The 142,454-nt window shown below is 45.5% G+C and overlaps 5 protein-coding genes across 6 annotated transcripts; 3 read left to right on the top strand and 2 right to left on the bottom strand.

Moving 5' to 3' along the window:
• Positions 1-30,613: 30,613 nt before the first annotated feature.
• LOC134396060 (zinc finger protein RFP-like) lies at positions 30,614-40,197 on the bottom strand. Of its 2 annotated transcripts, none has more exons than XM_063122409.1 (7): positions 39,738-40,197; positions 38,987-39,082; positions 34,919-35,149; positions 33,714-33,736; positions 33,073-33,188; positions 32,752-32,784; positions 30,614-31,324 (listed from the first exon to the last, which is right to left on the bottom strand). In XM_063122409.1, exons 1-7 carry the CDS (start codon positions 40,170-40,172, stop codon positions 30,807-30,809), a joined length of 1,452 nt encoding a protein of 483 aa, XP_062978479.1. In that variant the 5' UTR covers positions 40,173-40,197; the 3' UTR covers positions 30,614-30,806. The 2 variants fall into 2 exon arrangements, with proteins under 2 accessions (XP_062978479.1, XP_062978480.1); XM_063122410.1 differs by having other exon boundaries at positions 33,073-33,185.
• A 6,731-nt stretch (positions 40,198-46,928) lies between these two features.
• On the bottom strand, positions 46,929-58,245 carry LOC134396062 (zinc finger protein RFP-like). Its single transcript, XM_063122412.1, has 7 exons — positions 57,777-58,245; positions 57,010-57,105; positions 55,388-55,618; positions 53,022-53,044; positions 52,386-52,501; positions 50,013-50,045; positions 46,929-48,575 (listed from the first exon to the last, which is right to left on the bottom strand). Exons 1-7 carry the CDS (start codon positions 58,200-58,202, stop codon positions 48,055-48,057), a joined length of 1,446 nt encoding a protein of 481 aa, XP_062978482.1. The 5' UTR covers positions 58,203-58,245; the 3' UTR covers positions 46,929-48,054.
• A 9,310-nt stretch (positions 58,246-67,555) lies between these two features.
• On the top strand, positions 67,556-94,090 carry LOC134395569 (uncharacterized). The gene is made up of 11 exons (XM_063121730.1): positions 67,556-67,969; positions 69,524-69,619; positions 69,951-70,181; positions 74,073-74,076; positions 86,972-87,151; positions 87,369-87,525; positions 87,654-87,769; positions 88,593-88,850; positions 90,349-90,458; positions 91,722-91,752; positions 93,573-94,090. Exons 1-11 carry the CDS (start codon positions 67,556-67,558, stop codon positions 94,088-94,090), a joined length of 2,115 nt encoding a protein of 704 aa, XP_062977800.1.
• Positions 94,091-103,123: 9,033 nt separating this feature from the next.
• On the top strand, positions 103,124-117,946 carry LOC134396087 (tripartite motif-containing protein 10-like). The gene is made up of 7 exons (XM_063122440.1): positions 103,124-103,548; positions 105,975-106,070; positions 107,006-107,236; positions 109,474-109,496; positions 110,036-110,148; positions 112,789-112,821; positions 117,429-117,946. Exons 1-7 carry the CDS (start codon positions 103,135-103,137, stop codon positions 117,944-117,946), a joined length of 1,428 nt encoding a protein of 475 aa, XP_062978510.1. The 5' UTR covers positions 103,124-103,134.
• A 5,999-nt stretch (positions 117,947-123,945) lies between these two features.
• On the top strand, positions 123,946-140,521 carry LOC134396085 (zinc finger protein RFP-like). The gene is made up of 7 exons (XM_063122438.1): positions 123,946-124,391; positions 125,750-125,845; positions 126,241-126,471; positions 132,966-132,988; positions 133,421-133,536; positions 138,249-138,281; positions 139,755-140,521. The coding sequence occupies exons 1-7, from the start codon at positions 123,966-123,968 to the stop codon at positions 140,270-140,272; spliced, it is 1,443 nt and encodes a 480-aa protein (XP_062978508.1). The 5' UTR covers positions 123,946-123,965; the 3' UTR covers positions 140,273-140,521.
• Positions 140,522-142,454: the final 1,933 nt, after the last annotated feature.

The raw sequence follows: 142,454 nt of genomic DNA, 5'->3' as shown, positions 1-142,454 counted from the left end.
GTGTTTCTTCATTTAAAAATAAATAAACCAATGAAGTAGAGTAATTGAGTTATCTTTGAAAGACATTACTAAAGAAAGGCATATCAGCTCTGACTTGGTTGGGCTATTGGGTGGTATAGAAATGGAATGAATGAATGAATGAATTTTAGTGGGCCCCTTAATCACTTCATTGTGTTCATTAGCATGTATGTGCACACTTGCATCACATGTATATTTGCATTCTGCACTCCTTACACATGTGTAAACTCAACGCTTCTTGCTATTTATGTACATGCTTGAGGATCCCAGGGACCAACTTTACCTTCCACATTTTGACTATATGCATTGTGAACATTCCGAAGACACTTATGGCCAGTACTATCCCAGTCACCCTATGTTTTATGGGTGCTTACATATTGTATTTTATGGATTTAAGTCTTGTTCTGTGAACTGCCTAGAGACCTTTGGCTATTGGGTGGTATAGAAAGGTAATAAATAAATACTCAAGTTAACACCACAGATGTTCCTGCTATGCCCAGAGAACCACCCAGAGAGCTTCGGCTATTGGGCGGTATAAAAATGTAATAAATAAATAAATAAATAAATGCTATCTTCCATGCCATTCCTACTGTACCATAGAGCTAGAATTCTTTATGCTGCAGTAAATGACAGAAGGGTCAAAAAGTCAAACCTATGATCAGGAGGCAGCAGAAATCTTGACCCATAGATTGTTCATTGCTGGAATTAAAAAAAAAATCATTTAAAAAAAAATCCCTGTTTTTAATTTTTTCATCCCTTTTTTTTTTCTTTTATATAAATTTTTATTTTTCTACAATACTTAAAACATACACATTTACATTAACACAAAAAACAACAACATACTACATAATGTTGAAATGTTGAATACATAATATCTAAATAACAATCAAAGTTAACATACAAGTGCTCCCCCCACCTCGGGATCTCATTCCTGATTCCAAAATCTCATACTTTCTTCTGCTGGTGGTTTCCCACTTCCCTTAGAAAATACAAATATTAGGAACTGTTTCCAAATTCCTTCAAAATCATTTGATTTAGCTATACCTCTTCTCCATTTAATATTACATGTCAATTTATCATTAATAGCTATATCCCATACTGCTTTATACCATTCTTCAATAGAGTATTCCCCTTGAATCTTCCAGTTCCTAGCTACAATCTTGCTGCAGTCAGCAAATTCGTTATCAATTCCTTAATTTCCTTTTTACATTTCAAATCTTCAAATAGTGACAGTAATGCAACTTTTGGTGTTCGTTCTATCTTCATTTCCACAATTTCTTCAATCTCCAAAAACACCATCTTCCACAATTTTTGTACATATTTGCATTCCCACCACATATGTAAATACGTTCCTTTACCCCCACATCCTCTCCAACAGTTTGCTGATTGCTGATTATTTATCTTGTTCAATCTAACCGGAGTTAGGTACCACCTCCATATAATTTTAAAATAATTCTCTTTTATTCTTACTGACATATTTCTCAACGCCCTTTGTTTCCATAATCCCTCTCAACCCTGTTGTCCTATTTGTACTTTCAAATCTGTCTCCCAAACCATTTTACCCAAATTATCCATCATCCCTTTCTCCACCAGTATTCTATATATTTCACTCATCAACCCTTTTAACACTGTTCTTTTCTCCCTATCATTTTCTTTCTTAACTATTAATTCCTCAAACTTCGTCAATTCTCTACAATCTCCGTTATCTCTTACCCACTTTTTAGTCCACTGTTCTAATTGCCAATAATTTAACCAAGTTAATTTTTTATCTTTAAGGACCTCTTCCATATCCTCTCTTGTATTCATTCCTCTTAACCATTCCCTTAATTTCATTTTATTTTTTTCTATTAAAACTGTTTTTATTTTTTCTATTAAAACTGAGTACAACTGTTCTATTATAGCATTAAATTTATTTTCGAATCCCATTTTATTTAAAACCATCTTTAAAGCTTGCCAGCTCAAACAGTCAAAAGCCTTGAAAATATCCAATGCCAGAATTCCCACTTTAACCTTAGACTTATTTATCACCTGTATTACATTTAAAACTCTTCCCTCACTTAAAAGTCATAGTCATTTCCATTCATTTTCATTGACGACCCATGCCTTTTTGAATGAGATAATTAAGTTCTCAGATCCCCCCCCCCCCGGTACGGGAGTCTCTCAAAGAGAAATCTTACCCATCATGGCGTCCAGCTCCGCCCCCCAATTTTTTCATCCCTACAGTATTGGGCAAAAGGCAGGATACAAATAATAATAATAATAATAATAATAATAATAAGAAGAAGAAGAAGAAGAAGAAGAAGAAGAAGAAGAAGAAGACTCAATTGCAATTAGAACAACAAATTTATGTGCCCTTTCTCTCTGCACATTAACACTTGGGGCAGCAGTAGTTGCTTTTCAATAAATATGTTAAGTAGAGGAAGGGCTTGTATTAGCATAGTAGAAGGGAAAGTGGAATGGTCTCTGGAGTGGGGTTTGCAGTAGAATGGCACTGTACTCCTGGAGGTCTTTAACTCACAGTCTGCTTGGCTGGCTTGGAAGCCATCTCTGTGCTTTTGACAATATCCTAGCAAAACTGCTTACATTCCCCACTTAATACCATTTTTCTTTTCTTTTTTTCTGCAGTCTTGGGCAGCAGGAGATATCGTCAGCTGTTTGATAGACCTGGATAAGGGAAACATTTCTTTCTGCTTGTAAGCATCCTTGTAGAGTTCTCATAGGTGTACATACATTGGGAGGGGAACAAAACCATAAATGTTTAAAATACACAACAAAATTATAAGACATTAACATAGATGGAGGACCAGATTATTCTCCAAAGGCCTTCTGGAACAAAAAAGTTTTAGCCTGCTTCCGAAAGCCCATCAAGGAGGGAGCCACTCTAGCTTCCCCGGGAAGAGAGTTCCAGAGCACCGGAGCAGCCACCGAGAAGGCCCTCTCCCATGTTCCCACCAAGCGTGCCTGTGAAGAAGGTGGGACTGAAAGAAGGGCTTCTCCAGAAGATCTCAAAGCACGGGCAAGCTCATAAGGAAGAATACATTCTTTCAAATAACCTGGACCCGAGCCATATAGGGCTTTATAGGTCATAACCAGCACTTTGAATTGTGCTCGGAAACAGACTGGAAGCCAGTGGAGCTGTTTTAACAGGGGAGTTGTGTGCTCCCTGTAACCAGCCCCGGTCAACAATCTGGCTGCAGCTCTTTGAACCAGCTGGAGTTTCCAAACACTCTTCAAAGGCTGCCCCATGTAGAGCGCATTACAGTAATCCAATCGGGATGTAACTAAGGCATGTGTCACCGTGGCCAGGTCCATCATCTCTAGGAACGGGCGCAGCTGGTGCACTAGCTTTAACTGTGCAAATGAACTCCTGGCCACCGCCGAAACCTGGGCATCCAGGCTCAGGGCTGAATCCAGAAGTACACCCAAGCTGCGGACCTGCATCTTCAGGGGGAGTGTAACCCCATCCAACACAAGCTGAATCCCTATTCCCTGATCTGCCTTTTGACTGACCAGGAGCACCTCTGTCTTATCTGGATTAAGCTTCAATTTGTTCGTCCTCATCCAATCCATTACTGCCAACAAACACCGGTTTAGCACAGAAACCGCTTCCTTGGAATTGGGTGGAAAGGAGTAGTAGAGTAGGGTGTCATCAGCGTACTGGTGGCACCGCACCCCACAACTCCAGATAACCTCTCCCAACGGTTTCATGTATATGTTAAATAGCATGGGGGACAAAACAGAGCCATGAGGGACTCCACAGGCCAACGGCCAAGGAGTTAAACAGGAGTCCCCCAGTACCACTTTCTGGGTCTGTCCATCCAGGAAGGAATGGAGCCACTATAAAACAACACCCATCCAAGCAAGGTGGCCCAGAAGGATACCATGGTCGATGGTATCGAATGCCTCTGAAAGATCCAGCAGAACCAGCAGGGACACACTCCCCCTGTCCAGTTCCCAGCGAAGATCATCCACCAAGGTGACCAAAGCTGTTTCTGTCCCATAACCAGGCCTGAAGCCAGATTGAAATGGATCTAGATAATCCATCTCATCCAGGAATCCCTGGAGTTGGGAGGCCACCACATGCTCCAATACCTTGCCCAAAAATGGGATGTTGGAGACTGGCCGGTAGTTATCCAATACAGTGGGGGCCAAGGAGGGCTTTTTCAGTGTGGGTCTTACCACTGCCTCCTTCAAGCAGGCTGGGACCCTACCTTGACGAAGGGAGGCATTGACCACTCCGCTTACCAATTCAGCCAGTCCCCCTCTGGCAGCTTTTATAAGCCAGGAAGGGCAAGGATCTAGTATACACGTGGTGGCTCTCACCAATCCAAGGACCTTGTCCACATCATCGGACTATGCAAATTGAAAGGTATCCAATAATACTGGACAAGCAGGTGCCAAAGTTACATCCACTGGGTCTGTATCAACAATAGCATCCAAGTTAGAGCGGATCCAAGCGATTTTGTCTGCAAAGTGCTGGGCAAATTGGTCACAACAGGCTGTTGAAAGGTCTGAAATCACTTTTTGGGGGCCAGAGTGTAGAAGGCCCCTGACCACCTGAAACAGCTCTGCTGGATGGCTCTTTGCAGATTCAATAGTGGCAGAGAGAAAAAGTTTTTTCGCTGCCCGAATTGCCACAGAGTAGGCCTTCAAATAGGCTCTTGCCTGTGTTTGATCAGATTCACTTGAGTTTTCCGTCAACATCGCTCTAGCCTCTGTCTCACTCGTTTCATTGCTACCAGTTCACTGGAAAACCAAGGGGCTGCTGTGGCTCCACATCGTGAGAGAGGACACTCAGGAGCAACCGTGTCCACCGCCCTGGCCATCTCTGCATTCCAGAGATCAACCAGGGCTTCGACAGAATCACCTGTTGAGGCAACAGGAAAATCCCCAAGAGCCATCAGAAAACCATTCGGATCCATCAGCCTCCTGGGGCGGACCATCTTAATCAGTCCTCCACCCCTGCAGAGGTTTTGAGTGCCAGCAAGTCTAAACCCCACCAGGTATTCTCTAGGTACAGCACAGGAAAGATAGATTATGGATTGACAATTAAGCCAGAGCCACACAAGCAGAAACCTACATAGGTGGTGGTTCGTAAAACGACAACATGGAGCTGTACTGCCACATAGGAGGCTGTATATATGAAGCAGGCTGCATTTGGTGCAGTTATCTGGACTCCTGTGGCATCTAGAGCTCCATGGATCTCCTATAGCTTCCTTTCAGCTATGCATATTAACTCTTCATATTTAGCGATTCTTTCAAATGAATTGGTTCTTAAAAATGTATTTTGCTCAAAATAAAATTAATCAGCTATTTTCATTTATTTATTTTGCAAAAAATAGCTATTTTACTATGTTCATGCCCTCATAAGGCCTGCTCCCTGCAAGGCAATGTGTTTTCCTGTACATTAATTTTCATTGATCAAACTGAGAATGAGAGTTCTATGCTAAGATATCTGTCACCAGAAAAATGTTTCTGCAGCATTTCAACTTGCACAACAATTAAAAAGAATGATAGCCCCTTCTAATGTGAATTCGCCAGCTATTAAGGTGGGGAGAAAACAGTGAAAATGAAGCAGTGATCCCAAATAATTGCTTGCTCTGATAGTTGTTGAGCAAAACAATAAATTTCATCAGTAAACATGATAGAAGTGTTCATTCTTTGGTCACACTCAGAGAATGAGGAAGCTTCAAGTTCCTGGGTATTATTCTTAGGCTGAACAAAACTTTGAGCAAAGTTCAAGTGATACCAATTAATATTTTCCTAGGCGTCTTGCAGGAGATGTTTTTGAAATGAAGATTAAGATACTGGGACATAGTGGTTGGTGAATTCTGTTCCTGGGATTCAGAATCTGGTTTTATTTTCATTGACATCATAATGGAGAGGAGAAGCCACCAGGATATGACTTCTTCTGGATTTATGCTTTGTCATCTTTTTTTCTTTTTAGAATTCGCTGATAACATATATAAGCTTTTTAGGGATTTGTTTCTCTTTTTCTTCTTCAGGAATGGTGTGTCTCTAGGGACAGCTTTTGATAACATCTCGCGAGGCTCTGGCATGGTCTACTTCCCTGCCATCAGCTTGAAATTCAAGGCATCCGTCACTTTTAACTTCGGCAGTCGCCCACTCCGATATCCTTTGACCATCATTTCAGCCAGACGGAGGAAAGATTGAAATTTTGTCATCTAAAATGTACCATTCTTTTTCCAGGGCCAGACCCATCCTGTACCTTTCCAGTGATGAACTGACTCTTGTTGACATAGTAATACCTAGGGAAAGTGTTTTATAAATATTATATGCTTCACATACTTTATCTCTAGGATCTTAGCTACAACCCTATAAGGTGGGCTGATGGTGTTATCATAGGCTGAGTGACAGTGGCTCACCTAAGGCCATCTATTAAGAGTGGAGCTGAGGTTTGGATAGGGATCTTGAGCTCATAGCTCATGCTCTTAGCCACTATATGACACCAGACCTCAGATTTAGTGTCTTTGGTGTGATGTGGTGGTTTGAGAAAGGAATAATGGCCTCATAACCATGTTTAAGGGTCATGTTGCCCAGCTACTCTTTTGTTTGTTTATTTATTTATTTATTTATTTATTACATTTTTATACCGCCTAATAGACAAAGCTCTCTGGGCGGTTCACAAAAATTAAAACCATCATAAAACAACCAACAAGTTAAAAACACAAATACAAAATACAATATAAAAAGCACAACCAGGATAAAACCATGCAGCAAAATTGATATAAGGTTAAAATACAGAGTTAAAACAGTATAATTTAAATTTAAGTTAAAATTAAGTGTTAAAATACTGAGTGAATAAAAAGGTCTTCAGCTGGCGACGAAAGGAGTACAGTGGAGGCGCCAGGCGGACCTCTCTGGGGAGCTCGTTCCACAACCGGGGTGCCACAGCGGAGAAAGCCCTCCTCCTAGTAGCCACCTGCCTCACTTCCTTTGGCAGGGCCCCTGTAGATGATCTTAAGGTCCGGGCAGGCACATATGGGAGGAGGCATTCCTTCAGATAACCTGGCCCCAAACCGTTTAGGGCTTTAAATGTCAATACCAGCACTTTGAATCGGGCAGTTTTACTGCTATTATGGATTTTGCATAATAACAGTAATAGTTTAAGTCCCTGTAGCTGAAGCTCTTCTTGCCAGCCTGAAGTAATATGCATTCTTTTTGAAAGATCAAGCATGTTGTACTCCTAGGACAAGATACGAACACTGAAGCACAGCAGCAGATCCAACCTTCTTGAAAGATTGTTACAGCACATTTTTTACTCTCTCAGTATTTTAACACTTAGTTTTAACTTACATTTAAATTTTACTGTTTTAATTCTGTATTTTAATCTTGACAATTTCTGCTGCATGGTTTTATCCTGGTTGTGCTTTTTATACTGTATTTTGTATTTGTGGTTTTAGATTGTTGGTTATTTTATTATGGTTTTAATTTTTGTGAACCGCCCGGAGAGCTTTGGCTATTGGGCGGTATAAAAAATGTAATAAATAAATAAAATAAATAATTGGGGAAAAGGCAGAGGTTCTGCTGGTGTGAGCAGTAAGCACACTCCCTGAACTCTTTTTCTCTGGCCGTTTCTTTAGAGTGCAGGCTCTGCTTGGTTCATCCTGCTGCGTAACTGTGGTGCAGGAGCTAGAGACGTATGAAGGTTGGTGTGTTGGATGAAAGCAAAGCTTGGCAGAAGAGGAAGGCCTGTGGGGGTTTCTTGAAGCAGTTCCTTGAAGGATGAAATTGCATTCTGATATATATTGTTTCTTAATAATTCCATACATATCCGGTTAAGGGATATCGGCCCTTACAGGACAAACCTGATACAGATCTGGTGAAAGCTCACAAGCTGTTGGGATACCTGAAAAACGTTATTACTATTGGAGTAGATGTTTCGGTAAGATCACATTTTTTTATATTAAGTTTATTTAGTCTTCCCCTGTCCAGAACTGACTGCACATGCAATGTCTCAGGTTTCTATAACCAGGATGAGGAGAGACAGATTACAATCACTCCAGACACCAACGAAATATGTAGTTAACAGAATTTACTTTAAGAAGATTTAAGAAATAAATAATAACATGAACAAAACAATTAACATCACTATGAATCAACTCTATTCAACGCTTTTCTTCAATCCACAGTCCTCTTTCAGGTGCTAGTGTCAGGTTTACTGGACCAGCAACAGAGGTGTATCCCTATTCGCTTGTCTGTCTTGCATAGGTGCACTCTTCAGTAAACTGCAGCTTATCACCTTCTTCTTCTCCCAATGTTGTTAATTTCTCCTTCTTTACTTCTAGCTCTCCCTCTTCCTCCTCCTCCTCCTCTCTCCCAACTCCACTGTCCTTTTTCAACAGACATTTTTGCTCTTCCCTCACTCCATTCTTTGCCCCTCCCACTTAATTCAGCCAACATTCCAAGACCCTGGGACTCAGGCATGACACACATTGGATTTGTTAAATTAGGAGGGTTTTTTTATTTTATGTAGTGCATTTATTGGTTGCTGTTCCGCCAAAGCTCTTAGATGTGTTTGCAAAGAATAAAATAATAAAGAACACATGAATAAAGCACATAAAAAACACAGTAACAAAAAAATTCCTGCGCAATATAAAAAAAATATCCATCTAAACGTTCGGGACAAATAAAATAGTTGGTGCTGAAAAGTAGAGCCGGTGGGGGCGGGGGATTAGTGCCATGTGAAAATTGCTGGGGAAGAGGGTTCTGATATGTACAGCTCTAGAAATGAATATTTAACAGAGCATTAGATTTGATTTTTCTCTGCAAACTGTATTCACAGGTAATCAACTAGTCTTGTAAAAAGCAAAGTATAAACCAGCCTTCTCCAACCTGGTGCCCTCCAGGTGTGTTGGATTGTAAATCCTATAATCCCCAGCCACCCTAGCTAGGGAATTATGGGAGTTGTAGTCCAACAAATCTGGAGTGCACCAGGTTAGAGAAGGCTGGTATGAACAGTGAGATCTGTGTTTAAGAAAAAGATTACGAAAAAGTACTCTTGTAAAATTAGCATCTGTTTAAAAATGTGTGTAATCCTGAATTTTGTATTTCAGGAAGGGAAGCTGGTAGAGAGAGACTCCTCCACCTGGCAGCTCCAGGGGGAACCAACTGTTCTCATCACTTTGGCACACATTTTTAACCACTTTTGCCCCTTCATGGTGAGTTTCTTCAGTTTTTACCTTGTTTGCTTCAATTTCAGGATCTTTCATTTTCAGTAATGGAACATTATTTTCCTGCTGCAGAAGGGCATAAACGGGTCTTTTGCCAGGGAATTCACAGCTTCCAGCAGTTAGTCCTCTAAGGCACTTGGAACTCAGCAAACTGCCTTCTGCTAAGGCAGACTTTTGCCTCATCTAGCTCAGTAATGTCTACTCTACACTGACTGGCAGTCGCTCTCTAGAATTTCAAAGAAGGCTCTTTCCCAACCCTACCTGGAGGTACTGCAGATTTAACCCAAGACCTTTTGTATGCTTGAATTACAGTGCTTGAATTACAGGTTGAAAAAATGGGGACGGGCCTCATCTTTTGTGCCATCCTTCATAGTTCCTGTTCTTTAGAAGGCTGCCTGGGGGTGCCGAAGCATGGGGCATGTTTCCGCTAAAATTGGGGGTGGGGGAGGTGTCAGGAGAATGGGCTTTTGGATTCAATTATCCCCTCTTCCCCCCCCCCCCAATAATTTGAGCACTGATGCCAACCAATAATTTGACCAATAATTTGACCAATAATTTGACCAATAATGATGCCAACCAATAATTTGAGCACTGATGCCAACCAATTTCTCTCTGGGTCAAGAAGCAGCAAGCTTTTTGAGATTTGCCCCTCCTTCTTCTAGTTTGTTTTCAGCTGCCCTTTGTGAGTGTGCAGTTCATGGCATACAAACAAAGAAGAGTACAGGATTGACTTGTGGGTAATTGCCTTCTGGTGGGGAAGGTCTCCAGCCTGCTGCTTTATTTGGCAAGCTGCAGCCTGTGCCTGCCCACCCACTAACGCAGTGGTTCTCAACCTGGGGCGCTCCAGATGTGTTGGACTGCATCTCCCAGAATGCCCCAGCCAGCTGGCTGGGGCATTCTGGGAGTTGTAGTCCAACACATCTGGAGCGCCCCAGGTTGAGAACCACTGCACTAACGTATGAGGAATCCACCCCTCATGTATCAGTCTCCCCTGCCCCGCATCTGCAAATTCATTCAGGTGGAAGGGCTGCAGTCTGGCATGTGCAGCAGCCATTTCCATCTCTTTTTGTGAGTAGATCTACCAATAAAGATGGGAGCAGCGTCCTTCACAACCTAGACATCCTAGGAAGCATTGCAGGGGGAGCAATTGCTGTTACGTAGCAGAGCTAACCCGAAATGTTGCTTTGGTGGCCCAGAGGGGTTCTACCCCTTGTTTCCAGGAGGGGAGAAATGGCCAGATAGTTTTCCTTCTCTCCCCACTATCAATTTTCAAACAGTTTGTGATTAGGATGCAGCCTTGTTGTGGTCTAAGCCAGGTTCCTATGCCCACGAAGGCCTGTGGCCTCTGTCCCCCAATGCACTGTAAAGCTGTTTGGGTAGGGCACGTCAAATTTTCTGAATTAGGGGTGCTAAAAATTAGGGGTGCCAAAAAGTTGCAGCTTGACTGGAGAATTTAAAAAATGTTTTTGTTAAATTGATATAATTTGGTTTTGCTTGGTAAATGAGCATGTAAAAATGGCGTTTTTTCTACATTTTTATGCAATTTCCAATTAATCTGTATGCTTTATTATTTTGTAAAATGATATTTTTACAAAATATTTTTATGAAAATATCTATGTAAATTTATCTGAAAAATTATTTTTCTTCCTTGCAGGTGAAATTTTTATTAGTGTGACTGTATTGAAATCTTTGCTTGGAGTGATAAAATGGCTTCAAAAAGAAAAACTAGACAAGGAACATTCATACGAGCAATTTTATTGGAACTGGTTAAGACCTCTTGCCTTCTGAACTACCAGCTCTGCGAGATGTCCTGAGATATGGATTATTGCTACGAGAACAAAGTGCTGATGGTGCTAGAAACTATCCAGCAATCAGTCTTGCGAAGGACATTTATCCAAAAGTGATTTAGAAGTGGGAACTTGCTAACAGTGCTTTTGTAGTCCCTGTTATAAATTCAAAAATTAGAATCTTACATAAGATTCAAGACAGCTGGGAGCAGGCTAAGAATATATCGCTTGGTAGGTGAAAGCTAGAAACCAAAGAGGCTTTCACATTAAAACTTGACAAGCTTTACCAGACTCACACAGAAGGAAAAAGCTAGGAACGGGATAGGAAAATTGAAAGATAAGCAGGGGAATTATTGTCATATAACGAAGGGTAAAATAAAAAAAATTCAAGAATTTTATCAGGAGTTATATAAGGGGAAGGATACGCAAAAAAAGAAGTTGGAAGTTTATATAGATAAGTATATAAAGAAGGGAATAAAAATATAACATAAAGAGTTAATGGAGAAGGTAATTACTCAAAAAGAAGTTGAAGAGGTAATTGAGAATTTGAAAGGAGGTAAATCACCTGGGGTAGATGGTTTAGGAGCGGAATATTATAAAGTTTTTTTAAAAAAAATTGGTACCGAAACTATTGAAGCTTACAATGCCATATTGGAAGGGGAAAGGACACCTGAATCTTGGGAACATTCATTGATAATTTTAATTCCAAAACCAGATAAAGATTTGACTGTCCCTGATTCATACAGACCTATTTCATTAATAAATCAAGATGCTAAAAAAATTTCAACTATTTTAGCGAAACGGTTAAACAAATTTATAGCTGAATATATAGGGGAAGACCAGTGTGGATTTGTAGCAGGTAGACAGATTCACAATTTAGTGGGAAGAGTTTTAAATGCAATACAGGTGATAAAAAAGTCTAAGATTAAGGCTGAAATTTTGGCATTGGATAGTTTTAAGGCTTTCGACTGTGTGAGCTGGCAGGCATTAAAGATGGTTATAAATAAAATGGGATTTGGAAATAAATGTAAAGCTATAATAGAACAGTTATACTCTCAAAATACAGCCGTAGTGGTAGTGAATGACGGAGTTACTGATAAGATACGACTAGCCAGAGGGACAAGACAAGGATGTCCCCTCTCGCCAGTCCTGTTTGTAATGGGTATGGAAGTATTGGCGAACGCAATAAGAGATGATGGGGAGATAGAAGGAATTGGCAATATAAAAAAAATAATAAAAGTGAATATGTTTGCGGATGATACTTTGCTAACTATAAAGAACCCAATAAAGAAGATGGATAGAATTAAACAGCAATTGAGAGAGTTTGAGGAAATTACTGGGTTAAGAATAAATTGGTCCAAATCAGAGATTATGTTATTTAATTACACTAAAAAGGAAGAAAAGGAATGGGAAGGAAAGGGAATAGAATTGAGAGTTAAGGAGCAGATTAGATATTTGGGAATTAAAATTACAAAAAATTTAGAGAGTTTAGAGAAGGAGAATTTAAATAGTTAAAAAAAAGAGATTTTAGTACAATTGGAAAAATATAAAAGATTAAACTTATCCTGGTTTGAAAGAATAGCATTAATAAAAATGAAGATTTTAGCAAAGATTAACTTTGTGTTTAGGATGTTACCAATAACAATTTCAGAATTAGAGATAAAAAGTTGGCAAAATATCATAAACAATTATTGTAATGGGGATAAGAAAGCGAGGGTAAATAAGAATAAATGGTATGTAAGCCAAAAGAAGGGAGGGTTGGGTCTCCCAAATATTAACCTATACTATGTAGCTAATAGGTTAAGACACATTGTGGAAGCAATTATAGGAGTAGGAGATTTAGAACGGATGGAGGACAATACTACAAGTAATATAGAGGTGAAGTTGGAAAATGTATTTTTTTTAGGGAAGGAGGGAAAAAATGGGCTGAAAGTAAAGGTAATCCGCTCTTGAGGTTTCACTGGAGAATTTGGAGTAAATATAAAGGGGAGTTGCTCCCAAGCTGCTCCCCTTTGTCACCGGTAATAATGTTAAAGAATTTCCCGGAGGAACTGAAGGGTAGATTAAGTAAATTTTTAATAGAAAAAAATAAAATGAAATTAAGGGAATGGTTGAGAGAAATGAATACAAGAGAGGATATGGAAGAGGTTTTAAAAGATAAAAAATTAACTTGGCTAAATTATTGGCAATTAGAACAGTGGACTAAAAAGTGGGTAAGAAAACAGACTGTAGAGAAAGGACGAAGTTTGAGGAATTAATAGTTAAAAGAGAAAATGATAAGGGAAAAAGAACTGTCAAAAGGGTTAATGAGTGAGATATATAAAATATTGTTGGAGAAAGGGTCGATGAATAGTTCAGAGGAAATAGTGTGGGAGACAGATTTGAATGTACAAATAGGACAACAGAGCTGGGAGGGACTTTGGAAACAAAGAGTGTTAAGAAATATGTCAGTGAGAATAAGGAGAATTATTATAAAATTATAAGGAGGTGGTACCTAACCCCGGTTAGATTAAACAAGATAAATAATCAGCATTCAGCAAATTGTTGGAGAGGATGTGGGGGAAAAGGAACGTATTTACATATGTGGTGGGAATGCAAATATGTACAAAAATTGTGGAAGATGGTGTTTTTGGAGATTGAAGAAATTGTGGGAATGAAGATAGAACAAACACCAAAAGTTGCATTACTGTCATTATTGGAAGATGTAAAATGTAAAAAAGAAATTAAGAAATTAATAACAAATTTGCTGACGGCGGCAAGATTGATTGTAGCAAGGAACTGGAAGATTCAAGGGGAATATTGTATCGAAGAATGGTGTAAAGAAGTTTGGGATTTAGCTATTAATGACAAACTGACTTGTAATATTAAACTGAGAAGAGGTATAGCTAAAACAAATGATTTTGAAGGAATTTGGAAACAGTTCCTAATATTTGTGTTTTTTAAGGGAAGTGGGAAGCCACCAGCAGAAGAAAGTATGAGATTTTGGAATCAGGAATGAGATCCCGAGGTGGGGGGAGCACTTATATGTTATGTTTGATTATGTTATATAGATATTATATTATTGTTATTCAACATTTATTCAACATTTATGTAGTATGTTGTTTCTTTAATTGTATTGGTGTATGTGTAAGTATTGTAGAAAAATAAAATTAAAAATTAAAAAAAAAACTTGACAAGCTTTTTGACATCCTTAACTGCAAGTGTAAAATTGTGCTTTGTTGTGAAGCAGGCTGTGCTGCAGACTGCAAAAAGGTAGCTCATACCTCTAGGCAGGGTATCGCTGTTTTATTTGTATATTTTGTACAGCACCAAGTACATTGTTGGTGCTAAATAAATAAATAATCATATTCAATGTATATGTTGTACAGATTTTAAGATCCCTGTGAATGAACTTGCTTTCATTAAGGGTCAGGGAGACAAGACTGGTTCTATTGGACCACATCAAATTGGTCTGCCAGATTTGCCTGAACATAACAGACAAGTCAAAAGGCAGAAACGCCAAGAAGATGAGAAGATTTTCTGAATATAAGTAGAGGAGTAAGCTGGATGTTTCAATATCATCAAACGAAGTAATTTTCTCCACTGATGATGAAGGAGAAATGACTGATCCTGAAGATGGAAAGGATGAAAGTTATGGAATTTCATTAGAATTGCCAAGTACATCTTCTACTTCAAATAAAAATAAACAGCACAACACATTGGAAATACGCAATGTTGCTATGCAGAGCATCAGGTGGGGGACACTTGGCTCAGCAATACTACAAACGAGAAAGATCTTGGAATTGTTGTAGATCACAAGCTGAATATGAGCCAACAGTGCGATATGGCTGCAAGAAAGGCAAATGCTATTTTGGGCTGCATTAATAGAAGTATAGCTTCCAAATCACGTGAGGTACTGGTTCCTCTCTATTCGGCCCTGGTTAGGCCTCATCTAGAGTATTGCGTCCAGTTCTGGGCTCCACAATTCAAGAAGGACGCAGACAAGCTGGAGTGTGTTCAGAGGAGGGCAACCAGGATGATCAGGGGTCTGGAAACAAAGCCCTGTGAAGAGAGACTGAAAGAACTGGGCATGTTTAGCCTGGAGAAGAGAAGATTGAGGGGAGACATGAGAGCACTCTTCAAATACTTAAAAGGTTGTCACACAGAGGAGGGCCAGGATCTCTTCTCGATCCTCCCAGAGTGCAGGACATGGAATAATGGGCTCAAGTTAAAGGAAGCCAGATTCCGTCTGGACATCAGGAAAAACTTCCTGACTGTTAGAGCAGTGCGACGGTGGAATCAGCTACCTAGGGAGGTTGTGGGCTCTCCCACACTAGAGGCCTTCAAGAGGCAGCTGGACAACCATCTGTCAGGGATGCTTTAGGGTGGATTCCTGCATTGAGCAGGGGGTTGGACTCGATGGCCTTGTAGGCCCCTTCCAACTCTGCTATTCTATGATTCTATGAGGTATGGTGTTGGCCTGCGTGCCACAGCTGCCATTACCACTGCAGCTTTTATTGATGCTGGCTTAGTTACTGAACAAGACAAGACATTTGTAGTGGATCACAATAAAGTCAAGACGGCCCAACAAAAACTCATGAAATCACTAGATCAAGAATTTGATGAACTATGTAAGAAGAGTACAATTGACTGCATCTTCTTTGATGGCCGTCAAGACACAACTAAAGTTATACTGAAGGCTGATAATTCCGATCGGTGTTTCCCCAGCATCATGGAAGAAGAGCATTATTCTGTATGTAGCGAGCCAGGTGGAAGGTATCTGTACCATTTCACTCCAGAGAAAGATTCAAACAGGAAAAAAAACTGCTGAAGTTATTGCTGATAATTTAGTGGACTTCATGGAGAAGAAGAGCATTGATAAAACTCTGCAGGCCATTGGGGGTGATTCCACAAGTGTAAACTGCTTGGACTGGTGGTATCATGCACTTGGTTGAGGTTAAACTTTGCCGCAAGCTCATCTGGTTAGTCTGTGCTCTTCTTACGAATGAGCTGCCCCTGCGACACTTGATCACAACACTAGATGGGAGGACCTTATCAAACAACAAATGGACTGGTGTAATTGGGAAGATGCTAGACAATGCCACATAACTGGAAATTGGTCCTCCATTCACTAAAGTCTCAATTGGAGAGCCTCTCATTTCTCTTAGTCACAGTGTGAACTGTGTGGACTGCAGGAGCTATACTAGAGTGACCAGATTTAAAAGAGGGCAGGGCGCCTGCAGCTTTAACTGTTGTGATGAAGAGGAAATTTCACCAGGTTCCCCATATATACAAATAACACCTGCTGAAATTTCCTTTTCAATACAACTGTTAAAGATACAGGAGCCCTGTCCTCCTTTTCATATGGTCACCCTAGACTTGTGTGAAGGTTGAGGACATCACGTGCTCTCTAGATATCATAGTAGACAGTGCTGGGGTGGAGTCAGTTGTCATGGTCCATGTTAATACCAATAATGTGGGAAAATGTAGTTGTGAGGTTCTGGAAGCCAAATTTAAGTTGCTAGGCAGGAGGTTGAAATCCAGGACCACAAAGGTGGCTTTCTTTGAAATGCTACCAGTTCCACACTCAGGGCCAGCTAGACAGGTGCTGCTGAGAAGTCTCAATGTGTGGATGAGACAACGGTGCAGAGAGGAGAGGTTCAGATTTGTTAGGCACTGGGGAACATTTTGGGACAAGCCAGGCCTGTACTAGAGCTGCACTTAAACCAAAATGGAACCAGATTGGTGGCGCAAAACATAGAAAGGTGACAGAGCAGCTTTTAAACTAAATGCTTGGGGAAAGCCAACAGGAGCTGAGACTCATTTATTTATTTATTTATTTAATTACATTTATATACCGCCCCACAGCCGAAGCTCTCTGGGCGGTTTACAACATTTAAAAATAGTAAACATTAAAAGTATACAATTTAAAAAACACACATAAAAAACAGTATAAAAACAACAGTATCCATTTAAAAACAATTGTGGGGTCCATTAAAAACAAACTTAACGTTGTTAAATGCTGTTAAAATGCTGTTAAAATGCTGTTAAAAATGCCTGGGAGAAAAGTCTTGACCTGGCACCGAAAAGATAACAATGTTGGCGCCAGGTGAGCCTCATCGGGGAGATCATTCCACAGTCGGGGGGCAACCACTGAAAAGGCCCTCTCCCTTGTTGCCAACCTCCGAGCTTCCCTTGGAGTAGGCACTCGGAGGAGGACCTTAGATGTTGAGCGCAGTGTACAGGTAGGTTCATGTCGGGAGAGGCGTTCCATCAGGTATTGTGGTCCCAAGCCATGTAGGGCTTTATAGGTTAAGACCAGCACCTTGAATTGGGCTCGGAAACATATAGGCAGCCAATGCAAGCGGGCCAGAATCGGTGTTACATGCTCAAATCTCCCTGTTCCAGCTATCAATCTGGCTGCCGCATTTTGCACAAGCTGCAGCTTCCGGACCGTCTTCAAAGGCTGCCCCATGTAGAGGGCATTGCAGTAATCTAATTTGGAAGTTACCAGAGTATGGACAACTGAAGCTAGGTTATCCCTGTCCAGATAGGGGCGTAGCTGGGCCACCAACCGAAGTTGGTAGAAAGCACTCCGTGCCACCGAGGCCACCTGAGCCTCAAGTGACAAAGATGGTTCTAGGAGAACCCCCAAGCTACGAACCTGCTCCTTCAGGGGGAGTGCAACCCCATCCAGAACCGGTTGAACACCCCCCATCCGATCAGAGGAACCACCCACCAGCAGCATCTCAGTCTTGTCTGGATTGAGTTTCAGTTTATTAGCCCTCATCCAGTCCATTGTCGCAGCCAAGCACCGGTTCAGCACATCCACAGCCACACCTGATGAGGATGAAAAGGAGCAGTAGAGCTGCGTGTCGTCAGCGTACTGATGACAGCGAACTCCAAAACTCCGGATGACCGCACCTAACGGTTTCATGTACATGTTAAACAGCATGGGGGACAAGACCGATCCCTGCGGAACTCCATACTGAAGAGTCCACGGGGCCGAGCAATGTTCCCCAAGCACCGCCTTCTGGAGCCGTCCTGCTAAGTAGGAGCGGAACCACTGCAATGCAGTGCCCCCCACTCCCAACTCAGCCAGACGTTCCAGAAGGATACCATGGTCGATGGTATCAAAAGCCGCTGAGAGATCAAGGAGAATCAACAGAGTCACACTCCCCCTGTCCTTCTCCCGACATAGGTCATCATACAGGGCGACCAAGGCTGTTTCCGTGCCAAAGCCGGGCCTGAAACCCGACTGAAATGGATCCAGATAATCAGTCTCATCCAAGAGTGTCTGGAGCTGGCCCGCCACCACCCGTTCAAGGACCTTGCCCAGGAATGGAACATTTGCTACCGGCCTGTAGTTACTAAGATTTTCCAGGTCCAAGGAAGTTTTCTTCAGGAGTGGTCTCACTACCGCCTCTTTCAGACGGTCTGGGACCACTCCCTCTCGTAGAGAGGCATTAATCACCTCCTTGGCCCAGCCGGCTGTTCCATCCCTACTAGCTTTTATTAGCCAAGAGGGGCAAGGATCCAGTACAGAGGTGGTTGCGCGGACCTGTCCAAGCACCTTGTCCACATCCTCGAGCTGTACCAACTGAAACTCATCCAAGATTACAGGACAAGACTGTACTCTGGACACCTCACTAGATTCACCTGCTATAACACTGGAGTCTAAGTCCTGGCGGATGCAAAAGATTTTATTCTGGAAGTGCCTAGCAAATTCATTACAGCGGGCCTCAGATGATTCTACCGTGTCCTTGGGACCAGCATGTAATAGCCCCCGGACAACTCTAAAAAGCTCTGCTGGGCGGCAAATTGAAGATTTAATAGTGGCAGCAAAGTATTGTTTTTTTGCTGCCCTCAGTGCCCCTGAATATGCCTTACTATAGGCACTTACCAATATTTGATTGCATCCACCAGGAGTTCGTCTCCACCTGCCCTCAAGCCTTCTCCTATTTTGTTTCATCGCTCTCAGCTCTGGGGTATACCACGGGGCCGTACGAGCTCTACTCAGGAGAGGGCGCTCGGGAGCAATCCTGTCAACTGCCCGGGTCATTTCTGCATTCCACAGATCAACCAGGGTTTCGACAGGAGAGCCAGCCCTATCAGCTGGAAAACTCCCCAGAGCCCTTTGGAAACCATCCGGATCCATTAGTCTCCGGGGGAGGACCATCTTAATAGGTCCCCCACCCTTGCAGAGGGGAAAAGCTGCTGTAAGTCTAAACCTCAGCAAGCAGTGATCCGACCATGACAAAGGGCCTGATGTAAGGTCCCCCACTTCCAGATCACCATCTCCGTGTCCAGTTGTGAAAACCAGGTCAAGAGTGTGCCCCACTACATGTGTTGGGCCGATGACATGTTGGGACAGTCCCATGGTTGTCATGGAGACCATGAAATCCTGAGCCGCCCCAGATAAGGCACCCTCGGCATGAATGTTGACATCCCCCAGAACCAACAGTCTGGGGGATCTCAGCATTGCAGCCGAGACCACCTCCGTCAGCTCACCTAGGGAGTCTGTTGAGCAGCAGGGTGGGCGGTACACCAACAGAATCCCTAATCTGTCCCGCTGACCCAACACAAGGTGCAAACACTCCAGACCAGTAGTCACATGGACAGGGAGCCTGCAGAGGGAGACAGAATTCCTATAGACCACAGCAACCCCCCCTCCCCGGCCCTCAGGTCTACCCTGATGCTGAACCAAGTACCCCGGTGGGCATAGCTGGGAGAGACTGACTCCTCCCTGCTCACCCACCCAGGTCTCGGTTATACATGCCAGATCGGCTGCCTCATCCACAATTAAGTCGTGGATGAGGGAGATCTTATTATGCACCGATCTGGCATTTAGAAGCAGCATCTGGAGGCCCGAGGGCTGGCTGATAGAGCAACCAACAGACCTGCGGGTGCAAGGAGGACCGGAACATGGCACAGCCATTAATTGTCTGGGCCGCGTTCCCCTTACCTGGCACATCCTCCTCACAACACCATATCTCCCCCTACCCGTCGCTACACTAATTGGGGCCCCCTCAGATCCCCCCTCCCAGCTCTGTATCCTCCCTCCCAGGCACATATTTTCAGAAACCCCAGAAAAACAACAACAACAACAAAAAAAAAACAGGCAGGCAGGCAGGCAGCTCTCCTCTCCCCAGAAGGTACAGATGTTCCTCTCTTCACATTGTGCCCAGTTGGGTTGCAGGCTGCCTTGGGTCTTTCAATGGAGAGGGTGGGCATAACACTCTCCAATACTTCTCCCAAAGCAAGATGACTAGCTTCCCGCCCACGGCGCAGGCTCGCGCCTCCAGAGCTCTCCAGGCTAAAATACCTGCACAGATGGGTGGGGCAAACAAACACAGTCAACTGAAGCAGCAGGCCACACCTCCCATCACTCTTCCAGCCCTCCACTTTCTTCCAGAGCTCTCCAGGCTAAAATACCTGCACAGATGGGTGGGCCAAACAAACACAGTCAGCTGAAGCAGCAGGCCACACCTCCCATCACTCTTCCAGCCCTCCCGAGACCACCGGATGACCGCACCCAACTTTCAAACAAAACAAAAGGCTGCTATCAACCTTTAAATCTTAATAATTTAAATGTAATACATGTAGGGCACAATCCGATGCATAGGAAAAAGATAGGGAGAAGTCTTACAATTCATAGCATTCCACAGCCCATAGGATATAATAATGAGATCTGTGTTACTTACTATTTATAATATTAGTATTATTTTCTATCTCCCTCTTCAGCACATAAGCAATGAAACAGCTAAGTAGAATATTCATACCAGCAGCCTAACACTTTGGTTCGGAGGGACTTTCCACAAGAGAAAGGACAGAAGGTCCTTCTGACCTATTTTTGGAGGTCTCCTCTTCCTCCCCACACTATAGTTCACACCCTGAAGTAGGGTGTCCTGACTTTCCCTCTAGCATTTTCAGCTGGATGAGTTGCCCTGGGAAGATGGGGCAGGGAGGTCTACTTCTGAGAGTGCAATTGATCCAGCTTAAGTCTGGATCCAATCCTTCATATTCTTCATTCTGACAAGGTTGGACATAAGTGGCTGGTTTCACACCAGGGGGTTGGTGTGTTTTCTGGATGCGGCGTGTTTTCTGCAGAATGGCTTGTTAACCATGCAGTGTGGTTTATTTTTCTTGGACAAGCCACCTTGAGAACCCATGGCTTGTTCAAGGTGGTTTACACGCCACACTGCAGAGAACGTGCTGCGTTCGGACAATGTGATAACCCACCCTGCTGAAAATGCACTTCGTTCAGACAACACGATATCCCACACTTCACATGGGTGGGTTGGTGGGTTGTGTGAACCCAGTGGATCACTTTCTGAAGCCACATGAAAGTTGTAATCACAAAACTGGAGGGGCTCAGAGTAGGCAGATCATGCTAATGTGTGAATGCTGCATCTTGCTTACTGGATTATATCCTTACTTAGTTTATTTCTACTACTATGAAAAATCTTCTGATTCCCTATCAAGTAACTATAGAAGAAAACTACTCAGTGAACCTTCCTAATACTATCTGTATTTCAGTACCATAATTGGCTAAGTTCTCTTTCATTTAAATTCATGTAGATTTGGGGAAGGGCCTAACTATCAAAAGCTGCATGTTAGCAACAGCAGAAAGAGGCCGGACAATTTTCATTTGTATGTAAGAGCAAGCTTTTAATTTAAACTAATGAAATAAATTGCATAATGGCCTTCAGGCTCCTTTTGCTGGGGAAATTCAGTTCCTCTGATGACAGACTGGAACTCACACTGGGGGAAAAATTAGTACTCTACAGCTTGCACTGAGTCACCAGTATAGACGTCATTTGTAGATAGTGAAACAGGAAACTCTGTTTTGAAATTCTACAGCCTTGATTAGCTGAGAGTCCAAAACAGCTTAGTGTCTCTCGGGAATACTCTCCAACGAGTGTCTATCTTGACACTTTGATTATCAAGATTGAATTTGTCAACTATTTTTTCCCCATAGAGGTTTAGCTATATATGACATTTTAAGCACAGGGTAATATGATGTTTCCTTGCTTAGGAAGGAGGGAGGAAGAGCGGGAGGGAAGGAGACCAGGGCACACATCACACAGCTTTCCCAGTCTCTTCCCCTCCCCTCCCCTCCCCTGGGACTGCAGGGTCCTCCCCATCTCCAGACAACATTTCTGAGTGCTGAGAACTGAGCTGTCTCTGAGCTGGAGGGAGAGCGCATTGGGAGCATGGTTTCTACATCCCAAGGTCACGAACAATGTTTCTGACCTCAAAGCCTAGAAACCTAACAGTCCTATCACACTCACGCACACGCGTACGCGCACACTCATGCACACACGTACGCTGTCTAGGGGACAGAGGATCGCTCTCAAACAGAGAGCATTAGGTGTATTACACTGTAAGCAATTAGTTGAGTTAGACAATCCAGTACTAAAGAAATTTTGCAGTGTCCAATAGAAATGAAGTGGGGAAAAATACTGAATAAGACTTAGAGCTCCATCACACCTACTTTTTATTCCTGGTATGCACCTGCGATTTTAACCTCTGTTTCTTTAGTGCGTCAAGTGCTGGTCCCTTTCACGATCATCGCCATACCGATGAACTCTCTTTTCACTTGTTTGCTCTCCCACTATTGTGGCCGCGCCCCGCCCCTCCTCCTCCCTTCTGGGTGGTGTCATTGGTCCTTGTCGCAAGGGAGCCAGGTGAGAATTTGGCTCATTTTCCTTGCATGCCTTGCCGGGTGCTGAGTTTTCAGAGGCCCTTTCTCCTGCAGCAGGTCACAGGACAGGCAGCACCTCGTGAAAGGGGCGCTGCGCCTTATGGAACTTCGCTTTAATGCTTCTAGTGTCAAACTCTGAATTACATATACACACACACACACACACACACACACACACACACCCCTCCGGTTTAACTCTGCTCCACGTGAGCTAATGCCTAACTGGGCCACTCCCAAATAGAAACCTTTTCTTTATGTATTTTGCCACGGTCAGCCCAGGAGGAAACAGAGAGTGGCCTTTGATCGGGTGTTTAGGAAACAACAGAGGAAAGGGAATTGGCGTAGCTGGCGGGGCGGCTCGATTGGTTCCAGCCATGGCCTACAGTCAGCCAAAACAAATGTGAACACCACATAACTAACCCTGATTTTAAAAAGAAAATCCTGATCATGCGAATTCTAAATCTGAGCTTCCGTCATGACCAGAGGAATGGAACGGAGTGGGCTTCTGCTGCCCGGAGGCCAAACACTTTGACTTGGCAATACAGGATCATATCATTTGGGTTCTAGGAAGGGACATTCTTAAAAGTAAACAGAAGAAAATGGGCTTCTGTAACCATGTAAACGCCCTCCTTGCTGCCCCCGGACTCTAAAGTGCTTTTAACAACTGCTGCAGGGAGCAGCGTCAACCCTGGTGGGCCTGGCTTGCCTCTGCCAGCCCCGGTTCTGAGGCTGAGTTCGTCTGCCTGTGCCCCCATCACCTGCGTCTCCCTGGGTGGTCTCTTGGTGCCCCCCCCACTAGGCTGCAGGGCCTTGGACTTCAGCCCCCATGTCCAGCCTTAGGTGCCCCACCATTGTGCTGGGGGTGAAGTTTCGGTGGGGGATTCTCACTATTAGGGGAAGAGGCCAGGAGGTCTGTCTTTTTAATTTTATTGTTGAAAAAAAAAAATTAAATCCACATGTAATAATGCCTTTCCAGATATTTCAAACTGTATCCTGGGAACAAGAGAACTAGGATGACCCTATGAAGAGGAGGACAGAATGTGGAAATAAGAAAGGTGATGGGGAAAGAGTATTAAATGTTAGGAAAGGTTAGACTGTGGTCACCCAGTGAAGGATTTGCAGTCAGAAAAGATATTTGAGGGAAGGGGAGACTGCATCACACAGAATATAGCAAAAGATTCAAAGTGCAGCAAAAGCTACAAAAGTAGGAATGACTGAAGTTCATTTCAGATACCTTGAATGTCTCACTTGTTCTTTATTCCAGTGATTTTAACATTAAGATGTTATGTAGAACAGGTTTGTCTTAATTGTGTCCTGTGATCAGACATGTGACCAAGGGCACGTTTGGGTGGAACTCCCCCTTGGGGGCTGGGCACGTTTGTGGGCACGCCCCATAGAGCGGCCATGTTGCCTTCCTTTTCGGTTTCCGAAATATGGTCACCCTAAGCATGATGAGAGAACCCTTGTTCCCAAGGCTGTAACTTATTTTATTTAATGAAAATAACGAAGGTGGACATATTAGACTCTCTATAATAGCAATTTCCCTGGACTTGCTGAATCCAAGCCCACCCACAGGCCATTCTCAATGGAAATCACATGGAAGATGCATTTGTCTTCGTGAAACAGCAGAACGAGAGGCCTTTTGGGATATGGAGACTTTGGCAAGAATGTCACATCAGGATCTCTGACAAGGTACAACGCACCCGTGTGTGTGTATGTGTGTGTGTTTGTGCAAAAAGAGAGAGAGAGAGTTTTTGTGGTGGGTTTTCCATCTAAGGATATAATGAAAATCTTGTGGAGAGGGAAACAAGGAAAATGGAAAATGAAACATAGACTGAAGGTCATGGAAGCAGTGCAGTTAAAAAAAATGTTGGTCTGGATTATTCATTTTTTTTTTTTTTTATTAAATTTTTATTCATTTTCAACACTATATAAACATAGATAAACATTACCAAAATATAACTGAAACAAAACACAATAAGAAAAAGAAAAACATCAAATATCTGCTGCATACATATTGAATGATTGTTGAGTACAAATATCAAAAACTATTACATATACCTTATCATAAACATCTTCGTTCTTAACATAAAAGTGCACCCCCCACCTCGGGATCATTCTTGAGTCCAAAATCTAATCGTTTCTTCTGCTGGTGGTTTCCCACTTCCCTTAGTAAACACAAACACTAGGAACTGTTTCCAAATTCCTTCGAACTCATTTATTTTAGTTACGCCTTTTCTCCACTTAATATTACATGTCAGTTTATCATTAATGGCTATGTCCCAAACTTCTTTGTACCATTCCTCAATAGAATATTCCCCTTGGACCTTCCAGTTCCTAGCTACCATCAGTCGTGCTGCAACCAACAAATTCGATATCAGCTCTATAGTTCCTTTTCCACACTTTATATCTTCAAATAGTGACAGCAATGCTATTTTTGGTGTTTGTTCTATTTTCATTCCCACTATTTCTTCAATTTCTGAGAACACCATCTTCCATAATCTTTGTACATATTTGCATTGCCACCACATATGTAAATACGTTCCTTTTTCCCCACAACCTCTCCAACAATTTGCTGAATGTTGATCACTTATCTTATTCAATCTAACCGGGGTTAGGTACCACCTCCATAGGATTTTAAAATAATTCTCCTTTATTCTTACTGATAAACTTCTCAACACTCTTTGTTTCCATAGTCCCTCCCAGCTCTGTCGCCCTATTTGTATCTTCAAATCTGATTCCCAAACCATTTTCTCTGTATTCTCTCTAAACTCCTTCTCTAACAATATTTTATATATTTCACTCATTAATCCTTTTGAAACTATACTCCCTCCTTTCCCTTCCTCCTTACTTACTACTAATTCTTCAAACCTCGTCATCTTTCTGCACATTCTATTATCTTTAATCCACTTTTTATTCCATTGCTCTAATTGACCATATTCTAGCCAAGATAGCTTCTTCTCCTTTAACAAATTTTCCATATCCTCTCTTGTTTTAATATCTCTTACCCAATCCTTTAATCTTATTTTATTTTTCACTTTTAATATTTTACATAATCTACCCTTTAGATCCTCTGGGAAATTCTTTAACATTATTATCGGTGCTAAGGGAGAGTTGCTCGGAAGCAGCTTCCCTTTAAATTTACTCCAAATTTCCCATTGAGTCCTCAGGAGTGGATTATCTATACTTCCAACCCACTTTCTTCCTCCGTCTTTAAAAAAAACATTCTCCAAATTCATCTCTACCTTATTTATGGTTTTTTCTTCCATCCAATATAAATCTCCTACTCCCATAATTGCTTCTACAACATGTCTTAATCTATTTGCTACGTAGTATAATTTTATGTTTGGGAGACCCATTCCCCCCTTTTTTTGGCTTAGGTACCAATTATTTTTATTCACTCTTGCTCTCTTTTCTCCATTACAATATTTATTAATAATATTTTGCCAACTTTTTATCTCGGTTTCTGATATTTTTATAGGTAACATTCTAAATACAAAATTAATTTTAGCTAATATCTTCATTTTTATTAAGGCTATTCTTCCGAACCAAGATAAATTTAATCTTTTATATTTCTCCAATTTCTCTAATACCTCTTTCTTTAACCTCGTTAAATTTTCCTTTTCAAGATTCTCTAAATTTTTTGTAATTTTAATTCCCAAATATTTAATCTCATTCTTAACTTTCAATTCCATTCCCTTAAATTCCCAATCCTTTTCTTCCTTCTTGGTATAGTTAAACAACATCATCTCTGATTTAGACCAATTTATTTTTAACCCTGTAATTTCCTCAAATTCCCTCAACTGATATTTAATTCTTTCTAATTTTCTTAATGGATTCTTAATGGTCAATAAAGTGTCATCCGCAAACATGTTTAACTTTATTTCCCTTACCTCTCCAATTCCTTCTAACTCTTCATCCTCCCTTAGTGCCTTCGCCAAAACTTCCATAACCATTACAAACAGGACCGGCGAGAGCGGACATCCTTGTCTTGTTCCTCTGGCTAGTCGTATCTTTTCAGTAAGTCCGTCATTTACCACCACTACCGCCGTATTTTGGGAATATAGCTGTTCTATTACATTTTTAAATTTATTTCCAAATCCCAATTTATCTATAATACTCTTTAGTGCCTGCCAGCTCACACAATCAAAAGCTTTAAAAATATCTAATGCCATAATACCTGCCTTAATATTTGCTTTTTTTATTACATTTATTACATTTAAAACTCTACCCACTAAATTATGCATATGCCTTCCTACCACAAACCCACATTGATCTGCTCCTATATATTCTGCCAAAAATTTATTTAGCCGTTTGGCCATAATAGATGTAAAAATTTTAGCATCCTGATTTATTAAAGAAATAGGTCTATAAGAATCGGGATTAGTCAAATCTTTATCTGGTTTTGGGATCAGAATTATCACTGAATGTTCCCATGATTCAGGTATCTTCTCTCCTGATAATATCCTATTATAAAGTTCCATTAATTTTGGAACTAAACAGTCTTTGAAGACCTTATAATATTCTGGACCCAAACCATCTGCTCCCGGTGATTTACCAACTTTTAACTTATCAATAACCTCTTCAACTTCTCTTTGAGTTATTACTGACTCCATTAACTCCTTATATTCTAATTTTATTCCCTTCTTTATAAACCTTCCAATATACTCCTCCACCTTTTCTTGTTGACTTTCTTTACCCTTATACAATTCCTGATAGAATTCCTGAAAAATTTTTATTTTAGCTTTCATTGCATGACAATAATTCCCTCGGCTATCTTTCAACGTTTCTATCCCATTCCTCCCTTTTTCTTTTTGTGTGAGCTTGGCAAGCAACCTCGAGTTCTTATCACTGTTTTCAAAATATTCCCTTTTCATATACATTAAATTCTTTTGAATCTCTTCTATATTTAAATTTTCTAATTGTTTCTTCTTAGCTTGTATTTCCACTAATTTATATTTATCTTTAACTCGCCAATATCTTTCCTCCAAGTTTTTAATTTCTATCTCTAACTTTTCCTGTTCTGCACGTTGTTGTCTTTTTAAACTACATGTTTCTCTAATACAGATTCCTCTTGCTACAGCCTTCATGGTGTCCCAAATGACTGACCCAGCTGTTCCTCCTTTTTCATTAATTTCCCATGACTCCGACAGTTCCTTCCGAATTTTATCTACTATTTTATTATATTTCAATATCTTTGTATTCAGCTTCCATCTATATGCCTCTTTATAATCTTTCTTAACTGTAAATTCTAGACTTAACAAGGCATGATCAGTTACTTTTATTACCCCCATTTCCATTTTACAAATCCTCGTTGCAAAATCTTTTGAAACAAATATATAATCTATCCTGGAGTATGTATGATGAACTGGGGAAAAGTATGAAAATCCAGGCCTATTCCCGTTAAGTAAACGCCACGAATCTAAATAATCATTTTCTTTTACTAATTTATTCAATATAGTCATATTGTTCCTCTTTTCAGCATTAGTGGGATTTGACCTGTCCCGTTTATTATCCATAACCATATTAAAATCCCCAGCTAATATAGCATACCCCTCCTTAAATTCTTCTATTTCTTTAAACAACTTTATAAAAAACTCTCTATGCCTCTCATTTGGGGCATAAACATTAATCAAAGTATAGACCTTTCCCTCAATTTTACCTTTTAACATAAGATATCTGCCCTTATCATCCTTTTTTACTTCTTCTAATATAAACCCACTTTTTTTTGAAATCAAAGTGGCCACTCCATTTTTTTTCGATGTCCCTAATGACTTTTCATAATAGGCTAACCACTTTAATTTTATCATATTCGAATTCTCGGAGCCTTGGTGTGTCTCTTGGACCATTATAATATCTGATCCCTCTTTATTAAGCATTTGTTCTATTCTCTTCCTTTTCACGACTGCCCCCAAACCTTTAACATTGAGTGTTGATACCTTTATCTTTTTATCCATAATCACCCTTTTGAAATCTCTTCCGATCCCTTGTGCTCAGCAGTTCAAACTTGCTTACATAAAAAAACAAACTCCATACATAAAACCCCCACCCTCCTACCCCAATCCCTCCTCTCCTACCTTCCCCCCCTCCCCACCCCCCCACTCTAATCCCCCCCCATATCCCCGTGAGTCTAGTACTCCAGCCATCTACTTTAAAGGGGGGGGAGGCAGTGCTGCGCCTGGCCGGCAGGTTTCTATATTAGCATTTCTATTTGCAATTATCTCCAAACATAATTAACAATTCTCTTACTCTCCAGATGTCCCAGCCTCATTCCCTCCCCCACCCACTCCAGCCCCATTTGCTTCCCCATCCAGACCCAGCCTCTTCAGCAATTCTTTACCTTGATCCAATGAGGTTACTCTGTGTTCCCTCCTCCCATATGTAAATCTTAAGAAAACCGGGTAACCCCATGCGTATGGAATTTTGTTCTGCATTAACATTCCAGTTATTGGTTTAATACTCCGTCTCCAATTTAATGTATGTTGAGAAAGATCATTATAAATTTGCACTGCTTTGCCTTTATATTGTAACTGGGTCAAAGATCTCAATTCTTTCATGATTTGCTCTTTTTTATAATAGTTACCAAATTTCACCAAAATATCTCTAGTCCCTTTGTAGTTTTGCCCCCCCACGCGGTGGACTCGGTCCAGATCCGATCCATCTATTGGTATGTCAGGCATCAGCTCTTTGAACCAGTTCAGAATGATTTCTCTAAGATCTTCTCCTTGTATCTGCTTCAGCTGCTTTATTCGAATCGAAGATCTACGAGATTGGTCTTCCAAGGCAATCAGACGTAATTCCCATTCCTTAAATTGAATATTTGTTGATTTTTCAAAAGCCTCTTGCTTCTTCTGGTCCAATTCCGCTTTTGCCTCTATCTCTTTGATCTTATCCGAGTTTTCTGCGGTCTTATCCGAAAGAACACGCATTTGTTGTTTAAATTCATTCATTTGCAGATCCATTTTTTTAAAGATGATGATATTATTCTCTACAATAACTGCCTTAATTTCTGCTAGGGAGGGAAAGTTGCTGTCCATTGCTTTTCCCCCTTCAGCCATATTCTTTTCTTTATTTGGTACTGTATCCAAAGAAACTGGGTCTATAACTTCGTCTTCCTGGTCTGTTCCAGGGGCTGTATCTTCCAGGTGGGAGAGGTGGGTTAAATTATGATTTGAAGGTTTCTTTTTTTGTATATTCAACTTTTCCCACTTCTTAATCTTTTTTTTAATGTTGGACATAGGACCCTTCTGAGTAGGGCATAAATCTTAGAGCCCCCACTTCCTTAGCAACTTTTACTGGCTTCTCTTCTATGTGCCAAACACACCACCTTCTTCCCGAGGGGGAGGAAATATATTCAGTTCACAACAGCATTCACTAGAGGGGATCAGATCCAATCATTCACAGTTTCTCAAAATCCCACATCTCCCTCACAGAATGCTGTTTCTTCCCCTTCACCCCCCCCTTCTCAGCACACCGCAAACAGCTTCCACTTTCCACTTTACAAAGATTACAGCAAACAACTTCAAAGCCAGTATTTCAATCTTTCCAACTTAAGATAAAGGATGAGAAGTGAGGATCGCTGTAAATCAGATCAACGTCTAACAAGCATAAGTTCTTTCTTTTCAAACTGCGACATCAATCATGTTACTTTACTTTCGGTTTTGCCTCTGCAGTTTATAAAGACATTCCGTCAAGCTCACCTCATCCCATCGGCTCTTCTCAACACTTTCCAGCTCCGATAGCTTTTATAATCATTTCCTGTCGTTTGCTCAAAGATTTATGCCCATTAAAAAATAGATAATTGCTTTTTCCGGCAACGCCGCTCAGAGCCTCAGAAGAAACCTGCCACCGCCATGGCTGCCAAGCTCCGCCCCCCGGTCTGGATTATTCATGAGCTTCTGTCTCTTATGAAGTAAGAGATGAGAGAAGTCTGGGAAAAGGGAGGGAGGAAATCAGGCACCATTTTAGCCCATGGAGTTCTGGTGTCTGCGACTGGAGGCCTCTCAGGGGGCCTTTGCAGAAGGGGAAAAGGAGCCCTTGACAAAGGGAGGTTTGATGCTTAGAGTAGAATAACCAGTCTGGTCTGGAGAGGAGGGAGAGTGAGGAAGGCTCTGAGCTGCCTTAAGGAGAGATGCTGAGGTGGGCTTTTCCCCATACATGAAAGAAGGGCAGAAGAGTCTCTCCTGCAAAGGAGGCTCCAGAGAAGGTGTAGAGGAGGATCCCCCTGTCAGCATCATAAAAGGACACCTGTACCTCATTGCAGTTCAGAGACACTCGGATCTTCTTCAGATCCCCACTCAGGGACAGAGGAGGGGAAAGAGGGGGGTCGAAAGCCCTATATACACCTCCATAACACCCCACAACCCAGATTCCTTCCTCAGGACTAAAATCAATCCAGCCTTTTCTCCCCACAGACTCTCTGGCGACCCCCACAGCCCAGTTTCCCTCACTTCCCACACTGACTTCCCAGAAATGTCTGCCTGCCGTGAATCCTTCACGTCCCAGTACAAAAGGATCTCGGTCAAATCTCTCAGGATTGTTGGGCAGATCTTGCCGTTTGTCTCTCCATCTCACGCTTTTATGGTCCTCAGACAGGATGAGCCAGGGATGAGCTGTGTCTGGATCCAGAGTGACGTTTGCTGTTGGGGATGGAGAGAGAGGAGGAAAAGAGAAGGTCAGCAGAATCCTCTGGGACAAAGGCGGAGGTCTTAAGTGTTATAACACCCCACAGGGATCATCGATTTCCTATAAAATCAGGGAATGTGAAAACAACTCAGTATGATAACAGGACCATGAATACCTCCAATGCTCAGAGCAGAACCAACATGAAAGCTCCCCCAAACCACTTTCCCCAGACCTCTCCTCCCTTTCCCTCCCTCCGTCCTTCCGGCCCACCCTGAGTGGCCAAACTCCCCCTCCCCTGTATTCCCCTCCATTTCCCTGGGAAGCCCCCACAGCCCCTCCCATTCCATGCCCAATTTGCCCCTCCCAGCTAAGGGCTCCTCCCACATTTTACAAGTAAGAAAAAAACCCCACTCTCAAAACACTCAACTCTTTGCTGCTTCCAGATCAGGCTTTTAGTGCAGCCTGGCCCTGCCTCATTCCAGGAATGTCATGTTGTCTTCCCCTCCTGTCCCTCCTGAGCTTCTTCTCTTAAGAAGGAACAGATGGAAAAGCTCCAGGATGCCTTCTCATTGGCAGTGCTCTGTGTGTGTGTGTGTGTGTGTGAGTGTGTGTGTGTGTGTGTGTGCTGGGTGAGGGGGGATGGAGGGAGGCAGGAGAGCAGAGAATTCACCACCACCCCTTGATGCTGCCTCTGAATGGGCCAACTGAGACTTCCAGGGGGAAGGAGGAGTCTCCTTTCTTCTGAGCAGAGAGCACCCAGCTGGTTCTGCCCTCCCTCTTGGCAACAGATAACTGGGTTGTCAATAGAACTATGAAAATTTAGTATCTCGTTCGCTTTTGCAGCAGTTGGAGGCTCCACCTTGGGTGCAAGATACAAACATGCAAAGGAGCCCTTTCTCTTGCCAGTGTCATGGGTGGCCCATTTCATTTTATAAAATGCTAATATGAGATTTTTGTGTCTCATATTATGTCTCTTTGAATGTTCCTCAGTGAGATACCTCTGCCTGCTCAAGTGTGCATGGATGGCCAGAGCTCCACACGACTGGGAGCTTTGCTTTCTCACATGTCCTGATTGCATGGAGCCCTCCCTAGGCGCAGTCACCTCTATAAATGGGCAGGTCTTGCAAAAGTGCATTTGAATGCATGGGGGAAGTATGGAGGGGAGGAGCCCATAGCTCCACCCCCCTGTCTGTGCCTGCTTTGTTGATATGGAGAACCCAACATCACTACAGAGTTGCTGATGACTCATAATTAACCTGTTTATCGTTCCGAAGGGTGCAGGACAGAACGGTTTAAGCACAGTGAAATGAAGCCAGTGAAATATCTGACCAGTCCATATCTCTCCTGTGCATTTGGTTCACATTGGTTTTGTGAACCGCCCAGGGAGCTTCTGCTATTGGATGGTACAGAAATGTAATAAATAAATAAACTGGAAATGTACCTTTCATCGGAGGTAGTCCAGTTAGCAGCGCATCTGGGGAAGGAAATGATAGAAACTTTAAGAGGCCCATTATGAATCAAGTAGAAACCAATCTGCTAAAAGGGAGATCCTCTTTGTAACTTTAAACTGATTCCAAATAACAGTACAAGTCTATGCGTGTTTCTCAGTGTTTCGTTTCACCTGAAGCCAGTGGGGGAGGCTCGTGGGGAAGGTTACCAAGTCAACCCACAACCGCACCACAGGCCATGGGTCTGGAGTGGCTTCTTAACCACCCCAAAATAAAATAAATTAATGCCCAGCACTGCATCCCTGCTTCCTTACCATTGAATTGCTTCATGACTTTCTCCAGAAAGGGATTTATTTCACGGAATTCCCAGATCTTCTGCTTCAGCTCTGGAGGGAAAGCTGCTGGACTCTCAAATGCCTCCTTCTCACTCCTGGTGGCGACGGGAAAAAGGTAACCCACATCCATTCAATCCAAATGGAAATTGCAGAAAACTCAGAACAGAGAATGGGCAACTTTGGTTGGGGGAGGGAGCATCAGCCACACTGGCCCATACAGACCCCTTTGGGAGCCAAACCAGTGAGCATGGCTGGGGGCGGGGGCGGTGAGCGGGGCAAATGGGATGCTTGTGTTTGTGTCTAGTTAGGGTTAGTGGTCTGTGTTTTGCCTGTGGTTGTGGGGGGTTGCCTGTGTTGTTGTTTCGGGAGAAGTTTTGGTCTGTGGAGTTTTTGTATGTGTGTTTTGGGATTAGATCTTTTGCAAGCAGAGGAGCCTCCAACCATGTGTGATGGAGGGAAGGAAGAAAAGGAGTGCTGGTCCCTGTTTTAATCACTGAGATTTGGAGTCCATGAGATGTTGGAGACCAATGTCCTCCGCCCAGGAGCATGGAGGGAGCCATGTGCTTCCTATGTGATCCAGATCCTTCCCACCATCATGGAAATGAGTGGGATCCACTTACCTCTGCAAGGTGTTTCTCACGTCCTGCAAAGAAAGGAGAGAGAAGAGGGATCTCAGTGCCTGCCAGTCACCCATCTATGGTACCCTGGTCCTTCTCCTGCTCAAGTGCTGATGCTTCCACATAGCACCCCCCCTCCCCCACTCAAGGACTATGAGGAATAGATAAAACATCCTACAATGGGGGTTCAAGAGGCCTTGGTCAAACTCTTGGGAAGCTGTTGTTGCCTTGACTCGACTTATTATTATTATTATTATTATTATTATTATTATTATTTATTTATTTATATAGCACCATCAATGTACATGGTGCTGTACAGAGTAAAACAGAAAATAGCAAGACCCTGCCGCATAGACTTGCTCCAATGTGCCCGACAGACAGTGAGTGTGTGTGTGTGTGTGGTGCCTCCTCCTCCTGCAAGCCTCCTGTCCTCTCTGAGGATGATGGGCAAGCTGTGTGCTGCTGTTGTGGCATTTATGCATTTCTATTTACTCATTTATTATTGCTCTAAGCGCTTTTTTCCTGCTGCTTTGTTTCCCTCTCTCTCAGCACACAGATCAAGGCATGAGAGGTGCCCGAGAGGACATATGAGTTCAGATTTTAAAAATTCACTATAAATCACTGCATGCAGGAACCTGATCCAAACTTGGCCTGCCTAAAGTCCTCTTTGAAAGCTGTCACAGTGCCAATTTTCATGTGTTTATCTTTACAACTGAGTGAGGTGTAAGCATGTCTGTTACTTCCCATGTAGCAGTCACCCGACAACGGAGCAGTTTTTCACCAAACTCTCTTGTGGTGCGGAGAGAGGGACCCACTCTGGAAATTGGGGTGGAGAACCGCCTCAGCATAGCTCCGTCCTCAATTCTGGGGCAGAGAATACCCACTCTGCACACCCCTAATATACACAGGTCTATTTTGAGCCCCTGGCCTGGCCTTACCAATGGCAGACTTCTCCTTGTGCTTTCCCAGGCAGGAATGAAGCCTTCCTTTCCATGTCAAAAGCAGCAGGTGATCAGGGTTATAATTTTCCCAACTTTGCTTTGGCAAGAATTCTCTTAAAGGTATCACCTTACGGTTGCCAAGTGTCTAAAGGGTCTGCAGTGCCTGCCTTGGGCCTTTTCCTTCTGTAGATGATGGAGCCAGAAAGGTCTTGAAGTCCGCTTTACCCTTGGGAGGAAGTTCCTGGGCTGTTCCTGCCACCGTCTTACCTGCAGGAGTTCACTCGCTGGCTGCTGACCCTTCTCCTCCAACTCCTGGATGAGGCTTTCAAGAGAGGAGAGTTCTTCAGAGAGTTTGGCCTGGTGCTCGTCCCTTCTCCTGGCAATCGCCTCCTCTAAGCCTTCTATCTGGGTCAGCAGAAGCTTCTCTTGTTCCTCCAGAAGCTGCCGTAGTTGTCTGAACTGAGCCACTGTCTTTTCCCTCTCTGCTTTGGTTTCCTTCTGCAAGAAGTGGATGGAAAGGGGAGAAAGGGGAGCCAGAGTCAGAAATAGGACCAAGCTTCACAGCATCAAGAGGCTTAAAGGAATTTTATAGGAAAGTTATTTTAAGTTTTCAGAGATCTTAAATCCATGTTCAGTAGAGAAAAAGATTCCTATAAGGTCATAGAATCAAAGAATAGCAGAGTTGGAAGGGGCCTACAAGGCCATCGAGTCCAACCCCCTGCTCAATGCAGGAATCCACCCTAAAGCATCTCTGACAGATGGTTGTCCAGCTGCCTCTTGAAGGCCTCTCATGTGGGAGAGCCCACAACCTCCCTAGGTCACTGATTCCATTGTCGTACTGCTCTAACAGTCAGGAAGTTTTTCCTGATGTCCAGCCGGAATCTGGCTTCCTTTAACTTGAGCCCGTTATTCCGTGTCCTGCACTCTGGGTGGATCGAGAAGAGGTACCAGGGCCCACTCTCAGCCTGGCCTTTCATTAGCCACCGTTCTGGGAGGTTTGGCCATTCCAGGCAAGAGCTGTTCTGCGGAGCCAGGCTGCCTGGGGGCTTTGGATTCCTCTGCATTTTACGTCACATTTTGACTCATATTAGCTGAAGCCCTTGTTCCCTTCCTAGGGGCTGCCTTGATAGCACCTCATTGGGGCCGCATTCCCCCCAAACCCTGTGGTTTCCCTCCTGTGGGTTTGGACTTGCTAATCTCCAGGCCAAGGAGGGAGCAGGGGGGGTTCCAGCAATCATCCAGGTACTGGAGCCGCCCCCTTCGGCCCTCTTTCTGGCTTCCGGTGACCAATTGCCAGTCGCCATCTGCCAGGACCGCTCCCCGGATCAGCCACGGAGGAAGGTCAGAGAGCAGAAGACCTCGCTCAGGGAGGAACAGTCAGGGCAAGTCCCTGAATGTTCAGCTGCACATATCCGCCTATTTGCCCCGAATCAGCCGCTGCGTCATCTAACCAACACAGCATAGATTTGGATCCACCCTGGGGCAAAGACAAAGTGCTTGAGCGTGTGGTGGTTGGACAGCTTCAGACGCTCTTGGGGGAAACTGATCATCTAGACCCATTTCAGTGTTGTTTCAGGCCAGGGCACAGCACTGAAACAGCCTTGGCTGCTCTGACCTACTCCGGGTGAAAGACAGGGGGAGTGCTGCCCTGTTGATCTAAATGAACACCTCAGCAGCTTCTGATACCATTGATCATGGTATCCTGCTGGATTGGCTATGTGAGATGGGAGTAGGAGGCTCTGTGTTCCAGTGGTTCCGCTCCCACTTGCAGGGCCAATTGCAGAAAGTGGTATTGGGGGATTCCTGTTCTACCCCATGGATATGAAGCCACAGGCATCTACTCTATCCCCCATGCTGTTCAACATCTCTATGAAGCCACTGGGGAAGGTCATTAGGGGTTTGGTGCCATCTGTATGCTGGTGATACTCAGCTCTACTTCTCCTTGTCATCGGAGACAGCTGGGGCTGTGAATTTATTTATTTATTTATTTATTTATTTATTACATTTTTATACCGCCCAATAGCCGAAGCTCTCTGGGCGGTTCACAAAAATTAAAACCACAGTAAAACACCCAACAGGTTAAAACACAATTATGAAATACAATATAAAAAGCGCAACCAGGATAAAACCACACAGCAAAGTTGATATAAGATTAAAATACAGAGTTAAAACAGTAAAATTTAAATTTAAGTTAAAATTAAGTGTTAAAATACTGAGTGAATAAAAAGGTCTTCAGCTGGCGACGAAAGCAGTACAGTGTAGGCGCCAGGCGGACCTCTCTGGGGAGCTCGTTCCACAACCGGGGTGCCACAGCGGAGAAAGCCCTCCTCCTAGTAGCCACCTGCCTCACCTCCTTTGGCAGGGGCTCACGGAGAAGGGCCCCTGTAGATGATCTTAAGGTCCGGGTAGGTACATATGGGAGGAGGCGTTCCTTCAGATAACCTGGCCCCAAACCGTTTAGGGCTTTAAATGTCAATACCAGCACTTTGAATTGGGCCCGGACCTGGACTGGCAGCCAATGAAGTTGTAAAAGGACTGGCGTAATGTGATCTCGCCGGCCAGTCCCTGTTAATAACCTTGCTGCCCTGTTTTGCACCAGTTGAAGTTTCCGGACCGTTTTCAAAGGCAGCCCCACGTATAACGCATTGCAGTAATCCAAACGAGAGGTTATCAGAGCATGGATAACTGTAGCTAAGCTATCTCTGTCCAGATAAGGGCGCAGCTGGTATATCAGCCTGAGCTGATAAAAGGTGCTCTTTGCCACTGAGTTCACCTGTGCCTCAAGTGACAGTTCTGGATCCAAGAGCACCCCCAAACTATGGACCCGATCCTTTAGGGGGAGTGCAACCCCGTCCAGGACAGGGCAAACATCACCTCGCCGGACAGAAGAACCACCCGCTAACAGTACCTCCGTCTTGTCTGGATTGAGTTTCAGTTTATTAGCCCTCATCCAGTCCATTACCGTGCCCAGGCTGGACCAGTGAAGGTGCTGGACCAGTGCCTGGAGGCTGTAATGGGCTGGATGAGGGCCAATTAACGGAAGCTGAATCCTGATAAGACGGAAGCTCTGTGGATTGGTGGTTCCCGAGTCTGGGAATTGGGTAAGTGACCTGTTCTGGATGGGGTTGTCCTCCCTCCGAAGGAGCAGGTGTGTAGCTTGGGAGTACTCCTAGATCCATCCTTGTCACTGGAGGCTCGGGTGGACTTCGTGGCCCAGAGTACTTGGGTCAGCTTCGGCTGATCCACCAGCTATGGCCTTTCCTGGACAGGGATAACCTAGCCACAGACATTTTAAACCCTAAACAGCTTGGGACCTCGAAACTTGAGGGAGCGCCTCTGCCTATATATCTGCCCGCCTGAGATCTGCTGGAGGAGCCCTCGTCTGTGTCCCACCAAAAGGAGACATACGTTATAATGGGACAGGGGAGAGGGCTTTCTCTACTGTGGCACCCTGCCCGTTGTGAACTGCCTTCCCCTTGGAGACCCGACTGGAGACAATGTTGGCTTCATTTCAGCACCAGGCCCCCGGCTACATGGAAGTGCTTTGGCGCTGAGTGGCTCCTTGTAGGAAGACAAGTGCGAATTTTACTCCCCGGCGCCTCTGAAAAGGTTTTTAAAAAATGGGGGGGGGGGAGGAGGAAAGGAACGTGGCTGTCCCTCCTTTTTTTTTTTTTTACTTAGAAGGCATAATATGTGGAGGTCTGCATATTTAGATTGGAGGTTGCCCGGTCCTCCGAAAATTTGTTAATGCAGAGTTCTGTATATGTAAATCATAAAATTATAAAAAGGGGGGAGGAACAGCACTGTTACTCTCCTCTCCTCTCTCCCCCCTCCATTTTAATCTCCCCCCCCCCCGTTTAGAGACACGGAGCTGGCTCTACTACCAAAAAGGTTGGGGTAAATGCCCTACTTTTGGGGAGCAGATTTTCCAGGGTTTGCCTCTGGATGGCTTCGTATTTGTGGCTGCGTCATCTGTCCGAAAATGGAAAGATGTGCATTTACGGAGGTGTAAACAGCCGTATGGAAAAGCCCCAGGTTAAAACATGGCTTTTTATCAAAGCCTTTGAAGGCTATATTCTCCATGGTTGCAGATAGTTTTAATTGTTTTCGATTGTTTCTAGTGCTTGTTAAAAATTTCTACTCATCTTAATTTGTAGGTGATTTAATATGTTTCTCGTTGTTTCTATTCTGTACTGTCTACATTGTTCTGTTTTTATCTGTATGCCGCCCCTAGGTCTCAGTGATATAGGGCAGGATACCAATCATTTAATAAACAAATAAACAAATAAATAAACGATACCATATAGACAGACCCCTAGTAAAACTGACACTTACAAGAAGTTCTTTATTCTCCTTTTCTGTTTCTGCCTTATATGCCACATTTCTTTCTCTCTCTTCCCTGAGAATCTCCAGGCGACGACGGATCAGATCCTGAAGGAAAAACAAAAGTTCATGTTTGGTTTAGTGAGACAGAAAGAGGAAGTGAACAATATTCCTGTTCCCTGACATCCGTCTTTGTACTGGGGAGTGGGGAGGTTCTCAGCAGACTTTTTCATACCATTAAAGCCTAAAAAACAAGTCCCTCCATCCACTGGGAGTCTGAGTTTCACATGCACTGAGATGGGGATTGGGGCTGGGGGGTCACACCTCCACCACCACCACCACCACCACCACCTTTGGCCTACACAATAAACGCTGTGGGACACACAAACCCACCCAGTTTGCTGCTGGAGCAAGGAGAGAGAGAGACAGACAGAGAGAGAGAGAGAGAGAGAGAGAGAGAGAGAGAGAGAGAGAGAAGGAAAGGTGTGAGAGGAGCAGCTGCAGCATCTTGCCTCTGCTCCCCTACTGCTGCCCTGGTGTGGAGAGAGCCCCCACCCTCCACCCTCCCGAACCTTTTCAGGCTTCCCCTGGCTGCTATTTGCAGAACAAAGAACGTGCATGTTCACTGCATCCAGGCTATAGGAACGTAACAAAGATATAGTTTAGTCCCAATATTTTCTTATTGCAGGGACTTTACATGAACTTCCCAAGAAGAACCCAGAGTTCTTCCCCCTCCCCACCAAGGTCTACAAAGTTTTCCTACCTTGTACTCCTGGGAAGCCTCCTCTAGAGGAACCACCTCATGTTCTTTGTGCTCCTTGGATCTGTCACAAACCACACAGATGGGGGTTTCATGGTCTTTGCAGAAGAGCTTCAAGGGCTCCTGGTGTTTCTCACAGACTCCCCCCTTTACCCCTGCCCCCCTGCCCCCCTGATCTCCAAATTTCTTGGCAATTTCGACAAAGTTACCCAGCTGCCTATTTGGCTTGAGGTTTTCCTTCTGGAAGGTTCCTTTACACTGGGGGCAGGAGGCCTCTGTGTCCTTCTCCCCCAGATACTTGCTCAGGCAGGCTCGGCAGAAATTGTGCCCACACTCTGTAACCATCACTGGATCCCTGAAATAATCCAGGCAGATGGAACAACTGGCTTCTTCACAGAGATCCTGGACAGGACTCCCAGCAGCAGCCATGGCTTTCATACACTGCAGACAGAATTAGTTTCACTTTCTTGGCTTTCAGGAAGTGGGCGTTTGCTTGCTTGGAAATGACTCACCAGAAAATCATCAGCATGTAACAAATGAAGTTAAGCAGAGGATCAGTCTTTTGATAAAGATACAGTAATTTTAAAAGAATGGGCCTGATTTTGAGCCGGGTACATTACATTTGTATATTTTGACCTGGTTTGCCCATCGCTGTGGTAAATTATGGCTTATTTCAACTACCTCTGATCACTCCAAGATGCCTACGGATTGAGCACTTTATCACCTGCTCTAGAATCTCCTTAAGTATTGATGTCAAACTGTCTGGTCTGTAATTCCCCAGATCTGCCTTCTTTATATATATTAAAGAGATCCCATTCACCCTTCTCCAGTCCTCCGGTAGTTCACCTGTTCTCCAGCATTTCTCAAAATTAAGGCATTGAAGTTCCTGGAGCCCATCTGGTAGGTCCTTCTACACTGTGAGGTGCAGTTCACCTGGACCTGGGAACTTGAACTCATTTAAGGTGCTGAGAGATACTAAGAACTAGGGCTCTGCACTGACCCCCCGAACTGCTTCGTGACCCGATCCGCCTGTCCCCTTCTCCGCGGAGCGAGATCCGGCTCTACTGCCATCACCGCATGGATGGTGCCGGTTCCAGGTAAGCTTACCCCCCCACCCCCTTACCTGCATCCGTCGTGGTCTGTCACGGGCTTCAATTGAGGCCCTGGTTGAAGCCGGAAAAGAAGGCCATGTCCTCCACCGGCTTCAAGCTGGGGCCTCAGTTGAAGCCCACAACAGACAGTGACAGAGACAGGTAAGCCCCCTCCCCCTGCCCCCTTATGTGGAGCCGCCGCTGTCGCCGCATGGACATTGCTGCCGCTGGGGCCAGGTAAGCCAACCCCCGCCCCCTTACCTGTGTCCATTGTGGGCTTCAATTGAGGCCCTGGCTTGAAGCTGGAAGAGGCCGCGGCCTGCTCTTCTGGCTTCAAGCCGGGGCTACAATTGAAGCCCCCGACAGACACAGGTAAGCCCCCCTCCCCTTACCTGGCTCCGCTGCTGCCGCTGTATGGACTGCAGCGGCAGCGGAGCCATGTAAGCAAAACTTCCCCCAACCCCTTACCATCGTCCGTCGCAGGCTTGAACTGAGGGCCAGGCCTCAAAGCGGAAACAGCCTGCTTCCATTTTGACGCCTGGCCCTCAGTTCAAGGCCGTGACGGAGGCAGGTAAGCCCCCCTGCCCCCTTACCTGGCTCCATCGCTGCATGAACTGTGGCGGCGCCACCGTCAGGTGAGTCTCCCTCCCCCCCACTTTCCTGCATCCGGAGCCCCCCCGACCCGATTCGTCTCCACCTTTGTCGGAGGCGAAACAGACCACTCCGCTATTGCTTCTCCGAACTGAAGTGAAGAGGAGCACAGCCCTACTCAGCACATCTCATTGACAACTTCAAACTGCACTTCAGCCTGTTTGCCACAGATATCGGATGGGTCACAGATCCTCTTTGGGGAGAAGACTGAGCCAAAATAGGAGTTGAGCAGTTCTGTCTCTTCTACCAGCATCTTGTCATCTTCGCTGCGCAGCTGGTTTACTATTACTTTTGTCCTCTTTTTAGTGTGAACAGATCTGAAGAAGCCCTTCTTGTCGCGATTACCCGCCTCAGCTGATTCTGAGCTTTAGCCTTCCTGACACGGGGGGTCTCTAGACGCCTTATTTACCACGTCACGGCTGCGCAGTGGCGCTGCAGTGTTTATATGACGCAGCCACCCACTTGCAGCCCCATGAGGCTTTCCCCCCGAAACTGCGCTTATATGTGGTGTTGTTTTACTGAGACTTTTTTAGTTGCTTCAAGGTCACCACATTGCTTCACCGTCTGTCACTGGTGGCCTCAGGGGTTGCTGTTGTCGTATATAACGTACTGTCTGCAGTGAGCTCAGGTGGCAAGAGGAGAGTGTCTGTCAGCGGTTTCTAAGGTTCTGCAGGTCATTTGGGCACAAACTACAAAAGTGATCTTCCTTCAGGGAGCTTTAAAGGATGCTTCTTTTTCCGTTTCCACTTTGATGTTAGCTGCGCTTGGCTAAAATCAGTGGAACACAACTTGACTCTGAGGCAACATTACTGAGCTCTTTGCACTTAAAATACTGTAGCACTATAGGCACTAGATGAATATTATTAATAAAATAAATCTGTAAGCTGGTAAAAGATAGCTGGATACATTTCTTAATGTATATATAACTTTTCTTTATTTTTATAAAGATAAAAAAGGAGTAATCTAAAATATGCAATGCTTACCAAAAGACAGGAACTATTAAAAGAAAAAACCCTTAGAAAGTAAAAAGCTGTGATAATTCTGCTGTGTTGCAGCAAGGAAAGAAGGCTGAAGGAGAAGCTACAGCCTGGGAGACGGCAGAACATGGGGTCCCAATGTTGGTGGCTCTGAGCCCCGTGGCCCCGTAGGCATCTCCAATGGAGCCCCTGAAGTCGTCCCCAAGGTGGCCCCTGCAGGCACCCACAGAAGAGCTTTTTAAAAAATTAAAATTGTTTCCATTTCTTTAATATTCGTCAGATATTCATTATCCCAAGTAATTCATACATATCATATACATACAACTTTCTAGCAATAATACATAGGCTTCAACAAAAGTAGATCAAATATTCACATAAGTATCCATTTGAAAGTGCCACTCATCCGAATATTGAAAGCGATGTAAGGTCCTCAATTCATAGCATGAGAGGGGGGAGTTTTTCTCCTTCCAGTGTTGTAATATCAATCTTTTAGTTGTCAAAAGGAGAGAGAATCCACTTACACTGACCATTTATTAATTTCAATGAGGCAGGCATATAATGTTAAAGAGCATATACATCAGTGAATATACAGACTGATATACAAATATACAAATTGATAACAGACGACAAAGAAAAGGCTGAAGTTCTCAATTCCTACTTTGCCTTGGTCTTCTCCCAAAAGCGGGTCTATGACCCCCCTGGAAAAAGTGAAGCAGAAGTTGAGGGGGCAGGATTGCAGTTTGAGATTGATAAACAAATGGTCAAAGAACACCTAATTTCCTTGAATGAGTTCAAATCTCCAGGGCCCGATGAACTGCATCCTAGAGTAATGAAGGAGCTAGCAGAAGAACTCTCAGAACCTTTGTCTATTATCTTTGCAAAATCATGGAAGATGGGTGAGGTGCCGGACGACTGGAGGAGGGCTAACGTTGTCCCTATCTTCAAAAAGGGCAAAAAGGAGGAACCTGGGAACTACAGACCAGTCAGTCTGACATCCATCCCTGGGAAAATTCTGGAGCAGATTATAAAGAAATCAATCTGTAAACACCTTGAAATCAATGCAGTGATTACTAGAAGCCAACATGGATTTGTCAGGAACAAATCCTGTCAGACTAATTTGATCTCATTTTTTGATAGGATAACCTCCCTTGTGGACTGTGGGAATGCTGTGGACATCATATATCTTGACTTCAGCAAAGCTTTTGACAAAGTACCACATGACATTCTGACTAACAAACTAGCTAAAAGTGGGCTAGATGGAACAACTATTAGGTGGATCCACAGTTGGCTACAGAATCGGACTCAAAGAGTACTTATCAATGGAACCGTCTCAAACTGGGGAGAGGCAACGAGTGGGGTGCCGCAGGGCTCAGTCTTGGGCCCAGTGCTCTTCAACATTTTTATTAATGATTTGGACGAGGAGGTGCAGGGAACGCTGATCAAATTTGCAGATGACACAAAATTGGGTGGGATAGCTAATACCCTGGAAGACAGAAACAAACTTCAAAGTGATCTTGATAGGCTGGAGTGCTGGGCTGAAAACAACAGAATGAAATTTAATAGGGATAAATGCCAAGTTCTACATTTAGGGAATAGAAACCAAATGCACAGTTACAAGATGGGGGACACTTGGCTCAGCAATACTACAAACGAAAAAGATCTTGGAATTGTTGTAGATCACAAGCTGAATATGAGCCAACAGTGCGATATGGCTGCAAGAAAGGCAAATGCTATTTTGGGCTGCATTAATAGAAGTATAGCTTCCAAATCACGTGAGGTACTGGTTCCTCTCTATTCGGCCCTGGTTAGGCCTCATCTAGAGTATTGTGTCCAGTTCTGGGCTCCACAATTCAAGAAAGACGCAGACAAGCTGGAGTGTGTTCAGAAGAGGGCAACCAGGATGCTCAGAGGTCTAGAAACAAAGCCCTATGAAGAGAGACTGAAAGAACTGGGTATGTTTAGCCTGGAGAAGAGAAGATTGAGGGGAGACATGATAGCACTCTTCAAATACTTAAAAGGTTGTCACACAGAGGAGGGCCAGGATCTCTTCTCGATCCTCCCAGAGTGCAGGACACGGAATAACGGGCTCAAGTTAAAGGAAGCCAGATTCCGGCTGGACATCAGGAAAAACTTCCTAACTGTTAGAGCAGTGCGACGGTGGAATCAGTTCCCTAGGGAGGTTGTGGGCTCTCCCACATTAGAGGCATTCAAGAGGCAGCTGGACAACCATCTGTCAGGGATGCTTTAGGGTGGATTCCTGCATTGAGCAGGGGGTTGGACTCGATGGCCTTGTAGGCCCCTTCCAACTCTGCTATTCTATGATTCTATGACTGTCCCAGTATAAAGTGTATCTGTGTAATAAACCCCTCCCCAAAAGAATCAACTTCTGGACCGTACCAAACGTATGTCTAATACTTAGAGCTCCATCACACCTACTTTTTATTCCTGGTATGCATCTGCGATTTTAACCTCTGTTTCTTTAGCGCGTCAAGTGCTGGTCCCTTTCACGATCATCGCCATACCGATGAACTCTTTTCACTTGTTTGCTCTCCCACTATTGTGGCTGCCCCCCACCCACCCCGCCCCTCCTCCTCCCCCCTCCAGTTCATTGGTCCTTGTCGCAAGGGAGGCGGGTGAGAGTTTGGCTCATTCTCCTTGCATGCCTTGCCGGGCGCTGAGTTTTCAGAGGCCCTTTCTCCTGCAGCAGGTCACAGGAAAGGCGGAACCTTGGGAAAGGGGCTCTGCGCCTTATGGAACTTCCCTTGAATGCTTCTAGTGTCAAACACTGAATTACACACACATCCGGTTTAACTCTGCTCCCCGTGAGCCGATGCCTAACTGGCCCACTGGGCCCTTCCCAAATAGAAACCTTTTCTTTATGTATTTTGCCACGGTCAGCCCAGGAGGAAACAGAGAGTGGCCTTTGATTGGGTGTTTAAGAAACAACAGAGGAAAGGGAATTGGTGTAGCTGGCGGGCGGCTCGATTGGTTCCAGCCATGGCCTACATTCAGCCAAAACAAATGTAAACACCACATAACTAACCCTGATTTTAAAAAGAAAATCCTGATCATGTGAATTCTAAATCAGAGCTTCCGTCATGACCAGAGGAATGGAACGGAGTGGGCTTCTGCTGCCCGGAGGCCAAACACTTTGACTTGGCAATACAGGATCATATCATTTGGTTTCTAGGAAAGGGCATTCTTAAAAGTAAACTGAAGAAAACGGGCTTCTGTAACCATGTAAATGCCCTCCTTGCTGCCCCCGGACTCTAAAGTGCTTTTAACAACTGCTGCAGGGAGCAGCGTCAACCCTGGTGGGCCTGGCTTGCCTCTGCCAGCCCCGGTTCTAAGGCTGAGTTCGTCTGCCTCTGCCCCCATCACCTGCGTCTCTCTGGGTGGTCTCTTGGTGCCCCCCCCACTAGGCTGCAGGGCCTTGCACTTCAGCCCCCATGTCCAGCCTTAGGTGCCCCATCGTTGTGCTGGGGGTGAAGTTTCGGTGGGGGATTCTCGCTTTTAGGGGAAGAGGCCAGGAGGCCTGTCTTTTTAATTTTATTGTTGAAAAAAATATATTAAATCCACATGTAATAATGCCTTTCCAGATATTTCAAACTGTATCCTGGGAACAAGAGAACTAGGATGACCCTATGAAGAGGAGGACAGGGCTCCTGCATCTTTAACAGTTGCCTAGAAAAGGGAAAGTACAGCAAGTGTCATTTGTATACATGCAGCACCTGGGGAAATTCTCTCTTCATCACAACAGTGAAAGCGGCAGGAGTCCTGCCCTCCTTTTCATAGGGTCATCCTAAACCTAACATGATTTGGGGGACCATATGCCCAGATTTGCCAAGACACGTCTGGAAATCCCACCCCGAAGCAGCATCCGGGGGGAGATTTCCAAATCCCCCCAAATGTCCGGGAAAATCGCAGTCCTGCCACTCCCTCCCTTGGCCCAGGCCTGCGTCGCTGGGGCGGGGGGAGGAACTGGGAGACTCGTCCTCTGAGAACGTCTCTCCCAGCCACCACTGATGCTCTACCCTTCTCCTGGGTGCTCAGGAGAAGGCCTGCGTCCCAGGAGGTAAGGGGTGGGGGTGGGGTCTGTTTTTGCTCCCCTTACCTCTGAGCTGCTGTGGGAGGGCTGCATTTTTCACTCCCCATCCTGGGAGCGAACACGGACCCCTGCCCCTTACCTCTCGTTATCAAAAAGAAAAAGAAAAAAGAGATTCTACGTTTGTTGGGTGAACAAATTCGGATGACGATACAGCTCCTGAGGAAGGACCTAAGGGCCCGAAACGTCGAGCTAGTGTACGCGTCAATCTGTCTTATTTGCATTCACGTATCGTTTTTGATTGAAGAAACCATTATTAAATATTTTAACCCTTAGTTAGCACCAGAGTACACACCTCCTTTTTTCTTGCTTGTTCATTGTGCCAGACTTTTCTGCACTCGTCAACTGCTTCATTTGTTTAGCGGTAGCGGTTTGATGAAACGATGAATATGGAAATAAGAAAGTTGATGGGGAACGAGTGTTAAATGTTAGGAAAGGTTAGACTGTGGTCATCCAGTGAAGGATTTGCAGTCAGAAAAGATATTTGAGGGAAGGGGAGACTGTATCACACGGAATATAGCAAAAGATTCAAAGTGCAGCAAAAGCTACAAAAGTAGGAATGACTGAAGTTCATTTCAGATACATTGAATGTCTCACTTGTTCTTTATTCCAGTGATTTTAAAATTAAGATGTTATGTAGAACAGGTTTGTCTTAATTGTGTGCTGTGAAGTCAGACATGTGACCAAGGGCACGTTTGGGTGGAAACTCCCCCTTGGGGGCTGGGCATGTTTGTGGGCATGCCCAATGGAGCGGCCATGTTGTCTTCCTTTTCGGTTCCTGAAATATGGTCACCCTAAGCATGATGAGAGAACCCTTGTTCCCAAGGCTGTAACTTATTTTATTTAATGAAAATAACTAAGGGGGACATATTAGTTCTCTATAATAGCAATTTCCCTGCACTTGCTGAATCCAAGCCCACCCACAGGCCATTCTCAATGGAAATCACCTGGAAGATGCATTTGTCTTCGTGAAACAGCAGAATGAGAGGCCTTTTGGGATATGGAAACTTTGGCAAGAATGTCACATCAGGATCTCTGACAAAGTACAATGCACCCGTGTGTGTGTGTGTGTGTGTGTGTGTGTGTGTGTGTGTGTGTGTTTGTGCAAAAAAGAGAGAGAGAGAGGAAAATTTTATGGTGGGTTTTCCATCTAAGGATATAATGAAAATATTGTGGAGAGGGAAACAAGGAAAATGGAAAATGAAACAAGGACTGAAGGTCATGGAAGCAGTGCAGTTAAAAGACATGTTGTTCTGGATTATTGATGTGCTTCTGTCTCTTTAAGAAGTAAGAGATGAGAGAAGTCTGGGAAAAGGGAGGGAGGAAATCAGGCACCACTTTAGCCCATGTAGTTCTGGTGTCTGTGACTGGAGGCCTCTCAGGGGGTCTTTGCAGAAGGGGAAAAGGGGCCCTTGACAAAGGAAGGTTTGATGCTTAGAGTAGACCAACCAGTCTGGTCTGGAGAGGAGGGAAAGTGAGGAAGGCTCTAAGCTGCCTTAAGGGGAGATGCTGAGGTGTCCATTTTTATATACATAAAAGAAGGGCATAATTGTCTCTCCTGCAAAGGAGGCTCCAGAGAAGGCGTAGAGGAGGGTCCCCCTGTCAGCATCGTAAAAGGCCACTCGCCCCTCATCGCAGTTCAGAGACACTCGGATCCTCTTCAGCTCCCCACTCAGGGACAGAGGAGGGTAATCAGGGGGGTTGTGAGCCTTATATACACCTCTACAATACCTCACAACCCAGATCCCTTCCTCAGGACTAAAATCAATCCAGCCTTTTCTCCTCACAGACTCTCTGGCGACCCCCACAGCCCAGTCTTCCTCACTTCCCACACTGACTTCCCAGAAATGTCTGCCTGCTGTGAATCCCTCACGTCCCAGGACAAAAGCAAGGTGCTCAAATCTCTCAGGATTGTTGGGCAGATCTTGCCGTTTGTCTCCCCTTCTAACGCTTTTATGACCATCGGACAGGATGAGGCTGGGATTCGCTGTGTCTGGATCCAGAGTGACATTTGTTGCTGGGGGTGGAGAGAGAGGAGGAAAAGAGAAGGTCAGCAGAATCCTCTGGGACAAAGGCGGAGGCCTGAAGTGTTAACACCCCACAGGGATCATCGATTTCCTATAAAATCAGGGAATGTGAAAACAACTCAGTATGATAACAGGAACATGAATACCTCAAATGCTCATAGCAGAACCAACATGAAAGCTCCCCCAAACCAGTTTCCCCAGACCTCTCCTCCCTTTCCCTCCCTCTGTCCTTCCGGCCCACCCTGAGTGGCCAAACTCCCCCTCCCCTGTATTCCCCTCCATTTCCCTGGGAAGCCCCACAGCCCCTCCCATTCCATGCCCAATTTGCCCCCCCCCCCATTTAAGGGCTCCTCCCACATTTTACAAGTTAAAAAAAAACCCACTCTCAAAACACTCAACTCTTTGCTGCTTCCAGATCAGGGCTTTATTGCAGCCTGGCCCTGCCTCATTCCAGGAATTCCATGTTGTCTTCCCCTCCTCTCCCTCCTGAGCTTCTTCTCTTAAGAAGAAACAGATGGAAAAGCTCCAGGATGCCTTCTCATTGGCAGTGCTGGGAGCCCCACCCCACCCCGTATGTATGTATGTGTGTGTGTGTGTGTGCTGGGTGAGGGGGATGGAGGGAGGCAGGAGAGCAGAGAATTCACCACCACCCCTTGATGCTGCCTCTGTGAATGGGACAACTGAGACTTCCAGGGGGAATGAGGAGTCTCCATTCTTCTGAGCAGAGAGCAGCCAGCCGGTTCTGCCCTCCCTCTTGGCAACAGATAACTGGGTTGTCAATAGAACTATGAAAACTTAGTATCTCGTTCGCTTTTGCAGCAGTTGGAGGCTCCACCTCGGGTGCAAGATACAAACATGCAAAGGAGCCCTTTCTCTTGCCAGTGTTTTGGGTGGCCCATTTCGTTTTATACAATGCTAATATGAGACTTTTGTGTCTCATATTATGTCTCTTTTATGTCTCTTTGAATGGTCCTCAGTGAGATACCTCTGCCTGCTCAAGTGTGCATGGATGGCCAGAGCTCCACACGACTGGGAGCTTTGCTTTCTCACATGTCCTGATTGCATGGAGCCCTCCCTAGGCGCAGTCACCTCTATACATGGACACGTCTTGCAAAAGTGCACTTGAATGCATGGGAAGTATGGAGGGGAGGAGCCCATAGCTCCACCCCCCCTGTCTGTGCCTGCTTTGTTGATATGGAGAACCCAACATCACTACAGAGTTCCTGATTACTCATCATTAACCTGTTTATAGTTCCGAAGGGTGCAGGACAGAACGGTTGAAGCACAGTGAAATGAAGCCAGTGTAATGTCTGACCAGTCCATATCTCTCCAGTGCATTTGGTTCACATTGGTTTTGTGAACCGCCCAGGGAGCTTCCACTATTGGATGGTACAGAAATGTAATAAATAAATAAACTGGAAACGTACCTTTCATCACAGGTAGTCCAGTTAGCAGCGCATCTGGGGAAGGAAATGATAGAAACTTTAAGAGGCCCATTATGAATCAAGTAGAAACCAATCTGGTAAAAGGGAGATCCTCTTCGTAACTTTAAACTGATTCCAAATAACAGTACAATTCTATGCATTTTTCTCAGTGTTTCGTTTCATCTGAAGCCAGTGGGGGAGGCTCATTGGGAAGGTTACCAAGTCAACCCACAACCGCACCACAGGCCATGGGTCTGGAGTGGCTTCTTAACCACCCCAACAAGCCACCCTCACTAGATTCAGACGACACGAGAAGTCTTTGCCCAGCCAGAATAACTATGCAAACCAGGCCAGCACTCAACAAGCCCAAGCCACCGGGGCTTAGTAGCCACCCTGGAGTCATGCAAACTGGCCCAGTAAGTCCCATCATGTTCAGTGCAGCTTAACCTCAATGAAGCACATCTAGGACTGCAACCGAAATAATAATAAAAAAAACTTAAGAAAATCCTCTGTAGAACATAGAAAATGAGAAGCAGAAGGCAGAACTAGGATAGATGTTGTATTTCATTCCCCTTCCTATGGCTAGAACAGCCCTCATGGGCTACAATTTAGCCTTGTAAATCTTATATACCTGAAGCTCCAAAAAGGGTTTTTTAAATTCCTTCCACTTTTCCTGTGTTTGCTTCGTTGTCATTCAATTCTCATGAATTCGTAGCCATTTAAACCAGGGGTCTAGTCCTAATCCAACCTATGGGGCACCACAATCCGGCCTGCACAACCTCTTGGTCTTCCTCCAGGGGAATGAGCTTAGTCTCCAAGCCCCACCCTCTGAGGAATCCCCTTGGAGGCCCCCCCCCCACAGCTACCACTGATCAGGGATAGTAGTGGGCATGTGCGGCAGCCTGAGCAATGGCACTCACCGGGGCTAGATTGAGTGACCACATTACACCAGTTTTAAAATCTCTTCACTGGCTGCCAATTAGTTTCCGGGCAAAGTATAAAGTGTTGGTTATCACCTTTAAAGCACTACATGGTTTGGGTCCAGGCTACCTGCGGGATCGCCTCCTCCCATACAATCCACCCCGCACACTCAGGTCCTCTGGGAAGGATTTACTCCAGACAACAAAAACAAGGCTAACAACTAGTACCCAGAGGACCTTTTCCTCTGCCGCTCCCAGCTAATGGAATGACCTGCCAGGAGAGATTCGTCAACTTCGGTTTTCCGGATTTTAAGAAAGCTCTAAAGACTGATCTCTTCTGGCAGGCCTACGCAGTTGAATTTTAAGATGTTTTTTAATAATGTGCTGCTTTTAATGATGTATTAGTTTTGAATGTTTCGATCCAAAGGGAGAGGCGGGTAACAAATAAATAATTTATTATTATTATTATTATTATTATTATTATTATTATTATTTCTCACACATGGAGCAGTCCCAATGCGCACCCCCTCTCATCCCCATGGCTATCTCCAATCTTGGAACAGAGACAGGAGCATGGATGAGTGGTGGTCCGGAAGTGTGGCTGCTACCCACGGTGGGGGTGAGTCCCAATGCCTCCCAACCATCATCCCTACAGCTATCTCTGATTTTAGAGCAGAGAAAATGGGGATGAAGGGAATGAGTGGCAGGACTGACCTTCCCTGTGCAGGGGATTCCCAGCACCCAGGCCGCATCACATCAGATCAGAGGGATGGATGCGGAGGGGGCTGGACCTCTTTCTCTGTCAGGGGAGGAGGCACCGTTGCAGACCACCTTCCAGCATCAGTGGGGGGGAAAGGAATGGTGTCCCATCATCTGCCCCGTAGTGTGTGTGGTGGAGGGCAATCTGGGCCCCACCCCAAAATAGCTCTGCAGCCTTGATTTTAAAAAAGGAAAGGGAGGACTAAACAGACAGTTCTCACAGTGGAGATCAGTGATGGGGACCCCGAATGGTGAAGGGAGACCACGGCTATTGAATCTGTGAATAAAGAAGATGGTGTCAGGAGTAAGCAGCATGGAAGGAGAGGAATCAGTGGACAAAATTCCCAATCGAGATAAGTAGTGGGGCCCCCAAAGGGAACTCATTCCTTATCTCTTTCCTGCAGTTTAGATTCATGAGTGAGGGATATGGAGTCAAGAGTAAACAGGGAGGTTGACACACTAAATTATTCTGGATGGTGAAAACCCAAAGCAGAATTGGAGAACCTTCAAGAAACCTTCTCCAGTCTGAGCGGATGGGCAACAAAATGCACTCTGGGTATTCCTGGAGGAAAAGGAAATGGTGGCCAGGCTGCCAAAATGGAAGCCTGCTGTTTACTGCTGTTGCCACCGTTTGTAGCACCAACAAAATAAAATAAATTAATGCCCAGCACTGCACCCTGCAGCCATGCTTCCTTACCTTGGAATTGCTTCATGACTCTCTCCAGAAAGGGATTTATTTCACGGAAGTCCCAGATCCTCCACTTCAGCTCTAGAGGGAAAGCTGCTGGATTCTCAAATGTCTCCTTCTCACTCCTGGAGGCAAGGGGAAAAAGGTAACCCACATCCATTCAATCCAAATGGAAATTGCAGAAAGCTCAGAACAGAGAACGGGCAACTTTTGTTGGGGGCGGGAGCATCAGCCACACTGGCCCATACAGAACCCTTTGGGAGCCACACCAGTGAGCAAGGCTGGGGGAGCGGGGTGAGCGGGGCGGATGGGATGCTTGTGTTTGTGTCTAGTTAGGGTTAGTGGTCTGTGTTTTGCCTGTTCTGCGGGGTTGCCTGTATTGTTTTGGGGGAAGGTTTGGTCTGTGGAGTTTTTGTATGTGTGTTTTGGGGTGAGATGTTTTGTGGGCAGAGAGGAGCCTTCAACCATGTGTGATGGAGGGAAGGAAGAAAAGGAGTGCTGGTCCCTGTTTTAATCACTGAGATGTTGGAGTCCATGAGATGTTGGAGACCAATGTCCTCAGCCCAGGAGCATGGAGGGAGCCATGTGCTTCCTATGCGATCCAGACCCTTCCCACCATCATGGAAATGAGTGGGATCCACTTACCTCTGCAAGGTGTTTCTCACGTCCTGCAAAGAAAGGAGAGAGAGAAGAGGGAACTCAGTGCCTGCCAGTCACCCATCTATGGTACCCTGGTCCTTCTCCTGCTCAAGTGCTGATGCTTCCACATAGCACCCCCCCCCACTCAAGGACTATGAGGAATAGATAAAACTTCCTACAATGGGGGTTCAAGAGGCCTTGGTCAAACTCTCAGGCTTTCACAAGAGAGAGACATTGATCTGCATTTGAAGGCAGTGGTCTTCCACAGGTCCAGATCCAAGAACCACGAGGGACCCCAACCTGCAACATGGGCCCCACTTTCAAAAATGGCCCTACATGGTGGCAACACCTTTGCAGTGACCCATCTGGACTGATCTTGTGACCCACTTTTGGGTCACAGCCAACCATGTTGGCCTATTTCCCTGTGCAGAGTCACTGACAGTTTAGAGTCTCTCTTTTAGGACAAGAAAGTACTCCAAGATGGGAGCATTTCCCTTGACAAAAAAGAGGAATGCCAGCAGTGACAGTGCTTCAAGCCCTGGCTTCTTCAAATAATGGGCATTTCCACAAACCCACAAGAATCTCAGGGATACACTCATTCATTGGAGAAATGCGATGCTAGGGCATTCTTCATAAGCGTGAAAAATCAAAACAACCTGTTATGCAAATAGGAGTACTTAACAGTGCTGGGGGTGGGAGGGAGTTTAGAGAGAACTTTCCAGATTGGGAGTGGGGGAGGAAGGTTCCACGGGTGGGGGTTTCTCTTAGAACAGGGCAGTGAGACATGGGGCTTCTCTAAATAAGTGACTTATAGCATGCTCCTGACTGGCCTCTCACGGAAGTTTGGGGTCTTTCTGACGATGTCTCCTGCACCTTCCCCCATTTATTCCGTTAAAAGGAAACCCCTGGATATCCCGATTCTTCAACTACATCTCAAGACTTCCCACCATGTGCAGCCAAAGTTGCACTTCAAAACCTCCACTAGAGGGCGCTGTCCCCTTCATTCTTACTATGACCACCGGGAGGAGGGAGAAGTTTCCAATTCCAGGCCACCTGGTCGTCCCTCTCCTGCCGTGTAACGCAAAGCCCCTGGTCACAATACACACACAGAATAGAAAGAGGGTGCAGGCAAGGAGGCCACTATTGGTCCAAGAACCTCCTGAAACAGGGTGGAATTTCAGGGGTGCCTCTGGGACCCAATCCTGATGCTGAATTTGGGGTGCATTGAAACTCCTGAGTCTCAGCAGGGGAAGGAAAAACGTCTCTGTTTAAAAGAGGGAGGTTGCAACGGATCTCTGCTTGTGGCAAGATGAGAACCTGAGCAGCCAGACTGGCACTGTGAGGGAGTAAGCTTCTATACCTGAGTTGGTCAGGCTCTTGATTTCAGTTAAACTATTGCTCCTATTGGCTGGCTGGGCTTCCAGTGCAGGGGGTGCTCCTCCTCCTCCTCCTCTTCCTCCTCCTCTAAGCCACGTAGCCTCCTACGGGGAAGCTGTTGTTGCCTTGACTCAACTTGCTCCAATGTGCCCGACAGACAGTGAGTGTGTGTGTGTGTGTGTGTGGTGCCTCCTCCTCCTCCTCCTCCTCCTCCTGCCTCCTGTCCTCTCTGATGATGATGGGCAAGCTGTGTGCTGCTGTTGTGGCATTTATGCATTTCTATTTACTCATTTATTATTGCTCTAAGCGCTTTTCTCCTGCTGCTTTGTTTCCCTCTCTCTCGGCATACAGATCAAGGTATGAGAGGTGCCTGAGAGGACATTTGAGTTCAGATTTTAAAAATTTGCTATAAATCACTGCATGCAGGGATCTGATCCAAACTTGGCCTGCCTAAAGTTCTCTTTAAAAGCTGCCAATTTTCATGTGTTTATCTTTACAACTGAGTGAGGTGTAAGCATGTCTGTTAATTCCCATGTAGCAGTCACCCGACAACGGAGCGGTTTTTCACAAAACTCTCTTGTGGTGCGGAGAGAGGGACCCACTCTGGAAATTGGGGTGGAGAACCGCCTCAACATAGCTCCGTCCTAAATTTTGGGGTAGAGAATACCCACTCTGCATGCCCCTAATGTACACAGGTCTATTTTGAGCCCCTGGCCTGGCCTTACCAATGGCAGACTTCTCCCTGTGCTTTCCCAGGCAGGAATGAAGCCTTCCTTTCCATGTCAAAAGCAGCAGGTGATCAGGGTTATAATTTTCCCAACTTGGCTTTGGCAAGAATTCTCTTAGAGGTATCACCTTGCGGTTGCCAAGCGTCTAAGGGGTCTGCAGTGCCTGCCTTGGGCCTTTTCCTTCTGCAGATGATGGAGGCAGGAAGGTCTTGAAGTCAGCTTTACCCTTGGGAGGAAGTTCCTGGGCTGTTCCTGCCACCGTCTTACCTGCAGGAGTTCACTCGCTGGCTGCTGACCCTTCTCCTCCAACTCCTGGATGAGGCTTTCAAGAGAGGAGAGTTCTTCAGAGAGTTTGGCCTGGTGCCCGTCCCTTCTCCTGGCAATCTGCTCCTCTAAGCCTTCTATCTGGGTCAGCAGAAGCTTCTCTTGTTCCTCCAGAAGCTGCCATAGTTGTCTGAACTGGGCCACTGTCTTTTCCCTCTCTGCTTTGGTTTCCTTCTGCAAGAAGTGGATGGAAAGGGGAGAAAGAGAAGCCAGAGTCAGAAATAGGACCAAGCTTCACAGCATCAAGAGGCTTAAAGGAATTTTATAGGAAAGTTATTTTAAGTTTTCAGAGATCTTAAATCCAAGTTCAGTAGAGAAAAAGATTCCTATAAGATCATAGAATCATAGAATAGCAGAGTTGGAAGGGGCCTACAAGGCCATCGAGCTCAATGCAGGAATCCACCCTAAAGCATCCCCGACAGATGGTTGTCCAGCTGCCTCTTGAAGGCCTCTAGTGTGGGAGAGCCCACAACCTCCCTAGGTCACTGATTCCATTGTCGTACTGCTCTAACAGTCAGGAAGTTTTTCCTGATGTCCAGCTGGAATCTGGCTTCCTTTAACTTGAGCCCGTTATTCTGTGTCCTGCACTCTGGGTGGATCGAGAAGAGGTACCAGGGCCCACTCTCAGCCTGGCCTTTCATTAGCCACCGTTCTGGGAGGTTTGGCCATTCCAGACAAGAGCTGTTCTGCAGAGCCGACTGGTGACAATGCTGGCTTCATTTCAGCCCCAGGCCCCCGGCTATATGGAAGTGCTTTGGCGCTGAGTGGCGCCTTGTAACTGCATCTGCATGGGAAGGGAGACAAGTGCGAATTTTCCTCCCGGGCACCTCTGAAAAGGGTTTTTTTTAAAAAAAATGAGGGGGGGGGAGGAGGAAAGGAATGTGTCTGTCCCTCCTTTTTTTTAACTTAGAAGGCACAATATGCGGAGGTCCGCATATTTAAATTGGAGGTTGCCCGGTCCTCCGAAAATTTATTAATGCAGAGCTCTGCATATTTAAACCATAAAATTATAAAAAAGGGGGGAGGAACAGCACTGTCGCTCTCCTCTCCTCTCTCGCCCCCTCCATTTTAATCTCTCCGCCCCCGTTTAGAGCCACGGAGCTGGCTCTACTACCAAAAAGGTTGGGGTAAATGCCCTACTTTTGGGGAGCGGATTTTCCAGGGTTTGCCTCTGGATGGCTTCGTATTTGTGGCTGCGTCACCTGTCCGAAAATGGAAAGATGTGCATTTACGGAGGTGTAAACAGCCATATGGAAAAGCCCCAGGTTAAAACATGGCTTTTTATCAAAGCCTTTGAAGGCTATATTCTCCATGGATGCACATAGTTTTAATTGTTTTCAATTGTTTCTAGTGCTTGTTAAAAATTTCTACTCATCTTAATTTGTAGGTGATTTAATATGTTTCTCGTTGTTTCTATTCTGTACTGTCTACATTGTTCTGTTTTTATCTGTATGCCGCCCCTAGGTCTCAGTGATATAGGGCAGGATACCAATAATTTAATAAATAAATAAACAAATAAATAAACGATTTAATCTAGACAGACCCCAAGTAAAACTGACACTTACAAGAAGTTCTTTATTCTCCTTTTCTGTTTCTGCCTTATATGCCAGAATTCTTTCTCTCTCTTCCCTGAGAATCTCCAGGCGACGACGGATCAGATCCTGAAAGAAAAACAAAAGTTCATGTTTGGTTTAGTGAGACAGAAAGAGGAAGTGAACAATATTCCTGTTCTCTGACACCCGTCTTTGTACTGGGGAGCGGGGAGGTTCTCGGCGGACTTTTTCATACCATTAAAGCCTAAAAAACAAGTCCCTCCATCCACTGGGAGTCTGAGTTTCACATGCACTGAGATGTGATGGGGATTGGGGCTGGGGGTCACACCTCCACCACCACCACCACCACCACCTTTGGCCAACACAGTAAACACTGCAGGTCACACAAACCCACCCAGTTTGCTGCTGGAGCAAAGAGAGAGAGAGACGAGGGGGGAGAGAGAGAGAGAGAGAGAGAGAGAGAGAGAGAGAGAGAGAGAGAGAGAGAGAGAAGGAAAGGTGTGAGAGGAGCAGCTGCAGCATCTTGCCCCTGCTCCCCTACTGCTGCCCCGGTGTGGAGAGAGCCACCAGCCTCCACCATCCCGAACCTTTTCAGGCTTCCCGTGGCTGCTATTTGCAGAACAAAGAACGTGCATGTTCACTGCATCCAGGCTATAGGAACGTAACAAAGATATAGTTTAGTCCCAAAATCTTCTTATTGCAGGGACTTTACAGACAACTTCCCAAGAAGAACCCAGAGTTCTTCCCCCTCCCCACCAAGGTCTACAAAGTTTTCCTACCTTGTACTCCTGGGAAGCCTCCTCTTGAGGAACCACCTCATGTTCTTTGTGCTCCTTGGCTCTGTCACACACCACACAGATGGGGGTTTCATGGTCTTTGCAGAAGAACTTCAGGGGCTCCTGGTGTTTCTCACAGACTCCCCCCTTCACCTCTGCCCCCTTGACCCACTGATCTCTGAATTTCTTGGAAATTTCAGCAACATTAGCCAGCTTCCTGTTGGGCAGGAGGCACCTCTTCTGGAAGGTTCCTCTACACTGGGGGCAGGAGGCCTCTGTGTCCTTCTCCCCCCAGCACTGGGTCAGGCAGGCTCGGCAGAAATTGTGGCCACACTCTGCAACGGTCACTGGATCCCTGAAATAATCCAGGCAGATGGGACAAGTGGCTTCTTCACAGAGATCCTGGACAGGATTCCAAGCAGCAGCCATGGCTTTTGTACACTGCAGACAGAATTAGTTTCACTTTCTTGGCTTTCAGGAAGTGGGCGTTTGCTTGCTTGGAAATGACTCACCAGAAAATCATTGGCATATAAAAAATGAAGTTAAGCAGAGGATCAGTCTTTTGATAAAGATAAAATAATTTTAAAAGACTGGGCCTGATTTTGAGCGGGGGACATCACATTTGTATATTTTGACCTGGTTTGCCCATCACAGTGGCAAATTATGGCTTATTTAAACTACCTCTGATCACCCCAAGATGCCTACAGATTGAGCACTTTATTACCTGCTCTAGAATCTCCTTAAGTATTGAGGTCAAACTGTCTGGTCTGTAATTTCCCAGATCTGCCTTTTTTTATATAATAGGGATCCCATTCGCCCTTCTCCAGTCCTCCGGTAGTTCACCTGTTCTCCAGCCTTTCTCAAAATTAAGGAATTGAAGTTCCTGGAGTCCATCTGGTAGCTCCTTCTACACTGTGAGGTGCAGTTCACCTGGACCTGGGAACTTGAACTCATTTAAGGTGCTGAGAGATACTCGGAAGGAACTAGGGCAGTGCACAGACACACACCCCTGAACCGCTTCGTGGCCCGATCCGGAACTTCTGGATCAGGCCTATCCCCTGCTCCATCTCCGTCGCTGCATGAACTGTGGCAGCGCCACCATCAGGTGAGTCTCCCTCCCCCTTTCCTGCGTCCGGACCCTCCACCGACCTGGCTGGTCCTGGTTCTTGCTAGGGTGGAGACTCCAGAGGAAGAGGCCGGGGGCTCCCAACACAGCCCTTGTGGTCTGTGGCTGAATGCTCTCCTCCTCCATCCATCAGGCTCCCCAACCATTGCATAAGAGTTACCTGCTGGTTGTGGCGAGCCGAAATCTCAGAAGGGCTGCAAATGCGTTACTCTTCGTGCATGGAGAATCTCAGGGTGACAGCAAAGAACGGATTCGAGAAGTCTCAGCAGTTGGCATTGCAGCACTCCTGTTGCTGCTGCTTCTGTCCTTTTGTGCTTCAGACCAAAAGAGCTGATTAAGGTACAATCTGTAACATTTATGAAGCCCTAATCAGAAGTACAAAGTCAAACGCCCTGTAATTAGGTTCAGGGACAGAATACAGGGTGAGGCTTGCTACCTGGGCAAAATGAAAATCTGTGTATCAAGGGTAGGAAACCCAACGTCCTCCAGATGGCTTTGGACTACAAGTCCTATAATCCCTGACTATTTCCCATGCTGGCTGGGGCTTATAGGAAGTGTAGTCCAAAACACCTGGAGGGCACCAGGTTGCCTTCCCCTGCCTTATATGATGAACCTATAGAGTGAGCATTTTATAGCATGCTCATTACTGGCCACTTACTGATGTTTGCAGGCCCTTTTGATGACGACTTCTCCTCCCATGCTTTCCCTGCTCCTTCTGGTCATTTTTCCATGAAAAAATTATACCTGGAAAATTCATCATTTTTGGTTTGAAGCGAAACATGCTGCCATTTCCCGCTGTGTGCAGGAAAAGCAGCATGAAAAAATGCCCACTGAACGGGCCGTGTGGTCTTTGTTTACTTCCTCTTTCTTCAGCATCTGAAGCTGCTGGTCCCTTTTGTGGGACAGAAGCACAATGATCTTCCTTCACTGAGCTTCAAAAGTATGTTTCAGTTTCAGTTTCCACTTTGATGTTAGTTGCACTAGGATAAAATCAGTGCAACACAGCTTTACTTTGAGGAAATATTACTATGCACCTAGCAGTTAAAATACCGTAAAACTATAAGTACTACATGAATAATAATAATAATAATAATGATAATAATAATAATAATAATAATATACACCACTGGCCATGGAAGTCAAAGAAATATGGCAACAGGAAAAGATCACAATTATTCCATTAGTTACATCAGTCATTGCCATCACATCAAAACTTATATAGAAAACCTTCAGAAACTGCGCCTACCAAAATACATCCACACCAACATGGGGTCCTTGGGACATGCGAGTCCCTGAGGGTCTCCAGGGGGTGGGCTGAGGCCCAGAAGCTCCCCCCAAATAAAAATGTATGCTGCCCTTCGTGTGTCTGAAACTGGTTCCAACCATTTGGGGCTGTTGGGTCAAGCACTTAGAGGGGTCACACGGTTCTGTTTCTCTATGGGGAAGTATGGTTTCCCTCTGGGCAAGTGCTGTTCTATGCATCCCTATGGGCATATATGGTTTCCCTATGGGCAAATGCTGTTCTATGCATCCCTATGGGCAAGTGCTGTCATTTGTTTTAGTGTGTCCCCTTCAAATTAGCGCATGGAAGTGAGACTCATTGCAAGCAATAGAAATTACTTCCGAGTAGACATGTTTTGGATTGAACTGAAAATCAAGCAGTAGCTATTATCAAATGAAGAAGAAAAGAACACACACACACACACACGTGTATTGTATGCAAGCAAGTTGTTAACTGCAGAATTATTGTGCTGGAAAGGAGAGGGAATTTTTAGTAACATCTCTCACTCTCCCCCTTCCAAGGTTCCAGCCAGTAATAATAATAATAATAATAATAATAATAATAATAATAATAATAATAATATATTTCTTACCCACCTCTCCCTCTGGATCAAGGCGGGGAACAACATCAAATATAAAAATACAATAAAATATATGAAACTGATTAAAAACTCAGCATGCAGGAAGGAGGGTTCTAACCATTTCCTCCTCCACCCCCCACATCCGACTAAGAAGATCACACACAAACACACACAGCTACTATTGCTCCATGCAGGAACTTCTGTCCATCGCTTCTTGCCATTTATCCCTTTGCCATCCCACACCAGCATGGTAGATCTATAGGTGTTTATGTAGATGATGAATCAGACTCAAAGAGTGCTTATCAACGGTACCTTCTCAAACTGGGGGGAGGTAACGAGTGGGGTACCACAGGGTTCAGTCCTAGGCCCAGTGCTCTTCAACCATTTTTATTAATGATTTGGATGAGGAGGTGCAGGGAATGCTTATCAAATTTGCAGATGATGCAGAATTGAGTGGGATACTTAATTCTCTGGAAGACAGAAACAAACTTCAGCGTGATCTTGATGGGCTGGAGCGCTGGGCTGAAAACAACAGAATGAAATTTAATGGGGATCAATGCCAAGTTCTACATTTAGGAAAAAGAAGCAAATGAACAGTTACAAGATGGGGGGATACTTGGCTCAGCAATACTACAGATGAGAAGGATCTTGGAATTGTTGTAGATCACAAGCTGAATATGAGCCAACAGTGTGATGTGGCTGCAAAAAAATCCAATGCTATTTTGGGCTGCGTTAATAGAAGTATAGCTTTCAAATCGTGTTAGGTACTGGTTCCCCTCTATTTGGCCCTGGTTAGGTCTCATCTAGAGTATTGCATCCAGTTCTGGGCTCCACAATTCAAAAAGGATTCAGAAAAGCTGGAGCGTGTTCAGAAGAGGGCAACCAGGATGATCAGGGGTCTGGAAACAAAGCCCTATGAAGAGAGACTGAAAGAACTGGGCATGTTTAGCCTGGAGAAGAGAAGATTGAGGGGAGATATGATAGCACTCTTCAAATACTTAAAAGGTTGTCACACAGAGGAGGGCCAGGATCTCTTCTCGATCCTCCCAGAGTGCAGGACATGGAATAATGGGGTCAAGTGACAGGAAGCCAGATTCCAGCTGAACATCAGGAAAAACATCCTGACTGTTAGAGCAGTACGACAACGGATTCAGTTACCTGGGGAGGTTGTGGTCTCTCACACTAGAGGCTTTCAAGAGGCAGCTGGACAATCATCTGGTATACTTTAAGGTGGATTCCTGCATTGAGTTGGGTTGGACTCATGGCCTTATAGGCCACTTCCAACTGTACTATTCTATGATTCTATGATGATAATGAACATTCCTATGCCACCCCTTAGCCGAAGCTGTCTGGGTAGTGTATGAAAGATTAAAACATTAAAGATAGATATACAAAATTTAAAACTATAAAAAAGCAAAACTGATACCATACAAAGACAACATATATTTAAAAACAACTTTGAACTCTCAACCAAACCTAAAGATATATCTAGGATCAATTCAACATATGCTGCTGAATACCTGGGACAGCAGAAAAGTCTTGACCTGGCGCTGAAATGATAACAATGTTTATGCTAGGTGGACCTCGTTGGAGAGATCATCCCATAATTGGGGGCCACCACTGAGAAGGATCTCTGCCCAGGGCTTTTAAAGCAAATTTTCCAACTGAGCAAATGCCCTGTCAGCACTCCTCCCCCCACAAGCCAATCACATTATTTCTCTTTCACAACTAGACAGATTATCACCAACACTAGCAGCACCTTAAACTTAAAGACAGATTGACAGGGCCATATGGATACTCATGAAGGACGGCAGACCAAGAGAAGTACGCCACTCATTGTCACCTAAAGCCCCCAATTGAAACCACTGCAACGGGTCCTCAGTGAATTCCAACCCATCATCAGCACAGACAACTGCACCCTAAAAAACAAAACCCTGCCTCTGCCTTATTGCCATCCTCTGAGCTCCCCTTAGATGTGTGTCGGGAGAAGCATTCCGTTAGGTATTGCGATGATCCGTTCAGTTCCGAGGACTTAAGTTTTGAATGAACAAGCATCCAAGTGCACATCAGCCCTGCACCGGGCAGTTTTGGCAAGTCCTTTCCCTCCCGGCCCATCTGAGCTCAAAGGCTAAATGCAGCAACAGCAGCTGTGGAAGGGAAACGGGGGGAGGGAGAGAGGGACATCTGAAACCGAAAGCTGTTGTGTAAGCGGGACAGCAGAAGCCAGAAGTTGCTTGCAGCCACAGCGCCCTGATACCAAGGTAAGTATGGGTTAAGTGGCGTCAGTTGTCCGTGAACAACTTTGTGTTTTGCTGGTGAGATAACAATCCTTTCCTGGATCTTTTCCGCACAGAATGGGAGGAGCTAAATATTCAGACGAACAGGCAAAAAACCCGCACTCATGACCCCCTTGCTGCTCTCGTGTTTATGACCTCTGGCAAAGAGAGGCTTTTGTCCAGAAAATCACGAGTGGGTTTTGTAAAATTGTAAGATGTGCCAAGCAAATCTTCAATCAGTAAAACATGCACGGTGCTTGCTTTTCCTCCTCCTTTTTTAAAGGCAAGCCAGCCTAAAGGGTGTGGAGGAGGGGCAAAGAGGGAGAGGCAGCCAGGGTTTGATTGGGAGGGTGAAGGCTCAGGGCGGGAGCAGGGAGGGAATGATCTTATGCAACCGCAGGAAAGGCTGGACCCAGCAGCACCGGTTGTGATTACGTCCCTACGAAGATGGCTGCAGCTGGGTAGGTTTAGACCCCGGACTTCAGGGTCCTGCAGGGACTCTTTTTAGACAGTCCCATGTGTCCTACTTCAGTTGTGAAGGAGGAACGTTTCTCTCCTCTTTCTCCTTCTGCCCCTCCGGTCATCCCCTGCTTTCTAACAGCTTCTACATTCCTGATATATTACAGCAAAACAACAGCAGCAAAACCCTGATAAAATAAAGCCTCTGAGCATGTGTGGCTTCACAGCTTGAACTCTTTAAAAACATAGCACCATCCCGACTACAGGAACGAAATGGAGTTTGCCAGCCCAGGGGCTGAGCTGTTTGCTGCTTCCTCCATTGCCTGCCATTCTGTGGGTGGTTCCCTCCCCCTTCTCCCACTGCATACACAGAAACAGGAGTCCGTGATTGGAAGGAAATCTAACATCAGACCTTGTTGATCCCACCATCCCTGCTCCCAAGAGAAGGCCGGTTGAATGGTTTTATAGCCATCTCCCCAATTTATACTCCCAGGCAGCTGTTCACTCCAATCTGCTTTGAGCCAAACTAGACTTGAAGCTGAATATGCCACTAGGTGTGGAATCTTTACTTTTAAATAAGCACTTAGTAGAGGCCGTAGTGGGGGAGTTTCCACTGGGAACTCGGCCTGCAGGAAAGAGGAGATCTCGTATGTACATGGCTGCTATTACTCCAGGCAGTGACGTTTGTTCGTGGCCTCTTGTCACTTATCCCTCTGCCACCTCAGGGACACTGGTGACACCACAACAGCAGGGTGGGTCTGTAGGTGTGAGAGTGAGTTTGAGCGGGGGGGGGGGGGGGCTGATCCCAAGGCTTCCTTAGGCTCAAACTACAGGGCACACGGAGTTCCATTGTTCTTTCCTCCCCAGATTTTTGAAAGACCTGAAGAAAACTAGGAGCTTAATCACACCAGCGTTATACTGTGCAATCACTGCGAATTGCATGCAAAGGACTCAGAAGTTTTCCACATTACAATCTGGTTTGATTGTGAATTACTCCCAGACATCCTGCTTTAATTGTGCGTCATAGGGAAAAGATTCGCCATAATTAGCCCCTGCTTTTTGAGTGTATCTTCCGAGCCGCTGGCGGGGTGCAGGAGGAGGATTATAAACAAAGCTTACATTTGCGTAAGCTTTAAAGATAAATACACCAAAATTGGTACATTAATAGATATTAGGGAGAGCTTTAAGCATACCAAATTTGAATTGAATTGGGTCATCCGTTGATTTGTTATGATTTTTTTTTCATTTCCCCCCTTAAACTCACTTCCTAGTATGCAAAGGATCGCTGTCGCCAAGTAGCAAAATAGCAACAGCAGCGAAAGCTTAGCACTAGATAATTCGAGGGAAGCAGGTACGTGGGATGAAGTTCTAGGGCTGGCTACATCCATGGGCAACGGGAGAGATTCTCCCTAACTCTTTCCCCTCTGGGAGAAGGCAATGTGCACAAGATCTCTAACAGGGTTGTGCTTACAGATATTGCTGTGTGTATAAGACCAGCCTTTTGGTAGGAAGTGATCTGGCAGCAATAAAGGTATAGCATACCTCTCTTCCTGTAATATGTTTTCTTAGTGAGGTATTTAAACACATTCTCACCATGCTACTTGATGTCTGTGGCTGGCTTGCATTCCCAGCTTTCATTTAAAAGAGCAACAATTCTCAAGCCTTTGTAGAACCAAAGATGGAAGGCAAAGTGCACAAAGAACTGTTCTGCCCAGTTCTGTGTTCTTATTTATTTATTTATTTATTTTTATTGTATTTGTATACTGCTCCATAGCCGCAGCTGTCTTGGCAATTCACTTAAGATAAAAACACTTAAAAACAATGTACAAAAATAAAAACCACAAAAATATCCAAAATGCACATACATTTAAAGCTGCAATAGCAACTTTACAAATGATGAGCGCCAGGTGGCCCTTGTCAGGGAGATTGTTCCACAGTTGGGGGCCACCACACAGAAGGCCCTCTCTTTTGTTGCCACCCTCGGAGCTTCCCTCAGAGTAGGCACCCAGAGGAGGACTTTTGTTTTTGAAAGTAGTGTTCGGGTAGGTTCACGTCGGGAAAGGTGTTCCATCAGGTATTGTGTTCTTAGTCATGGTATAGCAGCCAGAGATTTATTAGTTTTTAGTGACACGCCCATCACCTGGAGAAGGAACTTCCTGATTCATTTTGAATGCCTGCAGATTCAGAGCTCCATCATACCAGCGGTTTAATGCACTTTCACCACATCTGGTAGCTGGTATTGCAGCACGGGACTCACATGATGTCGTTCCTGTCCTGCACCCATCTTGCCTCTTTTCCTCCATTTTTTGTATTATTTTGGTGTGGGGAAAGTCTGGATTATTTTCACCAAGTAGTTTTAATATGCCCTTAACCCTGAGTTTCTTGCTGTCCTTTCGCATTTTCCTTTGTTGGGTGTGTGTGCTTTGAATGCAATTTTGCTGATGATCTATGTTAGCCCTCCATCTATGCTAATGTCTTATAATTTTGTTGTGTATTTTTTTAATTGTTTATGGTTTTGTTCCCCCCCCCCCATGTATATTTTAAACTTTGTAAGGCTGCCTTGAGGCCCAGCATTGGGCAAAAGGCGGGATACATATAAATTTAATAATAATAATAATAACTTTTGAAACTGCCCAGAGCTTTGGCAATGGGGCGGTATATAAATGTAATAAAATAAATAAATAAACAGGTGGAATTTCACATTGGTGGAGTATCAGGTTTGGGGGGTGGGATTAAAAAAATCCCCCCCAAATCAAGGTATGAATGAATCTGCTACAACCTTGGCATGCCTAAAGCCCTCCTTAAGAGCTATAGCCATGCCAAGTTTCAACTCTTTCTCTTTAAAAATTACGCAGATGTAAGCTTTTTGGTTAGCCATAGATGTCAGTATCAAAGCTACCCATCACCCCACTCAGCCTCTTCCAAATATGGAGAGAGACTTACTTCTGAGTAAACACATATCAAGTCTAAAACAGCAAACTGGAAAGAAGTGCTCTGCAACCCTATGCTTACTTCTGGGGTCTTCTGTTTACTCAGAGGTAAGTCTCTCTCTATTCAGTGGGGTTTACTCAAATGTAAGCATGCATCGGATTTTAGTATGACTTGGATGTAAATGCAGTTAAAATCAATGGGATTTACTCTTGAGTAAGGGAATTGAGTCCTGGCAATAAACAACCTCCATTGAACACAGAGTTTTGATATTGCCTTAATCCACCCCTGTGCAGAATTAGTGTGTTTGTTAATGGGAAGGAATGACTAGAGGGAGGATTAAAAATTCCTAAACATTCAAGAGATGAACTGATCTGATTCAATCTTGGCACGCCTAAAGCCCTACTTAAGAGCTCTCATGGTTTCAAGTGGCATCTCTTTTTCTTTAAAAATGAGGGAGCTGTAAGCATTTCCATCAATTTCCACAGGAGGTCCAATGAGCAAGGGGGGAAGTCTGCCACTCGATCATAATGTCCACCAACGACAAGTGAAACAAGTGAAAAGGGAGTTCACCGGTATAGCGACAATCATGAAAGCGCTTGCTGCGCTTATGAAACGGATGTAAAAAATGAAGAGACAAACCAGGGTGGAAAATAGGTGTGATGGAGCTCACTCTCACAGGGTGGACTTCGGAATTAGCATTGCTAAGGTGACCATATGGAAAGGAGGTCAGGGCTCCTGTATCTTTAACAGTTGCATAGAAAAGGGAATTTCAGCAGGTGTCATTTGTATGCATGCAGCACCTGGTGAAATTCCCTCTTCTCCACGACAGTTAAAGCTGCAGGGACCCTGAGAGTGAGCAGATACAAAAGAGGGCAGGGCTTGTGCAGATTGAACTGTTGTGATGGAGAGGGAATTTCACCAGGTGCTGCAGTCATACAAATGACACCTGCTGAAATTCCCTTTCCTATACAACTGTTAAAGAGACAGGAGCCCTGTCCCTGTTTCCACATGGTCACCCTAAGCATTGCCCCATAGTTATTATGATCCAACAGGCGCTTTCCCCCTTATCCTAGCCCATTCTCCAAAGCTGCCTCGTCTGACAACAAAAGCTCTGAGACTCCATCTGCCATGGCTGCAGCGCCACAATCAACAGATGTGGAACAGGAAGCCACGTGCCCCATTTGCCTGGAGTATCTGACAGCCCCTGTGACTCTGGACTGCGGCCACAACTACTGTCTGGGCTGCATCACAAACTACTGTGAGACATGGGAAGAACAGGGCGGGGACTTGGAGTGTCCTGTCTGCAGAGTCCCAATCCAGAAAGGGAACTTCCGGCACAATTGGCAGCTGGCAAATATAGTAGAGCAAATTAAACTTCTGCCATTACATCTAGAAAAAGAGAGCCTGTGTGAGAGACACAAGGAAAAACTCCATCTGTTCTGCAAAGAAGATGAAGTTCTGGTGTGCTGGAAGTGCAAGGGCTCCCCAGAACATAAATCACACACTGTTCTTCTGAAGGAAGAGGCTGCCCAGGAATACAAGGTAGGAAAGCGTCTGGATCTTTGGTAAGGGAGTCATAGAACCATAGAATCAAATAGAATCATAGAGTTGGAAGGGGCCATTGAGCCCAACCCCCTACTCAATGCAGGAATCCACCTTAAAGCACACCTGACAGATGGCTGTCCAGCTGCCTCTTGAAGGCACTGCTTCAAGAGTAATTATTTTCTAAAGAAAGTGTTCTGTCTGTGTAATCTGTATGTCAAGTGACTCTCCCTTGTTTGAAAGCCTTTTTTCTTACTGTAATTTCAATTTGGCTAATACATGCTATAGTTAAAAAGAACACCTAAATCAATCAATATATGACTTATTTCAGAATATATGGTTAGGGTGGCAGGTTTAGTGTGAGATATACCGTTATTTTTCTTTTAGAGATCTTAACATGTGGGATACAGTCTGCCAACCTAGAAATATACTTTGTCCATTCTGTGCCCCCTGAATTTTTTTTTTCTGGTACTGTCACTGCTCCCAGCCATTGGAGATAAAAGAGTACTGGCATAATTTTGATCACATTGGCCAGTCCCTGTTAGTTGTCTTGCTGCCATAAATTGGCCCAGCCAGATTTTCTGGACCATTTTCAAAAGCAGATGAGCCTCGTGTGGCGCAGAGCGGTAAAGCAGCAGTTTCTGCACCTGAAACTCTCCCCATGGCCTGAGTTCGATCCCAGCGGAAGCTGGTTTCAGGCAGCCGGCTCAGGTCGACTCAGCCTTCCATCCTCCCGAGGTCGGTAAAATGAGTACCCAGTTAGCTGGGGGAAAGGAAATAACGGCCGGGGAAGGCAACGGCAAACCACCCCACTATAAGGCCTGCCAAGAAAACGTCGGTGAAAGCTGGTGTCCCTCCAAGAGTCAGTAATGACTCAGTGCTTGCACGAGAGGTTCCTTTCCTTCCTTTCCTTTTCAAAAGCAGGCCCATATATAATGCAGTGCAGTAACCCAAACAAGAGTTATCAGAGCATGGATAACTGCAGCTAGGCTGTCTCTTTCCAGATCAGGATAGTAGATCAGCCTAAGCTGATAAAAGGTGCTTCGTGCCATCAAGTCCACCTGTGTCTCGAATGACAGGTCTGGATCCAAGATCACCCTCAAGCTACAAACCTGATCCTTTAGGGAGAGTGCAGCCTCCTGCAGAACAAGTTGAACATCACCTAGGCAGGCAGACAAACCACCCACTAACAGGACCTCTGTCTAGCCTGGTTTGAGTCTCAGTTTATTCTCCCTCATCCAGTCCATTATGCACCAAGAGTGACCAATCTTTTTTTCCTTTTCATATTTAAAGAACTCTCCAAAAGCAGTTGATTGAACCAGAGTTTTGAGAGGTTGTGGTCCCCACCCCCATCCCATCTCAGTGCATGTTAAGCTCAGAATCCCAGTGGAGGTCGTGACTTTTTTAAGGCTACAATAGGATAGAAAAGGCACCTGAGAGCCTCCCCACTCCCAACCCACCCTGGAACGAATACAGCTGGCAGGGAGCAAGCATCTTGTTCTAGTCCTGTTTCTTTCTCTCTAAACCAAATGTGAACTGCTGTTTTTGCTTCAGGATCTGATCCGTCGTCGCCTGGATATTCTGAGGAAGGAGAGAGAAAGAATTCTGGAATATCAAGCAGACCCAGAAAAGGAAAATGAAGCCCTGCTTGTAAGTATCCGTATCGCCAAGAAGGGAACAAGGGCTTCAACCAATAGGTGTAAAAATATAACATAAAATATGGAGGAATCCAAAGGCTGAAGGCAGCCTGGCTCTGCAGAACTGCTCTTGTCTGGAATGGCCGAACCTCCCAGAACAGCGGCTAATGAAAAGCCAGGCTGAGACTGGGCCCTGGTACATTTTACAGGAATATTTTTCTCTATTGAATGTGGATTGAATGTCTCGGAAAACTTAAAATAACTTTCCTATAAAACTCCTCTTGATGCTGTGCAGTGTGGTGCTATTTCTGACTCTGGCTCTCCTTTCTATAACTTTCTTGCAGAACCAAACCAGAGCAGAGAGGGAACAGACCGTGGCTCAGTTCAGACAACTACGTCAGTTTCTGGAAGATCAAGAGCAGCTTCTGCTGGCCCAGATGGACGAGGTGGAGAAGGAGATTGCCAGGAGAAGGGAGGAGCACCAGGCCAGGCTCTCTGAAGAACTCTCCTCTCTTGAACGTCTTATCCAGGAGATGGAGGAGAAGTGTCTGCAGCCAGCAAGTGAACTCCTCCAGGTAAGATGGTGGCAGAAACAGCCCAGGATCCTCCCCAAGGGGAGAACTAACTTCCAAACCTCCATGCCTCCTTCGTCTACATAAGGAAGTGGCCCAAGGAAGGCTCCTAAGATCCCCGAGACAGATGGCAACCGTGAAGTGGTACCTTTAAGAGAATTCTTGCCAAAGCAAAGATGGGAAAATCAACGCCCCACTGTTCTGCTGTTTCTGACATCTAAAGGAAGGCTTCATTCCTGCCTGGGGAAGAACAGGAGAAGTCGGCCATTCTTAAAGCCAGGCCAGACACCCAAAGCAGAATAGTGTATGTGATTCAAATCCATCGTTGGGTTGGATTCGATGGCCGTATAGGCCCCTTCCAGCCCTACTATTCTATGATCTCATGTGCCGTGATCTTTGTTTCCCCAAACCTAATGCTTTGGAATCTTCCCCTCCTTGAAAATCACTTCAAAAATCTGGGATTTTCTACCCTGGAGGTCCAAATCCAGCCCAGAATCAAGTCTATATGAAGATGGGTTTTGAGGCAATTCCATTTAAATACGGGTTTTCATGAAATAGAGTTATCTCCTCCTGGGGCAAACGGTAGCCACTAAAGCGGTGAATACATAAACACACACACACACACACTCCTTTCCATACATAACAACAGCAGTTCAAAACCACAGGCCTGAGCCTTGCTCACCCCCTCCCCTGGTGACGCTTTTATAATGAGTAAAGGCTCTGCGTTCCTCCATACTTCCATCCATAACAGCATCTTCCGCATCCTGAAACAGCACAGTTTCAAAGCTGCAGGCCTGGCTCCCCTCCCCGGTCCTGAATTTAGTTGTAATGAAAGAGGCCTGGCTCCCCTCCCTCCTCCCTCCTCCTGAGCTCAAACAACAGGCAAGGGATTCCCCTGCCCCCCCATCTGCTCCTGGAAGTGCCCCTGAAGGCAATGAGTTGCTCCCCAGTAGACGTCTTTAGCCCCACTGCTCTCCCCCTGCCCCCGCCCCCCCCCCCGCAACTTTTCCTTCTGCAAGTCATAGCCGCTTCTGCCAGTTTGTGCCAAAGCCAGCGGAAGTCTGACAAGTTGCACTTCAATCACTGTGACAGGAAAATGAGTTAAAATAAGAAAATAATAAAAAAGTAAGAATTTAGTGCAAGAAATGCTGCGCTAGCTATTAGGGGTGTGCACGGACCCCCCCCCCCCCAATCTGCTTCTCTTCCAGATCCGCAACTTCCGGATCGGGTCCGCTCCGCCTATAGTCCACTCCGGTTCGCTCCGAAGCTCCGGATCCGGATCGGAGCTCCGCTTTCACCCCCATAGGCTTGCATTGAAATCCAAAAAAGCCTATAACTTTTTTTCTGTTAACGTTACAAACCTCAAACTCGGCACCATGATAGCTTATCCATGTATACACATGCATGCTAAGCCTCAAGCCAATCCAAGCCTCCCCTGATTTTTGGGGAATTTTTGAAAATCGGACACCCCACTTTTCTCCGACATTTTGACAGATAAAAACTTGGAAGCAGGCACATCCACATTCATGGCAAGTTTCAAGCAAATTCCATCATCCCCTGATTTGGGGGGGGGCTTTAACCTCTAATGCAGCACCCCTAACCCCAATTCACACCCCTTTCGATATCTTCGTCAATTTTCATGTTAGAAACCTCAAGTTAGGCACCATGACACCTCATGCACGTATACACATGCATGCCAAGCCTCAATCCAATCCAAGCCTCCCCTGATTTTGGGGGAATTTTTGAAAATCGGACACCCCAGTATCTCAGGGATTTAAAGCTGCAGACAGCTCAATGGGGCCATTTCAAAGGAAATCCCAACATGCCATGAATTGGGGAGTAGATAACCCTAAATATGAATCTTCTTCCACACTTGAAAAATTGATTTGGAACTTCAAAACGTCTAAGTGAGCGCAGGAAGGATTTGTCCCCTGAGACAAAGCAAGACACACACAAACCATCCCTGCGAGGTGGTCACAGAGGAGAAGGACAGGCGGGCAGAGAGCCAGGCAGAGATATGCCATAGATCTAGTATGGGGGAGTCAGTCCCGGCAGATGCCCCACCACAGCAGCACCCCGGGGGAGGCGGGCAGGCAGGCAGGCAGGCAGCAAGCATTTCTGGGGCACAAGGAAGTGAGCCAAGGAATATTTCAAAGCCAGTAATGCAAACCATCCCTGTGAGGCGGGAGCAGCACAGAGAGATGCCTTTTCTTTTGCATCCCATAACTAGGAGGATAAGAGTAAAGCTTTGTGATCCTTGCTTCAGAGTTGATTGACTGCACTGTGATCACAGCCATTATTAAACAACAACAACAACAACTACAATAGTAACATTAATAATAGCAGTACTAATTAATATTAATAGCAATAACAACAACAACAACAACAATAAGGAATTGAACCACAATGAAAGCCTGCCTGACTTCACTGAAGAGGAAAAGCCAGGAGAGCTTGGGCTATGGGGTGTATTATAAAATGTAATAAATAAATAAATAAACAAGGGAGGGGTGGAATTAAAAGCAGCAGTGTTGCTGAATAAACAACAAGAAGAATTTTTTTAAAAAGGCTATGTCTGTCTTTTACCAGTAAGAGGAAAGTGGACGTGCCCAGAGGGAGGGGGATATGCCAATTTTTGACTGGCCCTAAGTAAGTGCCAGTCTTTAAGAAGCTACCTGTCACTTCAACTCATGACAGGCATTAGTCTCCACTGGTTACTCTTTGGAGGGCTCTGATGACCCTCCAAGGAGTGCACGGGGCACGTCCACATGCCCTAGGGGACCTCATCCCCTTGCACCAAATCTATTCAGTTGTTCACCAAGGTTAGGGTGGGTAGCAGTGGTGTGTTTCCTATCTGTTATTTATTTGCTTAGTATATGATTTCAGGTTGTGTTTGTGCATTTGGTGGGGCTACTGTTTTAAAAAACACTGGGAAAAGTCCGTTCAGACTAAGAAAGAGAAGTTTCCCAGTATCCCAAGTTAAGTATCCTGTTTTGCCTATCCCCGCCTCCAACTTTGGGATTGGAGGATGCGTCATCAGGTGATCATGACTGGGAGTTGAATCTGCCTCTCAGCACTTCAAAAAGGTACCTCTCCCGCTTTTTTTACCCTATTTTTCCAAAAATTATAGGAAGCGAACCGCACCATGCAGAGTGCTGAGAGCAGGCTCAAAATGACCCCCAGCCATGACTCTCTAAGCACACGAAATTTCAGAAAGATAGCTTTAAAAACAAAACATTTATCCCCTAATCTTTTCCGCAATGCAATCCTATGGGCGAAATGGTCCAAAATAGCGGGCGGATCGCTCCGTGAAAAGAGGAGCGCTCCGCGTATGGCCGCTTCTCTTTGCCATGCTTCTCCAGGTCCCCGGTTCGCTTCTCCTCCTCCTCTGGACAAGGCGGATCAGGCCAATTCGCTCCTGCTTCTCCGGTCCGAGGAGAAGCGGAGCACATCCCTACTAGCGATGGAGAGAGGCCTGCGTCATCTGACACCATGGACACAGGGGTGGAGTAGAAAGCCCCATGTAGACGGGCAGCAGGTAACTCTAGTCAGCACCCTGATAATGTCTTCCTGACTGTTTAAGCAGGAAGGAAGGATCCTCAATGCTTACCTGGCCAAAAGCAGATGTCCTTGCAAACTCCTTTTTAAACAGACACATTTCCCTTCCCCTGCTGAGACTCAGGAGTTTCAATGCACCTCAGATTTAACTGGGAGATGTCATCAAAAGGACCCACAAACCCAGAAGCGTGCTATAAATCGCTCGTTTAGAAAAGCCCCACGTCTCAGGATCAGCCTGATTGCATTGCCCTGTTCTAAGAGAAACCCCCATTGGAAACCTTCTCTTCCCCACCCCCCAATCTGGAAAGCTCACTCCACACTTCTCTTTTCCACTCCTAGCAATGTAATGTACTCCTTTTTAACTCAGTAGTTTTCATTTTGCATGCCTTGGCATCGATTTCCCCCAATTAATTAGTTTATACCTGAAATACTTGTGAGTTTGTGAAATTCCGCATTATTTGAAGAAACCAGTGTGTGCGTGAGAGTCATTAGGGTGATTCTCTATTGCCAATATTAAAAGGTGCTTTAAAAATGAATGCATGTCCTGAGAACATGCACAGAGCACACTCAGTACAGTGCTGACAGCCACAGCTGTTACATCCTGGAGCAACCAAGCAACCATTTATCCTTGTATAGAAATTGGAGGCTTCTGTGTAATGTTGATGGAATCTCTTGCTGTTTTCACATCTCTGCTAATGCATGTGGCCCTAATGCCTCCCAGTTATGAACTGTTCCTGCCTTACTTAACGGGCTTTCCAGAAATATCTGATTAGCTAGCGTTGCCAACAGGGACCCAGACTATCCAGGCCGTTGCCCTGACCCAGGGCTGCTCTTCTGCTCTTTGAAAGTGGGCCGCAAGATCAGTCCAGATGGGTCACTGCAAAGCTGTTGCCACTATGTTGGGCAATTGTGAAAGTGGCCCCATGTTGCAGGTTGGGAATCCTTCACGGGTCTTGGATCTGGACCAGTGGAAGACAAGGGATGTGCCTTAAAATGAACATCAATGCCTCTCTCTTGTGAAAGCCTGAGAGTTTTTCCAAGGCCTCTTTAACCCCTAATGTAGGATGTTTTATCCATTCCTCATAGTCCTTGAGTAGAGGGTGCTCTGTGGAAGCATCAGCATGAAAGGGCACAGGGTACCATAGATGGGTGGCTGGCAGGCCCTGACTTCCCTTTTCTCCTTTCTTTGCAGGACGTGAGAAGCACCTTGTGGAGGCAAGTGGATCCCACTCATTTACATGATGTTGGGAAGGGTCTGGAAGGCACAGGAAGATCATGTCTCCCTCCATGCTCCTGGGCAGGGGACGTTGGTCTCCAACATCTCATGGTCTCCAACTTCTCACTGATTAAAACAGCAACTAGTACTCCTTTTTTTCCTTCCCTCCATCACACATGGTTGAAGGCTCCTCTTTGACTACAAAACATCTCACCCCAAAACACGCATTAAACAAAATCCACAGACCAAACCTTCTCCCAAAACAACATCACAGGCAACCCTCCCCCCCAAAAAAAAACACAGGAAAAACATAGACCCTAACTAGACACAAACAAAAGCATCCTGTCTGCCCCACTCACCCCCCCTTCCCTGCCATGCTCACTTATGTGGCTCCCAAAGGGTTCTGTATGTGAGCTTCCCTCACTCACCCACCCACCCCCAACAAAATTTGCCCGTTCTCTGCTCTGAGCTTTCTGCAGTTTTCATTTGGATTGAATGGATGTGGGTTACTGCCAAAAGCGGCCCTTCCAAGAAATTCCTGACATGTATGGGTGATAACTTTCTCCTACAGAAAGTGGTGGAAGGAACTAGAGGATCGGCAATCCTTGACTTGTTATTGACCAATAGGGATGACTTAGTGGATAAAGTGGCAGTTACGGGAACTCTGGGGGAAAGTGACCACGTCATACTTGAATTCTTGATTATGAAGGAGAAAAAAGTCGAGCGTAGCCATACACGTACTCTGGATTTTAGGAAAGCTGATTTTAATAAACTCAGAACTATAATAAGTAAGGTCCCGTGGCAAGGGAGCCTAAAAAAAGGAGTGCAGGATGGGTGGGAGTATCTAAAAAATGAAATTTTAAAGGCACAGTTATATTTATTTATTTATTTATTTATTTATTACATTTTTATACCGCCCAATAGCCGAAGCTCTCTGGGCGGTTCACAAAAATTAAAACCACAGTAAAACACCCAACAGGTTAAAACACAATTACGAAATACAATATAAAAAGCGCAACCAGGATAAAACCACACAGCAAAGTTGATATAAGATTAAAATACAGAGTTAAAACAGTAAAATTTAAATTTAAGTTAAAATTAAGTGTTAAAATACTGAGTGAATAAAAAGGTCTTCAGCTGGCGACGAAAGCAGTACAGTGTAGGCGCCAGGCGGACCTCTCTGGGGAGCTCGTTCCACAGCCGGGGTGCCACAGCGGAGAAAGCCCTCCTCCTAGTAGCCACCTGCCTCACTTCCTTTGGCAGGGGCTCACGGAGAAGGGCCCCTGTAGATGATCTTAAGGTCCGGGTAGGTACATATGGGAGGAGGCGTTCCTTCAGATAACCTGGCCCCAAACCGTTTAGGGCTTTAAATGTCAATACCAGCACTTTGAATTGGGCCTGGACCTGGACTGGCAGCCAATGAAGTTGTAAAAGGACTGGCGTAATGTGATCTCGCCGGCCAGTCCCTGTTAATAACCTTGCTGCCCTGTTTTGCACCAGTTGAAGTTTCCGGACCGTTTTCAAAGGCAGCCCCACGTATAACGCATTGCAGTAATCCAAACGAGAGGTTATCAGAGCATGGATAACTGTAGCTAAGCTATCTCTGTCCAGATAAGGGCGCAGCTGGTATATCAGCCTAAGCTGATAAAAGGTGCTCTTTGCCACTGAGTTCACCTGTGCCTCAAGTGACAGTTCTGGATCCAAGAGCACCCCCAAACTACGGACCCGATCCTTTAGGGGGAGTGCAACCCCGTCCAGGACAGGGCAAACATCACCTCTCCGGACAGAAGAACCACCCGCTAACAGTACCTCCGTCTTGTCTGGATTGAGTTTCAGTTTATTAGCCCTCATCCAGTCCATTACCGTGCCCAGGCACTGGTTCAGAACAGCCACTGCCTCACCTGGGTTTGATGAAAAGGAAATGTAGAGCTGGGTATCATCCGCAGTTACAAACAATTCCAACAAGGAGAAAAGATAGAAGACAACAGAGGAAACCAATGTGGCTCCACAAAAAGCTTATTGATGAACTGAAAACAAAAAGGGATACATATAGGAAGTGGAAGGAAGGCCAGGCTACAAAAGAAGAGTACAGACAAGTGGCGCAGAAGTGCCGAAATGGCGTCAGGAAGGCTAAAGCTGTGAATGAGCTGAGATTAGCGAGGGATGCTAAAAGCAATAAAAAGGCTTTCTTCAGATACGTGAGTAGTAAAAGACAGAGGAAAGAAATGGTGGTTCAACTGCTTAATGAGGATGGCAAATTGATAACAGACGACAAACAAAAGGCTGAAGTGCTCAATTCCTACTTTGCCTCAGTCTTCTCCCAAAAGCGGGTCTATGACCCCCCTGGAAAAAGTGAAGCAGAAGTTGAGGGGGCAGGATTGCAGTTTGAGATTGATAAACAAATGGTCAAAGAACACCTAATTTCCTTGAATGAGTTCAAATCCCCAGGGCCCGATGAACTGCATCCAAGAGTAATGAAGGAGCTAGCGGAAGAACTCTCAGAACCTTTGTCTATTATCTTTGCAAAATCATGGAAGACGGGTGAGGTGCCGGACGACTGGAGGAGGGCTAACGTCCCTATCTTCAAAAAGGGCAAAAAGGAGGAACTTGGGAACTACAGACCAGTCAGTCTGACATCCATCCCTGGGAAAATTCTGGAGCAGATTATAAAGAAGTCAATCTGTAAACACCTTGAAATCAATGCAGTGATTGCTAGAAGCCAACATGGATTTGTCAGGAACAAGTCCTGTCAGACTAATTTGATCTCATTTTTTGATAGGATAACCTCCCTTGTGGACTGTGGGAATGCTGTGGATGTCATATATCTTGACTTCAGCAAAGGTTTTGACAAAGTACCACATGACATTCTGATTAACAAACTAGCTAAAAGTGGGCTAGATGGAACAACTATTAGGTGGATCCACAGTTGGCTACAGAATCGGACTCAAAGAGTACTTATCAATGGAATCTTCTCAAACTGGGAGGAGAGGCAACGATTGGGGTGCCGCAGGGCTCAGTCCTGGGCCCAGTGCTCTTCAACATTTTTATTAATGATTTGGACGAGGAGGTGCAGGGAACGCTGATCAAATTTGCAGATGACACAAAATTGGGTGGGATAGCTAATACCCTGGAAGACAGAAACAAACTTCAAAGTGATCTTGATAGGCTGGAGTGCTGGGCTGAAAACAACAGAATGAAATTTAATAGGGATAAATGCCAAGTTCTACATTTAGGGAATAGAAACCAAATGCACAGTTACAAGATGGGGGACACTTGGCTCAGCAATACTACAAACGAGAAGGATCTTGGAATTGTTGTAGATCACAAGCTGAATAGGAGCCAACAGTGCGATATGGCTGCAAGAAAGGCAAATGCTATTTTGGGCTGCATTAATAGAAGTATAGCTTCCAAATCACGTGAGGTACTGGTTCCTCTCTATTCGGCCCTGGTTAGGCCTCATCTAGAGTATTGCGTCCAGTTCTGGGCTCCACAATTCAAGAAGGACGCAGACAAGCTGGAGCGTGTTCAGAAGAGGGCAACCAGGATGATCAGAGGTCTAGAAACAAAGCCCTATGAAGAGAGACTGAAAGAAGTGGGCATGTTTAGCCTGGAGAAGAGAAGATTGAGGGGAGACATGATAGCACTTTTCAAATACTTAAAAGGTTGTCACACAGAGGAGGGCCAGGATCTCTTCTCGATCCTCCCAGACTGCAGGACACGGAATAACAGGCTCAAGTTAAAGGAAGCCAGATTCCATCTGGACATCAGGAAAAACTTCCTGACTGTTAGAGCAGTGCGACGGTGGAATCAGCTACCTAGGGAGGTTGTGGGCTCTCCCACGCTAGAGGCATTCAAGAGGCAGCTGGACAACCATCTGTCAGGGATGCTTTAGGGTGGATTCCTGCATTGAGCAGGGGGTTGGACTCGATGGCCTTGTAGGCCCCTTCCAACTCTGCTATTCTATGATTCTATGATTCTACTGTTTTTCCCTCGCCACCAGGAGTGAGAAGGAGACATTTGAGAATCCAGTGGCTTTCCCTCCAGCTCTGAAGCAGAAGAACTGGGACTTCCATGAAATAAATTCCTTTCTGGAGGGAACCATGAAGCAATTCAAAGGTAAGGAAGCAGGGATGCAGTGCTGGGCATTAATTTATTTTAGTTTAATACAAATGGTGGCAACAGCAGTAAACAGCAGGCTTCCATTTTGGCAGCCCGGCCACCATTTCCTTTTCCTCCAGCAATACCTAGAGTACATTTTAAGCTTTATCACACGTAACTGCTTCCCTCGGATTATCCCCGTAGCGCTAAGCTTTCGCCGTTTTGTTGCTGCTGCTGCACCGGGGGACAGTGATCCTTTGCATACCAGGAAATGAGTTTGGGGGGGGGAATGTAAAATAATAATAATAAATCAATGGGTGAACCAATTCAATTCAAATTTGGTATGCTTAAAGCTCTCCCTAATATCTAGAATCAAAGAATCATAGAATAGCAGAGTTGGAAGGGGCCTACAAGGCCATCGAGTCCAACCCCCTGCTTAATGCAGGAATCCACCCTAAATCTATTACTATGCCTGATTTTGTTGTCTTTATCTTTAAAGCTTACGCAGATGTAAGCATTTGTTTAAAATCCCGCTCTTGTGCTGCAGCGGCGGCTCAGAAGATACGCTCAACAAGTAGGGGCAAAATAAACAAATCTTTTCCCTTTGAAGTACAATTAAAGCAGGTTTTAAAGTGGAAAACTTCTGAGTCCTTTGCATGCAATTCACAGTGATTGCACAGTATAGCGCTGGTGTGATAAAGCCCTTGGTTGCCCATCTGCCCAGACTGGAGAAGATTTGAAGGTTCTCCAATTCTGCTTTGGGTTTTCATCATCCAGAATAATTTAGTGTGTCAACCTCCCTGCTTACTCTTGACTCCATATCCCTCACTCAAGAATCTAAACTGCAGAAAGAAACAAGGAATGAGTTCCCTTTGGGGACCCCACTGCTTACTTTGATTGGGGGTTTTGTCCACTGATTCCTCTCCTTCCATGCTGCTCACCCCTGACACCATCTTATTCATTCACGGATTAAATAGTCATAGAATCATAGAATAGCAGAGTTGGTAAGGGGTCTACAAGGCCATCGAGTCCAACCCCCTGCTCAATGCAGGAATCCACCCTAAAGCATCCCTGACAGATGCTTGTCCAGCTGTCTCTTGAAGACCTCTAGTGTGGGAGAGCCCACAACCTCACCAGGCAACTGATTCCATTGTCGTACTGCTCTAACAGTCAGGAAGTTTTTCCTAATGTCCAGATGGAGTCTGGCTTCCTTTAACTTGAGCCCGTTATTCCATGTCCTGCACTCTGGGAGGATCGAGAAGAGATCCTGGCCCTCCTCTGTGTGACAACCTTTTAAGTATTTGAAGAGTGCTATCATGTCTCCCCTCAATCTTCTCTTCTCCAGGCTAAACATGCCCACTTCTTTCAGTCTCTCTTCATAGGGCTTTGTTTCCAGATCCCTGATCATCCTGCTTGCTCTCCTCTGAACACGCTCCAGCTTGTCTGCATCCTTCTTGAATTGTGGAGCCCAGAACTGGACGCAATACTCTAGGTGAGGCCTAACCAGGGCCGAATAGAGAGGAACCAGTACCTCACGTGATTTGGAAGCTATACTTCTATTAATGCAGCCCAAAATAGCATTTGCCTTTCTTGCAGCCATATTGCACTGTTGGCTCATATTCAGCTTGCGGTCTACAACGATTCCAAGATCCTTCTCGTTTGTAGTATTGCTGAGCTAGGTATCCCCCATCTTGTAACTGTGCATTTGGTTTCTATTTCCTAAATGTAGATCTTGGCATTTATCCCTATTAAATTTCATTCTGTTGTTTTCAGCCCAGCACTCCAGCCTATCAAGATCACTTTGAAGTTTGTCATCTGAAAATTTGATAAGCGTTCCTTGCACCTCCTTGTCCAAATCATTAATTAAAATGTTGAAGAGCACCAAGCCCTGCGGTACCCCACTCGTTGCCTCTCCTCTGTTTGAGAAGGTTCCATTGATAAGCACTCTTTGAGTCTGATTCTGTAGCCAACTGTGGATCCACCTAATAGTTGTTCCATCTAGCCCACTTTTAGCTAGTTTGTTAATCAGAATATCATGGGGCACTTTGTCAAAAGCTTTGCTGAAGTCAAGATATATGACGTCCACAGCATTCCCACAGTCCACAAGGGAGGTTACCCTATCTAAAAATGAGGTCAAATTACTCTGACAGGATTCTAGTAATCACTGCATTGATTTCAAGGTGTTTACAGATTGACTTCTTTATAATCTGCTCCAGAATTTTCCCAGGGATGGATGTCAGACTGACTGGTCTGTAGTTTCCAGGTTCCTCCTTTATGCCCTTTTTGAAGATAGGGACAACGTTAGCCCTCCTCCAGTCGTCCGGCACCTCACCCGTCTTCCATGATTTTGCAAAGGTAATAGACAAAGGTTCTGAGAGTTCTTCCGCTAGCTCCTTCATTACTCTAGGATGCAGTTCATCGGGCCCTGGAGATTTGAACTCATTCAAGGAAATTAGGTGTTCTTTGACCATTTGTTTATCAAGCTCAAACTGCAATCCTGCCCCCTCAACTTCTGCTTCACTTTTTCCAGGGGGGTCATAGACCCGCTTTTGGGAGAAGACCGAGGCAAAGTAGGAATTGAGCACTTCAGCCTTTTGTTTGTCATCTGTTATCAATTTGCCATCCTCATTAAGCAGTTGAACCACCATTTCTTTCCTCTGTCTTTTACTACTGAAGAAAGCCTTTTTATTGCTTTTAGCATCCCTCGCTAACCTCAGCTCATTCACAACTTTAGCCTTCCTGACGCCATTTCGGCACTTCTGCGCCACCTGTCTGTACTCTTCTTTTGTAGCCTGGCCTTCCTTCCACTTCCTATATGTATCCTTTTTTGTTTTCAGGCCATCTCTAAGCTTTTTGTGGAGCCACATTGGTTTCCTCTGTTGTCTTCTATCTTTTCTCCTTGTTGGTATTGTTTGTAACTGTGCCTTTAAGGTGATAACCAACACTTCACTTTATACTTCGCCTGGAAACTAATTGGCAGCCAGTGAAGAGATTTTAGAACTGGTGTAATGCGGTCACTCAATCTAGTACAGCTGAGTCCCATTGCTCAAGCTGTCGCGCATGCCCACTTCTACCTCCAATCAGAGATAGCTGTGGGGAGGCCCTCTGAGGGGATCCCTCCCGAGGGTGGGGCTTGGAGACTAAGCTCAGTCCCCTGGAGGAGGACCAAGAGGTTGTGCAGAACAGATTGTGTTACCCCATAGGTTGGATTTGGACTAGACCCCTGGTTTAAATAGCTACGAATGCATTAGTATTGAATGACAACTAAGCATAGAGAGACTGAAAGAACTGGGCGTGTTTAGCCTGAAGAAGAGAAGATTGAGGGGAGACATGATAGCACTCTTCAAATACTTAAAAGGTTGTCACACAGAGGAGGGCCAGGATCTCTTCTCGATCCTCCCAGAGTGCAGGACACGGAATAATGGGCTCAAGTTAAAGGAAGCCAGATTCCATCTGGACATCAGGAAAAACTTCCTGACTGTTAGAGTAGTACGACAATGGAATCAGTTACCTAGGGAGGGTGTGGGCTCTCCCACACTAGAGGCCTTCAAGAGACAGCTGGACAACCATCTGTCAAGGATGCTTTAGGGTGGATTCCTGCATTGAGCAGGGAGTTGGACTAGATGGCCTTGTAGACCCCTTCCAATTCTGCTATTCTATGATTCTATGATTCTATGATACACAGGAACAGTGGAAGGGATTTTTTTTAAAAAAAAATTGAGCTTCAGGTATATAAGATTTACAAGGCTAAACTGTAGCACATGAAGGCTGTTCTGGCTATAGGAAGGGGGAATTAAATACAACTTCTATCCTGTCTGCTTCTCATTTTCTATGTTCTACAGAGGATAGTTGCTCCTCAAAAAAGGAGCTGTTGTATGGCATACCACGAGGTGCCATCCTATCCCCAATGCTGTTTAACTTCTACATGAAACCGCTGGGAGAGATCATCCGGAGGCATGGGGCGGAGTGCTATCAGTATGCTGATGACACCCAAATATATTTCTCTATGCCTTCAATAACAGCATCATCTAAGGATAGTGTGTCTTCTCTGAATGAATGCTTGGAGGCGGTACTGGGCTGGATGAGGAAAAACAAACTGAAGCTGAATCCAGACAAAACAGAGTTGCTTGCTGTCAAGGGCTCTGACCTAGGTTTGGAGGTGTGTCAACCGGTTCTGGATGGGGCTACACTCCCCCTGAAAGACTGTGTTCACAGTTTGGGGATGCTCCTGGATCCGTCGCTCCAAATGACAGCGCAAATAAACATGACGGACAGGAGTGCCTACTATCAGCTTCGGCTGATACGCCAGCTACACCCCTTCTTAGAGTTAGAAGACCTAAAGATGGTTGTGTATGTGCTGGTAACCTCAAGGCTTGACTTCTGCAATGCGCTGTACATAGGGCTGTCATTGTAGCTAGTTCGGAAACTTCAACTACCCTATTTCTTCGATTCTAAGACGCACTTTTCCCCCCATATAAACATATTATTATTATTATTATTATTATTATTATTATTATTATTATTATTATTATTACCCTAGATGTGCTTTGTTGAGGTTAAGCTGCACTGAACATGATGGGACTTACTGGGCCAGTTTGCAGGACTCCAGGGTGGCTACTAAGCCCCGGTGGCTTGGGCTTGTTGAGTGCTGGCCTGGTTTGCATAGTTATTCTGGCTGGGCAAAGGCTTCTCGTGTCGTCTGAATCTGGTGAGGGTGGCTTGTTGGGGTGGTTAAGAAGCCTGTGGTGTGGTTGTGGGTTGACTTGCTAACCTTCCCCACGAGCCTCCCCCACTGGCTTCGGATGAAACGAAACACTGAGAAACACGCATAGGATTTGGAAACAGTTTAAAGTTTCAAAGAGGATCTCTCTTTTTCCAGATTTGTTTCTACTTGATTCATAATGGGCCTCTTAAAGTTTCTATCATTTCCCTTCCCCAGATGTGCTGCTAACTGGACTACCTCTGATGAAAGGTACATTTCCAATTTATTTATTTACTAGTGAAAAAGCCTGTCATACGACAGATGTATTTATTTTGTTAGCACTTCTTTGAATATAATATTTTTGGTATACACTTTTTTAAAATTTTGAATCAACTTCCCCTGTTCTTTCCCATCAATAATTTTAACGTTATGCCCTCAGACTATCGGACTCTGGACATTGCTGTTGCAAAAAACATTGCCACGTACAGTTAGTTGTCCATGGGAAAATACCGGTCACGATGGTGAAGGCAGTCACGGTCTCTGTGTATATCAGACCAATTTGCACGTTGGGCTTTGTTTTGCTCTGCCTTTTGCCTTTTAGCCAGTTCCCTCATTGCTGCATCTTCCACAACAGTTCGTTTACATTTGGGGGGCATAGTCACAATTTTCTAATTGTGAGGAGGAGCAGTCTGGTGAGGAGGTTAGTGGATTTTGGCCCCTCTGCTAGGCTGGAAGTTACTGGCAGTTATTTTTCTTGGAATTTCCATAGAAGGCTGCAGTTCCGATAAACTTCGCTAGATGGCGCCAGAGGGCAAAATCTAGAAGTGACTTAGAGGAGCCCTCTGGCCTTCTATCTTGGAACTTCCCAAGATGGCAGTTATTTTTCTTGGTAGATGGCAGTTATTTTTCTTGGAACTTCCATAGAAGGCCCTGTGAGCTCAGAATTTTAATACATGCAAATAGGAGAGAATGCAGAAGCAGTGGATTGGCCTATAAGTTCAAATAGGAGAAAACATGCAAATAGGAGAGAAGGCAGAGGCAGTGGATTGGCCTACTGGCCAATCCACTGCCTCTGCCTTCTCTCCTATTTGCATAAGTGGCTTGGAGGAGGCCTCTGGACTTTTATATATTTAGATTAAATTTCTATACCACCCAATAGCAGAAGCTCCCTGGGCGGTTCACAAAACCAATGTGAACCAAATGCACAGGAGAGATATGGACAGGTCAGATATTTCACTGGCTTCATTTCACTGTGCTTAAACAGTTCTGTAGTGCACCCTTCGAAACTATAAATAGGTTAATTATGAGTAATCAGCAACTCTGTAGTGATGTTGGGTTCTCCATATCAACAAGTCAGGCACAGACAGGGGGGTGTAGCTATGGGCTCCTCCCCTCCATACTTCCCATGCATTCAAATGCCCTTTTGCAAGACGTGTCCATTTATAGAGGTGACTGTGCCTAGGGAGGGCTCCATGCAATCAGGACATGTGAGAAAGCAAAGCTTTCGTGTGGAGCTCTGGCCATCCATGCACATTTGAGCAGGCAGAGGTATATCACAGAGGAACATTCAAAGAGACAGGATGGTCTGACCAGCATTGGGCCTGGTCATTGGTATTTTAAAACATTAGAATTTATTGATAAACATACAGGCTGAACATAGGCAGAGGCACAGCTTGGATGCTCCAGAAGACAGTTCTAAAGTTCACAGATCACTGGAGAGACTCCTCCAGACCCCTCCAAATTTTTACTTTTCATGGCAACATATCACTGCAGTTATCAATAAGTCAAAGGCTGTAGCAAATGATATGCTTATAAAAGAGGGATTCCAGGACGAACCTGTCTGAGAGATGTTCAGCATCATACTATATAATTTTATCCTTAATTAAGCAATTGACTTTGAGGAGTATAGAATTGCAGAACCAATTTTTTGGTTAGATTGCTTCAGGATATTCAAATGAACATGACTTTTTCAGAATAGAAAATGTGCTTTCAAATAGCCTCTGGCACCGTCAAAATCATATCTCTGTGAAAGACTTCAACAGGCATCTGAACTGCAAATATGCACATTATGGCTTAATGCTTTCAAGAAAAACATACAAATTTGAAATATAGGTGAGGCAAGGAAACCCATTACTAGGGCTATGTATGTGTTTGTGTGTGTGTGTGTGTATGTATGTATGTCTATACGACACCACTTTGGTATTTGATCCTCTCAAAAATCCACAGCATTGGTGTTGTGAGGTGAAAACAATACATTCAGACAGCAGAAGGGTGTGCAGGTTATCTGGCCAGAAAAACCACAACGCCGGTGGCTGTTCGGTTTCTCAAGCCGAGCCTGTGTCTTGCATTCCCGATCTGCCCAGAGCTCTGCCCATCACTGACACACACAGACACAACGTTGTTCTTCTTCGTGGTCTCTGTGCATCACACATATGGGCTCTGCGCCTGCGCGGTGCCAGCTTCGGAAACTTCTATAGCTGAAATCTTTTAGGCGGGAACCCCTCCCCCACCGTCCACTGAGCATGCTCAGGGGTTCCCGCCTAACTCCCCAGTTCTCTTCAACCGCCTGTGGGTCAACAGCTTGTTGGAGACTTCTGTGGTAGATATTTACCTCAGCTGAAAAATCTATCGTTTTTTCTCATTCTTTCTCTTACCTCTTGGTTTTCTCTCTTTATCTATATAGTTAGTTATAAAAAAAAAATATCTTGTTAGTAGTCTAGTTCTGTGCTTATGGCACATCAAGGACTGTTTGAGAAGTGCTCTAATTGTGGTTCAAAGATATCACAAACGGATGGACACTCTTTATGTTTGCTTTGTCTGGGGGAGACGCATGTCATGGAGTCTTGTGTTTTCTGCTTGAAGTTTTCGAGACAAGCAAGGAAAAACCGCGCTGATCGCCTACGAACGATTCTTTGGGAAAAGGCTTTGGAGGCAGTAGATAGACCGAGGCAATCTTGAGTTTCTACATCTCACAAAATGGAGACTATGCCCCAACCCCCTCCAGCAAGGAGTGAAGCCTTAGCGGTTCCCCCCGCCTCCTCCTCTCACTCTGCTTTGTCAAAAGCGGCCAGGAAACTCTCTAAGAGAGTGAGAGAGCATGTTGGGTCCGAAGAACCCCAAAAGAAGAAAAGCAAACTAAAATCAAAGGATGGAAAGAAAAAATTGGCAAATCCAAATCCATTGATACTGAAGACTCCGGTACCGACGACTTCAATTCCAAAGCGTCCTACGGCACCGAAGAGCCCGATATCGAGGCTCTCCTTACAGAAAATGCCTCCAATATTGGCAAGCCCGATACCGACACTTTTGGTACCGAGAGCCTTCTCGATACCGAGACGGGCAACTCCGTCTTCACCACCGTCCTTAACGCCGCCACGAACGGAGCAAATACTAGCTTTCCCGGTACCGTCTCCTTTCAATATCATTACGATACTGGCCGAAGAGACAAGCGTAAGGGCATCAATCTCAGAAGGGGAGATTAGAGGCTCCTCGCAAAATCCGACACTGGCAGAAGAGGGTCATACCTCCCCTCGATACCGGCAAAGTCAACAATTACCTCTCGATACCGATGGACATCGATACCGACAAGGACATGAATCGTGACCGATCATCAATACAGACACACATCGGTACCGAGATATGCCACCTCCCGATACTGACGGCCGTCGGTACCGTCCCTTATCTCCTTACGGATACATCCGGGATCGTTCACCGACTTCAATTCATTCGAGTCAATACTACGACTACGGGGGCCACCCCCACACACCGAACAGGAGGCAAGATTGGCAACCTCCACATTATCCTCCTTATTATTATGAGGATTGGAGGCATAGACAAGAGCAAGACTTTTATTACTATCAGGAGCAGTATGCTCCTTATCCGCGTTTTCGCCAACCTCCATCAGAGACAATTTCCCGCCCTCCACCCGCGGAAGATGCTGCCTCGATGCCGCCACCACCGCAGCCCTCGGTACCGAGGCCTCCACCGCAACCGGCGCAAACTACGGCACCGACTACGTCGGTACCGTTGCAGGTTTTACAAACTTTGCCCGTGGCAAGGATAAGGGGAAACACATTAGATGAGCCGTCTGATGAGGACTATCAATCAGACTCCTCTCAAGAAGCATCACCGGCACATAACCCTAACCCTAACCCTTCACCAGATGATTTAGTAGTATCAGCAGATGTGATCTCCCCTTCTGAAGACTTGGCACACTTCGCAGACCAAGTGCAAAGGATGGCGAGGTCCCTGGGGATTGAAATGTCCCAGCCAATAGAAAAACTAAACGACCCAGTTTACGACGATGTATACTGTGAGTCATCAACCCCAGCGGCAATCCCATATTTGCCTGTGCTGTTACGCACGGCACAACAGTCATGGAAAATGCCCTCCTCTATGCCACCAACGTCAAGGAGGCTAGACAACATATACAAAATCCAAGAAAAGACAGCCCCTTTCCTTTTCACCCATCCCAAGCCCAATTCAATTATCGTGGAGGCATCCCAAGGGTGCACTCAAAGAAAACACAATGCTCCAGTCGACAAAGAAGGACGTAGACTGGATGGTATAGGGAGAAGAATATATTCTTCAACGTCTTTGTCACTCCGTGTACACAACTACCAAGCCACAATGGCAAAATATCAACTTTTCCTGTGGGAAAAGATGGCATCGCTCTCTGGATATCTGCCAGATGATCAAAGAGAGCTGGCAAATGTCTTCTACACGGAGGCCATGAGGCTATCACGTCAACAGCTGAATACAGCAAGACACGTCACTGACTGTGCTTCAAAAGCAATGGTAGCCTCCATTGCGTTAAGACGGCATGCGTGGCTTAGGTCCGCAGGACTGTCACAAGAAGCACGCACCCGGATAGAGGACCTCCCTTTTGACGGGGAAGGACTCTTCCACTCCTCCACGGATGAGTCCATGGAGAGCATCCAAAAAGCCAAAAACACAGCTAAGAAAATGGGGATTGGTCAGCAGCAACAACAGCTTCAGAGACCATTCCACCAGAGGCGCTGGCCGAGAACGCAGCAGCAGTTCCAACCAAGGCAACAGCAATTCCAACTGCAAGACCGTCCCACTACGTACCAACCCCAAGGTCAGTACAAGAGACAACAATACTCAGGACGTTTCAAGCAAAACAAGAACAAGCCTGATCCGAATCAAAGACGGCGTCTTTGACTGTCATATACCAAACAGCTCAACACCTAACTTTGGTGACATCCTTGCCCCCTTTTTCCACAATTGGACCGCTATTACAACTGATACATGGGTCCTTAACATCATCTCTCGGGGCTACAAAATAGAGTTCTCCACCTCCCCTCCCCTCGGAACCGCAAGGTTCTCACCACCTACAGACGCTCTGTTGCAAGAGACCACGTCTCTTTTAGAGAAGGGCGCCATAGAGCGATTACCAACTTGCGCACTAGGAGGCGGGTTCTACTCCCGCTACTTTACGGTTCCGAAACGGGATGGGGGGCTGAGACCTATTTTGGACCTTAGAGAGCTAAACAAGTTCATCAACCCTAAAAAATTCTGGATGAACTCTTTAGCAAGCATCCTACCTTTCCTCTCCCAAGGGGACTGGTTTACTTCTATTGACCTTAAAGATGCTTACTTTCATGTCTCAATTTACCCTGACCATCGCCAATTCCTCAGGTTCATAATAGGGGAAGACATCTTCCAATTTAAAGTCCTTCCATTTGGCCTTTCTACTGCCCCCTGAGTCTTCACTAAGTGTATGGCACCAGTTTGCGCCTTTCTGAGGACTCGAGGGGTAGAGATTTACCCCTACCTGGATGATTGGCTGATAGTGGCTAATACGGAGCAGGAAGCCACCCGTAACAACCACCTCACCATTAACCTCCTCAATGAATTAGGCCTTTACATCAACAAAGAAAAATCAAATTTTCAACCAACTCAAAAAATTAAATTCCTTGGAGCAATTCTGGACTCAACCCGCTCCAGGGCTTTTCTTCCAGAGGATAGAGCTTCAACTTTAATAAAACTTGCACTCAAGCTCTTCAAGTCTAAAATTACATCTGCTTTCCAGGTACAAAGGTTACTGGGTTTCATGGCAGCTACTGTCAGCATTGTCCCTTGGGTGCGCCTTCACATGAGGCCCCTACAGTTGTGGCTCTTACGTGAGTACGACAATACATTGGACGCTCATCGAGTGAAATTGTCGCTCCCTACCAAAGTAAAGGACACTCTCCTTTGGTGGACAGATTTGGCCAATATCACGCAGGGCTTGGACTTCAAACCCCCACAGCCATCTCAACATCTAATAACAGACGCATCCCTACTGGGCTGGGGAGCCCACTGCGGAGACCTAACAATACAGGAGTGATGGGGTCCCCTCAACAAGACAAGACACATCAACGTCTTGGAGTTGATGGCTATCCAAAAAGCACTATATGCCTTTCAGCAGACCTTGTCGGGTCATGTAATCCAGATCCATACGGACAACATGGCTGCTGTCTAGCATATAAACAAGCAAGGTGGGACGCGGTCTATGGACCTGAGCTCCCTCACTCTGGACATTTGGCACTGGGCAATCGCCCACGACATGACTTTGTCGGCCATTCATATCGCAGGCCAGGACAATATTCTGGCAGATGACCTCAGCCGCACCTTTGTGGACACACACGAGTGGCAGATGAAAGACTCTGTTCTCGACATGATCTTTCTGGCATGGGGACAGCCTGTAATAGATTTATTCGCGTCACCAGAGAACGCCATCTGCAACCAATACTGCACGTGGGCGGGTCACGGGACAGCATCTCTAGGAGACGCCTTCGAGAGGACGTGGACAGGACAGCTCCTGTACCTGTTCCCCCCCATACCACTCCTCTCAAGAGTCATTGTAAAGCTGCGCAGCGACAACGCCAACGCCATCTTAGTAGCGCCTTGGTGGCCAAGGCAGCCGTGGTTCACTCCCCTATTCAAACTGTCCTCAGCGGAGTTTATCAGACTGCCTCAATGCCACAACCTCATATCCAAGGGGAAGGGACTCATCTTCCATCTGGATGTCCAGTCCCTAAACCTAACGGCATGGAGGATAAGGCAACGTTAGACAACCACCCGCTGCCTACTGACGTATGGAACATTATTCTAGCAGCTAGGAAACCAGCTACTAGAAGATCATACGCCAAAAAATGGACAGCTTTTTCTGCTTTTGCCCTCAGTAGAAACGAGAACCCGTTTTCAGCACCAATAGCAACGGTGCTTTCTTTTCTTTTTTCTTTATTTAAAAAAGGACTCAAGTTCTCGTCACTTAGAGTTTATTTAGCAGCGATCTCTGCCTCACACCATTGGATTCAGGGCTGTTCGGTCTTCACGCACCCTTTGACAAAACGGTTCATGAAGGGCATGAAAAACACAATCCCACCAGTTTGCTCTTTTGTCCCTCAATGGAGCCTCTCCGTGGTGCTCAAGGCACTGGCTGCCAAGCCCTTTGAGCCATTAGCAAGGACAGACTTGCGTTTACTGACTTTCAAGGTGGCATTTCCTGTTGCAGTCACATCTGCTAGGCGTGCGTCAGAACTAGCAGCACTCCGCATCGATCCACCATACACGGTGTTTCATGCTGACAAGGTGGTCCTTAGACCGGACCCAGCCTTTCTACCAAAGGTCGTTTCTTCTTTTCACCTTGGACAGGACATCACGCTCCCAAGTTTTTTCCCTTCACTGACGTCCCCTATTGAGTCTGCTCTACATACCCTGGACGTAAGACGAGCCCTCGCCTTTTACCAGTCCAGAACTGCTACCCTCCGGAGATCCCAAAGACTTTTTGTTTGTTATGGGGGCAAGCAAAAGGGACTTCAGGCATCTCCGCAGAGAATATCTGCTTGGGTAGTTCAGACTATTAAATTAGCCTATGAACTTGCTGGCCCCCCGCTGAACGGGAAAGTGTGTTCTCACTCCACGAGAGGAGTGGCCACTTCTACAGCCTTTGAAAAGGGGATCGCTCTACCAGACCTCTGTAAAGCGGCTACCTGGTCGACTCCACTGACTTTTGCCAGCTACTACCGTCTGGACATCAGAGCGTGTAGAGACTGCGCTTTTGGGCGTGCCGTCTTATCGGCAATCATGTGAAACTCATCCATCACCTGACACCACCCACCTCCGGGTAGTCAGCTTGTTATTCGCCCATATGTGTGATGCACAGAGACCACGAAGAAGAAAGACAGGTTGCTTACCTGTAACTGTAGTTCTTCGAGTGGTCATCTGTGCAGTCACACAACCCTCCCGCCGTCCCCACTATGGTGTCATTAAAATTTTGATCACCTGGTGGTTCTCCTCAGTGAGACTGTCTAGGCGATTTCAGGAACTGGGGAGTTAGGCGGGAACCCCTGAGCATGCTCAGTGGACGGTGGGGGAGGGGTTCCCACCTAAAAGATTTCAGCTATAGAAGTTTCAGAAGCTGGCCCCACGCAGGCGCAGAGCCCATATGTGTGACTGCACAGATGACCACTCAAAGAACTACAGTTGCAGGTAAGCAACCTGTCTTTACCTTGGGGCAAAGGGAAAAGTCGCAGTAAATAGACACATTCAAAAAAGCGCAGTTTTGGGGTGAAAAGCCTAAAGTGGCTGTGAGTTGGTGGCTGCGTCACATAAACCGCACAGCACTACTGCGCAGTCACGATGGGGTGAATAGGATGTATAGATACCCCCTGGTCTCATCTCGGAGATATGTCTGATTTTGCTGGGTGCATTTCAGGGCAAACCCCCAAATGACACAAAGTAAATGGGGGTTTAGCCCAAAATGGTTTGGAGGGAGGGTGGTTCTTTAGGAAGCTCATTCCGCAACTGGGGTGCCACAGTAGAAAAAGTTCCTTTCATGTTAGGAAATGGGCCAGCCAAAACACTTGCAAGAGAAATGCCTCCTTTGCATGTTTGTATCTTGCTCCCAATGTGATGCCTCCAACTGTTGCAAAAGTGAACGAGATGCTAGATTTTCACAGTAATCTGTTGCCGACAGGAAGGCCAGAACCAGCTGGCTGCTCTCTACTCAGAAGAACGGAGACTCCTCATTCCCCCCGGAAGTCTCAACTGGCCCATTCACAGAGGCAGCATCAAGGGAGGGTGGATTCTCTGCTCTCCCGCCTCCCTCCATTCCCCTACCCCCAGCACACACACACACACACACACACACACACACACACACACGCACAGGGTCAGACAGTCAGTCACAGACACAAGGGGGGCTCCCAGACGGAGGGCTCTCATCACTGCCAATGAGAAAGAATCATGGAGCTTTTCCATCTGTTTCTTCTACACAACAGATTTTCTGTGTTTAGAAAAAAGATGGGAGAAGTGGTGGGAAAGCACGGGAGGGACAGGAGGGGAAGACAACATGAAATCCCTCAAATGAGGCAGGGCCAGGCTGCAATAAAAGCCTGATCTGGAAGCACCCAAGAGTAGTGTTTTGAGGGTGTGTGTTTTTACTTCTTGTAAAATGTGGGAGGAACACTTATGTAGGTGGGGCAAATTGGGCATGTAATGGGAGGGGCGGTGGGGGCTTCCGAGGGAAATGGGGGGAATACAGGGGAGTTTGGCCACACAGGGTGGGCAGGAAGGACAGAGGGAGGGAAAGGGAGGAGAGGTCTGGGGGAAAAGGGTTTGGGTTAGTGTTGATTTGGCTTTGAGCATTTGAGTTATATATGTTCCTGTTGTCAGTCTGAGTTGTTTTCATATTCCCTGTTTTTAGAGGGAATCTCTGATTCCTATGGTTTGTTATAACACTTTAAACCTCCACCATTGTCCCAGAGGATTCTGCTGACCTTCTCTTTTCCTCCTCTCTCTCCATCCCCAACAGCAAATGTCACTCTTGATCCAGACACAGCTCATCCCAGCCTCATCCTGTCCGAGGACCATAAAAGTGTGAGATGGAGAGATGAACGGCAAGATCTGCCCAACAATCCTGAGAGATTTGACCAACATGCTTTTGTCCTGGGACGTGAGGGATTCACGGCAGGCAGACATTTCTGGGAAGTCAGTGTGGGAAGTGAGGAAGACTGGGCTGTGGGGGTCGCCAGAAAGTCTGTGGGGAGAAAAGGCTCAGTTGGACTTGGTCCTGAGGAAGGGACCTGGGTTGTGAGGTATTATGGAGGTAAATACTGGGCTTCCAACCCCCCTGATTACCCTCTTCTGTCCCTGAGTGGGGAGCTGAAGAGGATCCGGGTGTCTCTGAACTCTGCTGGGGGACGGGTGTCCTTTTACGATGCTGACAGGGGGACCCTCCTCCACGCGTTCTCTGGAGCCTCCTTTGCAGGAGAGACAATTATGCCCTTCTTTTATGTATATGAAAAGGGCCACCTCAGCATCTCTCCTTAAGAGCCTTCCTCACTCTCCCTCCTCTGCAGACCAGACTGGTTAGTCTCTAAGGATCAAACCTCCCTTTGTCAAGGGCTCCTTTTCCCCTTCTCCAAAGGTCCCCTGAGAGGCCTCCAGTCACAGACACCAGAACTACATGGACTAAAATGGTGCCTGATTTCCTCCCACCCTTTTCCCAAACTTCCCTCATCTCTTCTTAAAGAGACAGTAGCACATAATTAATCCAGGGGGTGTCCGTGGTGGCTGTGAATCTCTGCTGCTTCAGTTATAGGATGCAGCTCAGTTATGTGATTCACGGCCACTGCAAGGCTTTCCCACAAAACAGTACTTCGAAAAAGTCAGGGACTTATCCTGACTTTTTCGGTGGGAGCGAGATCAGTACGGCTTTTCCGCCGTCTGATCTCGCTCTGGGGTTTGAGGGGAAAGTGGCGCTAAATCAGCACCATGAACACAGTCCCCAGATCTATTTTTTTTAATAAGTTACATCGCTTCCACGAACTTCAGTCCTCATTTCACTTCCAATTTTCCTTCTTCCCATCCTCACAAGACTTCTGTTATCTGCTAAGACAGACACTCCACCCCCCAAATAGTCTCTCTCACTCTTGTTGTTTGTCAGAGATCTGGGGCCTGTCTTCATGGCGCTGCTTCCCTGCTGCTTCCCCCTAAAAACCCCTGGAGTCACAGCTGCAGGGTGGGGGCAGGAAATTTCCACATCTGGAGGGAGCACGGGGTTTCCGGCTGGTCATCCGAGTACTGGAGCTCAATCCCCCCGTCCTCTTCCCAGCTCCCGGCAACTAATCAGTAGTCACCATTAGCCCTGGACCACCCCTGGCTCGCACCGGAGCGAGCTCAGCATGGCGGATGGACCATGGTGACCTCGCTTCAAAGGGAAAAGTCAGGGAGAGTCCCTGACACTTTTATGGTGGAGCTTCCGGGAATAGCCCTGCGGTGGCTGTGCGTCAGCCACCACAGGGCAAAGAAGACATTAAGGCCTTTGCTAGACTATGGGTTAGCCTAGGGTTCTCCCCGGGTTCTCCCCTATGCATCGAGATGATGCACAGGGGATCCTAGGGTCAAGCAGGGGTCAACCCTGCCTCGCCCCGGGGTATTGGGCTACAGTAGTAGCCTGGTATTTTCCGCAGTCTCGGGCTGAGCCCGAGACCGCGAGCGTGTAGCCCATTCCACCGCTTTTCCCGGCTACAGCAATTACTCACGAGTAGCTGGGAGAAGCTGTGGACGGGGTGCAGTGCTCCACAGGGGTATCGGATCCAGGGGGGATGGGGTGGATCGGAGCCGGGGGGGATGAGGGGGAGCGGAGCCAGGGGGCAATTGAAGCCCGGGGGGGGGGGGAATCACATCCGGGGGGGAATCGGAGCCAGAGTGGGGAATCAGAGACAGAGGGAGGGAAATCGGAGCTGGGGGGGGAATCGAAGCTGGTGGGGGGGGGAATTGGAGCCAGAGGAAGGGGGAATTGCAACCGGGGGGGGAATTAGAGCCAAAGTGGGGGGAATCAGAGCCAAGGGGGGGGAATCATGGCAGGGGGGAGCGGGGAACTGTTTTTTTGTTTTGTTTTTAACCCCACTTTGGTCGAAGGTGCGCTCCTGCACACCCAGCCCATTAACAGAAAAACAAAATGGTGGACTTGACGGGGCTTTCCTTTAGCCTGTCGCATCTGACGTCTAGATTGGGGTGACAGCCCGTACTATGAGTAGTGAGGGCTTGCCCCTCCTTCCGCCTGGATTCCCAGGTAGGTCTAGCCAAGGCCTTAGAGCTTCATCACACCTGGGTTATACTGTGCAATCACTGCGAATTGCATGCAAAGGACTCTGAAGTTTTCCACCTTATGATCTGCTTTGATTGTGAAGGACTCCCAGGCATCCTGCTTTAATTGTGCTTCAAAGAGAAAAGATTCTCTGTATTTTGCCCCTAGTTTTTGAGCATATCTTCTGAGGCACCACCGGGGTGCAGGTGGAGGATTGTAAAGAAATGCTTATATCTGCGTAAGCTTTAAAAATAGACAGCGGCGAAAGCTTAGCGCTACGGGTATAATCCGAGGGAAGCAGGTACGTGTGAAAAAGCTTTTTGACAGCTCCTGATTTTATTTATTTATTTATTACATTTTTATACCACCCAATAGCCGAAGCTCTTGGGCAGTTCACAAAAATTAAAACCATAGTAAAACAACCAACAGGTTAAAAGCACAAATACAAAATACAGTATAAAAAGCACAACCAGGATAAAAACCATGCAGCAAAATTGATATAAAATTAAAATACAAAGTTAAAACAGCAAAATTCAAATTCAAGTTAAAATTAAGTGTTAAAATACTGAGAGAATAAAAAGGTCTTCAGCTGGCGACGAAAGGGGTACAGTGTAGGCGCCAGGCGGACCTCTCTGGGGAGCTCATTCCACAACCGGGGTGCCACAGTGGAGAAAGCCCTCCTCCCAGTAGCCACCTGCCTCACTTCCTTTGCCAGGGGCTCACGGAGAAGGGCCCCTGTAGATGATCTTAAGGTCCGGGTAGGTACATATGGGAGGAGCCGTTCCTTCAAATAACCTGGCCCCAAACTGTTTAGGGCTTTAAATGTCAATACCAGCACTTTGAATCGGGCCCGGACCTGGACTGGCAGCCAATGAAGTTGTAAAAGGACTGGCGTAATGTGATCTCGCCAGCCAGTCCCTCTTAGTCAACGGGCTGCCCTGTTTTGTACCAGCTGAAGCTTCCGGACCGTTTTCAAAGGCAGCCCCACGTATAACGCATTGCAGTAATCCAAACGAGAGGTTATCAGAGCATGGATAACTATAGCTAGGCTATCTCTGTCCAGATAAGGGCATGTGACATTCTTGCCAAAATCCCTGTATTCAAAGAGGATCCTCATTCTCCTATTTCACAGACACAAATGCATCTCCCATGTGATTTCCACTGAGATTGACCTGTGGGTGGGCTTGGATTCAGCATGTCCAGGGGGGAATGCTATAATAAAGAGCTGAGAGCTCCACCTTATTTATTTCCTTTAAATAAAATAAAATAAATGAAAACTATGGGAATGATGGTACGTCTTCATCTTCTGTTGTTCCCAAGATGCAGTTTTAGAATATGTGGAAGGAAAGCTGTACTAGATTTAATATTATTTCAAAAATAAAATAAAAAGGTAGACCTTCTGCCTACCTCCCCTAAAAGCAAGAATCTCTCACCAAAAATTCAACCCCAACAAAACTATTCAGCTCCTCCCCAACCTTCAGGAGAGTCAGAGGGGCACCTAAGCCTGGACATAGGGGCCTAAAGTCCAAGGCCCTGCAGCCTAGTGGTGGTGGGAGCACTAAGAGACCACCCAGAGTGTGGCAGGTGATGGGAGCAGAGGCAGACAAACTCAGCACCGGGGCTGGCAGAGGCAAGCCAGGCCCACCAGGGTTGACGCTGCTCCCTGCAGCATCCATGTTATTAAAAACACTTTCTAGGGGGCGGGGGGGGGGGGAAGTCCTTTTCTGGAAACAAAATGATCTGAACCTGTATTGCTAAGTAAATGTGTTTGGAATCAGGACAGCAGAAGCACACTCCGTTTCATTCCTGCACTCATGATGGAGTTCATATGTTTTGGCAATGTCCAGAAGTTGCTTCTATTGGGAAGGAGTTTATCACACAGTTAAATTTGTACTGGAACAGTCTGTGTGTATACATTGACGTCCACACTCTTTTTAATTATTTACCTGCTTCATCGAAATTAATAAATGCTCACCGTAAATGGATTCTCTGCACCCTTTTGACAGCTAAAAGACTGATATTACAACTTTGGAAGGATAAGCACTTCCCTCGTCCCATAATACAATGGACTGAAGACTTTACATCACTGTCAATATTTGAATGAGTGGCACTTTGAAATGGATACTTTTTGGATATTTGGGCTGCTTTTGTTGAAGCCTATGTATTATTGCTAGAAAGTTGTATGCATTTCATATGTATTCATTACATGGAACCGTTATTTTAAGATGGGGGAAAAAATCTGTGGGCACCTGGAGGTGCCACACTGGGAACGATTTCTAAGGCAGCATTGGAGCACAGAGCCACCAGCATTGGGACCCCTGTACTGCCGTCTCCCAGGCTGCAGCTTCTTCCTCAGCCTTCTTTCCTTGCTGCAACACAGCAGATCTATCACAGGTTCTATTGCTTAAGGTTTTTGTTTTTAGCGGCCCCTAAGCATTCTTTATTTTAGAATATCCATTTTAAATCTTTTTAAAAAGAAAAGTTATAAATAAACATACAGTATTGAGCTTACTTTTTGCAGCTTAAGTATGATGATGATGATGATGTTTTTCTAGACGGACATGATAGGCATTGCCAAGACATACTGTCTTTTATGGATTCAGGATGTTCCTGACAATTGAGCATGATTTAAGCATGACTGCTTTCTGGATGTTGGTGTGGATGTGTTTTGGTAGGCCCAGTTTCTGTAGGTTTTCTGTATAGTTTTTGGATGCGATGCTGTTGACTGATGTGACTAATGGAAAAATTGTGATCTTTTCATGTTGCCATAGTTCTTTGACTTCCATGGCCAGTGGTGTATATTTTTCTCCGGCTATTGGGCAGTATAGAAATGTAATAAATAAATAAATTATTTTGATTATGGTTATTATTATTCATGTAGTGCTTATTGTTTTTGGTATTTGAATTGCTAGGTGCTTGGTAATGTTGCCTCAAAGTAAAGCTGTGTTGCACTGATTTTATTATAGTTCAACTAACAAGAAACATACTTTTGAAGCTCAATGAAGGAAGATCATTCTTGTAGTCAGCACCCAAACAACCCGTAGAACTGTGAAGAACAGCCTTCAGGCACATGCATCTTGCCACCCACGTTCACTGCGGACAAATACATTAAAGAAACTCGGCCACAGAACTGAGCTCAACACCCGAGTGACTGCTGAGTTTGCCCATCCCTAAGGCCAGCTGTGATTGAAATCTTGGGGGCATGGCTAGACGAGGGGGGTGGAGGGGGACGATCTGTCGATATGATGATCGCGAGTTCCTCCCCCTCAGTCTATGCACAGTGTGCGATGTCCTGGGAGGAAGAGGATGTTGCGCCCGCCATTTATTTTGGTTTTTTTAGTCGAAAAAGCGCAGGAGCGCTCCTGCGCAAACGTTTTTTTTTAAAAAAATTACTCCCGCTCCTCCTACCCCAACTCCAATGGGAACGGAGCTCCTGAGGAGCAGGGTGTCCCGTGCCCGGTTCCTGGCTCCTCATGGTTCTTGTAAAGAGCAGGGATGAAACCAGGACAGCCAGCCACACATCCCACAGTCTCAGGATCATCTCAAGACCACGGGGAAAGTCGGGATGAAGGGGTTGAGCGATATCCCGGGGAAAGGGAGGGATCATCCCTCCCTGCTCCGGGGATCCCTTGTGCGTCATGTGGACACACAAGGACGATCCTGGGATGATCCCTGGGATATCGCCCTGTCTAGACTTGCCCTGGGTCTCTCCCTGCATGAAGATTAAGAAATGTACACAGCACAAGGAAAAGGAGAGACTGCCTTGAGCCTTCACTCAGCCCGTCCTTGATTTCAGCCTAACACAACTAGGGTATAAGATCTTCTTCAGACGGGGTGGGGTTGGAATTGCGTTCCCCTCCCATCGCTTTGAATTGTGCTTCTGTCCCACAACAGGGACGAGCAGCTTCAGATGCTGAAGAAAGAGGAAGTAAACAAAGACCACACAGCCCGTTCAGTGGGCGTTTTTTCACGCTGCTTTTCCTGCACACAGCAGGAAATGGCAGCATGTTTCGCTTCAAACCGAAAGTGATGGATTTTTCAGGTCTAATTTTTTCATGGAAAAAGGACCAGAAGGAGCAGGGAAAGCATGGGAGGAGAAGTCGTCATCAAAAGGGCCTGTAAACATCAGTAAGCGGCCAGTAATGAGCATGCTATAACATGCTCACTCTATAGGTTCATCATGTAAGGCAGGGGAAGGCAACCTGGTGCCCTCCAGGTGTTTTGGACTACACTTCTATAAGCCCCAGCCAGCATGGGAAATAGTCAGGGATTATAGGACTTGTAGTCCAAAACCATCTGGAGGACGTTCGGTTTCCTACCCTTGATACATAGATTTTCACTCTGCCCAGGTAGAAAGCCTCACCCTGTATTCTGTCCCTGAACCTAATTACAGGGCGTTTGACTTTGTACTTCTGATTAGGGCTTCATAAATGTTACAGATTGTACCTTAAGCAGCTCTTTTGGTCTGAAGCACAAAAGGACAGAAGCAGCAGCAACAGGAGTGCTGCAATGCCAACTGCCGAGACTTTTTTAATCTGCTCTTTGTTATAACCCTGAGACTCTCCTTGCACAAAGAGTAAGGCATCGGCAGTCCACAAACGAAGGAGAGACTGTCCCATGACTTCGCACAGAACCGATCTGAGTTTTCGGCTTGCCACAACCAGCAGGTAACTCTTATGCAATGTCTGGGGAGTCTGATGGATGGAGGAGGAAAGTATTCAGCCCCGGACCACAAGGGCTGTGCTCCGAGCCCCCTGCCTCTTCCTCCAGTGTCTCCATCCCAGCAAGAACAGGGACTAGCCGGGAAGTGCAAGTCTGGAAGGGGAGGGAGGATGGCCTGGGAGTAACGGGGAGGGTGGTGGCTGCAGGGGCGAAGGGGGCAGAGGACTACAAGTGAGATGCGGGGAGGGGACGTTGGCTGGGGCAGCACACGGAAGAGGCATCAGGCTTAGGAATGGGACTCATACGGACTCATAATGTCCGAACCCATCTGAATCAATGTCTACAGCCACCTTCCCAGTAGTTCATCCCCAATAGCTTGCATAGAATGTGCTCCATCCATCTCCAAGGGGAGTTGCGCAATCAGCTCAAGGCTCCAACCCCCACCCCAAAATGTTCCCTGGTTTCATCAGAGCCCTTGCAAAGTTCTTGTTCTGAGTTCTTTTGCTGTCTCCTGCAATTCATGTGTAATTGTTACAGGCCCTCCTGAGCTCAGTGCCCCTGCTGACCTCCCAGCTAACCCAGCCCCAAGGCCAGCCCTGCCCACTTGTGGGTTAAACTCTGAAGTTTGTACATCAAGTGGGGTTAATGAGGCACAGGAGACTGAACCTCCAAGCCCTCAGAGCTTAAGGGGAGGGCCCACAAGCTCACCGCTTTATTTATTTGTTGCATTTATATGCTGCCTTTTTTCCTGCAAGGAACCCAAGGCAGCGTACTTAATCCTCCTCCTCTCCATTTTATCCTCACAACAACCCTGTGAGGTAGGTTGGTCTGAGAGTCTGTGACTGGCCTGAAGTCACCCAGTGAGCTTCCACGGCCAAGCAGGGGACTAGAACCCGGATCTCCTGGCTCCCAGTTCAACACTTTAGTCACTACACCACACTGGCTCTCAGAACGCACCATACTATATGCTCAGATGCCCAGGTTGAAGGAAAGCTGGTAGCGTAACCAGTTGCAGAGAATTTTGGGGCTTGCCCTGTTTTTCTGGGGCTGCCAGAGAGCCCCATGCTTTTTTATGGCCATTCTGAAGAAACCTAATGTGCCAGTGCACAATGTGGCAGCCATTCCAATGGAGCATGCCTACAGCAGAGACTTCTAGGGTGCTTATAGGCTTATTACAAACCTCCCTGAACATTTTGGGGGCTCCCCCTCTTTTTTGTGGGGCTGCCTGACAGCCCAATGCTTTCCTATGGCCATTTGGAATCACAGGCCTGTTGCAAGGTGTGGGTGCTGTAGGGGGGCATATATAAACATTTGAATAATGTTTGGCATTTTGGAACAAAACTCCTTTCTCATATCTGGGTGTTTTATAACTGGTGATTATAAAGCAGTGTGTAAAACTGTCATTACCTTCTTTTTATTGCATTCTGATTTCTTCTTGAATTTGGGGATGATCCCTAGAACCACAGTGTTGGGGTGTCATAGTAGTTGTTACCTAAAACCACTCTGTGAGTTGTTATTTTGATTCTGTGTGGTTTTCTATGAAAACGAAATGTTTAACTCGTTTAGGTATTTTGATTTGTAGATGATCCCTAAACTCCTCCAATGATTTCCTATGGCCACTTGGAATGAACCAATGCATTTCAAGGGCCATTCGATGTCCTTCGGTTTAGTACATCCCATTAATAGAGGACATGGTAGAGCAATTTCCATTCAGAACTCAGCACACAGAAGGAGGGGTCTCACAATTTCCTTCCATCCCTACTCCTGACGAAGATCACACATATGTACGGCTGCTATTACTCCATACAGTGACCTTTGCCCATCACTTCCTGCCATCCCACACTGGCAGCGTAGATCTGTAAGTGTGTGAGTGAGTTTGAGTGGGGAGGGAGGGCTGGATCCCAAGGCTTCCTTAGGCTCAAACTACAGGGCACACGGAGAGTTCCGTTGTTCTTTCCTCCACAGATTTTTTTAAGACCTGAAGAAAACTAGGGCTGGCTACATCCGGGGGCAACGGGAGAGATTCTCCCTAACTCTTTCCCGTCTGGGAGAAGGTGATGAGCACAGGCTCTCTTTAACAGGGTTGTGCTTACAGATATTGCTGTGTGTAACCATAAGACCAGCGTTTTGGCAGGAAGTGATATGGCAGCAATAAAGGTATATCATACTTCTCTTCCTTTAATATGTTTTCTCAATGAGGTATTTAAACACATTCTCACCAGGCTACTTGTTGCCTGTGGCTGGCTTGGATCCCCAGCTTTCATTTAAAGAAACAAAATGAATTCTCCAGCCTTTGTAGATCCAGAGATGGAAGGCAAAGTGCACAAAGAACTGTCTGCCCAATTCCGTGTTCTTAATCACGGTATAGCAGACGTTTCGTAGTACTAGCCAGAGATTTCTTATTTTTAAAAAACAGTAAAGTGACACACCCATCACCTGGAGAAGGAACTTCCGGATTCATCTTGAATTCCTGAAGACTCACTCCCACAGGGTGGTCTTAGGAATGAACATTGCCCCGTAGTTATTCTGATCCAACAGGCACTTTCCCCCCACTTACTCTAGCCCATTCTCCTCCAAAGTTGCCTCGTCTGACAACAAAAACACCGGGTCTCCATCCGCCATGGCTGAAGCCCCACAACCAAGAGATATGGAACAGGAAGCCACGTGCCCCATCTGCCTGGAGTATCTGACAGCCCCTGTGACTCTGGACTGTGGCCACAACTATTGTCTGGGCTGCATCACAAACTACTGCGAGACATGGGAAGAACAGGGCGGGGACTTGGAGTGTCCCGTCTGCAGAGGCCCGATACAGAGAGGGAACTTCCGGCACAATTGGCAGCTGGCAAATATTGTAGAAAGAATTAAACTCCTGCCACTACACCTAGAAAAAGAGAGCCTGTGTGCAAGACACAAGGAAAAACGCCGCCTGTTCTGCAAAGAAGATGAAGAACTGGTGTGCTGGAAGTGCAAGGGCTCCCCAGAACATAAATCACACACTGTTCTTCCCAAGGAAGAGGCTGCCCAGGAATACAAGGTAGGAAAACAGCTGGATCTTTGTTCATGGAGTCATAGAATCAGAATTATAGAGTTGGGAGGGGTCTGAAAACAAAGCAAATTATATTATTTTTGTTTTGTCAGGAGGGGGGGGTCATAGGAGGGCAGTGGGGATGATCAGGGGTCTGAAAACAAAGTCCTATGAGAACAGACTGAAAGAACTGTGCATGTTTACCCTGGAAAAGAGAAGATTGAGGGGAGACATAATAGCACTCTTTAAGTAGAATGATAGAACCAAAGAATGATAGAGTTGGAAGGGGCCTATAAGGCTGTGGGGTCCAACCCCCTGCTCAATGCAGGAATCCACGTTAAAGAATACCTGAAAGATGGTTGTCCAGCTGCCTCTTGAATGCCTCTAGTGTGGGAAAGCCCACAACCTCCCTAGGTAACTGGTTCCATTGTCGTACTGCTTTAACAGTCCTGTAACTTGAGCCCATTAGTCTGTGTTCAGCACCAAGGAATGATCGGGAAGAGATTCTGGCCCTCCTCTGTGTGACAACCTTTATAGAATTTGAAGAGTGCTAACATGTCTTTCTTCAGTCTTCTTTTCTCAAGGCTAATCATGCCCAGTTCGTTCAATTTCTCCCCTTAGGTTTTTTTTTCCAGACCCCTGATCCTCCTCCTCCTCCTTTGAACTGCCTCCAGCTTGCCTGCATCCTTTTTGAAGTGTGGTGCCCAGAACTGGACACAGTACGCAAGATGAATCCTAACCAGTGCTGAACAGAGAGGAACCAGTACCTTGAGTGATTTGGAAGCTATACTTCTATTAATGCAGCCCACGATCGCATTTGCTGTTGGCTCATATTCACCTTTTGATCTACAACAATTCCAAGATCATTCTTGCTTGTAATATTGCTCCAAAATTTTCCTAGGGATGGATGTCAGACTAACCAGTCTGTAATTCCCAAGTTCCTCCTTTTTGAAGATAGAGACATTAGCCCTTCTACAGTCGTCTGGCCCCACACTCGTCTGCCATAACTTCACAAAGATAATAGACAGTCTTTCTGAGAGTTGTTCTGCCAGCACCTTTATTACTCTAGGATGCAGTTCATCAGGACCTAGAGATTTGAACTCATTCAGAGAAATTAGGTGTTCCTTGACCATTTGTTTATAAATTTCAAGCTGAAATCCTGCCCCCTCAGCTTGTCCTTCACTTTTGCAGGTGTGTGTGTGTGTGTGATAGACCTGCTTTTTGGAGAACACTGAGCCAAAGTAGGAATTGAACACTTTGGACTTTTCTTTGTCATCTGTTACCAATTTACCATCCTCATTAAGCAGTTGAACCACCATTTCTTTCCTCTGTCTTTTACTTTGCATGTACCTAAAGAAAACTCTTTTGTTGCTTTTAGCATCCCTTGCTACCCTCAGCTACCTGTCTGTACTCTTCTTTTGTAGCCTGGCCTTCCTTCCACTTCTTATATGTATTCTTTTTTGTTTTCAGTGTTGAGTTATGGCTTTAAAAGCTGATTAGTTATGGCACAGACTGGGATTCTGGCACATAACCTTTTGTGTTAAGTCTCTGTCTGGGCCTTCCAGAGACTAGCAGAGATTGCAGCGGTTCTCAGCCAAGGGACAGCAAAGACGTTAATTAAGACAAAGATTCATGTAGGTTAAAATAAACCTTTTTACTGGCAAATAAATATATAATTTAGTTATGGCAGTACAGACACAAATACTTACAAACGGTCAGTCAATACAGCTCACATCAAGTTGGGTAATGGACAGAAATAACATGCAAAACACATTTACTTTTATAGACAACCTGTACAATGATGCAACTCCTTGCAACCCTTAATTGAAGACAATCAGTTAGACAATTATTCAATTATGACACTCAATGTCCAGGTGTAGAGTTGACCTTTCAGTTTCTGCTGAATCCTCTGTTCTTCCAGATCCTCAGCAATGGAAAAACATAACCAAGATCCATTCCAGGATCCAACATTCAGGTCATCTCTAAGCTTTTTGTGGAGCCAAGAGCACCCCCAAATGACAAACCTGATCCTTTAGGGGGAGCACAAGACCCTCCAGGACAGGCTGAACATCACTTAGTCGGGCAGACAAACCACCCACCAGCACAATCTCGGCCTGTCTCAGTTTGCTTCATCCAGCCCTTTCTGGCACCCAAACAGAGAGACAGAAAAGAACATTCTCCTCTTCAAATTTAAAGGACTCTTCAAGAGCAGTTCACTGAACCAGAGTTTTGACAGGTTGTGGTGGTGACCCCCGTTCCATCTCAGTGCATGTTTAACTCAGACTCCAAGTGGAGTTTTTGTGTGTGTGGCATAAAGAAGGCAATTGAGAGCCCCATATGTCCCCCTCCAGTGGACGGCAGGGAACAAGCATCTTAACTCCTCTCTCTCTCTCTCTCTCTCTCTAAACCAAATGTGAATATTGTTTTCGTTTCAGGATCTGATCCATCGTCGCTTGGAGATTCTGAGGAAAGAGAGAGAAAGAATTCTGGCAAATCAAGCAGACACAGAAAAGGAAAATGAAGACCTGCTTGTAAGTATCAATATCACTAGGAAGGGAACAAGAGCTTTGACCAATAGGTGTAAAAATGTAGCATAAAATACGGAGTAATCAAAAGCCCTCAGGCAGCCTGGCTCTGCAGAACTGCTCTTGTCTGGAATGGCTGAAGCTACCAGTACAGCGGCTAATGAAAGGCCGTTCTGAGACTGGGCCCTGGTACATCTTTAGGAATCTTCTTTATTGAATGTGGAATTAATATCTATGAAAATGTAGAAGCTATACAAATGCTTTAAATAAATAAATATACTTTCTATAAAATTCTTTTCAGCCTCTTGATGCTATGTAGGTTTGTCATGACCACCCGACTGGGGTCCGGAAGGCTAATCCCCCCCCCCACCTCCAGCCCCCTGGACCCAGTCGGGAAATGCTTGGCACAAGCACAGACCCACAACTGTGAACGTTTGACTGCCACCCACCTTGGCTGCTGACATCGTGCACTTCCACACACCCCTGTGTTAATAGCAGCCTCCGTTAATGCTGTGGGGGGAGTGCCCAATTTCAGGACCCTACAGAAATCATGCACTTCACCCCACTGTGTCACTGTGCCAGCTGCAAAGGCTCCATTAATGGAAGCGCTGCATGAATGGGAACTTTGACACAGTGGGGTGAAGTGTGCAATTTCTGGAGTGTCCAGAAATTGCGCACTTCCCTCCACTGCATAAATGGCAGCCTCAAAGTCCTCATTAACTTAGCAGTGGGAAGTGGGACAGTTCAGCATCCAGGGAGAGCCCTTGCCTGGCCAAGTCAAGCCTCAGAACCGGCACCACATCCTGGTGTGCAGACAGCGGTGGTGCAGAGTGTTCCCCAATGTGGACGCTGCACAATTTCACCCACCCCATATGCTATGAAGAATGGCCCTATTCCTGACTGTGGTTATCATTTCTCCCCTTTCCATCCACCTCTTGCAGAAGCAAACAAGAGCAGAGAGGGGAAAGACGGTGGCTCAGTTCAGACAACTACAGCAGTTGCTGGAAGAACAAGAGCAGCTTCTGCTGGCCCAGTTGGATGAGGTGGAGAAGGAGATTGCCAGCAGGAGGGAGGAACACCGGGCCAGGCTCTCTGAAGAACTCTCCTCTCTTGAACGTCTCATCCGGGAGATGGAGGAGAAATGTCAGCAGCCAGCGAGTGAACTCCTGCAGGTAAGGTGGTGGCAGACGCAGCCCAGGATCCTCCCCAAGGCAGAAGCTGGCTTGAAAACCTTCCTGACTCCTTCATCTCCAGAAGGAAGGGGCCCAAGGCAGGCACCACAGACCTCCTGGGCAGTTTGGCAACCGTGAAGTGGTACCTTGAACAGTATTCTTGCCAAAGCAAAGGTGGGAAAATCAACACTCCAATATTCTGCTGTTGTTGACATGGAAAGGAAGGCTCATTCCTCCTTGGCAAAGCACGGGAGAAGTCGGCCCTTCTTAAGCCAGTCCTGACACTCAAAGCAGAATCCATCACTCTCTGGCATGATCAATACCTAATCTTTCCACACCTTCCCCACATTGGCTCCTCAGATTCTCATCCTGCCAAAAGCAGAGATCCATTGCAAACTCCCTTTTAAACAGACACATTTTCCTTCCCCAGCTGAGACTCAGAAGTTCCAATGCACCCCAAATTCAGCTTCAAAAATGGGTCAGAGAGGCCCAGGGAGAGGCACCCCTGAAATTCTACCGTTTCAGCAGTTTCTTGTACCCTCTTTCTCTATTACATGTGTGTTGTGACCAGGGGCTTCTTTAGATTAGAGGGAAATCACGTTAGGTTACCAGTGCTTTGCTGCCTGCTTTCCTTGTGCTATTGTAATGGGCTCTGCATTACATGGGAGGAGAAAAGCGACCAGGCGGGTCCTAATCAAAAACTTCTCCCTCCTCACGGTGCTCAGAGTAATGAAGGGGACAGCACCCTCTAGTGGGGGTCTTGAAGTGCAACTTCAGCTGTACATGATGGGAAATCCTGAGTTATTCGAATTGAGATGTCTGGGGAGGGGGAGTTGTTTGAACGGAATAACTGGGGGATGGTATGGGAGATGTCATCCAAAGGACCCACAAACTTCTGTGAGTGGCCAGAAGTGTGCTATAAATTGCTCATTTAGAGAAGCCCCATGTCTCAGGATCAGCCTGACTGCACTGCCCTGTTCTAAGAGAAAACCCCGTTGGAAACTTTCTCCCTTCCCCCCAATCTGGAAAGCTTACTCCTCCTCCACACCTCTTTTCCACTCCTAGCAGTGTAATGTACTCCTATTTACATAACAGATTGTTTTGATTTTGCATGCCCTAGCATTGATTTCCCCTAATTAATGAGTGTATATATAAAATTCTTGTGAGTTTGTGAAATTCCACATTATTTGAGTTTGTGAGTCATTAGGCTACCTTTTGCTAGATACTCAATTGCCAATATTAGAAGGTGCTTTAAAATGAATGCCTGCCTGAGAACACACACAAATTTGAACACATTTGGAGAGGGACAAACTCAGTAACAGTACTGACAACCACAGCTGTTCCATACAGGAGCACCCAAGGGATGGGGGCATTTATCCTTGTATAGAAATGGAGGCTCCTCTGTAATGTAGATGGAATCTCTTGCTGTTTTCACATCTCTGCTAATGCATGTGGCCCTAATGCCTCCCAGTTGTGAATGGTTCCTGTCTTCTTCACAGCCTTTACAGAAATATCAGATTATCCAGTGTTGCCAACAGGGTCTGAGACTAGCCAGGCCCTTGCCCTGACCCAGGGCTGCTCTTCTGCATTGCTCCAGGGCTTGAAGCATTCTCACTGCTGACATTCCTCTTATTTGTAAAGGGAAATGTGACCTTTTCAGAGTATTTCCTTGTCATAAAAGAGAGGCCCCCAAACTGTTAGAAATGACTGTGCACAGGGAAATGGGTCGACAGATTTGGTCACGACCCAAAAGTGTGTCACAAGGGCAGGCTCTACACTACTGCTTTAAAATGGTTTATAACAGTAGTGACAATGGTTGGGGCCCAGGACACACACCTGATACAGCCTTCAAAATGTTTTCAAAGTGTTATATCCTGCTTAGTATAGATCTGGCCAAGATTACTCCAGATGGGTTGCGGTAAAGCTTTTGCCACCATGTTGGACAATCGTGAAATTATGGGAGTGGGGTCCATGTTGCAGGTTGAGAGTCTAACATGGGTCTTGGATCTGGATAACGGAAGACCACTGTCTTAAAATGGATGTCAATGCCTCTCTCTTGTGAAAGCCTCAGAGACTGACCAACCCCTATTGTAGGATGTTTTACCCATTTCTCATAGTCCTTGAGTGGAGGGTACTATGTGGAAGTATTAGCAGCTGAACATGAGAGGCACCAGGGTTCTGTAGACGGGTGACTGGCAGGAACTGAATTCCTTTGTCCTTCTCTCCTTTCCTTGCAGGACGTGAGAAGCCCCTTGCAGAGGTAAGTGGTTCCCACTCATTTCCGTGATTCTGGGAAGGGTCTGGAGGGCATGGGAAGGACATGGTTCTCTTCATGCTCCTGGACAGAGGATGTATGTATCCCACATCACGCAAATTAAAAAAGGGACAAGTACTCCTATTCTGTATTGCACATGGTTCAAGGCTCCTCTCTGTCTTCAAAACACACATCTCACCCCAAATCACACATACAAAAACTCCACAGATGAAACTTTCTCCCAAAACACCAACACAGGCAAACCCCCCGCCCTTGCCAAAACACAGGCAAAACACAGACCACTAACCCTAACTACACTCAAACAAAAACATCCCATCTTCCCCACTCACCCACAGCCACATTCAGTTGAGTGCATGCTGAAGGGTTCTGTATGGGCCAGTGTGGCTCACACACCCTCACCCTCACCCACACCCACACCCACACATGTTGCCCACCACTGCTCTAGGCTTTCTAATTCCTTTTTCATCCATTTGGGAATGCTTCATTGGATAGGTCAGTTACTCTTGTCTTTTCTCCACCAGGAGTGAGAAGGAGACATTTGAGAATCCAGCAGCTTTCCCTCCAGAGCTGAAGTGGAGGATCTGGGACTTCCGTGAAATAAATCCCTTTCTGGAGGGAGTCATGAAGAAATTCAAAGGTAAGGAAGCATGGCTGCGGGGATGCAGTGCTGGGGATTAATTTATTTTATTTCGTTACAAATGGTGGCAACAGCAGTAAACAGCAGTTTTCCATTTTGGCAACCCGGCCACCATTTCCTTTTCCTCAAGGAATACCTAGAGTCCATTTTGTTGCCCATCAATCCAGACTGAAGATGGGTTTTTTGGGAGCTTCTCAAGTTCTTCTTTGGGTTTTCACCATCCAGAATAATTTGGTATCATCTACAAACTTGTCAACCTTCCTGCTTATTGACTCCATATCACTCAGCCATGAATCTAAACCTCAGGAAAGAAGAAATGAGTTCCCTTTGGGGACCCCACCTCTTATCTTGCCTGGGAGTTCTGTCTATTTATTCCTCTTCTTCCATGCTGCTCACTCCTGACACCATTTTATTCATCCATGGATTAAATAGCCATGGTCCTCCTGTGGGGTCCCCAGAACTTATTTCCATTCGTTTTCTTTAAGACAGGACTGAACTATTTGGGGGGCAGATTGCCCATCACCCCGCCCACAATGTGTCAGATGATGCCATATCATTCCTTTGCCCCCATCATGCTGGAAGGAGGTCCGCAACTGTGCCTCCTGCCATGAAATAGAAAGAGACCGGGGCCACGCCACATCCGTTCCTCTGATCTGATCAGAGTGGCGGCCTGGGTGTTGGGAATCACCTGTGCAGGGAAGATCCGTCCTGCAACTGGTTCCCCCCTCCCCCGCTACCTCCAATCTCAGATGATGGTTGGCCCTGGGAGAGGCCTGCTTGGGTCAGGCTGACAACCTTTCATCCCTGCTCCGATCTCTGGTCCGAAATTGGAGATAGCCATGGGGATGAGAGGGGGCGGGCATTGGGACTGCTCCACTTGTAGGAAATGTTGGGGGTCGTTCTCAACCTAGCACAAGGGAATCCCAGTGCTCAGGCCACCACTGAACAGAGAGAGACTTACTTCTGAGTAAACAGACCTCAGAAGTAAGCATAGAGTTGCAGAGCTGTTTCCAGTTTGCTGTTTCAAACTTTTTAAAAAAGCTTCTGAGTCACCACATTATTAAGAGTCAGTTGCACATGTGTTTACTCAGAAGCAAGTCTCTCTCGGTTCAGTGGAGTTTACTCAAAGGTAAGCATGCATGGGATTTTAGTATGAATTGGATGTAAATGCAGTTGAACTCAGTCAGATTTACTCTTGAGTAAGGGAACTGGCAGATCTCTGTTTTATGAACTTGGAGATGCACAGCTTCACATGATCAAAGGAAAGGAAAATTAATCCTTCACAATTGCAAACATGTGGAATTTATCACTGTTGGACTTTCACAGTGGTGGACTATCAGTACAAGGTTTTAAGGGGGGAATTAAACATTTCTTTAAAAATCAAGGAATGAACCGATCTAATTCAAACTTGGCATGCTGAAAGCTCTACTTTAGCACTCTCAATGTCCAAAGTGTCAGCTCTTTATCTTTAAATATGAGGGAACAGCAGGCAAGGAGAGTGCGTTTTCTGCGAGATGAGTGCAGGACAGGGACAATGTCATGTGAGTACCGGGCTCCAAAACTGCATACCAGGCATAGCAAGAGGGCAATAAATCACTGATGTGATGGAGCTCAGTATAAACTCTCTTCTCTGTGGTCGTACCATTGTATAATTACTGATTCCCTATCTAATCCCCAGAACCCTCCAAGAAACTAAACAGGGAACTTTGCCTCTATTGATCAATCAACAATAATAGTTGTTTGATTTCGGCTGCAATCTTATACATGCTTAGCTGATTGTGAGCTGCACTGAATATGATGGCACTGACTGGGCCTGTTTGCATGACACAAGAGTGGTCAATAAGCTATGGTAGCTTGTGATGTGCTGCGTCATTTGCATAATTACTCATGCCAGGCGAGGCTTCTCGTGTCATCCGTATCTGGTGAGGGTGGCTTGTTGTGATGGTTAAGAATGTTAAGTATATGAAAAGTAATACTTGCTTAGTCATTAAAATTGTGTATGTATGGCTATCTCAGGGTTAAACAGAGAAAGACTATCTGTGTGCAATTACCTTGAGATAGAAGCTGTACTGGGAACCTTGCCAGGATTCTAAGATATCATGGTGTTAATGATATGAATATACCAAAGATCCTTGAGGCTGGGTTAGCCTAATCACAGCTGTATGTAATGTAGATAAGAACTGTGTAGATGTGTATATAGCTTCTCACTTTTGTAAAATGGAACTGAACTGAACAGGACTGCACAGAAGCCTGAAGTGAATAAACTAGCTCTGCTAAGTAAGACTTGCATGGTGTGCATTTGTTTCTGAGCACGGACAGAATCCCAGAGAGAAAAGTTCTGGCAAACCCAACAAAGAAGCCACACCAAACCCTTGGCCTGTTGTGCGGTTGTGGGGTGACTTGTTAACATTCCCAGTGAGCCAGCCCCATTGGCTTCAGACCAACGAAATGAAAAGCCGCGTTTTGGGGCTTGAATCAGCAACCTGGCATGAAGCAGGTCACTGAGAAACAAGCACAGGATCGAGCTGTTATTTGGAAACAGTTTAAACTTACAAAGAGGATTCCCCTTTTGCCAGATTGGTTTCTACTGGATTCATAGATGGTATGTCTGTTAAAGTTTCTATAATTTCCCTTCCCCAGATGCGCTGTTGCCTGGACTACATCTGAAGAAAGGTAAATGTCCAATGAGAACCACGTTCACAGGAGGGAAGTGGAACGGTCAGACATTTTGCTGGCTGTACTTCATTGTGATTAAATAGTTCGGTGCTGCCTCCTTTGGAACTATAGAAAGGGTTACTGTGAGTAATCAGCAGCCCTGTAGTGACGTTTGGGCTCTCCATATGAACAATGAAGGCCCAGATAGCAATAGGCTCCTCCCTTCCATACTTTCCAGGCATTCAAATGCACTTTGGCAACACGTGTCCATGAATACATTTAAAAACTGTACTATTCATCAGTGTAAGATTTCTTTAATCTGGTGAAAGCACCTATTAAAGCTGTGGGCATGTTTGTCAGGGTTTACCCATTGTTAAACTTTTAGGAGCAATGCAAATAGTATTGAGATCTTGCTACTCGTTTGGACTTGAAGTGTTCTTTAATCCCGTTTAATTTGAAATTCAAAAGTAGAATAGTTTCCCCCCCCCCCCCGTTTTGCTCTTCTAAGTTCTGTAAACTGTAAACTTCTGTAAACGTTCTGTAAAAAGTTCTGTAAACTTTTGTAAACCGCCCAGAGAGCCCCGGCTATGGGAGCTGTATATAAGTGCAATAAATAAATAAATAAATAAATAAATAAATAATAAATACAGGGGACTGTGCATAGGGAGGCCTCCATATGATCAGGAAACATGAAAAAGCAAAGCTCCCAATCGTGTGGAGCTCTGGCCATCCATGCACACCTGAGCAGGCTGAAGTATATCAGCTCGGACACTCCATACTATTTATTACATTTCTATACAGCAAAATAGCTAAAACTGTCTGTGCAGTTCACAAAAATTAAAACCACAAAATACAGCATAAAATACCATCTAAAATATAATATATTTATTTCTTAATAATAGCTTAAAACTACTGTATAAAATTACAACCAGAGTAAAACCTAGCAGCGATGAAGAGATTTAAATTGCAACAGCAGATTTTAAACAACAGAGCTCTAAGAGTGGAATGCTAAAATGTCTGGGAAAAGAAAAAGGTCTTCACCTGTCTCGGAAAGAGCACAATATAGGTGCCAGGTGAACCTGTTTGGGAAGCTCATTCCACCACTGGGGTGCCACAGCAGAAAAGGCCCTTTTCATGGTAGCCACCTCCCTCATTTCTTTTGGCTGTGGCTCCCAGAGAAGGACAATTGAAGATGATCTTAGGGTCTGGGCAGGTCCATACGGGAGGAGACAATCCTTCAGATAACCTGGTCCCAAGTCTTTTAGGGCTTTAAATGTTAATACCAGCACTGGAAGTAGGCCAAGAAAGAAGGAAAGCAAAAGGCAACAGTGATAGGGGTAGATATGCCCAATTAAATGCAAAATTCCAGAGGTTAGCCAGAAGACATAAGGAATTATTTTTAAACAAGCAATGCGCGGAAGTGGAAGAAGACAATAGAATAGGAAGGACAAGAGACCTCTTCCAGAAAATTAGAAACATCAGAGGTAAATTCCAGGCAAAAATGGGTATGATCAAAAACAAAGATGGCAAGGACCTAACAGAAACAGAAGAGATCAAGAAAAGGTGGCAAGAATATACGGAAGATTTGTATAGGAAGGATAATAATATTGGGGATAGGTCAGACGGTGTGGTCAGTGAGTTAGAGCCAGACATCCTGAAGAGTGAGGTTGAATCGGCCTTAAGAAGCATTGCTAATAACAAGGCAGCAGGAGACGACGGTATCCCAGCTGAACTGTTTAAAATATTGCAAGATGATGCTGTCAAGGTGATGCATGCCATATGCCAGCAAATCTGGAAAACACAAGAATGGCCATCAGACTGGAAAAAATCAACTCATATCCCCATACCAAAAAAAGGAAACACTAAAGAATGTTCAAACTATCGGACAGTGACACTTATTTCACATGCCAGCAAGGTAATGCTCAAGATCCTGCAAGGTAGACTCCAGCAATTCATGGAGCGAGAATTGCCAGCTGGGTTTAGAAAAGGCAGAGGAACTAGAGACCAAATCGCCAATATTCGCTGGATAATGGTGAAAGCCAGGGAGTTCCAGAAAAACATCTATTTCTGTTTTATCGACTATTCTAAAGCCTTTGACTGTGTGGAGCATAACAAACTCTGGCAAGTTCTTGGTGGTATGGGGATACCAAGTCATCTTGTCTGCCTCCTGAGGAATTTGTATAATGAACAAGTAGCAACGGTAAGAACAGACCACGGAACAACGGACTGGTTTAAGATTGGGAAAGGAGTACGGCAGGGTTGTATACTCTCACCTTACCTATTCAACTTGTATGCAGAACACATCATGCGACATGCTGGGCTTGACGAATCCAAGGCTGGAGTTAAAATCGCGGGAAGAAACATTAACAATCTCAGATATGCAGATGATACCACTTTGATGGCTGAAAGCGAGGAGGAGCTGAGGAGCCTTATGACGAAGGTGAAAGAAGAAAGTGCAAAAGCTGGGTTGCAGTTAAACCTCAAAAAAACACCAAGATTATTGCAACCAGCTTGATTGATAACTGGCAAATAGAGGGAGAAAACGTGGAGGCAGTGACAGACTTTGTATTTCTGGGCGCAAAGATTACTGCAGATGTTGACTGCAGCCAGGAAATCAGAAGATGTTTACTTCTTGGGAGGAGAGCAATGACAAATCTTGATAAAATAGTTAAGAGCAGAGACACCACACTGACAACAAAGGCGCACATAGTTAAAGCAATGGTATTCCCCGTAGTAACCTATGGCTGCGAGAGCTGGACCATAAGGAAAGCTGAGCGAAGGAAGATAGATGCTTTTGAACTGTGGTGTAGGAGGAAAATTCTGAGAGTGCCTTGGACTGCAAGAAGATCAAACCAGTCCATACTCCAGGAAATAAAGCCAGACTGCTCACTTGAGGGAATGGTATAAAAGGCAAAACTGAAGTACTTTGGCCACATAATGAGAAGACAGGATACCCTGGAGAAGAGGCTGATGCTAGGGAAAGTGGAAGGCAAAAGGAATAGGGGCCGACCAAGGGCAAGATGGATGGATGATATTCTGGAAGTGACAGACTTGACCTTGGGGGAGCTGGGGGTGGCGATGGCCGACAGAAAGCTCTGGCGTGGGCTGGTCCATGAAGTCACGAAGAGTCGGAAGCGACTGAACGAATAAACAACAACAAACATTCAGCCAGGGCACCTGGAAAAATACTGGCATGATATGATCACGTTGGCCAGTCCCCATGAACAATCCTGTTACCTTGTTTTGGATCAGGTGAAGTTTCCAGACAATTTTTGTAAACCTCCCAGAGAGCTCTGACTATGGGGTGGTATATAAATGTAATAAATAAATAAATGTAAATAAATATTATCAAAGGCAGTCCCATGTATAACACATTGCAGTAATCTAGACAAGAGGTGATCAGAATATGGATTACTGTACCTAGGCTGTCTCTCCCCAGATAAGGGTGTTGTTGGGATATCAGTTTAAGATGATATCTGTGCCACAAAGTCCACCTGTGCCTCAAGGGACAGTTCTGGATCCAAGAGCACCCCCACACTACAAGCCCAATCCTTTGGGGGGGGGTGAAACCCCCTTCAGAAAAAGGTGAACATTGCTTAGCTGGGAAGATGAACCACCCACTAACAGTACTTCTGTCTCGTCTGGAGTGAGTCTCAGTTTATTGGCCCTCATCCAGTGTGTTACTGTGCCCAGGCACTGCCTCACCTGGATTTGATGAAAAAGAGAGGTTTAGCTGGGTGCCATCCACATACTAAGGACACCACAGACCACAATATGCAGATGAGACCCAGCTGTCTCAGTTGGGAATGAAGTCTGTCTCTCCTAACTCCCAAGAATTAGCGCAAGTTCAGTCATTATATCACAAAGGTCTCATACTATCATTGTATGCAAAGGAAGGGGGAGAACAGGGGGGGGGATCTACACTACTGCTTTAAAGGGCTTTATAACAGTTTTGACAACTGTTGGGGCCCAGGACACACTGCATATACAGTTTTGAAAACATTTTCAAAGTGCTTTAAAGCGCTTTAAAAGCAGTAGTGTAGATCCCCCCTAAGACACTTGCAAGGGAAAAGGCTCCTTTGCGTGTTTGCCAGAACGAGGGCTCCCAGCACTGCCAAAGAAATAAAAAGGAAAAAAGAATGGAGAAGTGATGGGAAAACACCAGAGGGATTGGAGTGGAAAAGAACATAAAATTCCTTGAATGAGGCAGGGCCAGGCTACAATAATGTTTTGAGGGTGGTTTTAACACAGGAGTAGCAGGATCTAGATATTTTGAATAGATCACTTTACATGCAGTGACCCTCATGTGGAAGAGGCCATTGGGGGGGGGTTCTCAGGGCAATGGGGGGGATACAGGGGAGGGGGAGTTTGGCCGTTCAGGGTGGGCAGGAAGGACAGAGGGAGGGAAAGAGAGGAGAGGTCTGGGGAAACTGGGTTTGGGAGCTGTTGTGTTGATTCTGCTTTGAGCATTTGAGTTATTCATGCTCCTGTTATCATACTGAGCTGTTTTCACATTCCCTGATTTTAGGGGAAATCTATGGGTTGTTTACACTTAAGAACTCTGTCATCTCCCCAGAGGATTATGCTCATCTTCTCTTTTCGTCCTCTTGCTCCATCCCCAACAGCAAACGTCACTCTGGATTCAGACACAGCGAATCCCAACCTCATCCTGTCTGAGGACCATAAAAGTGTGAGATGGAGAGACGAATGGCAAGATGTGCCCGACAATCCTGAGAGATTTGAAACATGGTCATGTGTGTTGGGACATGAGGGATTCGTGGCAGGCAGACATTTCTGGAAAGTCAGGGTGGGAAGTAAGGGAACATGGGCTGTAGGGGTCGCCAGAAAGTCTGTGAGGAGAAAAGGTGAGATTGTGTTTAGTCCTGAGGAAGGGTTCTGGGTTGTGAGGTATTTTGGAAGTGTTTATAAGGCTTGCAACCCCCCTCATTCCCCTCGTCTGTCCCTGAGTGGGGAGCTCAAGAAGATCCGAGTGTCTCTGAACTGCGATGAGGGGCGAGTGGCCTTTTACGATGCTTACAGGGGGACCCTCCTCTACGCCTTCTCTGGAGCCTCCTTTGCAGGAGAGACCGTTCTGCCCTTCTTCCATGTATGGGGAAAAGGCCCCCTCACCATTTCTCCTTAAGGCAGCGCAAACCCTTCCTCACTTTCCCTTCTCTCCACATCAGACTGGTTAATTTAAGGATCAAACCTCCCTTTGTCAAGGGCTCCCCCTTCTGCAAAGGCCCCCTGAGAGGCCTCCAGTCACAGACACCAGAACTAAATGGACTAAAATGGTGCCTGATTTCCTCCCTCCCTTTCCCCAGACTTCCCTCATCCCTTACTTCTTAAAGAGAGAGAAGCACATGAATAATCCAGATCAACTTTTTTTTTAAATGTACTGCTTTCATGACCCTGTCCTTATTTCATTTTCCATTTTCCTTCTCTCCCTCTCCACAAGATTTCCATTATCTGCTAAGATGGAAAACCCACCACAAAAATTCTTTCTCTCTTTTGCACACATGCGCACGCGATCACACACACACACACACACACACACACAGGTGCATTGTAGCTTGTCATTGATCCTGATGTGACATTCCTGCCAAAGTCTCCATATCCAAAAAGGCCTCTCATTCTGCTGTTTCACAGAGACAAATGCATCTCCCATGTGATTTCCATTGAGAATGGCCTGTGGGTGGGCTCGGATTCAGCAAGTCCAAGGGGAATGCCATTATAATGGGCAAAACGGTCCACCTTACTTATTTTCTTTAAATGAAATAAAATAAATTACAACCTTGGGAACAATGGTTTTATCATCATGTAATGTACAGGTAGGTACATTACATGTACAGGTAATTACATGATTACATCATGTAATGTACAGGTAGGTTCGTGTTGGGAGAGGCATTCCGTTAGGCATGCGATCCGTTCAGTTTCAGAGGACTTAAGTTTTGAATAAACTAGGGTGACCATATTTGGGAAACCAAAAAAGAGGACACCTAGTGTGTGTGGGGGGGAAGCAGCTTTCTGAGTCCTGCAGAAAGTACGTTATTCCCCAGCCACCTTAAAGAACCCGATTGGAGTGGAGGAGGGGAAAGGATTTCCTTCTGCACCACCACCATCCACTCCAATTGGGGCCTTTTCTATAATGTCCACAAATGACCCACTTTCCCCTTTAAGACCTCAATTGGAGCTCGGGGTGGGGGAATGATGTGCCTCAAGAAAGCATGTCACTCCCTCCTGCCATGCTAATGGCAGCCTTAAAGGGGAAGGTGTGTCATTCCAGGACATTATTGAAAATTATAGAAAATCCCCCCTGACAACATGGAAAGAACAAAAACCAGGACAAATCTGGGGAAATCCTGACAGTTGGTCACCCTAAATAAACAAGCATAAAAGTGCACATCAACCCTGCACCAAGCAGTTTAGGTAAGTCCTTTCCCTACGGGCCCGTCTGAGCTCAAAGGCTAAATGCAGCAGCAGCAGCAGCTGCGGAAAGGAAAGGGGGGAAGGGAGAGACGAACATCCAAACCTCGGAAGCTGTTTTGTGAGCGGGACAACGGAAGACAGAAGTTGGAAGTTGCTTGCAGCCAGTCCGCGGCAGATGCTGCTGCCCCGATACTAAGGTAAATTCCTCTCTGGATTAAGTAGCGTCGTTTGTCCGCGATCAACTTTGTATTTTGCTGGTGAGATAACAATCCTGTCCTGTATCTTTTCTGCACAGAATGGGTGGAGCTAAATATTCAGACGAACAGCCTAAAAACACTTGCTGCTCTCGTGTTTATGACCTCTGGCAAAGAGAGGCTTTCGTCCAGAAAGTCATGATGGGTTTTGTAAAATTTTAAGATGTGCCAAGCAAATATTTAATCAGTAAAACATGCAGGGTGCTTGCTTTTCCTCCTCCTCCTCCTCCTTTTTTAAAAGGCAAGTTAGCCAGCCTAAAAGGTGTGGAGGGGCAAAGAGGGAGAGGCAGCCAGGGTTTGATTCGGAAGGTGAAGGCTCAGGGCTGGAGCAGGGAGGGAATGCTTTTATGCAACCGCAGAAAAGGCTGGACCCAGCAGCCCTGGTTGTGTTGACGTCCCTAGACACACATGGGTGCAGCTGGGTAAGTTTAGACCCTGGACTTCAGGGTCCTGCAGGGGCTCTTCTTAGACAGTCCCATGTGTCCTACTTCAGTTGTGAAGGAGGAACATTTCTCTTCTCTTTCTCCTGCTGCCTCTTTTTGCTTCACTCATCCCATGCTTTACTACTGCTTCTAGATTGCTGACATATATTACAGCAAAACAACAACAAAACCATTGTTTGCAAACTCTGATAAAATAAAGCCTCTGAGCATGTGCAGCTTAACTGTTTGAACTCCTTTAACTCATAGCACCATCCTGGATACAGGAATACAATGGAGTTTGCCAGCCCAGGGGCTGAGCTGTTTGCTGCTTCCTCCATTGCTTGCCATTCTCTGGGTGGTTCTTCCCCACTGCATACACAGAAACAGGAATCCATGATTGGCGGGAACCCTAACACCATAACGCCTCGTTGATCCTACCACCCCAGTTCCCTGCTCCCAATAAAAGGCTGGTCGAGTGGTTTTATAGCCATTTCCCCAATTTATGCTCCCACGCAGGCCTATCCAGTGTAATTTTAGGTAGGTTGACCCTATGAAAAGGAGGACAGGGCTCCTGTGTCTTTAACAGTTGCATAGAAAAGGGAATTTCAGCAGGTGTCATTTGTATATATGGGGAACCTGGTGAAATTCCCTCTTCATCACAGCAGTTAAAGCTGCAGGAGCTATACTAGAGTGACCAGATTTAAAAGAGGGCAGGGCACCTCTTGATGATGAAGCCTTACATCTCCATTGCAATCGCTGTGCTAAGAACACAGTAAAGGCATGAGCTTGGCAATGGCTCTCCCACTTCATGAGTGAATTCTTATGTGAGGTGAATATTACCTCTGTGTACAAGTCCTCAGGACTTATTTGCATATGTGTAGGCTCCCAGTGTGTGCACAAATGGTGTGGAAGATTGAAGTCCTTCTGTAAATATGAAACCCCTAACATACCTCTCTCTATCTCTGTCATCCACTTCTGATATAAGGGGCATAGGGTGGGGATCTAATCAGAAAACCATCCCTAGGATCCTACACCTCTCTGTCCCAAATCACAGGCATCTCCCAACAGGAAACATGGCTGAATATAGGCAACCAGAAAAGGGGGGATTTTCTCTTGTTTTGTGTGGGTTTGATATGCCAGCTACATGGTTTCACTTAGAACATTTCTTAAAATCAGTTTTCCAACCCTTTGGACCATTGTTCTAGTCTGAATGTTCTTTGAATATCACCACCTTTTATCGACTGCAAGCACGCAACTTTTTAGAACTCTAACCTGTTAAAGCTCTGGTCTAAAGGCTATAGCTAAGACATTCTGGTTTTTTAATTTTATTTATTAAAGAAGCCCCAAAATGAAAACAATGAGGTTATATTTTCTGAAATCCAAACAAAAATCTCCTTTACTGTGTTACGTGATATGCTCTCATTAGACCTGTGTTCAACTTGCACACGTTCTAATGAGAGTCACACACACACACACACACACGCGTAAGGAATCTTTAGACATTGGTCATAGAGCGTCTGTGGCTAGTAATGTGATTCTTATCTAAATGAATTGCTTGACCTAGCCTTGTGATTGCTCTCAGCCCCATTCCTGTGGTTTTTTCCTCATCTCTGTTGGAGATGGAGGGGTGAAGACACCTTGACTGTTGGCTGCCTCAAAATGGAGTCTGTACTGCTCACTCACAGGAGAGCTACTTCGTAACAACTGTATTTTATTCAGTTAAAAGTGAAAGTTTGTTTTTGTGCTTCCTTTCCTTCCTCCCCTCACTCCCTCCCTCACACACCCCAAAAAACTCTTTCTTCCCCCACAATCAACCCAGCGGGGCCCAGCACTTACCGCAACCAGCCAAGATTACCAAACTCCTTCTTGTGCTTGGAACTCACATGCTTGGAGCAGCTGAGTCATGGTGACTCGTCTGAGCCTGCCTGTGAAGGAGCAGCGGCACTCTGGAAAAGGTGGCACATTCATCCGTCTATTTCTCTGCTGCTGCCGATCCGCTGAGGGGGTCTGAATTTCTCTGGCCAGCTGGACTGTGAATCCGGGATTTTTGTCCAACCAGCCAGAATATTTTGGAATTGGCTGGAATCCAGGACATTCTTGGTTTTCAGGGACATATCGCAACTCTATATACAATTTAAATTTATTAGGAGTCAGAGTCGTTACATTTTTACCAACTCCGGTAACCCAAGAATTGCTTCCGACTCCACGACTCCGACTCCACAGCCCTGGACAATAGGGCACATCAGCAATCCAAAAATCCCCACCCCACCCAGCACACATCATTTGGCAGTTGAATCTTACTTCAGTATTGGGGACCAGATAGGATCCTCCAGAACACCAGAACATAAGTCCACTTTCACCAATCCTATGGAGCGTTTGTTGGTACTCCTTGGTGACCTCTTAGCAGTTTTGAGACTCTTTTAGGTGGGGAGGGGGGCCTGCTTGTATCAGAGCAATACAATCCTGGGGCTTTCCCCTGATCATTCTGAAGGACACTTGAATGGAGCATGTATCACACTGGTACTCCTGGGAAGTTAGAGGTATGAACTCTGTCACCAGTGTGATGTTCTGGGGCTATTGTTCCTTTCTGTGGGGTTCCTGATGTAAACCCTATGCTTCCCTATGGCCATTCTGAAGGACACTTAATTATTATGGCAATGCACAAGGAGGGGGCCATTCCAATGCAACATGCATCACACAGATACTCCTGGGCTGTAGAGGGCACTAAATTTCTAATGGGTATGCTTTTGGGGGCTTCTGTACTTTTGTGTAGGGCTCGCTGTCACAGCCTAATGCTTTCCTACGCCATTCTGAAGGACACCTAATAGTAAAGCAATGCACAAGGAGGGGGGCAGTCCAATGGAGGATGCGTCAAGCAGACCATCTTAGGATGTTTTGGGTGCTAACTTGAATATCCACAAGCACCTTGGGGACTCCAGCTCTTCGCTGCGGGGTGCTTGTAACACCCAATGCTTTCCGTTGGCTGTTCTGAATGAACCTAATGTGGCCGTGCGCCATGTGGGGGCCATTCCAATGGAGCATGCCTCCAGCAGGGACTCTTAGGATGCTTAGGGTCTTATTACAAACCTCCCTGAACATTTTTTGGGCTCCCCCTCTTTTCTGTGTGGCTGCTTGTGACAGCCTAATGCTTTCCCATGGCCATTCTGGAGGACACCCAATATTACGGCTGTGTGCAAAGAGGGAGGCAGTTCGATGCAACATGTATCAAGCACAGACTCTTAGGATGCTTGGGGTGCTAATTTGAATCTTCTCAAGCATTTTCAGCTTCGTCTGTTTCTTGAGGGGCTTGTGGTATCATTCCCATGTATTCATATGGCCTCTTTAGGAGTGGGTGCTGGAGGGCAGGGCATATGTAAACATGGAAATAATCTTTGGCAGTTTTTGGCAACCCCTGCTCCGCATATCTGGGTCTTTTAAAATTGTGCCTATAAAGCGTTGTATGAAGCTGCAGTCATCTTCTCTTTATTGTATTCTGTTCTCTTTTTGTGTTTGGAGATGAGCCCTAGAAACCACTTTGTTGGGGTTCATAAGAATTGTTCCCCAAAACCACTTTGTTAGTTTGTATTTGGTTTCTGTGTGGTTTTCTATGAAAACTTAATGTTTATCTCCTTTAGGTATTTTGATTTGTAGATGAACCCTAAACTCCAGTGATTTCCTATGGCCGTTTGGAATGAACCAATGTATTTCAATGGCCATTCGGTGTCCTTCGGTTTAGTACATGCCGTGCAAACCAGGGCAAAATATACAAATGTCGTGTCCTCCACCCTAAATTTATGGTCCGTTCTTTTTAAAAATGTTTTTTCTTTATCAAGAGGCTGAGCCTCTAGGTAACTCCATATTTTTACATGCTGATGATTTCAAGTTGAGTCATTTACAAGGAAGTATGCTTTAGGGTGGATTCCTGCATTGCGCAGGGGGGTGGACTCGATGGCCTTATAGGCCCCTTCCAACTCTACTATTCTATGATTCTAAGTAAACGCCCACTTCCTGAAAGCCAAGAAAATGAAACTAATTCTGTCTGCAGTGTGTGGAAACCATGGCTGCTGCTGGGAGTCCCGTCCAGGATCTCTGTGAAGAAGCCACTTGTTCCATCTGCCTGGAGTATTTCAGGGATCCAGTGACCGTTGCAGAGTTTGGGCACAATTTCTGCCCAGCCTGCCTGAACCAGTGCTGGGGGGAGAAGGACACAGAGGCCTCCTGCCCCGAGTGTAGAGGAACCTCCCAGAAGGGGAACCTCAGGCCAAATAGGCCGCTGGCTAAGTTTGTTGAAATTGCCAAGAAATTCAGAGATCAGGGGGTAAAGTGGGCAGAAGAGAAGGGGAGACTCTGTGAGAGGCACCAGGAGCCCCTGAAGCTGTTCTGCAAAGTCCATGAAACCCCCATCTGTCTGGTGTGTGACAGATCCAAGGAACATGAAGGTCACAAGGTGATTCCTCTGGAGGAGGTTTCCCAGGAGTACAAGGTAGGAAATCAAATGTAGATCTTCAGAGTAGGTGGAAGAACTGGGGGTTCTTCTTCTTGGGAAGGTCTCTGTAGAGTCACTCCAATGAGAAATTATTGGGACTAAACTACTTCTTCAAAACGGTTCATGAACGCATGAACTTGCATGTTCTTTATTATGCAAAGAGCAGCCAGAGGGAGAAGATTCAGGGTGGTGGTGGGAGTTTCTTTCTTTCTTTCTTTCTTTCTTTCTTTCTTTCTTTCTTTCTTTCTGCCAGACTTTATACCAAATATGGGTTAAGTTATGAGAAAAGGGCAACCAAAATGACCAAGGGTTTGGAGCAACTCCTGTGTGAGGAAAGGTTTCAAAGTTTGGTAAAATAGTGGCCTCATATTCTCCTGGGTCATACAATAAAACAAACTACCCACACCCACCCCAAACACCTGCAAATCACTGGTGTGTTCTCTTCTGCCCCCTAACTCCAAATGCAAACAGCCTGGCAGCCTTGACCATATGAAAAGGAGGACAGGGCTCCTGTATCTTTAACGGTTGCATAGAAAAGGGAATTTCATGAAGCACCTAGTAAAATTCCCTCTTCATCACAACATTTAAAGCTTCAGGAGGCACACTACAGTGACCAGATTCAATAGAGGGCAGGGCTCCTGCAGCTTTAAATGTTGTGATGAAGAGGGAGTTTCACCAGTTGCTGCATGCATACAAAGGACACCTGCTGAAATTCCCTTTTCAATACAACTGTTAAAGATACAGGAGCCCTGGCCTCCTTTCAATATGGTCACCCTAGTATATAACGAATAAAAAAAATTCAAAACGAAAACAAAATATTGTTAAATAGAATAAAGGATTGCTTTCAACCTTTGGGCCAAACCATTGGATTAGCCTAAGATGTTAAAAGGTGCTCTCTGCCATCAAGTCCACCTTTGGACAGCTCTGGATCCAAGAGCACCCCAAGCTACAAACCTGATCCTTTAGGGAGAGTGCAGCCCCCTGCAGAACAGGTTGACCATCACCTGGGCAGGCAGACAAACCTCCCACTAACAGGACCTCTGTCTTGCCTGGACTGAGTCTCAGTTTATGGGCCCTCAGTTTACTGCACCAAGACTGACCGACCTTTTTTTTCCTTTTCATATTGAAAGAACTCCCCAAAAGCAGTTTAATGAACCAGAGATTTGACAGGTTGTAGTCCCCACCGCTATCAAGCTTTGACTTTTTTTAGGCTACAATGGCATAAAAAATGCACCTGAGAGCCTCCCCTCTCCCACCCTGGTAGAGAGATGAATGGCAGGGAGCAAGCATCTTGTTCAAGTGCTCTCTTTCTCTCTCTCTCTCTCGTCAAACATGAACTAATATTTTCATTTCAGGATCTGATCCATTGTCGCCTGGAGATTCTGAGGAAAGAGAGAAAAAGAATTCTGGCAAATCAAGCAGACACAGAAAAGGAAAATGAAGATCTGCTTGTAAGTATCAATATCACTAGGAAGGGAACAAGGGCTTCAACCAATGTATGAAAAAATGTAACATAACATATGGAGGAGTCCAAAGCCTCCAGGTATCCTGGCTGTGGAGAACAGCTCTTGTCTGGAATGGCTGAACCTCCCAGAACAGCGGCTATTGAAAGGCCATTCTGAGACAGGGAACTTGTACATGTTATAGGAATATTAATAGGAATTAATATCTCTGCAAATTTGAAATAACTTTCCTATAAAATTCCTTTATGCTTCTTGATGCTTGGTGGCGCAGAGCGTTCCTCAAGGTGGACACTGTGAAATTTCACCCACCCCATATGCGATGAAGAGTGGCCCGATTTCTGACTCCGGCTTCCATTTCTCCCCTTTCCATAACTTTCTTGCAGAAGCAAACAAGAGCAAAGAAGGAAAACTCAGTGGCTCTATTCAGACAACTACGTCAGTTGCTGGAAGAACAAGAGAGGCTTCTGCTGGCCCAGATGGAAGAGGTGGAGAAGGAGATTGCAAGGAAAAGGGAGAAGCACCAGGCCAGACTCTCTGAAGAACTCTCCTCTCTTGAACGTCTCATCCAGGAGATGGAGGAGAAATGTCAGCAGCCAGCGAGTGAACTCCTGCAGGTAAGATGGTGGCAGAAACAGCCCAGGATGCTCTCCAAGGCAGAAGCTGACTTCAAAACCTTCATGCCTCCTTTGTCTACAGAAGGAAGGGGCCCAAGGCAGGCACTGCAGACCCCTTAGATAGTTTGGCAACCGTGAGGTGGTACCTTGAAGAGAATTCTTGCCAAAGCAAAGGTGGGAAAATTGACTCCCCAATATCCTGCTGTTTTTCACATGGAAAGGAAGGCTTCTTTCCTGCCTGGGAAAGCACAGGAGAAGTCAGCCATTCCTATAGCCAGGCCTGACAAAGCAGAATAGTGTATGTGATTCAAATCCATCACTGGGTTAGACTCGATGGCTGTTTTGGCCCCTTCCAGCTCTACTATTCTATGATCCCTGCCCCGGCATGACCCTTGTGTAAAGGAAGAGTGCCCAGCACCCAGCTGGCTTCTTTACTGGATTTAGCACGGATCCCCAGGCACAGACACTCTCAGCCCACCACGTGAGGTTTAAGACCTTTTATTTAGGAAAAGGGTAGGAATACATGGGACAAGCAGAGTAAAAGACAATAAAAAGCATGCATATATATGAACCCAGTACAGGCAATCTAAAAACTACTCTAATAATTTCTTACGTCACTCCAGACCGCTTTCATAGAATCATAGAATAGCAGAGTTGGAAGGGGCCTACAAGGCCATAGAGTCCAACCCCTGCTCAATGCAGGAATCCACCCTAAAGCATCCCTGACAGATGCTTGTCCAGCTGCCTCTTGAATGCCTCTAGTGTGGGAGAGCCCACAACCTCCCTAGGTAGCTGATTCCATTGTCGCACTGCTCTAACAGTCAGTCGACAACCCCCTGTTCCCTTCACAGGGGAAACTTTATACCATTCTTTTCACTCCTTTCCCCCCTCCCTCCAACTTTGATGCGTGGCGTGTCTTCACACCTTTCGCCCGGGATGCTTAATCACTCAAGGCCAGTGACAGATATGGCCGGTCTGGCTCCGGTCTCTTCTCCCCCAGACAGCTGGCCTGGCGTCCTTATCTTCCTACGGAACCATAAAACACAATTAAAACTCTAATGCTTTGGAATCTACCCCTCAAAGATCACTTCAAAAATCTGGAATTATCTGCCCTGGAGGTCCAAACGCCAGTCCAGAATCCAGTCTATATGAAGACAGGGTTTGAGGCGATTCCATTTAAATTTGGATTTTCATGAAATAGGGTTATCTCCTCCTGGGGCAAACGGTAGCCAGTAAAGCAGTGAATTCAGAAACACACACACACACACACACACACACACACACACACACACACACTCCCTTCCATATATAAAAGCAGCAGTTCAAAACCACAGGCTTGAGCCTTGCTCCCCCCTCCCCAACTGATGCCTTTAAAATCAGTAAAGGCTCCGGGTTCCTCCACACTTCCATATGTAACAGCACCTTTGTGCTCCTTTGGAGAGCAGCACAGCTTCAAAGCAGCAGGCCTGACCCTTCCCCATCCTGCGCTTAGTGACCATTGAAAGCAACCCTGGGTTGAACTCCTGATGGCAACAGAGAAGTTGCAATGAGAGAGGTCTGGCACCTCTCCCTCCCTCTCCTCCTGAGCTCAAATGACAGGCAAGGGATTCTCCCCACCCCCATCCAGGAAGTGCCCCTGAAGGCAGTGACTTGCTTCCTGTTAGGTGTCTTTCATCCCCCTGCTCTCCCCCCCCCCCCCGGCCCCACACAACTTTTCCTTCTGCCAACCAGCGCCGCTTCCGCCAGTTTGAGCCGAAGCCGGCTGAGGTCTGACAAACTGCACTTCAGGAAAAGGAATTGAAATAAGAAAAGGGGAAAAAAGGAAGGATTTAGTGCAAGAAATGCCACGCTAGCTATGGAGAGAGGCCTGCGTCATCTGACGCCATGGACTCAGGGGTGGAGTAGAGCCAAAGTAAAAGCCCCGTGAAGACGGGCAGCAGGTAAATCTACTCGGCACCCTGATAATTTCTGCCTGAGGGTTTAAGATGGGTGGAAGGATCATCAGTGAGTTTACTCTTGAAGGAGCACATGAGGCAGGTTTGGTGAGCTGGCAAATTTACTTTAATCTTTGGCCATGGTTTGAGTTTCAATAATTAGAGAAATTTGAGGCATATATGCATCACTCTGAGAGACCTATAGTTAGGACCTAGGGAGGTTGTGGGCTCTCCCACACTAGAGGCCTTCAAGAGGCAGCTGGACAACCATCTGTCAGGGATGCTTTAGGGTGGATTCCTGCATTGAGCAGGGGGTTGGACTCGATGGCCTTGTTGGCCTTCCAACTCTACTATTCTATGATTCTATGACTCTCTGGCCCAAAGAAGCCTCACTTTCTCTCTCACAAGAGGAACTTCGTGACCCCCCCTTCCTCCACCTCCTCCTCCTCTCTCTTTGGTGCAGAAGAGGCACCTCTCGGCCCCCAATGTTAACCCAAATCATTCCACAGACGTGGAGCAGTCCTCACCCCCCTTCCTGACTTCCCAGACCCCAGAACTTCCCAGGCCCCCCTCCCTCCCTCCCCTCCCTTCATTACCATCACTTCATCTAATCAGCTTTTCCCTGCTCTTTGCGGATCTGCAAAACTCAAGCTTAGCAAATTTCTCTGAATTCCATCTCAAAGCTTGTTCTGACTCGAGTCTGTATCAGTTCAGGAGGTTTGATTTTATTTCTTTCCTCAAGAAAATCTGCGTATTTTCGTGGGTAATTTTCTAAACGTATGCAGCAATTGTGCACATCTTTGAAGGGTCCGCACTCTTCTCCCATTGATTAAAGAGCATTTGTGTGCAGTTTTCAAATGTATGCATGCTGTCGAACACATTTTGTTTGATCCATGAATCACATTGTAAACTCAGAAATTGTGTCTGTGTTCAATCCAGCAGGTGCAAAAGGGGTAAATCCTGATAGAACATACTGAAATGACGTTCTCATACTTCCCGTTGCTCAGTCCAAACTGCCCATATAGTGTAATAATTCCCCGTTCTAGCCAAGTTGTGGCTTCACCTTCTCGTCCATAGCCAGGAATGGCTGGTGTGACCATCAGAGGAGCCTTCACAAGGCCCTTCGTAGTTCTGTCATATGAGGCGTGGGCACTCTTTTGTTCCTCTGAAACTTTTGTTCAAACCATATAAGTGCTGCCTGCTCTGAGTCCTCAGTGTGTGGACTCACTAGCTCAGCTCCATTCATACCTGATGGACCAGAACCATCCCGGGACCACGCTACTGAAACCATCGTGGTCTCCTGGATATCTCACTACCAGCAGGAACTCCATGCAATTCTCAGAGGACAAACTCTGGAGAATCTAATCTTCTCCTCTCCTGGAGAGGAGAAGATTGAGGGGAGACATGGTGGCACTCTTCAAATACTTGAAAGGTTGTCACACAGAGGAGGGCCAGGATCTTTTCTCGATCCTCCCAGAGTGCAGGACACGGAATAACGAGCTCAAGTTAAAGGAAGCCAGATTCCAGCTGGACATCAGGAAAAACTTCCTGACTGTTAGAGCAGTACGACAATGGAATCAGTTACCCAGGGAGGTTGTGGGCTCTCCCACACTAGAGGCCTTCAAGAGGCAGCTGGACAAGCATCTGTCAGGGATGCTTTAGGGTGGATTCCTGCATTGAGCAGGGGGTTGGACTCGATGGCCTTGTAGGCCCCTTCCAACTCTGCTATTCTATGATTCTATGATTCCTGTGGGGAAACCCAGAGAGGACTGCCGAGAGGGCACGAGCCACTGTTATGCCACTGTTTCCTTGCTGTATTTTGTCCAGTCTCACTCGTGCCTGGCTGCTGAGATGCTCACCAGGCTAAAAGCAGAGATCTTTGCAAACTCTCTTTTAAACAGACACATTTTCCTTCCCCTCCTGAGACTCAGGAGTTTCATGCATCCCAAATGCAGCTTCAGGAATGGGTCAGAGAGGCCTAGGGAGAGGCACCCCTGAAATTCTACCCTGTTTCAGGAGGTTCTTGTACAAAGAGTAGCCTCTATCCCTGCACCCTCTTTCTCTATTACGTGTGTGTGTGTGTGTGTGTGTGTATTTTGACCAGGGATTTCTTTAGTTTAAAGGGAAATCCTGTTAGGTAAACAGCGCTTTGCTTCCTGCTTCCCTTGCACAATTGTAATGTGCTCTGAATTACACGGGAGGAGAGGAGCAGTCGGTCATCGAAAACTTCTCCCTCCTTACGGTGCTCAGAGTAATGAATGGGAAACTTCTCCCTCCTCACGGTGCTCAGAGTAATGAATGGGACACCGCCCTCTAGTGGAGGTCTTATAGTGCAACTTCAGCTGTACATGGGAAACCAGTACATGACCAGTGGTTCCCAATTAGCAAAGTACTGCGGACCCCTTGTTTTTTAGATGTGAAGCCATGGACCCCCTACTTTTGAAAATTTTGTTATCTCTATGGTAGTTACCTGTGCGAAGCAATTTTTTTGAGAAAATAAGAGGTAGCCCCTAATAAGCAAAGGATTTTAGGTATACTAAAAACAAACCATAGAATTTGTGATATTTGTGATATTACCATGCAAAAATGACAATGATTTAGTTAGGCATATAAAGAAGAATTTAATTTTACTAACGTCTGGTTTACAAATTATGACATGTCTAGCAGCTACTAAACCTAAATGTGATGGAGAAATCATGCCTCTTTTTATCCAGACTCCTGAACAATCCCTTCCACATCCATTTCGATATTTCCTACTTTTAATCTCAAATCTGGATCAACATCAAGCCAATTTCTATGCTTCATATAACAAAATGTCAAAAATGTTTGTTCACAAAGATATGTGGAACAAAAGGGAACTAGATGTTCTTTTTCACCTAACTTCTTATAATCAGGAAAAACCTTCACCCAGAATTGGTTCAGTCTATATTGTTTGAAAAATGATTTCAATGAACCATCACAAATCACGTCAGCAAGTGCATCTTGCTCTTTCGCAGACAGAGTTGTTAGTTGTACATCACCACATGAGTTTTCAGGATTAGGTGCAGGGAAGTAATCTCTGAAGCTAGTCGCTAAATCATGCAGGTGCTTTCGTGCATGACGTCACCATTGAAGCAAACGGAACACGGGAGACGGCGTATTTTCTTTTATTAAAATGCGGACCTTGCAGAGCTAATATGTGAATGGTGCCACGGACCCCCTGGGTGGATTATGTGGACCCCCCAGGGTCCACAGAACACCAATTGTGAACCACTGTTTTAGACCAATCAAGATATCCAGGAGTTTTGTTTGAACGGAATAACTGGGGGATGGCATGGAATTGGGAGATGTCATCAAAGGGACCCACAAACTTCTGTGAGTGGCCAGAAGCATGCTATAAATCGCTCAATTAGAGAAGCCCCATGTCTCAGGATCAGCCTGACTACACTGCCTTGTTCTAAGAGAAACCCCCTTGGAAACTTTCTTTCCCCCCCAATCTGGAAAGTTCACTCCATACTTTTCTTTTCCACTCCTAACAGTGCTCTGTATTCCTATTTACATTATAGATTGCTTTCATTTTGCATGCTTATGAAGAAGGCCCTCCCATCGATTTCCCCCAATTAATGAGTTTATACCTGAAATTCTTGTGAGTTTGTGAAATTCCACATTATTTGAAGAAAGCAGTGTTTGTGAGAGTCATTAGGTTCCCTTTTGCTAGATGCCCAATTGCCAATATTAAAAGCTGCTTTAAAAATGAATACCTGTCCTGAGAACATGCACACATTTGTACACATTTGGAGAGGGACAAACTCAGTAAAAGTACTGACAACCACAGCTGTTACATGCAGGAGCATCCAAGGGACGGGACATTTATCCTTGAATAGAAATGGAGGCTCCTCTGTAATGTTGATGGAATCTCTTGCTGTTGTTACCGCTCTGTTAATACATGTTGCCCTAATGCCTCCCAGTTATGAATGGTTCCTGCCTCCCTTACGGGCTTTCCAGAAATATCTGATTAGCCAGTGTTGCCAACAGGGTCCAAGACTAGCCAGGCCCTTACCCTGACCCAGGGCTGCTCTTCTGTACTGCCCCAGGGCTTGGAGGATTGTCACTGCTGGCATTCCTCTCATTTATAAGAGGAAATGTGACTTTCTCATAGTATTTTCTTGTCATAAAAGAGAGACCCCAAAATTGTCTGAGTGACTGTGCACAGGGAAATGGGTCAACAGATTTGGTTGTGACCAGAAAATGGGTTGCAAGATCAGTCCAGATGGTTGATGGCAAAACTTTTGCTGCCAAGTGTGAAATTACGGAAGTGGGGCCCATGTTGCAGGTTGAGAGTCCAACGTGGCTCTTGGATCTGGACCAATGGAAGACCACTGTCTTAAAATGGATGTCAATGCCTCTCTCTTGTGAAAGCCACAGAGTCTGACTAAGACCTCTTTAACCGCCGTTGTAGGATGTTTGAGTGGAGGTTGCTCTGTGGAAGCATCACCAGTTGAGCATGAGAGGGACCAGGGTACCATAGAGGGGTGACTGGCAGGCACTGAGTTCCCTCTTCTCTCTCTCCTTTCTCTGCAGGACGTGAGAAGCACCTTGCAGAGGTAAGTGGATCCCACTCATTTCCATGATGTCGGGAAGGTTCTGGATCGCATGGGAAGAACATGGCTCTCTTCATGCTCCTGGGCAGAGGACGTAGGTCTCCCTCATCTCACAGATTAAAAAAGGGGCTAGCACTCCTTTTCTTCGTCCCTTTAATCACATCTGGTTGAAGTCTCTTCTCTGTCTTCAGAACATCTCACCCCAAAACACACATAAAAACCCTTCCCCCAAAACACCAACACAGGCAACCCCCACCCCACACAGGCAAAACACAAACCACTAACCTTAACTACACACAAACAAACACCCCATCTTCTCCACTCACCCCCAGCCACATACGCTTGTGTGGCTCCCAAATGGTTCTGTGTGGGCCAGTTTGCCTCATGCCCCCCCCCCCCCATGAAGAGGGGTTACTCTTGTCTTTTCTCCACCAGGACTGAGAAGGAGACATTGGAGAATCCAGCAGCTTTCCCTCCAGTGCTGAAGTGGAGGATCTTGGACTTCCAGGAAATAAATCCCTTTGTGGAGAGAGTCATGAAGCAATTCAAAGGTAAGGAAGCAGGGATGCAGTGCTGGGCATTGATTTATGTTATTTTGCTACAACTGGTGGCAACAACAGTAAACAGCAGTCTTCCATTTTGGCAGCCCGGCCACCATTTCCTTTTCCTCAAGGAATACCTCGTGAGCATTTTGGTTCCCATCTTTCCAGACTGGAGAGGGGTTTGGGGGTTAGAATCATAGAATCATAGAATAGTAGAGTTGGAAGGGGCCTACAAGGCCATCGAGTCCAACCCCCTGCTCAATGCAGGAATCCACCCTAAAGCATCCCTGACAGATGCTTGTCCAGCTGCCTCTTGAAGGCCTCTCGCGTGGGAGAGCCCACCACCTCCCTAGGTAACTGATTCCATTGTCGCACTGCTCTAACAGTCAGGAAGTTTTTTCTGATGTCCAGCCGGAATCTGACTTCCTGTCACTTGAGCCCGTTATTCCATGTCCTGCGCTCTGGGAGGATCGAGAAGAGATCCCGGCCCTCCTCTGTGTGACAACCTTTTAAGTATTTGAAGAGTGCTATCATGTCTCCCCTTCAACTTCTCTTCTCCAGGCTAAACATGCCCAGTTCTTTCAGACTCTCTTTATAGGGCTTTGTTTCCAGACCCCTGATCATCTTGGTTGCCCTCCTCTGCACATTCTCCAGCTTGTCTGTGTCCTTCTTGAAGTGTGTTGCCCAGAACTGGGCATGTTTGGGCATACTCTAGATGTGGCCTAACCAGGGCCGAATAGAGAGGAACCAGTATCTCATGCGATTTGGAAGCTATACTTCTATTAATGCAGCCCAAAATAGCATTGGCCTTTCTTGCAGCCATATCGCACTGTTGGCTCGTATTCAGCTTGTGATCTACAATTCCAAGATCCTTCTCGTTTGTAGTAATGCTGAGCCAAGGATCCCCCATCTTGTAACTGTGCATTTGGTTTCTACTTCCTAAATGTAGAACTTAGCATTTATCCCTATTAAATTTCATTCTGTTGTTTTCAGCCCAGCACTCCAGCCTATCAAGATCACTTTGAACTTTATTTCTGTCTCCCAGGGTATTCGCTATCCCACCCAGTTTTGTGCAATCTGCAAATTTGATAAGCATTCCCTGCACCTCCTCGTCCAAATCATTAATAAAAATGTTGAAGAGCACTGGGCCCAGGACTGAGCCCTGCGGCACCCCACTCGTTGCTTCTCCCCAGTTTGAGAAGGTTCCATTGATAAGTACTCTTTGAGTCCGATTCTGTAGCCAACTGTGAACCCACCTAATAGTTGTTCCATCTAGCCCACTTTTAGCTAGTTTGTTAATCAGAATATAATGGGGCACTTTGTCGAAAGCTTTGCTGAAGTCAAGATATATGACATCCACAGCATTCCCACAGTCCACAAGGGAGGTTACCCGATCAAAAAATGAGATCAAATTAGTCTGACAGGATTTGTTCCTGACAAATCCATGTTGGCTTCTAGTAATCACTGCATTGTTTTCAAGGTGTTTACAGATTGACTTCTATATAATCTGCTCCAGAATTTTCCCAGGGATGGATGTCAGACTGACTGGTTTGTAGTTCCCAGGTTCCTCCTTTTTGCCCTTTTTGAAGATAGGGACAATGTTAGCTCTCCTACAGTCGTCCAGCACCTCACCCGTCCTCTATGATTTCGCAAAGATAATAGACAAAGGTTCTGAGAGTTCTTCTGCTAGTTCCTTCATTACTCTAGGATGCAGTTCATCGGGCCCTGGAGATTTGAACTCATTCAAAGAAAGTAGGTATTCCCTGACCAATTGTTTATCAATCTCAAACTGCAATCCTGACCCTTCAACTTGTGCTTCGTTTTTTACAGGGAGGTCATAAACCCTCTTTTCGGAGAAGGAATTGAGCACTTCAGCCTTTTCTTTGTCGTCTGTTATCAATTTGCCATCCTCATTAAGCAGCTGAACCACCATTTCTTTCCTCTGTCTTTTACTACTCACATATCTGAAGAAGGCCATTTTATTGCTTTTAGCATCCCTCGCTAATCTCAGCTCATTCTCAGCTTTAGCCTTCCTAATGCCATTTCAGCACTTCTGTGCCTCCTGTCTGTACTCTTCTTTTGTAGCCTGGCCTTCCTTCCACTTCCTATATGTATCCTTTTTTGTTTTCAGGTCATCTCTAAGCTTTTTGTGGAGCCATATTAGTTTCCTCTGTTGTCGTCTACCTTTTCTCCTTGTTGGAATTGTTTGTAACTGTGCCTTTAAAATTTCCTTTTTAAAATACTCCCACCCATCCTGCACTCCTTTTCTCGTTAGGCTCACTTGCCATGGGACCTTACTTATCATAGTTCTGAGTTTATTAAAATCAGCTTTTCTAAAATCCAGAGTACGTGTATGGCTACACTACGCTTTTGTCTCCTTTGTAATCAAGAATTCAAGTATGACGTGGTCACTTTCTCCCAGAGTTCCCGTAACTGCCACTTTATCCACTAAGTCATCCCTATTGGTCAATATCAAGTCAAGGACAGCCAATCCTCTAGTTCCTTCCTCCACTTTCTGTAGGAGGAACTTATCACCCACACATGTCAGGGATTTCTTGGAAGGGCCGCTTTTGGCAGTATTTGTCTTCCAACAGATACCAGGGTAAGAATTTCCCGGAGGAATTAAAGAGTAGATTAAGTAAAATTTTAATAGAAAAAAATAAAATGAAATGAAGGGAATGGTTAAGAGGAATGAATACAAGAGAGGATATGGAAGAGGTCCTTAAAGATAAAAAATTAACTTGGTTAAATTATTGGCAATTAGAACAGTGGACTAAAAAGTGGGTAAGAGATAACGGAGATTGTAGAGAATTGACGAAGTTTGAGGAATTAATAGTTAAGAAAGAAAATGATAGGGAGAAAAGAACAGGGTTAAAAGGGTTGATGAGTGAAATATATAGAATACTAGTGGAGAAAGGGTTGCTGGACCCTTGAAAGGCTTGAGGACTAAACTCAATCCCCTGGAGGAACACCAAGAGGCTGCGCGGGTCAGATTGTGGTGCCCCATGCGTTGGATTAGGCCTGCTTTAAACACCCCTGCCTCAAACAGTTATGAATTCATGAGGACTGGTGCAATAACTGAATTGAATGACAGCTAAGCAGATACAGGAGGACTTGGTGAAAGAGCTTTTAAAAAGCTTTTTGGAGCTCCAAGTACATAAGATTTACAAGGCTGCCTCTGTAGCTCCTCAGGGCTGATCCAGCCATAGAAAGTTGAATCAAATAAGGCTTCTATCCGGGTTCTGCTTTTTGCTCCTCATTTGCCATCCTGTTTTGTCCTTCCTTTGTACTAGGGAAGGGGGTTAATGAGCAGCCCGTTCCTCCTGCTCAGCCTCCCAGCCAGACCTGCCATCAGTAGTGCTGCAACCATCACAATCTCCCGAGAGCTCCATGTCTTCTTGCGAGATGACAGGGCTGCATTTCACCCTCTGCCACCTCCTGGAAGGGCCATGTCTGCATTCCTGCCCTGATGTTGGTGTTGCTTCTCTCCCTGCGCAGGGAAGGGGCGTCTGGATTAGCCCCTTGAGAGAGAAGGGCTTGATCCTGGACAGTCTTGACTTGCTTCTTAAAACCCTTAATTTTAAAAGGATGATGAGGTAGGACTTCAGTTTGTGCAAGCCATGCTGAGTCTTCCTCAGCAAGGTTTGTTCTTCTGTATGTTTATCTATTACCAGCAGTAATAAAGATTTTGACTGATTTACCTGAGAGTGATGTTAAGTTAAGGAACCAAAGCCCCTCAGCATTCCTTTTTAAATATAGGTGTTACATGGCCTCTCTTCCAATTGACCAATATAGACATCAATTTTAGTAAGAAGTTCCATATAAAATCAATTTTAGTGAGAAGTTCCATATAAAATCAGATTTTTTTATTAAGTGATTTTTTCTTGCTGCTTTTAAGGTGTGTGTGTGTGTGTTTTATCCTTCTGTGGGTTTCCCCCTCGTATCTACCTATTTTTTTCTTATTTAAAATTATTTATTTATTTATTTATTTATTACATTTTTATACCGCCCAATAGCCGAAGCTCTCTGGGTGGTTCACAAAAATTAAAACCACAGTAAAACACCCAACAGGTTAAAACACAATTATGAAATACAATATAAAAAGCGCAACCAGGATAAAACCACACAGCAAAGTTGATATAAGATTAAAATACAGAGTTAAAACAGTAAAATTTAAATTTAAGTTAAAATTAAGTGTTAAAATACTGAGTGAATAAAAAGGTCTTCAGCTGGCGACGAAAGCAGTACAGTGTAGGCGCCAGGCGGACCTCTCTGGGGAGCTCGTTCCACAACCGGGGTGCCACAGCGGAGAAAGGGCAAATTATGTTTTATTAAATTGTTTTTTATTATTGTTAACTGATTTGGGAATGTCTTTACAACTTCAGAATGAGCACATGGATGGGAGGCTCTCCTGGGACACGTGTTTGCTGCCCTCAACAGCCTGAGCATAAACTCTCTTCTCTGGTTCCTACCAGTGCATAATTCCCAATTCCTTTCCTAATCCCCAGAAGCCTCCAAGAAACTGTAAATAGGGAACTTTGGTACCCCCACTGGCTCAGACTGACAAAATGAAAAGCTGCACTTTGGGGCTTGAATCTGGAAGCTGGCATGAAGCAGTTCACTGAGAAACATGCATAGGATTGGGCTGTTATTTGCCAGATTGGTTTCTACTTGATTCATAGATGTCACATGTTAAAGTTTCTATACTTTCCCTTCCCCAGATGTGCTGCTACCTGGACTACATCTGAAGAGAGGTAAATTTCCAATGAGAACCAAGTTCAAGGGAGGGATGTGGACTGGTCAAGCATTTTGTTGACTGTATTTCATTGGGGTTAAATATTTCATTCCTGCACCATTTGGAACTATAAATAGGTTAACTTTGAAGTTTGGGCTCTCCATATGTACAATGAAGGCACAGATAGTGGGCGAAAGGACTCCTCCCTTCCATACTTTCCAGTCATTGAGATGCACTTTTGCAACATGTGCCCACATATAGAGGTGACTGTGCCTAGGGAGGGCTCCATACAGTCAGAACATGTGAGAAAGCAAAGCTCCCAATCGTGTGGAGCTCTGGCCATCCAGGCAAATTTGGGCAGGCAGAAGCGTCTCACGGAGGAACATTCAAAGAGACAGGAGAGTCTGACCAACATAGAGCCTGGTCACTGGAGACTTAATGGTATTTAATAATGTTAGAATTTATTGATAAACATACAGGTTGAGCATAGATAGAGGTAGAGTTCGGACCCTCCATACTGGTAACGCTAATTTATTTATGATTTATTAATTTTATTACATTTCTATACAGCAAAATAGCTGAAACTCTCTGGGCAGTTCACAAAAATCAAAATCACAAAGTACAAAATCAAAACCACAAATCAAAGCTATTATATTTTATATTATAAAATATAATAGCTTAAAACTACAGTATAAAAGGACAACCAGAATAAAACCTAGCAGCAACAAAGAGATTTAAATTGCAACAGCAGATTTAAAACAATAGAGCTATAAGAGGGGAAGGCTAAAATGACTGGGAAAAGAAAAAGGTCTCCAACTGACTCAGAATGAGCACAAAGAAGGCACCAGCCGAACCTCTTTATGAAGCTCGTTCCACAACTAGGGTGCCACAGCAGAAAAGGCCCATTTCATGGTAGGTTCTGGAGCTATAAATCTATATTTTTATTCTTAAATCAGTTCTTCAATGTACTCAATGCGTTTAGGACATTGTCCTTCATCAGGGGCTGTGGAAGGAAATGGAGGAGAAAAACACTATGATTTTTGGAATCAAAGTTAAATAGTCAAAACAATGATAAATGCTAATTAAAAAGTAACTGTGTTGAAGATGGCATGAAGGAGTAGGAGAGACTTTGAGAAACAACGGATGCTTGGCGTAGAAGCTCAGAGTTTCAATTGGGAGTGTAATGAGAGGGACTGTGGGGGCTTCCCAGGGAAATGGAGGGGAATAGAGGGGAGGGGGAGTTTGGCCACTCAGGGTGGGCCGGAAGGACAGAGGGAGGGAAAGGGAGGAGGGGTCTGGGGAAACTGGTTTTGGGAGCTGTTGTGTTTACTCTGTTTTGAAAATTTCAGTTTTTCATGCTGCTGCTGCCATAGTGGGTTTTTTCTCATTTTCCCTGATTCCTGTGGGGTGTTATAATGCTTAAGACCTCCGCCATTGTCCCAGAGGATTCTGCTGACCTTCTCTTTTCCTCCTCTGTCTCCATCCCCAACAGCAAATGTCACTCTGGATCCAGACACAGCTCATCCCAGCCTCATCCTGTCCAAGGATCATAAAAGCGTGAAAAAGGAAGACAAACAGAAAGATCTGCCCCACAATCCTGAGAGATTTGACCAAAGCGCTTTCGTGCTGGGATGTGAGGGATTCACGGCAGGCAGACATTTCTGGGAAGTCAGTGTGGGAAGTGAGGAAGTCTGGGCTGTGGGGGTCGCCAGAAAGTCTGTGAGGAGAAAAGTGCAGATTGGACTTGGTCCTAGGGAAGGGTTCTGGGCTCTGAGTTATGGTGGAGGTGTATACATGGCTCACAACTCCCCTGATTACCCTCTTCTGTCCATAAGTGGGGAGCTGAAGAGGATCCTAGTATCTCTGAACTGTGCTGGGGGACAGGTGTCCTTTTACGATGCTGACAGGGGGACCCTCCTCTACGCCTTCTCTGGAGCCTCCTTTGCAGGAGAGACAATTATGCCCTTCTTTCATGTAGGGGGGAAAGGCCCCCTCAGCATCTCTCCTTAAGGCAGCTCAGAGCCTTCCTCACTTTCCCTCCTCTCCAGACCAGACTGGTTAATCTAAGCATCAAACCTCCCTTTGTCAAGGGCTCCTTTTCCCCTTCTGCAAAGGGCCCCTGAGAGGCCTCCAGTCACAGACACCAGAACTACATGGACTAAAATGGTGCCTGATTTCCTCCCTCCATTTTCCCAGACGTCCCTCATCCCTTACTTTTTAAAGAGACAGAAGCACATGAATAATCCAGATCAACTTTTTTTAAAACTACACCACTTCCATGACCTTCAGTCCTTGTTTCATTTTCCATTTTCCTTGTTTCATTATATCCTTAGATGGAAACACACTACAAAAATACTCCCTCTTTTTTTTGCGCGAACAAAATGTTTTGTGCGTGCAATTCACACACATGGGTGAATTGCAAAAATCTCCATATCCCAAAAGGCCTCTCATTCTGCTGTTTCATGAAGACAAATGCATCTTCCATGTGATTTCCGTTGAGAACGGCCTGTGGATGGGCTTGGATTCAGCGAGTCCAGGGTGAATGCCATTATAAAGAGATAAGATGTCCTCCTTAGTTATTTTCATTAAATAAAATATGTTACAACAATGGTTATCTCATCATGTTATGTTTAGGATGACCCTATGAAAAGGAGGGCAGGGCTCCTGCAGCTTTAACTGTTGTGATGAAGAGGGAATTTCCCCAGGTGCTGCATGTATACAAATGACACTTGCTGCACTTTCCCTCTTCTGTGCAACTGTTAAAGATGCAGGAGCCCTGCCCTCCTCTTCATAGGGTGATCCCAGTTCTCCTATTCCCAGGATACAATTTGAAATATCTGGAAAGGCATTATTAAATTTATTATAAAAAAGACAGACCTCCTGGCCACCTCCCCTAATAGCAAGAATCCCCCACCAAAACTTCACCCCCAGCACAACTATGGGGTACCTAAGGCTGGATATGAGGGCTAAAGTCCAAGGCCCTGCAGCCTAGTGGGGGGTGGGCACCAAGAGACCACCCAGAGAGGAGTAGGTGATGGGGGCAGAGGCAGACAAGCTCAGCCTCAGCAGTGGGGCTGACAGAGGCAAGCCAGGCCCACCAGGGTTGATGCTGCTCCCTACAGCTTCCCTAGTGTTAAAAGCACTTTATAGTCTGGGGCCAGCAAGGTGGGCATTTACATGGTTACTGAAGCCCATTTTCTTCTGTTTACTTTTAATAATGTCCTTTCCTAGAAACCAATTGATGTGAACCTGTATTGCCAAGTCAATGTGTTTGGCCTCTGGGCAGCAGAAGCCCACTCCGTTCCATTCCTCTGGTCATGACGGACGCTCTGATTTAAGTGCATTTAGAATTTACATGCTCAGGATTTTCTTTTTTAAAGCAGGGTTGGTAATGTGTTTACAGTTGTTTTTGCTAAATGTAGGCCACGCCTGGAAGCAACAGAGCCGCCTGCCAGCTACACCACTTCTCTTTCCCCTGTTATCTCCTGAACACACAGACAGAGGCCACTCTCTGTTCCCTCCTGGGAAGAAAAGGTGTCTATTTGGGAAGGACCCAGCGGGCCAGTTAGGTTTCGGCTCAAGTGGAGCAGAGTTAAACTGGAATGTGTGTGTGTGTGTGTGTGTGTGTGTGTGTGTGTGTGTAAGTAATTCAGAGGGTGACACTAAAAGCATTAAAGTGAAGTTCCATAAGGCACAGCGCCCCTTGCACAAGGCTGCCACCTTCCCTCTGACCTGCTGCAGGAGAAAGGGACTCTGAAAACTCAGCGGCCAGCAAGGCATGCGAGGAGAATGAGCCAAATTTTCACCCGCCTCCCTTGCAACAAAGACCAATGAACTGGAGGGGGAAGGAGAAGGGGCGGGGTGGGGGGCAGCCACAATAGTGGGAGAGCAAACAAGTGAAAAGAGGGTTCATCGGTATGGCGATGATTGTGAAAGGGACCAGCACTTGCTGCGCTAAAGAAGCAGAGGTCAAAATCGCGGGTGCATACCAGGAATAAAAAGTAGGTGTGATGGAGCTCTAAGTCTTATTCAGTATTTTTTCCCCATCTCATTTCTATTGAACAATGCAAAATTTCTTTAATACTGGACTGTCTAACTCAACTAATTCCTTACAGTGCAATACACCCAATGCTCTCTGTTAGAGAGCAATCCTCTGTCCCCTAGACAGTGTGTGTGTGTGTGTGTGTGGTAG

Source organism: Elgaria multicarinata, chromosome 3 (assembly GCF_023053635.1).
Source record: "Elgaria multicarinata webbii isolate HBS135686 ecotype San Diego chromosome 3, rElgMul1.1.pri, whole genome shotgun sequence".
In the NCBI taxonomy this organism is placed as follows: domain Eukaryota; kingdom Metazoa; phylum Chordata; class Lepidosauria; order Squamata; family Anguidae; genus Elgaria; species Elgaria multicarinata.
The sequence above is the reverse complement of the archived record's forward strand: the minus strand, read 5'-3'. Positions and strand labels throughout refer to the sequence as shown.

What these genes read in the sequence shown, in the direction of transcription:
- LOC134396060 (XM_063122409.1), bottom strand. Translation starts at nt 40,172, where the DNA reads ATGAAAGCCATGGCTGCTGCTGGGAGTCCTGTCCAGGATCTCTGTGAA. An exon ending in CAGCGAGTGAACTCCTGCAG is followed by an intron (nt 33,737 to 34,918) that starts GTAAGACGGTGG and finishes CTTTCTTTGCAG; the next exon opens with GACGTGAGAAACACCTTGCA. An exon ending in AGTCATGAAGCAATTCAATG is followed by an intron (nt 32,785 to 33,072) that starts GTAAGGAAGCAG and finishes TTCCTTCCCCAG; the next exon opens with ATGCGCTGCTAACTGGACTA.
- LOC134396087 (XM_063122440.1), top strand. Translation starts at nt 103,135, where the DNA reads ATGGCTGAAGCCCCACAACCAAGAGATATGGAACAGGAAGCCACGTGC. An exon ending in GTGAGAAGCCCCTTGCAGAG is followed by an intron (nt 109,497 to 110,035) that starts GTAAGTGGTTCC and finishes CTCCACCAGGAG; the next exon opens with TGAGAAGGAGACATTTGAGA. An exon ending in TGGACTACATCTGAAGAAAG is followed by an intron (nt 112,822 to 117,428) that starts GTAAATGTCCAA and finishes CATCCCCAACAG; the next exon opens with CAAACGTCACTCTGGATTCA.
- LOC134396062 (XM_063122412.1), bottom strand. Translation starts at nt 58,202, where the DNA reads ATGGCTGCTGCTTGGAATCCTGTCCAGGATCTCTGTGAAGAAGCCACT. An exon ending in AGGCTTCCCAGGAGTACAAG is followed by an intron (nt 57,106 to 57,776) that starts GTAGGAAAACTT and finishes TTTTTCTTTCAG; the next exon opens with GATCTGATCCGTCGTCGCCT. An exon ending in AGGAGAATAAAGAACTTCTT is followed by an intron (nt 55,619 to 57,009) that starts GTAAGTGTCAGT and finishes CACTTCTTGCAG; the next exon opens with AAGGAAACCAAAGCAGAGAG.
- LOC134396085 (XM_063122438.1), top strand. Translation starts at nt 123,966, where the DNA reads ATGGCTGCTGCTGGGAGTCCCGTCCAGGATCTCTGTGAAGAAGCCACT. An exon ending in AGGAAAATGAAGATCTGCTT is followed by an intron (nt 125,846 to 126,240) that starts GTAAGTATCAAT and finishes ACTTTCTTGCAG; the next exon opens with AAGCAAACAAGAGCAAAGAA. An exon ending in AGTCATGAAGCAATTCAAAG is followed by an intron (nt 133,537 to 138,248) that starts GTAAGGAAGCAG and finishes TCCCTTCCCCAG; the next exon opens with ATGTGCTGCTACCTGGACTA.
- LOC134395569 (XM_063121730.1), top strand. Translation starts at nt 67,556, where the DNA reads ATGGCTGCAGCGCCACAATCAACAGATGTGGAACAGGAAGCCACGTGC. An exon ending in AGGAAAATGAAGCCCTGCTT is followed by an intron (nt 69,620 to 69,950) that starts GTAAGTATCCGT and finishes ACTTTCTTGCAG; the next exon opens with AACCAAACCAGAGCAGAGAG. An exon ending in CTACGGCACCGACTACGTCG is followed by an intron (nt 87,770 to 88,592) that starts GTACCGTTGCAG and finishes TTAGGTCCGCAG; the next exon opens with GACTGTCACAAGAAGCACGC.